General features: G+C 42.2%; 14 protein-coding genes and 1 long non-coding RNA gene across 20 annotated transcripts; 12 read left to right on the top strand and 3 right to left on the bottom strand.

The window, feature by feature from the left end:
- LOC8067627 (protein SCARECROW) lies at positions 1,773-5,528 on the bottom strand. Its single transcript, XM_021461836.1, has 2 exons — positions 3,553-5,528; positions 1,773-2,566 (listed from the first exon to the last, which is right to left on the bottom strand). Exons 1-2 carry the CDS (start codon positions 5,241-5,243, stop codon positions 2,122-2,124), a joined length of 2,136 nt encoding a protein of 711 aa, XP_021317511.1. The 5' UTR covers positions 5,244-5,528; the 3' UTR covers positions 1,773-2,121.
- On the bottom strand, positions 32,054-35,659 carry LOC8083032 (cation/H(+) antiporter 15). Its single transcript, XM_002448867.2, has one exon. The coding sequence runs from the start codon at positions 35,226-35,228 to the stop codon at positions 32,652-32,654; it is 2,577 nt and encodes an 858-aa protein (XP_002448912.1). The 5' UTR covers positions 35,229-35,659; the 3' UTR covers positions 32,054-32,651.
- On the top strand, positions 36,760-40,901 carry LOC8083031 (vacuolar protein sorting-associated protein 32 homolog 2). 4 transcript variants are annotated; one of them, XM_021461780.1, is made up of 8 exons: positions 36,760-36,916; positions 37,036-37,112; positions 38,298-38,432; positions 39,292-39,391; positions 39,853-39,938; positions 40,029-40,120; positions 40,374-40,488; positions 40,579-40,901. In XM_021461780.1, exons 3-8 carry the CDS (start codon positions 38,343-38,345, stop codon positions 40,756-40,758), a joined length of 663 nt encoding a protein of 220 aa, XP_021317455.1. In that variant the 5' UTR covers positions 36,760-36,916; positions 37,036-37,112; positions 38,298-38,342; the 3' UTR covers positions 40,759-40,901. The 4 variants fall into 4 exon arrangements, with proteins under 4 accessions (XP_021317455.1, XP_002450174.1, XP_021317454.1 ...); XM_002450129.2 differs by lacking the exons at positions 36,760-36,916; positions 37,036-37,112 and adding an exon at positions 37,702-37,838; XM_021461779.1 differs by lacking the exons at positions 36,760-36,916; positions 37,036-37,112 and adding an exon at positions 37,873-37,899.
- Positions 42,575-48,548, top strand: LOC8083030 (ethanolamine-phosphate cytidylyltransferase). The gene is made up of 9 exons (XM_002450128.2): positions 42,575-43,167; positions 44,232-44,467; positions 44,926-45,104; positions 45,215-45,286; positions 45,490-45,557; positions 45,718-45,838; positions 47,368-47,433; positions 47,525-47,647; positions 48,012-48,548. Exons 1-9 carry the CDS (start codon positions 42,833-42,835, stop codon positions 48,081-48,083), a joined length of 1,272 nt encoding a protein of 423 aa, XP_002450173.1. The 5' UTR covers positions 42,575-42,832; the 3' UTR covers positions 48,084-48,548.
- LOC8083029 (pentatricopeptide repeat-containing protein At1g28690, mitochondrial) lies at positions 54,399-57,990 on the top strand. The gene is made up of 3 exons (XM_002450127.2): positions 54,399-56,116; positions 56,986-57,307; positions 57,493-57,990. Exon 1 carries the CDS (start codon positions 54,544-54,546, stop codon positions 56,107-56,109), a length of 1,566 nt encoding a protein of 521 aa, XP_002450172.1. The 5' UTR covers positions 54,399-54,543; the 3' UTR covers positions 56,110-56,116; positions 56,986-57,307; positions 57,493-57,990.
- Positions 61,941-67,040, top strand: LOC8083028 (probable serine/threonine-protein kinase PBL8). 2 transcript variants are annotated; one of them, XM_021461118.1, is made up of 7 exons: positions 61,941-62,536; positions 62,624-62,675; positions 63,724-64,058; positions 64,692-64,827; positions 65,548-65,684; positions 65,804-65,927; positions 66,198-67,040. In XM_021461118.1, exons 1-7 carry the CDS (start codon positions 62,510-62,512, stop codon positions 66,641-66,643), a joined length of 1,257 nt encoding a protein of 418 aa, XP_021316793.1. In that variant the 5' UTR covers positions 61,941-62,509; the 3' UTR covers positions 66,644-67,040. The 2 variants fall into 2 exon arrangements, with proteins under 2 accessions (XP_021316793.1, XP_002450171.1); XM_002450126.2 differs by lacking the exon at positions 62,624-62,675.
- Positions 74,912-75,747, top strand: LOC8083027. Of its 2 annotated transcripts, none has more exons than XM_021461119.1 (2): positions 74,912-75,092; positions 75,250-75,747. In XM_021461119.1, exons 1-2 carry the CDS (start codon positions 74,975-74,977, stop codon positions 75,534-75,536), a joined length of 405 nt encoding a protein of 134 aa, XP_021316794.1. In that variant the 5' UTR covers positions 74,912-74,974; the 3' UTR covers positions 75,537-75,747. The 2 variants fall into 2 exon arrangements, with proteins under 2 accessions (XP_021316794.1, XP_021316795.1); XM_021461120.1 differs by having other exon boundaries at positions 74,913-75,093; positions 75,254-75,747.
- LOC8083026 lies at positions 77,148-78,206 on the top strand. The gene is made up of 2 exons (XM_002450124.2): positions 77,148-77,405; positions 77,519-78,206. Exons 1-2 carry the CDS (start codon positions 77,282-77,284, stop codon positions 77,827-77,829), a joined length of 435 nt encoding a protein of 144 aa, XP_002450169.2. The 5' UTR covers positions 77,148-77,281; the 3' UTR covers positions 77,830-78,206.
- Positions 79,148-81,081, bottom strand: LOC110435507. The gene is made up of 3 exons (XR_002453228.1): positions 80,699-81,081; positions 80,018-80,094; positions 79,148-79,413 (listed from the first exon to the last, which is right to left on the bottom strand). It is a non-coding gene; the product is annotated as an uncharacterized LOC110435507 (long non-coding RNA).
- On the top strand, positions 91,076-92,937 carry LOC8083025 (protein LURP-one-related 5). Its single transcript, XM_002450123.2, has 2 exons — positions 91,076-91,497; positions 92,239-92,937. The coding sequence occupies exons 1-2, from the start codon at positions 91,120-91,122 to the stop codon at positions 92,623-92,625; spliced, it is 765 nt and encodes a 254-aa protein (XP_002450168.2). The 5' UTR covers positions 91,076-91,119; the 3' UTR covers positions 92,626-92,937.
- On the top strand, positions 100,733-102,896 carry LOC8083023 (protein LURP-one-related 5). The gene is made up of 2 exons (XM_002450121.2): positions 100,733-101,199; positions 101,994-102,896. The coding sequence occupies exons 1-2, from the start codon at positions 100,810-100,812 to the stop codon at positions 102,462-102,464; spliced, it is 861 nt and encodes a 286-aa protein (XP_002450166.1). The 5' UTR covers positions 100,733-100,809; the 3' UTR covers positions 102,465-102,896.
- On the top strand, positions 115,310-116,537 carry LOC8083022 (protein LURP-one-related 8). The gene has a single exon (XM_002450120.2). The coding sequence runs from the start codon at positions 115,449-115,451 to the stop codon at positions 116,148-116,150; it is 702 nt and encodes a 233-aa protein (XP_002450165.1). The 5' UTR covers positions 115,310-115,448; the 3' UTR covers positions 116,151-116,537.
- Positions 123,020-124,569, top strand: LOC8083021 (protein LURP-one-related 8). The gene has a single exon (XM_002450119.2). The coding sequence runs from the start codon at positions 123,290-123,292 to the stop codon at positions 124,040-124,042; it is 753 nt and encodes a 250-aa protein (XP_002450164.1). The 5' UTR covers positions 123,020-123,289; the 3' UTR covers positions 124,043-124,569.
- On the top strand, positions 126,912-130,702 carry LOC8083020. Its single transcript, XM_002450118.2, has 4 exons — positions 126,912-128,164; positions 129,074-129,289; positions 129,377-129,468; positions 129,738-130,702. The coding sequence occupies exons 1-4, from the start codon at positions 127,013-127,015 to the stop codon at positions 130,450-130,452; spliced, it is 2,175 nt and encodes a 724-aa protein (XP_002450163.2). The 5' UTR covers positions 126,912-127,012; the 3' UTR covers positions 130,453-130,702.
- On the top strand, positions 134,527-136,933 carry LOC8083019 (collagen alpha-1(XXVII) chain). The gene is made up of 5 exons (XM_002450117.2): positions 134,527-134,575; positions 134,807-135,234; positions 135,744-135,800; positions 135,910-136,001; positions 136,219-136,933. The coding sequence occupies exons 1-5, from the start codon at positions 134,527-134,529 to the stop codon at positions 136,649-136,651; spliced, it is 1,059 nt and encodes a 352-aa protein (XP_002450162.2). The 3' UTR covers positions 136,652-136,933.

The raw sequence follows: 142,421 nt of genomic DNA, 5'->3' as shown, positions 1-142,421 counted from the left end.
CAAGCAACAGGGCACGGCTTCTGCTGCGAGAAAAGGACTCCTCATTGCTGGGGACCGGCCCCGGCCCCGGCCCTCCCTCTCCCTCCCCCGGCTGGGACAGGAAAAGATAGGGAGAACAGCACAGGGCACAAAAGCTTTAGGCATTGTTTAGTTCGCAAAAATTTTCAAAATTCCCCGTAAAATCGAATCTTTGGTCGCATGTATGGAGTATTAAATATAGATGAAAATAAAAATTAACTGCACAGTTTATCTGTAATTTGTGAGATGAATCTTTTGAGCCTAGTTACTCCGTGGTTGCACAATGTTTGTTAAATAAAAACGAAATGCTACAGTAGCCAAAAATAAAAAATTTTGCAAACTAAACAAGGCCTTATTTGCAGACTTGCAGCAAGCAGCAGCAACCAGATAAGATCATGGATGGAAACAGTCCGGATATTTTTCGATCCGAATTTGTTTAGAGGAATTCAGATCTGTCCGCATCTGAGTTCGAGTATTCAACATTTGATATTGTATATACTTAAATCGTATATTTATGATATCGACATCCTATCATATCTTATTCGACATGGTTGACATTATCCGTATTCGAATCTAAATCTGACCAGAAATATGAAAACAAATATAATATCGATGATATCCGTCTGTATCCGATCCGTTTTCATCCCTAATCATATCTTATTCGACATGGTTGACATTATCTGTATTCAAATCCAAATCTAATCAGAAATATAAAAACAAATATAATATCGATGGTATCATCCGATCGTTTTCATCCCTGAGATCTTGAGATGTTGCTTCCTTCACCCCTCCATAATGAGGGACAGTCCTGCAAATGGCATGGCCCCACCTCCCAGTGGCTGGCTGGTTGTGGGGGCAAGCAGCAAAAGGCTGTTTGTTCAACCCCTGCCAAGCCATCCATCCATGAATGAATGTGATGGTCTCCAACAACATTGGCTCATAACCCAGTTTGGAAATGTGACTAGGAAGCAAACCAAAGCTAAGGTAGGGCCAGTACCACTATACTAGCAACAGATCTCTTCTCTTTTTTTTTCATCTAAAAAAAGACACTAGCAACAACAATTCCCTCCTGCCCCACTTGTGATCTAAACACAACACCACCACCAACAACACTTATAATTGTAAATTAACTAACCAAACAAAACGCAGTCGACTAGTAGTTTGCATATACTACTAAATAATGCACGCACGGAGAGGCGGTTCTAATCTGAATGCGCTAATTAAACCACAAAGTAGACAAGTGAGATCGCCTGATGGGGACGGTGAACTAACAAAATACGTCCCCATACACTCGTATCATCACTTTATTAGGGAATGTGCATTGACTGACGACGGGGTAAAGAACCAGTGGTCAGAATGTCAAGACGCAAGAATTGACACGCTAATGACCTCACTTCATGGAATCATGGAGATAGAGGGGCGGGAGAAAAGGTGAAAACGATGTTAGAAGTAGACAGCGCATATCCACACTAGTGTAGAAAAGGGTGGAGGAACTCCACCAAAGAACAGTAGTAATATCAAGACACTGGAATTAGTAGTAAAGTACAACTCCACAAGGCTTTAATCAGCAGGAACAGTTATTTTTTTATGGAAAGGTAGTGGGAACAGTTGAACATGGACCAGTACGGTAGTTTCAGTTTTAGACATGGTGGTTACTTCCCTGAGAAACTATGCTATTCTCAGCGAGAATCTTAACTAAACAGCTTAAAGAGCACAATATGATTAAGGAACAGGAATTAAATAAAGCAGCAAAATTAACAACAAGGACTAACTGGTAATACATTTTGCTGAACAAAACGATGGACACAGCTGAACAAGATCGATCTAGCATTAAACTAAATTAAGCTTACATCAGTAACTATCACTGTGAATGGATCTACTCCGGCAATTAGTGATCAGAAGAAATGTTTTCGCTTTCTTATCTCGGGGAACTGATGACCAACCAAATCGAGCAGCTAGCTACAGATGCAAAAGAACTGGCAGAAGAACAGAACCTCTCAAGTAGGAGCAGTAATTAATAAGAAGATCTACCACTGGGTAACTTAACTAACAATGATTTAGCTCTGTAGTAGTTGTAGTAGCAGTAGTAATCAACAGCTCTCATCAACGGCACGGCGGCATCTGGATGGGGCGCCATGCCGACGCGGTGAGGAGGCAGAGGTCCTTCCAGCCGAGCTTGAGCGCGCCGTTCTCCTCCACCAGCGTGTACCCGTCGGAGGGGAACATTCCGAGCAGCAGCGACGCCTGCGCGGCGGCGCTGCCGGCGAGCGAGGCGGCGCGGAACCCGGACTGCGCGAGCTTCTCGCGCCAGCTGCCGAACTTGACGTCGCCGGTGCGGGCGGGGCCGCCGACGGCCAGCACGTTGCGGATCTCCCGCGACAGCAGCTGCTGCTCCACGACGTGCCGCTCGGGGCTGTCCTCGCCGTAGCTCGCGTCCAGCGAGTCGAACAGCGCCGAGTAGTAGTGGATGGCCTCCACGAAGCGCGCCAGGAAGGAGCCCGAGTGGCTCAGGTCCTGCTCCACCATTGTCACCACCTTGGGGGCCAGCCTGCAGGGATCATGGATGGATGGAATCAATGAACAATTGAATCCCCCGGCCGTGGTCCAATCCAACGGGGCCGGGGAGGGGGGGGGACAGGAGTCGTCAGTCAGGATGTGCGTTTTGTGACAACCATTCGATTCTGAATCTCTGATGGTGGCATTGCCAGGACGAGGACGACGACGCTAGGACGGACAGTCACTCACAGCCTCGAAGGACTCTATCCATGCCATGGCTTAGCAGTTTTAATGATGCATCAAATCAAGGACATTGCAGTTTAGAACATGTTTATCTCATGCTTGAGATGAGATGGTTCACAAAAAAGTACAATGGACAGATATGTACTACTGACATGGCAGTCATTTGGAGAAGGGACTAAAGAAAGATAACACTTTTGACAAGCCTTTTTTTAGTTTAGCTTCCTGATGATGATGGTCTAGTGGTTCTGTATTAAGAAATGGTGATTAGTGGTAGAAGATGACAGTTATTCCATTCAGTCAGTAGTAATCATCGTCCAGGACTCCAAGTACTTGGAACTAGAAACCTTTTGGCATGGAAAGTTGGTCATGATGATAAGGAACTTTCAGCTCCCTCCTCTCCTAGTGATCTGAGCACATCCACTAACCAAATGCAAGCCAAATCTATCTTTTGTGATTCTGGGATCACCAAAGACCATGGAATGGAGGAGGATACTCTACTGCAGACTTCTCCAGTACAGTATCATCTCAAAAGCATTGTCAAGATTCAGCCTTTTTAAGCCTAGAAAGTTGCTTGGTCATAATGACAAGCTTTTTGAGCTCCAAAAACGCGATTTTTTTACTAGTAAATCTCTGAAGAATATTTTAGAACAGTTGTACTGGATGTACTACCACGAGTTCATGCTTGACGTACGGCTCAATGTCACATTGGTTTAACTAAAGTGTTAGTAGCTGAAAAGTGGTCATGATTGCATCAAGATTTGACATGGAAGCAAGGCAGCGATCGAAAATGGATACCTTTGGATGAGCCAGAGCGTGTTGGAGTCGGAGCCGGTGACGTCGTAGAGCGAGTGGTGGAGCCAGTGGACGGCGACGGCCTCCCGCCGCGTGACGCCGAGCTTCTCCGGGTCAACATTGCCGGCCTTCTCGGCGACGGCGCAGAACTCGAAGGGCAGGCCGAGCGTGTCGGCGAAGTCGGAGAGGCGCTTCCCCGTGGCCTCGAGCGCCTCCATGGACGCGCCTAGCCCGGTGAGCCTCACCCTGGGCGGGCCGCCGGGGCGGGAGGCGAGGATGTGGAAGAGTCCCGGCCACTGCAGCCCCTGCATGATGTCGAGGTCGATGATGTGCACGCGCTCCTCCCGCTCGAACGCCTCCTGGATGGCCTGGTTGGCGGTGAAGTGTGAGAACTTGACGAAGGGGCTGATGCCGTTGAACACCTGGAACGCGGCGGCGACGCGGCCGTGGAGCCGCGCCGCGGCGGGGGTCCCCGGCGGCAGCGGCGCGTACAGGCCCAGGCACGAGCTGACGAGGCGCGCCGACATGGCCTCCGCGAAGTAGGCGGCCACGCGCTGCGTCGAGGTGCCGAACGGCGTGGCTAGCTCCGCGATCTCCAGCAGCGTCTGGTGCGCGTCGTCGAGGTTGTCCGCGTTCACGGCCTCCGCGCACTGCAGCAGCAGCGTCAGCAGGTGGAGACCTTCCTCGTCGCGCTGCTTCCGCCGCTGCTCCTCCTTCCGCTCCTTCGCGGCCGCGGCAGCTGCGGCGGCGGCGGCGGCTGCTGCAGCGGCGGTCTCCTCCGCGGTCGGGGCCTTGGGCGACTGCGACGCCGGATGCGGCTCCTCCTGCTGTTGCTGCTGCGGAGGAGGAGGAGGAGGCGGCGGCTCGTGGCGGCGCTTGTCTTGAAGCGGTGGAGGGGGAGGGAGCGTCAGCCCCGCGGCGGCGGCCGGAGCGCCGACGCCGTGCAGGAGAGCATGCTGCTGCGAAGGCTGAGGAGGAGGCGGCGGCAGTGGGGCGGGGTCGGCGGCGAGGAGGGAGCGGAGGCGGAGCTCCAGGAGCGACGCGAGGCCGGGGTTGCAGGGGTGGATGATCTCGCGGACGTTGTGGATAAGCTGCGTGATGGAGACGGCTGCACCGCCGCTGCTCCCGATGATGTCGCGGATGATGCCGTCCACCCACGCGGTCGTGGACGCCGCCGCCTCGCCGCCCGCCTGCGCATGGGCGGCCGGGTTCGGGGGCGGGGGCGGAGGCGCGGGCACGGGGACGCCCACCTCCGCGGCGTGGTGCTGGAACGCGGGGGGAAGCTGGTGGAGCTGAGTGGGCAGCGCGGGCAGCTGCGCGCTGGCGGAGGAAGGCGGGGCACCACCACTACCGGCGGCGGCGGCCGTGACGTCGGAGAGGTCACCCGTGACGTGGCGGCGCGGCGGCGGGAGGTCCATGTCTTGCGCGGGGCGCTTGCGAACCATGGCTGCGGCGGCGGCGGCTTCTTGGCGGTCTAGCTGGTGGAGGTAGTGGAGGAGGAAGTGGTCTTGGGACTGGGAGGAAGAGGACGGAGGAGGAAGGGGGAGGTGGTGGGGGGAAGGCAGCGGCGGCAATAAGGAGGTGGAGGTGGAGGTGGAGGCGGTGGCGGTGGCATGAGAGTGGGGAAAGGCGTGGGGGGCGGTGGATGCGGCGGAGGAGGACGAGGGGAAGAGGAGGAGCGAGGAGGAGCCCATCTAGAAACGCCAACAGGAAGCCGCCGCGCGCATGGCGATCGGGCGACCCAGCGCCAGCGCGGGCGGGGGAGCAGTTTGTGTGTTTTGGCGGCTGGCGCCGCTGATGGCTGATGCACCGCACACCCCCAGTCAGTGCAGTGCAGTGCAGTCAGTGGAGTGAGTAGGGGTGAGCGGAGCGGATGGATGGACGGACGGCGACGAGGGAGGGAGGGAGACCGGGAGTAAAGAGGAAGACGCCGCCGGGAGACGAACAAGGGCGTAAGCACAAGTGGTTAGGAGAGGCTGGCTAATTTATGGAGGAGGTGTGCGGCACCGGCAGCGGTAGAATTTTTGCTTGCCCTTGGGCTCCGTGCAGATGCCATCCTCAGTCTTTTTTAGCTCCACGAATCACGTTTACCATTTTTTAATGTAAAACAAATAAAATACTAATATTTTTAATATGCAAAATCTAAAGAACGAGGAGTGTGTCTCGAAAAATTTACACGCTAGAACCGTGGCGGCTGAATATGCAAAACTCAGGGTTCTAAATTTTAAAAACTAGTTGTTGCCTCTGGTTTATAATGGGGTGTTTAGCATTGCTCTCCTTTACGTTTTTCAGCTCCGCTTCATATTTTTTAGCCAAGGTCTTATTTAGTTCCGAAAAGTGAAAAAAGTTTTCGGTATTGTAGCACTTTCGTTTGTTTGTGACAAATATTATCCAATCATGGACTAACTAGGATCAAAAGATTCGTCTCGTGATTTACAGCTAAACTGTATAATTAGTTTTTGTTTTCGTCTATATTTAATGTTTCATGCATGTGCCACAAGATTCGATGTGACGAGAAATCTTGAAAACTTTTTGGTTTTCAGAGTGAACTAAACAAGGCCCAAATAGTTTCAGCTCTATGCACTCAGTTCGAGAAAAAAAAAGTAGAGTTGTGAGAGCACCTAAAGAAGTACTCCATGAACTCTAGTTTTTTGTGGAGCCGCTCATAGTGGAGTTTGTGGAGCAAAGTTCGTAGAGCAGTGTCAAACACCCCCAAAATCTAAATTCTGAGAAAAAATTGTGGGCCGTTTGGAATTCTAATTTTTAAGAATCCAACTTTATTTAGGCCTTGTTTAGTTCGCAAAAATTTTCAAGATTTCCCGTCACATCGAATCTTTGGTCGCATGCATGGAGCATTAAATATAGATGAAAATAAAAACTAATTACACAGTTTACATATAATTTGTGAGATGAATCTTTTGAGCCTAGTTACTCCTTGTTTAGACAATGTTTGTCAAATAAAAACGAAAGTGCTACCGTAGTCAAAAACGGAAATTTTTGCCAACTAAACAAAGCCTTATTGCTCATAGAGCCATAAGAAACTAAAAAAACTACATATCAACAACTTTTTAGTTTTTAAGGCCTTGTTTAATTCATCCCAACACAAAAAAAACTTTTTCAAGATTTCTCGTCATATCAAAAATTTTGCGGCACATGCATAGAGCATTAAATATAAATGGAAATAAAAACTAATTGCACAGTTTGTCTGTAAATTACGAGATAAATTTTAAGCATTCAGAACATATCTCTAACTATATATAACCATTTAAAGGGTGTATTTGGATGGACTAATAACTAGTTGTTAAAGTTAGTCCGAATTAACCCCCTTTTGACCACCTATTAGCCCCCGCCTATTCGGATGAGCCTAGAAGTGGTAATCATAGCAAGTGAATCAATTTGTTTAATGTGGGGCTGGCCAACCATATTCCTTGCTCGTTAGGGTATCCTAAAATTCACATAAATGCTTATATATTTTCTAAACAAATTTTGGCATCCTTGTTCATTTTGGCTTATCAGCCGAATCTGTCATTCATTCAGCAGTGTTTTTCTCTTACAATAAATCATTCAATAATACTTTCCGCCAAGGCTTATCAGTACTTTCTCCTACATTGGCTTTAGCTTTTTTTAAGAAAAGATTAACTTACTGGCACATAGCTAATAATTTCATATCAACGCACTCTAACGTGGTACTCATATAGATGTTTTTATCGTTATCCAATTGTAATAGACTCTAGTCACCAAGTACTTATCCTTTTCCATCCCTATTAATAGATTTCTACCCTTGCATCACATCACCACTTAACTTTTCAAGATTTCCCGTCACATCGAATCTTGGGGCATATGTATAAAGCATTAGATATAGACGAAAACAAAAAATAATTGCATAGTTTATCTGTAAATCACGAGATGAATCTTTTAAGCCTAGTTACTCCATAATTGAATAATATTTGTCAAATAAAAACGAAAATGCTACAGTACCAAAATCCGAAATCTTTTCGGAACTAAACACGGCCTAAGGCCTTGTTTAGTTCGCAAAAGTTTTCAAGATTCTCCGTTACATCGAATCTTTAGACACATGCATGGAGCATTAAATATAGATAAAAAAATTAACTAATTGCACACTTTTATTGTAATTTACGAGACAAATCTTTTGAGCCTACTTAGTCTATAATTGGATAATAGTTACCAAATACAAACGAAAGTGCTACAGTAGCCAAAACTAAAAATTTTCTCCGAAACAATCCACATCACTACAAACTGGGGTTAATATGAAAGAAAGTGAAAAGGAAATAGAATTTTTCTTTGTTTGTGTGGGGCTGAGGAAAGTTACCGTAGCGTTATCACTGATCTAAACAATATATATCATCCATTAGTTGTTTTCATATACATCTCTAAAGTGAAGCTATGGCTTAGCATGGACAATATATAGTTTTCTTCAAATTGTCACACGGCAAGGACTATCTGGTATTGTTTTAAGGAGGCTTTAGGATGGGAGAGTGCCCAAATAGCCTTCATGATGTTTTTATCATCAGTGTGTGTAATATCAGAAACAAAATGAGAATTGAGAAAAAAAATCTCAAGATCCTCTAGGCAGGCTGAAAAAACAGCTACTGTTGATTAATATTGATTTGTTATGAGAGAAAAAACAATATCTCATAGCTGAAATATAGTACTGATAAGTTCAAACGAACAGAAAGGAAGTTTTTCCCAAGATTAGCTTTTGCTCAAGGAGGGAGAGATGTCATCAAGTCCGTTGATGACAAGATCAAGACCACGAAGAATTGGTTGCATTGGTGGACTTTTGGTGGCAAACTGAAGATTGAAGGTGGAGGGCATGTTGTGATAGAATCTTTTGCTTTCTCTCGCCCTTAGCTTGTTTTCTCTCTACAGCGTGATTAACTTTGTTGGCCTTAGGCTTGGAAGTCGTACCAAGTTGGCTTTTCTTGTGGTGTGTTGGATGTAATTTATGTTTGTTTGTTTCGTGTTAATGGTGTGTCCATCTGATTTGTGTGCAACTTTATATGCTTCCTATAGAAGTAGGATTTTATTTATCAAAATTTTTAATAAAATAAAGTAAACTATATTAGTATTTGTTGTGCGTTTTTTTTTGACTCGTACACAGATAAAATGTGTAGTTATTTTAGGACGGAAGAAAGTAGGATCTATATTTTATTTCTCACGTTGGTGAGATGTGAGAAATAACATATAGACGTTTCAAAGGTAGTTACACACAGGAAATTAAGATTGGATAAATCTGAAAACTCACGCCCGATTATTTGGTTGGAGAATTTCCTACCGCATGCTCATATATATATATATATATATATATATATATATATATATATATATATATATATATATATATATCAAGTTCCCGCTGGGTTGGTTGCATTGCATTTGCATCACTGGTGTGAAGTGTGATTGGACTTGTGGACTACTGCACACACAGCAGGCAGCGACACTAGTGGTACCCCGATCGAAGCGTTGCTGTCGCCGTGCCTTTCTAGCAATTCTTGTCTTGCTCTTTGTCCACGCGTTCTTCTCCTTCTTCCGCTTTCGATCTCTTTTGACCACATGACATGGCTGAATCGATCACGCCTCGACCCTCGATCGACGACGGATCACCGTACCTCCGGTGAGACGTGAGAGGTCGGTCGGCGAGGTCAGCCGGCGTGAGCCGCGAACCAGCAAAGCCATGGCGAAGAAGACGATCGAGAGGGGGCTGAGAGGTAGCTAGCTCTAGCTATCTGCCCCATGCGTCGCTGTTGTGGCTATACCGGCCCTGTTCCGATGCGTATTCCAGTGAGATTCTCTCCCGTGCCGTCGCCATCGCTGTCCCGCTTTGTTTGTCACCGTTTCGCTGTCCGGCGCGAGGGCCAAGGCGCTCGCCGTCGTCGTCGCCGTCGGCGTGGGAGTACGAGCAGGCATGCGGCATGCCGTTGCGAGCGGCAAGTTTCCCCCTGTTTCTTTCTGCTTTACATATTTTTGTTGTGGCTTAGTACTACTTTGCAGGCTGTCTTTCTCATTTGATAGATAATATACTCTCTCTTTTCCAAATTATAAGTCATTTTTAAAAATTTTGGAGAGTCAAAGTATTTTTAAGTTTGACCAAAAATATAGAAAGAAATATAAAGATTTATGTCATAAAATAGGTATACTATGAAAATATAACTGATAAAGAATCTAATGATACTTGCTTTGTACCAAAAATATTATTATTTTCCTATATAAATTCGGTCAAACTTGAAAAATTTTAACTTTCTAAGACTTATAATTTGGGACGGATGGAGTATATATCTCGGCTTTTGAAACAGGAATGCAGGATGTTTTGTACTGCTCAATGTCTCTCGTCCATTTTTTTTATTTGTTTTTATAAAAAACGGCAGGATCGAGCTTGTTGCCAATTACCCATGCAAGATCTTCAGTTGCCTTGCTCAGGCAACATATATTTAAGACATCTCTACTAAGAGTTTCTTAAGAAACACTTTTGTCAAAAATCATGAATAATTACACTAAGTGTCTGGATAGAATAGGAAGTTGAATTTTTTGGGTTCCTGTAATAGTTGAAGAATATTTAGTTGCTAGCTAAAAAACAAACTTGCCGCCCCCGTCCACCACCTAGCGAAGCCCTTTAGTTAGCCGCGGCCGCTGGTGAAGTCAGAGCAAATTAAAGGAAATACGTCTATCTTATAAATACTTACTCTCTCTCTCTGTCCTAAAATAGTTGTCGTTTTAGGTTTTCATGTCACAAGTTTGGCTAAATTTATAGAAATACGTGCAGTATTTGTATCTCCAAATAAATTTGTTAAAAAATAGATTAAAAAACTTTTCGATGGTACTAATTATATATCATAAGTATTAATAATTTTTAATATATATTTAGTTAAAATTATTTCTTCGGAAGCAAGAACGACAGTTATTTTGAGATGGAGAGAGTAGACTTAAACTGTAAATATGGTGAAAATTTGATCTATTCGTTGGTATTCTACTTTTGTGTGGTATATCCACACCCACAATGATCTACTTCCTCCATTTCAAATTATAAGTCATTTTAAGAATTTTAGAGAGTCAAAACATTTTTAAGTTTGACCAAAATTACCGAGAGAAATGCTAAAATTTATAACAAAAAGTGAATATACTATGAAAATATAATTAAGAAAGAATCTCATGATACTTAGTTGGTATCATAATAATTATTATTATATAACATATAAATTTGGTCAAATTTAGGATAATTTGACTCTCTAAGATTTTTAAAATGATTTATAATTTGGGATGGAGAGAGTATATATGGATAGCTTGGCCACAAGCTAAGGTGTGGCGACCGGCTAGGTAGGCCACCAACAATGGTGATTAGAAGGCAGCTAAGCTAATAAGGCGGTGGATGAAAGATTTGCCAATTGCTTATTTTTAGAGAGTTTAGATGCATATTGTTAGAGGTTCATCTTTCTCCATTTTCCTCAAAATCCAAATTAGTTAGTAGTTTATAAAACTGTTTTAGATGCTTAGATCTAGACGCCCATGGTAGGGTCAGATGTGCTACTTGGTCCAAGGCCCAAGGTCCAAGGTCCAACCTACACAACGTGAAGATAGAGATGAACGGAAGATCTCTTGTGGCTGGGTTGGATTTTGACTCCTTTTTATAGCCAACTAATCTCTACAAGACACACAGTAAAAAGACAAAAATCTATGAACAAGTCTTTTTCCTAAATAGAACCTTACAATAAATTAAGCCAGTGTTTGACTGATATAAGCCACGGCAGAAAGTACTATTAACTGATTTATTATAAAAAAAATACTATTGAAACAGATTCGACTGATAAACTCAAACAAATAAGCCGGTGCGAAAACATCGAACGGTCACCCTTGCCTCTACTAGTCTACTACTTTTACTTGGAAAATAGAAAGAAGTCCAAGGGTAGCTTTGAAACTGAAGAAGAAGGGTTGACATTTGGCAGTGCTGTGTGGGCCAGGGGGGCCCTTTTCTTTAGCATGATAACATGTAGTATGCCGTGTGCCGTGTGCGTAGGTACGTGGTTTGCGCTGGACCCTGCAACGCATGCGCATCCATGCATGCATGCATCGATCGGCACACATCCGACATGCATGCATGCACGCACGCTGACTTGTACGTGGACCTGGCTGCATGCCCTTCACTACCATGCATGTGCCACTCGCCCAGTACTCGATCGTAGACTGGTGGTGTGAATTGTGATCCATCGAGCATTGTGCATATATGTAGGAGCATATATTGGTAGTGTGTCCTCTCTGGCTTAGTTTGCATTCGTTTAAGCGTGATTGAAATAAAACCGCAGGAATTCTATGCAAAACAAAAACATATAAATAAATTTTATAGAAACAGGTGTTTGGATAAACGGCAAAAAAAAAAAAAAAAAACATACCGTAGGAAACAAGAAACAGTGAGTCTCTGTGACAAATTGGCATGCAGCATTATCAAAACACATGAATAGAAACATAGAATTATATTTGCATACAACTTATAGTCCTACAAGAATTCCAACAGTTTTTCTAAAACGGAGTTTATTACTCTGCTTTTGATAAAAGCAAATAGTTCGGTAATGTTGGGTTATTACCGCCTTAATTACAAAGTGACCAACAACACTTGAACAAAAGAAAACAACACCAAAAGTTCAATAAGGCTGTGTTTGGTTGCACTTGGTAAAGTTTAACTCCCGTCACATCAAATGTTTGGACACATGTATGAAATACTAAATATAGACTTTTATAAAACTAAAAACACAGCTAGAGAGTAATTTGTGAGATTAATCTTTTAAGCATACTTAGTCTATGATTAGACACAAATTACCAAATAAGATGAAAATGCTACAGTACCTATTAGATTTTAACATTTTCAACCAAACACCCCTTAAATCTATGGCACTGACGCTCCTTGAGATAAAATCAGTCAACCAAGACACCATCTTGTTCAGCCAAATCAGCCAGTTCTACAGTTCGCTTGGCTGAAAAGCCATGACAGAAAGTATTATTCGCTGATTTATTATGAGAGAAAAATATTGTTGAATGACAAACAAGTTCAACTAATAAATTCAAACGAACAAGGAAGTTGGGAATTTCTTTTTCAGTCATTAGCTTGTTTCCATAACGTACGCCCGTGCTAGACCCGCAACAAAAATTCAAACAATATTTTGGTTTTGTTCCAAAATTCCTATGATTCTGTACATCCCATAGGAATCCAAAGGAACTTATAAAGTTTTATTGAATCCTTTGTTCCAAAAAAACATTTGTGTAGGATTGAAATTCTTCAGAATTCACGTGCTTTTTCTTTGTTTCAAAATGGGACGAAGTTGGAGTGCATATCTCATTCTTTGTTTGAACATTCATATGCTTTTTCTACAAGTGATATCTGCTCAGTAAAGGATGGCTTAATAATATATAGGAATCGGATTTTGAGCTTTTTGACTCAAGGTCGGGCTTGTTTACATCCAAATCTTTATATCCCAAAACATTTTAGCTATAAACTTTACATTTAGATACTTTCTAAATTTTTTTTATTTGCATCCCATAAGACACGGGCTCCTAAGCAAGTTTACACAGTTTTAGAACTCTAAAGTCCCAAATTCGAAATCTTTACGGCCCAAGTTTTACAGACAACTATTTAGATCATTTTTCAAAAAATACTCATTTCTCTAAAAAATTTTAACTGTTTGGGAAGGACGTCTGCTCATTTTAGCTGGCTTTTGGACACCGTTGCCCTTGGCTCTTGGGTTTCCGAGCCGCAACCAGCAATTACTAAGGCCTTGTTTAGTTCGCAAAATTTTGTGTAATTAGTTTTTATTTTTATCTTTGTTTAATGCTCCATGCATACGACCAAAGATTCGATGTGACGGGGAATCTTGAAAATTTTTGCGAACTAAACAAGGCCTAAATTATGCTCACCGCGGGTCGAACCCAAGACCTCAGGACACTTATTGCACCGCGTTAGCCAGTTGGACTGTCTTTGTTTCATACATACAATGCACCCGCAGCGCTATTTAATAGGGGTAAGCAGGGAAAACTAACCCCTAATTAATAACACTTTGGTAACTACACTTATGTCCTAAACGTCTTTTATTTCTGATATGGAGGGAGTATGAAACAAAGACAGTCCAACTGGCTAACGCGGTGCAATAAGTGTCCTGAGGTCTTGGGTTGTCGCAGTAATTGCTGGTTGCGGCTCGGAAACCCAAGGCCTTGTTTAGTTCCGAAAAGTGAAAATTTTTCGGAACTGTAGCACTTTCGTTTGTTTGTGACAAATATTATCCAATCATGGACTAACTAGGATAAAAAGATTCGTCTCGTGATTTTCAGCTAAACTGTGTAATTAGTTTTTGTTTTCGTCTATATTTAATGTTTCATGCATGTGCCACAAAATTCGATATGACGGAGAATGTTGAAAACTTTTTGGTTTTCAGGGTGAACTAAACAAGGCCCAAGAGCCAAGGGCAACGGTGTCCAAAAGCCAGCTAAAACGAGCAGACGTCCTTCTTTTTAGCAAGTGAGCTCAAACGCAAAACGTCTTCTATTTCTGATATGGAGGGAGTACATACAATGCACCCGCAGCGCTATTTAATAGGGATAAGTAGGAAAAACTAATCTCTAATTAATAACACCTTGGTAACTACACTTATGTCCTAAACGTTTATTTCTGATATGGAGGGAGTACAGTACAGATATTATCGCTTTCTATAGTAGTGTGATGATAGAGTAATTATTATGGAGGAGGAGGAGGAGGAGTAGCCGTACTAGAATACTCTACTGGATCAACGTGACAACGGGATTCGTGGAAAGGCTGTTGCATCGTGGCCTGGACCCCGGCTTTTCCAGTTGTTCTTGTTCTTGCATGCATGTGTGGCCTCGTTTCCGGTTCCCCCTTCTTCCCGACGAAAAGGGTCTCGCCTTTTTTTCTTGGTGCGTTGCTTGTCCCTAGATACCGGGCAATCACATGCTTCCATTTCCACACGCACGGCCGCCAATCCGCCATGGCGTGGCAATATATGCCGTGCAATGCATCATGCATTGCATGGCCAGAGGACGGCTCCATGCATTGACCATATGCGTTGCTACCTTCATCGGTAGATGCATGGACCTGGGACTTGTCTAGTTGTGTGTCCGGGATTGTTGTCAGTTTTGCATTATACTGTACTCTTTAGCATACACATGGTTACATTGATACAGAAACTAATTAAGATGATCATGGAATATACACGTAATTGCAGAAAAGTCAAAAGCATGCACGAAGATCCAATTGTCACGGCCATTTTCACTTGGCTCGGACAAAGAAAAGTCTCACGGAATGTTCATCTCTTTGGTTGCCAAGACAACGAACTGAGCTTGACCTGCACATGCAAAAGGGCTCCCGAGAAATGACAAACAAGTTTTGTTTCTGTTTCCCACTGCCCTGACTTGCTGGATGCATGACGGTGGCTCCTTGTATATATTAAGTGATTGTAATATTTAAGAGCCGTAAAATAAGGAAAATTAAGACTACTTAAAAATACTCTAGTTCAAGTATCAAAAACTTTTGTCTTGGAAAGTATATTAAGACATGCGCATGTGCCCTCTAATGTGCACAGAAAAAACTACGTTCACTTTTGTCTTACATATTTTTAACTCAGACAATATATTCACATTCGGACAACCAAACACCATATTAACTCAGCAAGAACGGCTACTACTCCACTAAACATCTTCAACAGTGTTGTAAATGAACTTGCTATTTTTTATTTACTTGGCAAAACTAGAAAATAACCACTCCAACAGTTTGATAAATTGGTTGCCATCTTTTGTCAACTTGCCATCCAGCAGCACCACACGTCCATATTTGTGAACTTTCTATCCAGCAGATTAGTTAATTTGGTTGTTAGTTGTGGTTTTTTTTAACTTTATAAAGCTCAACTGACAAACTGTTGGAGACAGAAGAAAATCTCATTTGCCATATATTTTAGCAACTTGCCAAATCATAAGATTTGGCAAGTGAATTTTATCAAACTGTTGAAGATTTATTAAAAAAACTACTGAATGGTTCACTGATTCAGCAGATATATTCAAGCTACCTTGTAGGAGTCCAACTAGGCTTAGTTTAGCTAGGCTAGATAATAGTTCTATGAGTAACGCATAGTACTCCACTGCTTCCCGATTTCGATGTTCTCACTCACACTTAGGCCTTGTTTAGTTCCCAAAAATTTTCTAGATTTCACATTATATCGAATCTTTATACGCATGCATTAAACATTAAATATAGACGAAAATAAAAACTAATTACACAGTTTACTTGTAATTTACGAGACGAATCTTTTGAGCCTAATTACTCCGTAATTGGATAATAATTGTCACATACAAACGAAAATGCTACATTAGCCAAAACCAAAATGTTTCACGAACTGAACAAGGCCTTATACTTGTCTCTAAGAAAGCTTCTTTTTTCTATTTCTCCTCACAACACTTGCTATTTGGCCCTACCACTACCTATGTATTCATGTTTAGCTTGATGTTCGTATGAGAGCCAAGTTATTATCTCTCTTTCTTTCTCTCATCCACATCAGCATTATTAGCTTGGCTATAAGCCCATTAGGGCACTCACAATGCAGACTCTATCATAGAGTCTAAAGTTATTTATTACCTCGAGCAATGTGGACTTGGAGTCTAAATAAGACTTGGAGTCTTATTTTTTCTACCTCTTTCTTCAATAAATATGCTGCCACATCAGCAAAATACCATAAATAATATGTAATTAATTATCTTGGACTCTGTAATAGAGTCTTGCATTGTGAGTGCCCTTATTATACCTGCTCTAAGGCTGTCTCCAACAGGAGACCCATTAGAGAACCCAAACCTAAAATGGGTCTACAACACAATACCTATCCAACACAATACCTATATGGACAACCCATTTTGGGTGTCATGAGAGACATAACTCAAATTTAGGTACTCTCTCCTCGAGACCCATTTGCAGAAAGGGGTGTCTTTTGGTCTTGTTGCCGGAGAAGACTAAAATTAGGTATTGAATCTTTTGCCTATAGCAGTACCTAAAGGACAAATATATCTTGTATTTTGGGTCACAGTTGTTTGTTACCTACTCTAAGAGCAACCTCAATGTATATGGACCAAGTAGTTCATATACATGGGACCTATGTCCATAGTTATTATTATTTACTCACAATGTTTAGTCAACAAAGTAGTCTATAAAATAGGTTTCACTAGAGATTAAAAATTATTTTTTACAACCATCTCATCTATGATGACAAGTGAGATAGAGTATGGAGAGAGAAAATAATATTTCTTTATAGATAGTCTATAGAGCTATGAGTAGCTATATGGACTGACTTTATAATGTTTTAGCTAGGTGATAAAGAGTATTGTATTTTCTGTGGACTGTTTTGCTACTAGCGTCTTGTTTAGGCCCTGTTTAGTTTCCCACCTATAAATTTTTCATCCATCCCATCGAATCTTTGGACACATGTATGGAACATTAAATGTAGATAAAAAAATAAACTAATTACACAGTTTAGTTGAGAATCGCGAGACGAATCTTTTAAGCCTAGTTACTCCATGATTAGCCTTAAGTGCTACAGTAACTCACATATACTAATGACAGATTAATTATGCTTAATAAATTTGTCTTGCAGTTTCCTGACGAGCTATATAATTTGTTTTTTTATTAGTTTCTAAAAACCAATCCCGACATCTTTCCGACACATCCGATGTGACATCCAAAAAATTTTCGTTCCCAATCTAAACAGGCCCTTAGTTCACCCTGAAAACCAAAAAGTTTTCAAGATTCCCTGTCACATCGAATCTTGTGGCAAATGCATGAAACATTAAATATAGACGAAAACAAAAACTAATTACACAGTTTAGCTGTAAATTACGAGATAAATCTTTTGATCCTAGTTAGTCCATGATTAGATACTATTTATTATAAACAAACGAACGTGCTACAGTACCGAAAACTTTTCACAAGGCGGTTGGATGCACGGGCGTGCTACTGCTACGCATATCCTTGCGGCGCCACTGCTGCCTGATGCCCTGATGACACGAGTGCAGCTGCTACACAGTGGCCAGTTGGCTGGTTGCGCTGCTGCCGGTGTTGCCGTCCGGTGCTGCTGGGACAAGCCGCCGCGCCGCTGCTGCAATCTCACTGACCACCCGGTGCCATTGGTGGCGGCACCTCTGCCCACTGCCATGGTCTCCATGCATTTCTCGTCCGTTGTCATTGATGATCTGTGATTTGGATTCCGGGGTTAATATAAGGGTCTGTTTAGATTGGGGATGAAAATTTTTTGTTGTCACATCGAATGTGTCGGAAGGATGTCGGGAGGGGTTTTTACAAACTAATAAAAAAACAAATTACATACCTCGTCAGGAAACTGCAAGACAAATTTATTAAGCATAATTAATCTGTCATTAGCATATGTGGGTTACTGTACTATGCATGCATGCAGGCCCGATATATCTGCGCATCACGAGGCAACAGTGGATCAGTGGAGGCGTGTGTCATTCACTCGTACTGCTACTGTATGCCACGATGAATGTGGACTAGTAAAAGCTACTTGCTGTAGTAGTACGTAATCAGAACACTGTAATACAAATACAACACCGGATCTTGCGGTACATGCATGAAGTATTAAATATAAATAGAAAGAATAACTAATTGCACAGTTTACCTGTAAATTACGAGACGAATCTTTTAAGCCTAGTTACTCCATGATTAGACAATGTTTGTCAAATAAAAACGAAAATACTACAGTGTCAAAATCCAAAAACTTTTTGCATCTAAACAAGGCCACAGTTAGGCCTGGTTTAGTTTCCAATTTTTTTAAAAAAAATCTCATCACATCAAATCTTTAAACGTATGTATAGAACATTAAATATATATAAAAATAAAAATTAATTGTATATTTTATTTATAATTTACAAGACGAATTTTTTGATCTTCATAATTATATAATAATTATTAAATATAAATAAAAATATTACAATAGGTAAAGCTAAACATTTTCGCCAACTACGGAGTACACTGCACTGCCACGCTGCATGTACTATTCCGTAGGAGTACGGTACTATTCTGCAGTTTTTGGGGTCGACCTGCGCTCTGCGCCGTCTTCATTTCTGCAGTCTCATATCTCTTTAATTGCCATTTAACATTTTACCTAACCCATGTTTATATTGAAAAGTTATTACTGTAAATACTGTTCGCTCATTATTTTAAATAGAAAACACTGCTAAATGTATAACACATTCGGTAGATAATCTCAAATGAACTAGCTCATGTTATTCTGCTTGAGCTCTGCTCTACGTCTACGCCAACCAGTTCCGAAGGTCTAAACATTATCTATGTCTACCGAAAACTTATCATTGTCCATTTCGCTGAAATTTGGTTTACGTAAATTTGTTGTGAGAAAAAAATGTTATTCGTTTGCTAAAAAGTAAGATTAAAGTAGTGCTGCAGAACAAGACTTATAACTCATTAGAAAAATAATTTTAAATTTGTCTATATTTAACATATTATCCAACAGCGGACTAAACTTTAATCCGGTGATCCATAACATAAGTGACCACTCTTATTTCTTTTGTACTCTTTCTAATAGTACCATGCCAGCTGAACATGGTATTCAATTTTCTTGTGCAAGTGGAATGAAATGTTCCTATGTTAACTTTGAGTAAAATTTCATTCGGTTTGCTCCCGGCGAAGTTCCATTATTCAATTTCCAAGAGCTTCCAGCGAAGTTCCCCCCCACATTGGGTGCCTAGCAGATCGAGCTGACTATAGGTTGTTCATCAGCGGCAAAGCATCGACCTTTCGGAGAGATTCTACAACTACAAGTACCAGTAGCCTTTTAGGTGAGCATTTGACTTTCTACCTCTCTCGCAGTCACAGTCAGAGATCCGTGACCGTGAGAGGCTCGAGGGCCAAGAATCCAGGAATCCGTGTCTATACGACTACTGTACGAAACGAAAGTGCCATGGAAAAAAAGCGACTCGGATTTCCAGGGGCACTCGGACTCAACGCTAGCTTGTGCTTTTCCTCCTGTCACTATTCGTCTGCTTCCAGAAAATAACCGCGCTTTGTTCCAGACATTGATTCTACCAGCTGCGTGTCAGCAAGCTAGTGCGTCTGTGCGCTCGATCCTAAATCTTTTTTTGGCAGAAAAACTTGTGAAATATTTAGTCCCAAAAAAAACCTGGTTGTATCGAATATTTTTATGGAATATCGAAAGGCGGTTCGGATATTAAGGTCTTGACATTAAATCTTACAACATATACATAGAATATTAAATATAGATAAAAAAACAAAAACTGCTTGCACAGTTTGTGTGTAAATCGCAAGATGAATCTTTTGAGCTTCGTTATTCCATGATTGGACAATAATTGCCAAATAAAAACAAAAGTGTTATAGTATTCTAAAACAAAAAATTTTGAGAACTAAACAAGGCCTTGTTAGTTTCCACCAAAATCCAAAAGGTTTTCAAGATTCTCTATCACATCAAATTTTGCGAGCACATGCATGGAGCACTAAATGTAGATGAAAAAATAACTAATTGTACAGTTTACCTATAAATTGTGAGACGAATCTTTTGAGCCTAGTTATACATAATTGAACAATATTTATCAAATACAAACAAAAGTGCTACAATAGCGAAATCCAAAAAGTTTTCGCAACTAAACAAGGCCTAATTAAAAAATTAATTACATAATTCATCTAAAAACCGCGAGGTAAATTTATTAAGTCTAACTAATCCGTTATTAGCACATGTGTGTTACTATAGTAATTATGACTAGCATAGACTCATTAAGCTTAAAAGATTTATTTTACGGTTTCCTTGTGAACTGGGTAGTTAGTTATTTTTTATTTATATTTAATATTTTATATATGTGTCTAAATATTTAATGGAACGAGGTAAAAAGTTTTTGAGTGAGGACTAAACAGGACCATACCCAGGTTTCAATCCAAGCACGCTTGGTAACCATCTAATATAGTATCCATGAATTATAAAATTGTCTATAACGATATTATATCCAAAGACTTTAAATTAAAGTCTCCACTCCAGGCTGAACACGCGTCATGTTCATGCTAATTATATGGCATGCACCCGACTAATATAGTACAATAGGGTTGCTCTCTCTTATTATCACTAAGTTGTCTAAGATCCAAAAAAAAATTTAATATGTACATTTTGCAGCACAATCACAACATATATTATTCATCCTCAAACGAAATGTATCACCGCTATATTTTCCCAAAAATAGTCCATCTTTTTTTATCAGACACAAAAATATGTAAGTGTGTTCTTGCTACTTCTACTTGTCCATTTGGACACATCACAATGCAAGAAACTTGCGTGGTGGGCAATAATTCGTGATCATCCAACCAGGTTCAAAATATGATCCGATAGATCGATAAGCCTCTTCATGGCGACCACTGTGATTGATATTGGAATAGATTTAATTTTTTATTTTCTCTAGCAGTCCTCCAATACCTCTTCTTTTTTGTGACCACCAATATTTCTCTTATCTCCACTCAAAGAAAGGAGGAGATACAACTCTCCCAATACCATGGGGATCATCCCAACCACCACTATGGCCTTGTTTAGTTCCGGAAAAATTTCGGATTTCGCTACTGTAGCACTTTCGTTTTTATTTGACAAATATTGTCTAATCATAAACTAACTAGGATCAAAAGATTCGTCTCATGATTTACAGACAAACTGTGTAATTAGTTTTTGTTTTCGTCTATATTTAATCCTTCATCCATGTGCCGCAAGATTCGATGTGATGGGAAATCTTGAAAACTTTTTGGATTTCGGGGTGAACTAAACAAGGCCTATGATGTTGGAAGAGATGAACTATTTTTTTCTCTAGCAGTCTTTCAATACCTCTTCTTTTTTTGGTGGCCACCAATATTTCTCTTATCTCCACTCAGAGAAAGGGGGAGATACAACTCTCTCAATACCATGTGGACCATCCCAACCACCACTTTTCAGCTCTTACTCTCCTATCAGACCCACCTTTCATGTGGGTATTGGGTAAGATATATATATTAGGATGCTGCTCCAGCATCTTCTCTATTAAATTTAGAAAGTGATATTGGGCTATCCCAATTCTATTTTATTGGGAGAGTTGTACTGAGGAACTACTAAAGATGCTCTGAGGGGGCTCATGCCCCCTACATGTTGGAGAGCACCATAAATTTTCCTAAAAAGAATCCAACTTTTTTTTTCTAAAACAAAAGGAAAATCCATCTTTTTTGCCCCCTACATGGCATCCTCAAACAAAATATATCACCGCTAAGAATCTATTTTTTTAGGCACAAAAAATATGTCAATTAATGTGTGAACAACTTAACTAGTCATATATCTGCTCGACAATTTGTACACAACACACAGTGCAAGAAAACTTGTATGGTGGGCAATAATTCAGTAATTATCCAATCGGTGACCGTGCACCACAACGCCTGTTGTGTTCGCGGATAAGAGACGAACGGCGTCGGAGGATACACATAGATAGATACGCTGATACACAGTAGCACAGTATAGCAGAGTAGCAGTAGCAAAAGGCCGATCGAGCGGGCAAATGCGATGCAGCAATCGGTATGAACAGCAGCTGGAAGCAATGCATGCTATATGTGAGCTAGGAAACAAGATAAAAGCGCCATATATATATATAGCTCGCATGCATGCATGCATATGCATCCAGCAACATCGTCGTCTATACCCGGACCCGGCGGCCGGGCGATCCATCGATCAGAAGATCACAAGCAGGCGGCTAGCTCACGGGCACTTGTTTGCTGGCGCTGCACACTGTAGTGGATCACAAGTGAAAATTCTGAATGTTACATGCTGCTGCCAGGCCCAGCTAGGCCATGCATTCCGAGCAGCACAGTAGCTAGCTAGGGATCAGATCGATAACAACAACATCAGCAGGTTCAGAAGGAGAGCAGCTAGCAGCATCGATCGTCTTCTTCCCCGGCCCTCGCTCATCAGGTTCTTGCGCACACTGTATATTCTTCAGTTTTCGATCAGGCAGCAGCTCAGCTCTGCCCTAGCTCTGCGTGCATAGTATTAGTATGGCAGTGACTGGAGATGAGTGGCAGTGTAGCATATCATATGCATGCGTAGGGACGGTAAGGCTGCTGCGTGGCAACGGGCAAAAATATGAGGCGTCGTGTAGCGCTAGCCATTCACGTGACTCTCGCTAGGCTACTACCGGCTAGCCTCTCACTCATCAGTACAGTATAATTGTAGTGCACAAGTGGTCCGACTCCGAGTATGGCCCATGTCATGCACGAGAAAGCAAGCATTTCTCCAGCTCCAGAAAAATACTGCACTGTTGTATGTGTCACTGTGTGCCTGATCTGTTTTTCAAAACCATTCCATCCGTGCATGCATGCCATTATTTTTTTATCACAAACGGGAATTATATTAATAACAGCAAAACGCTGTAGAGATGAGTACATCTGGAACAGAAAGTTCCTGGAGAGCAGTCAGAACAGGGCACTGCTGATTATGAGCAGTGGATGAGCAACTCCTCCGAGGGAGAACTGCTGAGAGTCTAGTTGTCTGGGTGGCTAGACTATGCGCCGTCAAATTTGAGGATCTGTGAATCTTGCGAATGGAAATGTCTCATGCATCTGCAAAATTCTTTTAGACTTGAGTGAAAGGCTTCATCCTCCAGTCCGGGGGGTGGGCGACAGATTCCTGATTTAGGAATAGGACCAGCTGCTAGCAATCTGAAAGAATGTAAGAATTTTGTGCTTGGAGGAGATGCAAGAGTTGAGCTGCTAGAGCAGCAGTCGCTGCTTCCGCCATGAGGACAGAAGAGACTTGTTCGACACGCGCCTTAACAAGTATTTTGATCGGAGGCTGCACCTGCACATCAATAAAAAAGATTCCAATACCTGCAAGTCGAATGAAGGGGTGATTCTGATCCGGCAACGTGGATGCATCAACATAACATCTGGGCCCTGTTAAAGATGCTGGGATAGACATAGTAAGATTTGAAATGCAGGGATTATGGATTGCCATACCAATGGGTTGTGTGGGGTTTTGCAGCTCCTGTTGTTCTTTCTGTAGAGTTGGGGTAGCAGCCTCTGTGTATGCTTTGACAGCATTGTGCACCTGGTTTGGGGTCCATGTCTTCCTCTGAAAACGATTATCATTTCTTGCTTTCCACAAGAACCACAGGGTAATAAAAATTTTGCTTAAAAGATCATCAGGAGTAGAATCATCAATAAAGGAGGTTAAGATTTCTTGTACTCCATCGTCTTCAATAGGAAGATTATCTGTTATCAGAGCAGGGCTAGAGGAAAACCAAACAGCTTTAGGTAGGTGACAGTGGAAAAACAGATGAGCATCATTTTCTATTTGACCACAAATGTTGCAATTTTGGTTAATGTTAATATTATTTATGTACCTTGCTGCTCTGTCTCCTGTAGCCAAGGCCCTTCTGATCAGTCTCCAGGCAAAGGTTTTGATGAGAGGTGGCATCTTGGGCGCCTTCCAGACCTTCTGGAGGATTGATTTAGCTTGAGGTGAAATGCTCCTAGATCCTGCATGTGGCAGCCGAATGATATTTTGATTATACAGGTACTTGTATATATCTTTGGTAGTGCAAACTCCATTTTTAGCTGGTTTCTATCTTAAAATGTCATCCTCTGGATTATTGTGGTTAGTTGGAACAATTCTTATCTGAGATATTTCATTAGTTAACTGATTATCAAAAACTGATTGAATGTAAGGTTGATGCCAAGTTTTAGATTGGGGATGAAATAAATCAGCAACTGTTGCTGGCATGGGGGTTTGAGTGACAGGCAGATTAACATGACTGTAGATATCATACCAGTTAGGGCACCAGGGTGAAGACCAGATAGAGCTATTACCTCTATGGATCTGCAGAATTGAGTTGCTAGCCAGCTCATCTTTAACCTGCAAAACAGAGGACCAAAAAACAGATCTGGGACCAGAAGATCCTGCATTCGAGAAAGAGGTATTGTGGAAATATTTGGCTTTAAGGATATCTGAAAGGAAATTGTCCTTTGTAACAGCTATGTTCCATGCAGCCTGCATAATAAGACTTTTATTAATAGTGGGGAGGTCTCTAATCCCCAAACCTCCATTCTCTTTTGGCTGACACATGTCCTCCCAAGATCTGAATGCAATAGGGTTAGTAGCATTTTTTTCCTGGACCCCAGCCCACCAGAATCTTCTGATGATAGCAGTGAGCTGTGTAAGAAATGTTTTGAAGAAAAGCACAGTAGACATATAATAAATAGGAATAGAAGATAGAACATATTTAATATAAGTGAGGCGACCTGCATGGTTGAGAGTATTAGCTTTGACAGTGGTCAGCTTGCCTCTAAACTTAGACTTGATGAAATTGTAAGCTTTATTCCTATCATTGTGAGAAAACAGAATAGGATGACCTAGGTGCATGGTATTTGGAACAAGATCAGGAATAGGAAAGATGGCCCTAATGCAGTCTCTAATGTTCTGGGGCACCCTTTTACTAAAAAGAATAGAAGATTTTTGCAGATTTGGAGTTTGCCCAGAGATATTACAAAAATTGTTTAAGACATTTTTAATTATATTGGCCTCATGGGTGACGGTGTAATAGACTGTAAACCATTGGACAGTTGCCGGATGAAGCAAACCAAATTAAAAGGACCGGATCGCACAAACTACTAAACTACAGTGGATTTTGAGTTGCCATACATAAGCCACCAAACTCATCAAGGTTTGGCTAATTAAGTTTTTAGAAATAAAATATAAATCCTGTTTGCTTAAGCTTATCTGCCGAATCTACCAGACATTCAGTAATATTTTTCTCTCATAACAAATTAGCAAACAATATTTTTTTAAATGAAAAAGCAAACATTACTTTTAGCTATGGCTTTTTAACCAAGCGAACAGGCTCCATAGTACTTGCACGCGATATCAACTAAACATCTACCTTACGAAAAATGTATATTCACGGTTTTAGCTATTCGAGGTTGCAAATCTGAATACTTTAAAAAAAGACAAATGATGTGTTTGGCAGGTTCTAGATTCTTGTATAGAAACATTTTGAATACAAATTCTCTGGTGAATCATAATCACTTCATGGAATTCTTTGGCTTGCTCTCTAGATTCTTGAAACTAGAACTATATTGCTACAATCATGAGAAACTATGATTTGGGTGTATCTATAAACAGTACAAACGTGAACTGGTTCTAAGTGTGATTCTCCCTGAAATTTTCTCTTTGTGGTGTTTGTCGGCAATTCTAGTGATTCTATACTGTGAATTTAAAACGTTTCTCACTATCAAAAGCACCCTTAGACAAAACTAAATGTAGTTTGATTTAGAACAGAACATAAATCCATTATATTAGAGAGAGAGAGATAGAGAGAGTAAAGGAGAACAAACAATCTCTCGCATGTAAGGAGATGTTCGGTTGGGGGTGTTATAAAGTTTAATAGGTATTATAGCATTTTTATTTTATTTGGCGATAAGTGTCCAATCATGGATTAAATAAGCTCAAAAGATTCACTCTTGTAAATTATTCTCTAGTTGTGTTTTTAGTTTCATAAATAGTCTATATTTAATATTTTATACATATCTCTAAATATTCGATGTGATATACGGTAAAGTTTACCACTGTGAACCAAACATGGCCTAAATACGCCTACAAGGAAAGGAGAAAGGAGAAAGTTGGTACCGGAGGGGACTTCTCACCTTCTTCTCTCCTAAAATAACTTAGGTTTGTTGGAGAACAAACAACTTAATTAGAATTCATTTTGATGTTTTCGAAATTGTCACATCATATATTCAAAGTCATCTGTTATGATATATAAATGAAACAAGATCATCCCTCGTTTCATTTTGCTGATCAATGCAAGGGCGAGAATAAACGACCTAGCCACACGCTAATTAAAATAAACCTCATGGATTCGTACGTGCCGATAAATGTGCACCTGGTCGGCATAATATATATATGCACGCATGGACCATGCATGCTTGGATGCATCGATGCATGCGCGGGCGCGTACGTACAAGAATCTGACGACGGGGCCGGACGATCGAACGACGATGATGCAGAAATGAGGGCCTTCCTGAAAAATTTTACAAAATTTTTCAGATTTCCCGTCACATCGAATCTTTATACGTATGCATAGAGTATTAAATATAGATAAAAATAAAAACTAATTGCACAGTTTGGTCGGAATTGACGAGACGAATCTTTTGAGCCTAGTTAGTCTATAATTGGACAATATTTGTCAAATACAAATGAAAGTGGTATTATTTCTATTTTGCAAATTTTTTTTTAACTAAACAAAGCCGAGATTGGAACGTGACCCGGGTGTGTCATTTTCCGTTACGCCCTGATCTCGGACAGAATGCCGGTTATTCCGGCGAGACAAGCAGTAAAAGCTGGATCTTGCATTTGCATGCATTGGGGCTACACAATCATGGCGCGCGACAGGCCAGACCAGACCAACGTACTGTACAGTGTACCAGGTTGGTCGTATTCCATGCAACGTACTGTACAGTGTACCAGGTTGGTCGTATTCCAGGTTGGTCGTATTCCATGCATCTGTATTCGTTCCTATATACTGTAGTGTACACATGCATATGTTTCTTGGAGCCACGTCCATGTCTTCAGCATTGCAGACGAATGAATTGCATCTATAGTAGTTTCATGCTATATATTATCAAAGTTCACTGTACATATATATATATATATATATTTATATATCCTAACACATGCCTAATACTACAAACTGAGATGGGGATCGATCAATCGATCGATTACGCACGAATGCGAACTGTCAGCAGCTACTAGCTCACGAAGGATCGGATCGATCGGAAGGTCGGCACAGCCACAGTGGTGGTTAATTTGCTTCTTCATCAAATCATCAAGCGCTGCAACTGCAAGCAGCAGTATACGTACTGCTCGCCACTGTGTGCTGCTGTGCAGCCGTGACACAATAGACACAACAACACTACTACACAAGCATACAGTATGCACATCAGTCGTCTTTCACCCTGCTGCTGGACGTAGCGTCACTTCATACTACAACTTGCCAGTGTACCAGCAGCTAGCTGTGCGGTGTGTGTGTGTGCCCGGAGATGATTGTAAACATCATGACAATATCATTGACCTCTCTTCCTTTTTCATTCCCTGCTGCCTGAGTCGTCGGATCGGAACGGATCCCAACTACTGAATGTCTGAATATATGCATGCATGACTAGCTAGATGTATCATCATCGATCCAGTCTTTACAGTCTTCCCTCTCCCTTTCTTTTCAGTATCAGTTCATGGTCTCTCGTGGATTACTGTAAAAAAACTGACTTATAATATAAAGTTAGACAAAAAAAAAAAAATAGACTACCAAATTGCATATCAAAGTTAAGCTGGATTTCACAATCGGGCTAGTGGAATCATCCACATCCACTGTGCAGACGCATGTGGTTATTTTTGCATCGGTCATGACTCATGAACGACGACGACAGTACAGTAGGCGTACGTCCGGCCACACATATACATACACTGTACGACTTCCGAGGCTCTAGCTAGTCTAGCCAACCAATGCAAAGCTACGTACTGAGCGTGCATCACGGGTGCTGTAAACTGTGCGAGAGGCAGGCAGGCCATTAGGCATATGATATCTACCGATCATCGGTCGTCGGTGAACACGCAAGCATGCAGTGTTTTCTACATGTTTTCATCCATCGTGTTCCCCTTGTCCCTTGCTTGCTTCCACTTTGTATACTAGTCCTAGCAGCTACTATACTTGACATATATGATAAGAACCCCTCCTCTGCACCTTTCCCCTTGTACACATGCAACAGTATCTCACTATCCTTCGTGTACCTGCCCCACGTGACACTGCGTGCACCATGTCTCCCAGTCCCAAGCTTAGTATATATCTCTCTGCACAACACCTCTGTAGTAGCGTCTTTGTCTCGTCTTGTTTAGAGCTACATGCCATATATGCCGTTCCCTGCCATGCCCTGTTGGTTAATTTAGATCGAGTGCTTTAGATTGGACAGTCTTGTTGAGTTAATACACACAGCTTGTGAGCTGAGAGAGCCGTGCCTATAGCTTTTCTTCATTGTCGCTTAGCTAATGCAGCAAACGGCTAGTAGGTTAAATTTCCACAGGTTCTGTCGGCGACGGAGCCAGGAATTATATGAACATAGAGGGGACCGGTTAAAGGCAATCAACATATATATGCAAATTGATGAACGGTTTATTTTTGTAAAGATGCAAATTGATGAATGTAGCTCATCTGTTTTCGTTTTTTAGTTAAATGTGACCATCTAGGTTAGTCGTCGATGCAACTGCTCCTATTTTCTTGAGTATATTCTGGTCTTTGATGAATTACAATACTATTCTTCCTGTAGTATTTTCCTTTGTTTGTCAGTGGCAAAGTGTGTGTGGTGACTCATGCATGAATCTTAAAATCTACTGTCTTAGTACGAGTATTTTTTGAGGTGCTCATGGCGGGGTAGGATGTGTGTTTTCTCATAGGGGTGTGTTGCACAGGCATGTAGGCTCCTCTACGTCTGTACTAAAAAGAGAATCGTCGATATGTGATAATAGTGGTGCTCAATAAGCTTTATGTGATGATAAAAGTATTGATGACCACCGAGTTGTCATTACTAGTTAATTAAGGTCTTATTTAGTTCCAAAATTTTTTAGGAAATCGACACTGTAGCAATTTCGCTTGTATGTGACAAATATTGTTAATCATAGACTAACTAGGCTTAAAAGATTCGTCTCGTCAATTCCGACCAAACCGTGCAATTAGTTTTTATTTTCATCCATATTTAATAGTCCATGCATGTATCTAAAGATTCGATGTGATGAGAAATCTGAAAAATTTTGCAAAATTTTTTGGAAACTAAAAAAGGCCTAAGTTCATTAAAATATAAAATATAACAAAATATAAGTATATTTTTAGTAGAACCTAAAATTTCATTTTCATATGATTTTTTTATCTAAAAGATATCAATAAATATGTATACATGATTAAAATAAATTATTTAACTATATATTAAGTAAAAAAATATATAGTTGTATTTGCTAGGGACGCATCAAATAAGGCCTTGTTCAGTTCCAAAAAATTTTGCAAAATATGAATAGTACCACTTTCGTTTATATTTGACAAATATTATCTAATCATGTACTAACTAGACTCAAAAGATTCGTCTCGTCAATTCCAACCAAACTGTGCAATTAGTTTTTATTTTTGTCTATTATTTAATACTTTATGCATGCGTCTAAAGATTTGATGTGACGGAGAATCTGAAAAATTTTGTAAAATTTTCTGGGAACTAAAGAAGGCCTAAGTATGCTAATAATGCATGCACATAGGCATTTGCATTATTTTTTAGACGGAGCTAGTTTTTTTAGATAATGGATATTGTATACCCGGCTTCTTCTATCAAAAGATAGAATCAGGCCAATTATTACACAGTTCCGCTAGTGAACACAAATACTCATGCAGTCCACTATTGTAAAACCAAAAGGAAATAAGGTTTAAGCTAAACATGGCCAATATATCTTGAGGACAACCACCCATTGGAACTAAAAAAATGCAAAGCTGATGTCTCTAGGAACTGTCCAACTTGGACCAGTTGGTCTCTCTGATCATCATGCCGCTGCAGACTTGCCCACTGTCGGAGCCAATACGTTCCCCTGAAGAGTACCTGCAAGAAAGTTTTTGGTCTACATTTATCAAAAACCACTTCGTTCCTGCTTAACCAGATTGCCCAACAAAGTGCAGCTGCCGCTGTTAATAACAATGAGTTATACTTTTTGTGTCCATTTTTTGACCAAACTAAAAAAAGATCACTCATATCTGTTGGAGGCGCTAAACCAAAAAGTAAATGTATAGATTTTGGTCGCAGACCTCTCCTTCCCCTCCTGAATTCTGAAATGTCATATCTTGGACATGCAGGGATAATCCTAGATGAGCATAGCATATACTATTTGCAACGTATATAAAAGGAAAAAAAATGCAATTCTTACCTTGAAAAAGGCAAAAAGGTTTGATTAAATCTATAAAAAAACTACTGACATTTACAATATACCAAGTATATTATTATATCTTTGTAGACTGATAGATATTAACAGTTTTTGTATATAAATCTAACCAAATTTTAAAAAGTTTATTCAATCAAAAACTACTAGAAGCGAAGTCCTTTTTAGGACGGAAGCGTGCTCATGTGTGCACGCTGGGGGGGGGGGGGGGGGGGGGGCGTCTAATACAACTTGCAGTCTTGCAGAGAGCTGATCCAGACCAGAGCTAGAGCCGGCAGCATCAGAAAAAAGGACCCGGCAAAATGTACAGTACATGGCATGTGCCACTGCCACTGCATGCGATGCTATGCTATGCTAGTGCTAGCAAGACGACGAAGAAGTGTATGCATCGTATCTGCAAATGCAAGGATGGACCGCTGCCTCTCATGAATCTCTGTCTCACATCATATGACGATGGAGGAATGTGCATGGTATCCAAGGTCGTCGTCGCAGCTAGCCTTGAAAAACTATGGTTAAATGTATTATTCGCTAATTTTTTATAAGAAATAAAATACTACCGAATAGCTGAATGATTTCGTAGATAAGCTTAAAAACCCAAGATATATGTTTTTGGTTATATGTAGAGAACTCCGTTTTTCATCTTGAATAATGTATTTGTTACCATTTCCATGCTGAATTTGACCAAAAAAAAACCTAGACTCTGCTCATTACGTTTTTTTTTTTTTTTTTGCGCGCGTGTGTGTGTGTGGATCAATTTGACGCAAGAGAAGTGCATGTCCCTTATTTGTTCAACCAAGTTTAAAAAGGAACTCATTATTGATGCATGCAGGATAGGTATGCCGCCATTGTAGTGAACGACAGCCCACTAGGCCTTTAGTCGGCCCAGCCCAGTAATAAACGTCCTAGCCCATGACAATGCATGCCTACTAGGGCCCAGCGGACCTGGCCCTGCCAACTCTCTCAGCTAACGATGACCACGACTTCATTAGTGCCCAGCTACTTATTATGTTCACAAATACTACAATGCTACCATGTTCATATCTCTATCTATATATATATACAACTAAAAAGTTTAGAGAGCAATCGTCCCCCCACTCCCTTGGCTTCCCACAAAATACGACTATTCGGGTGCCCAAGTGAACCGCACTAGATTTTCTTTCTCAATTCTCTTTTTTCTATATTTTTTTTCTTAATCCCTCGATCAAAACATCCCCTCAATATGTGTCAAATGGAGGGGAACTGCCACCACTTTTTTCTTACTGACAATAAGATGGTGGAGTTACTACCGTCTCCGCCATGAGCGCACAAGCCGTCGAGCCGCTGATGCGTTAGGCAGTCTAGAGCCGGGGTGGTGCTGTCCCCGAGAGGGAGGGAGAGGAAGGAGAGACCAAGCAAGAGAGGATGAAGAAGAAACGAGATGTGTCATTCACAGCTATATAAAATAAATTAAGGGGATGAAGTATTGTCAATCTGCTTTGCCGTCCTTCCCTATAAGCTTTCATTTGGTTTTGTCTCCAACAACTTTGTAAAACAACTTGCTATATCCTAAAAGATTTGGCAAAACCATAAATTTACTAGAAATTTGTAAAACAACTTGCTATATCCTGTCCCGCGCGAGCTGTCCTCTCCCCCGCGCGCGAAACTCTTCCCCCTCCTATCCCTCGCGATAAAGACTACAAATTTGTTGATGGGACAAGGCGCAACTGATCGATGCTATTTCCAAATCTACTAGCATGAACTGATCGATGGGACAAGGTACTGCAAATTTGTTGATGGCCGGCTGGTACAGACCTTGTTTTCGGAGGAGCAGCAGATCACGTTTTGGCCAGCCGGTGACCTCGACGGACTACTCTAATGGTAACAGTGGTATTTAACTACACAAACTGCAATTAGCATTCAAGCTACCTCGACTAAATTTGTCCGGTGATCGCTGGCGACTACGTGCTTCTTGTTACCATGAACCTCATGATGGAGCAAGCAAGAACCCACTGCACGCACCCATGGCGACGCTAGCTAGCTAGCTAGCCACCTCGATGACCTACCGACCTAGCTAGGTAGCTAGCTCCTATTCCCGAGGCTACCCCTACGGATCTGATCTGGCCGTGGCGGCCGTCCCGCCGCGGGCACGCCGTCGCCGCCCACTCCCAGTCCCAGCTCCGCCGACATCCCCCCGGCTGACGGTCTCGCGTACGACTGCAGCACCAGCACCGACGCCATGGTGTGGAAGTCCCTCGACGACAGCAGGTCCCCGATGGGCCCCAGCTCCGGGCACTCGCTCCACTCCGCCATCCCCGCCGTGAGCGCCGGCAGCCCCGGCACCTTTCCCACCACGAAGAGGTCCTTCCCCAGCGCCTCCACCTCCCTGATCTGCGCCACCATCTCGCTGGCGTTGAACACGCCGCGCTCGCGGTACTCCACGCCCGCGCCGCCACCGCCGCCGGCGCTCACGCTGTTGGCCCTGTCCAGGAACTCCCGCAGGATCGCGTCGTCGGCCTTGCGCTCCTTGAGCGCGTCGAACTCGGTGCCCGTGAAGCTGCCGCCCTTCTGCGCGAACCGGAGCAGCGTGAGGTCGACGGCCGGGTTGTACACCATGCGGATCGCCAGCGCCGCCACCTCCCGGTCGTCGCGCCCGCCGAAGAAGAGCGCCGCCACGCGGCACCCGGCGCCCGGCACGCCGCCCAGGCCGCGGTCGACGAGGATGCCCACGGTGCAGGGCGAGAAGAGCTGGATGCTCTGGTTCAGCGGCTGGATCGCCGGGTGCGACACCTCCATCCCGCCGTCCACCGACCGGTACTTGTGGAACGGCAGCAGGATGAGCGCCGAGTGCTGCTCCTCCGCCGCCGCCGTCACGTCGTCGTGCATCGTCGCGTACGGCGACACGGCCGCCATGGTGCGCGTCGACACGCCCGCCACGTTCTCCTCGTACGCCATGAAGGCGTGCGCGATGTGCTTGAACTGCAGCTCCACCTGGCTGCGCCGGTGCGCCGAGTGCTCGAACGACGACGACGGCGCCGACGCGTTGATCAGGAGCATCGCCGACGACCGCCCCGCGAACTCGATCAGGTGCAGCGCCTGCAGCGCCACGGGCGACCGGTCCGACGGCGACGCCACGTCCAGCAGGGTCAGCACCGCCGGCACGTCGCGGGGCATGTGCACGCACGCCAGCACGTGGAACTCCGCGTCCGGCTGCGGCCACGCGATGGTGCGCCGCTTGTAGAACACCAGCCGCCGCGCCGGCTTCACCACCAGCGCCAGCAGCGGCGTCACCAGCGCCGTGATCAGCGCCGACATGAACACCAGCACCGTGAACGACTGGTCGCTCATGATCCGCTTGTTCCTGCCGATGTTGAGGATGATGAGCTCGATGATCCCCTTGGTGTTGAGCAGCAGCCCGATGGAGGTGCCGTCCAGCAGCGGCATGCCGAACACGGCCGCGACGCCCACGGCGGCGGCCACCTTCAGGACGGCCGCGGCAAGAGCGGCAACCATCAGCAGCACCGCCGCCGCCGCGCTGGTGATCTTGGCGGTGTCCGTGCGGAGCCCGCTCATGGCGAAGAAGAGCGGCATCAGCGTGCCCACCACGAAGTCCTCCACCTTCTCGACGACGGCGACGCCGACGGGGCCATTGGGCACGGCGAGGCCGAAGACGAAGGCGCCGAATATGGCGTGCGTGCCCCCGGCGTCGGCGGCGAGCGCGGCCACCAGGACGCCGACGAGGACCCAGCACTCGTGCGCCTCGGTGACGACCTCGCCCTCGGCGACGCGGCGCGCCAGGCGGACGAGCATGGGGCGGACCACGAGGTAGCTGGCGCTGACGATGAGGACCCCCGACACGAGCGTCCAGAGGCAGGGCCCCATGCCGTAGCGAACGTGCGCGAGCGCCGTGGCGACGGTGAGCCCGGCCCACGCGAAGGTGTCGTTGATGAGCGACGCGGAGATGGAGAGCTGGCCCACGTCGGTGCCGGCGAGCTTGAGCTCCGCGATGTTGCGCGCCAGCACGGAGAAGGCGGTGGAGCAGAAGGTGGCGCCGAGGAAGACGGGGAAGGAGAGGCGGTTGAGGAACTGCTGCCCGGCCTTGGCGGCCGCCGTCGTGGATCCTCCCCCGCCGCCGCCGCCGTCGTCGTCGCCGGCGCTTGAGAGCGCGACGTAGCCCGTGACGGCGCCGACGAGGAAGGGCGGGAGCGCGGAGGCGGCGGCGAACCAGAAGCTGCGGAAGCCCGAGCGGAGGACGGTGTGGAGCTCGATCTCGACGCCGATGGTGAAGGTGTAGTAGACGAGGCCGATGAGGGACATGGACTCGAGGATGAAGATGCTGCGTACGGGGAAGGCGATGTCGGAGAAGTGCGGGACGCGGCCCAGCACGGAGGGACCCAGGAGGAAGCCCGCCAGGATCTCGGCGATGTAGCGCGGGGTGCGGAGCGGCGCCAGCAGCAGCGCCACGGCGCGGGTGGTGGCGGTGATGAGGATGATCTGGAAGAGGAGCAGCGGGAGGGAGAAGTCCAGCGGGTTGTCCCCCGTCCAGATGCCGGTCATGGTGATCTTCGTCGGGTCGAAGCAGAAGAGGTCCGACCGGCCCGCCGACGCCGTGTGATTCCACAGCTCCGCCATCGGGTCGGCCACCCCCGTCGCCGCCATCCTCGGTTAGCTCGTCGGGCGCCGGTGGATCGTTTGTCAGCTCGTTCGTCGCCGCGCGCCGGCGATGATGGCTGATGTGATTGACGGTCAGTCACTGGTGGACGTGCACGTACGCGCGCCGGGGATGGAGGAGAAGCGCGTGTGGGGTGCCGAGTGATCCATGGGAGCTAGCGAGGACGGAGCTGCTATTCTTGGCCCGGCCAGAACTCTGCTTTTGGATTGCATTTGTTGCATGCACTCGTGCATGGTTTGTGGTTGCGAGCTCCACCTCCACGTGGCTGGTATGTAGGGCCTGATTTTTTTTCTTTTTTTTTGGAAAATTACACAGCCAAGAATTGGGCAGCTTCATGGATTTGCCAGAGCTGGGTATTTATAGCTCTAGAAAACATTTTGTTTATCAGTTGGATTATATTAGATATAAACAGTTGAATTACTTTCATCTAGGGCCTATTTGGCTAGCTAAGGCCTTGTTTAGTTCACCCTAAAAAAACTTTTTAAGATTTTCCGTTACGTCGAATCTTGCGGCATATGCATGAAGCACTAAATATAAACGAAAACAAAAACTAATTACATATTTTACCTATAAATCGCGAGATAAATCTTTTAAATCTAGTTAGTCCATGATTGGACAATATTTGTCAAATAAAAACGAAAGTGCTACAATACCGAAGACCAAAAAGTTTTCGGAACCTAAGCTAAAAAACATTCCACCTATTAGCTCTCCTCTTTAGATGCAATAAGATAATTTTTTTTGGGTAGTAATTAGCTCTTGTATGCAACAGGACTTTAATCTACAAACTACAGATTTAACCTGCATCTCCAATGTGCAGTCGTGGCAAATAGGATGTGCCATATGGGAAAATCAGCCTCTTATCTTTTCTTTTAGATAGTAGCTAGAATAACAACTAGACTAGCTTTTTATAAAAGCCTACACTAGCATAGAGAATATTTTTGTTGGTGATTTTTTTTTCCATATTTCTACTTGCGTTTTTACAGATCGCCATTGCGAAAGATCACTAAAAATCAACAAACTTTGCAAGTGCCACCTAAGAAGTGCCATTGTAAATATTTACACCGACAATTTTCTTAGGAAGCCGACATTGCAAATCGATTGACACTGGTGGTTCTCTTAAGGAAGCCATCAGCGTAAATGATTTTTTAAAATTATAAATTAGGCCTAATGTTATGTTCCCTTCTTAATACCAGAGATTTCTTATGGGATTTAACTATCGAACGCACACTATTGCATTAATATTTTCCCGATTCCATGACTAGGGAGAGGTAGAAAAAAAAGAAACATGCATGGTTCTCGTGTTATTGGGGGTATAAACCAGCTAGCTTAATTGTAATCGGTCTCTGTGCTCTATATATGAAACTGTGTTTGTGGGCTTCACATGGGCTGCTTTTGCTGATTGTTCCTGTTACTTATTATACTCTCGGCCCATATGGGCCTTCTCCAGTGACGACGAGCCTCTTGGGCTCCTCGCCTTCGTGAAACGCCCCGCCGTGCCTGCAGCGCGCAGCCGATTCAGTATTCACTCACACGGCAGCGCCACCTGCTCCGCGGCCCCATCGGCGATCTGCTGCGCGCTCCGTCCCAGTCCCAGGCACGCGGCGGCGGGCTGCGGCTGCGGCTGCGGCTGCTTCTGCTTCGAGGCGCGGCGGTGAGGCGAGGCTGTTGGTTCTTGGTGCGTTCTCTTCTGGCCCTCTTTTTGCTTTCCCCCCGCTGTATTTGTTTGTTCGGAAATGCTGCTGCAGATAGCGGAAGCCTGCGTGTTAACTGCTCCTCTGTTTCCACTCGATTCAGGCGGCCGTGCTTGACCCCTGCGGGGATCCGACTCCACTGGTGCTACTTCTGGATTTCTCAAGCTTGTTTCGTTCGGGGTAAGCGAGGGGTTGTATTTCACTGCTACGCTCATATACTCATGTGTCTGCTGCATTCGATATGCAATCTCCTCTCCTCTACCACGCAATCTGTTCGTCACCAAGTCCTATCGCGCCATTTACTTTGTTGTGTGCTGCTGTGGAGCATTACACTAGGAACAGAGGGAGGGGATCCAACTATGCAGCTAACAAAGAGGAAAGGGGAGCCGAGAAGTGTTCCCAATCTGCCAACCCCTTTACTGCGAAAGTTGGATGCTTTCAGGATAGAAGGCATGGGTTGGGATCGAATACCCCCTTTATTCCGCTCCTAGCTGTATGGGCGAATTTCATTACGCGTCTATTGTAGTTTCTCAAAAGCCACAGATGATAGGGAATGGCAGCTCAACTACTTGTCCTCAAAGGAAAAGCAGATGGCTACTTAGACTTTACCTCGCTAGTTTCAAGCATGGGGAGTGATATGGTGTATGATTCACAGTTTGTTCCAAGCAAGAAGATGCCAAATTATATAGTAGGTTGACAGACCGACCTAATCCAACATACCTGCTACCAAAAACAACATCATTCCTCTGTCCTCTCCCTAATACGCCGATTCTGTTGTCTCTGTCCTAAATAGATATCATGTGTGGCTGTTAGAATTCTGGCTTTTTAAAGGAACTTCTCTCACTACAAGGAAATGCTATCGCCGTTGTCTTGTAGATCTGCACATAGACTTTGTTGAGTAAAAAGGTGATACATATCTCTATGACCTACAGCCTGTGAAATCAAGGTTCCTCTCATGAGTCTTGATGTGCGCACACCCCTTGCTCAGTTGCTTCATTGTTTTCAAGCCTCAAACAAATGGGCACCATGATATTCTTTTTGGAAGTTGCTAGTATTGTTGTTCACTGTTTGTATCAACAAAAGCTTGACTTTCTCCTCCAAAACCTATTTTACATTAGTACCAGTTCTAATGAAAAGTGGTCACAATCTGGCAAACCATCTAACATGGAGTAAAGTATCTTAAGACAGCGACGTCATTGAAACTGGATTTTCTTCTTTGTCATGAGCAGACAAGTCCTCTGTTTCCCATCACATGCTTTATTATTCTCAAGTGCTCTGTTCTGACCACCCCTTTTCCTCACTTTTCCCCTTCTCCCTCGAGAAGGCCATCTCCAGTTCATCACCCTCTTATTCCTTCATACACAGGCCATCATCAGACGAGAGGGAGAATCAGCAGGGAGTGACAAGAAGATGCTGAAGAAACTGCTGCCAAAGACTAAGAGCAAGAAGAAGAAGGAGGCTGCCTCCTCTGCCATACCCACGTTGGATCGGCTCCATGAGGTCTTTCATCCCCTTTATACCTAATTCATTGTTTATCTTCCTCGTTCCTGATTTTCACTCTTGCTGCACTTGTGATCCTTCAATAGTCATATATCAGCTGCAGTACTATTATTTTGTTCAAAAACGGAAGTACTATTACATATTACTCCTTTTTCTGGCAAGATAGGACTTGATTCGGGGTTGCAGTTCATGGAGGTTTAATATGTTCTCATGAAGAATATTTTTGTTTGAAGTGGAAACTGGTCACCTAAAATATAAAGAGTTCTTATTTCTTAGAATGGGCTCGCTCCCCCCTTCTTAAGTGTATGCCAGAAGAACTCTCTTGTTTTTCCTTCTTTTTTACTCTTTTGCTTTTAACACAACATTGTGGAATATATGTTAAAACCAATGTCATAAAATAGCCTATCCATCTTCAGCTGACTGCTGTAACGTAATCATGTGGATTTCTGAATTGAATGAATTTTCATAAGATAAGAGTGGAATAAAACAAGAGAAGATTAGAAGTCCACATGTTGAAAAAGAGAGAGGAAGAGGTCCTTCTTGGCATAAGCTGCCAGCCTGTCCTGAATGCTTGACCTTTAGGTAGGATAGTCAGTTAAATTCGAGATGGTCAGCCCTGTTTTCAATTCTAGTCAGACTTTGTTCAGCACTCATCTATTTTTTAAGGACACAATAAAGTATACATTCGATGCTGACATTGTGGATTATTTGTTCTGTGATCATGCCCCTCGGTATACATCATCAGCTATTGCCAACAGATCAGCAATTTATATCTGCAGTACCAAGATCTTTTTGTGGAAATTGCTACCGTAGATTTACCTTTCATATTGGTGTGTTTTCGTACCGTCCATGTGTGCAGACCCTAGAAATGCTGGAGAAGAAAGAGCGTTTCCTCCAGAAGAAATGTTCTGCAGAAATCGAAAAGGCTAAGGATTATACAAAATCGAAGAACAAGAATGGTAAGGAATGTTGCTTCAGAGCAAACACATCTGCCATTCTTATGTTTTGTTACAACCTTACGATAACCCGTCATTCTTAATTGTCAAATGTGCAAATTTTGCTTGCTTCCTTGCTTATTTATTAATTTATTATGTTTTGAAATTTTGCCACCAAAAGCTCGTAAAGAACAATGTTTCTTCCCTCATTTTGTTTTGGTCAGAAACTAACTTTGTTTAATGTCTTGCACACAGCATATGAATAAACACGCAAAGCAAAGAAAAACCATAGATTCATGAGATTGCATTTCTAGACGACATTCTAGACTATATATATTGAGTTCTCAATATACTTGGAACATAGAAGGATTCTTCTTAAGCTTGTGATGATTTTCAGCTTCTATTCTATAGCTCTTTAGCTTTTTTTTTCTATCAAACAATAGCTCTTTAGCTTGTACGTGAAATTCCTTCTCTGTTTGTTTCAGCTGCAATTCAGTGTCTAAAGAAAAAGAAACTGTACGAGACACAAATCGAGCAGCTATCGAATTTTCAGTTGCGAGTTCATGACCAGGTAAAGGGAAACATACACACACAATGTCGATCCTAGTTCACATGTCTCGGAGCTTGTAATTAAACTGATAGGAAAATTGTTTGTGCATAGATTATAATGCTTGAAAGCGCCAAGGCAACTACCGACACTGTTGATGCTTTGCGCTCCGGATCATCTGCTGTGAAAGCTATTCAACAATCAGTGTAAGGTTCCATCTGCCCTCTTTGTTGCCACTGCGACGCCTTATGCTAAGCTTTTCAAAAACGTAACGTCTGAAAACTGTTGTTGTTTTCTACATTCTCTCTTATAAATAATGCAACGAAAACCATCCTTGATTAAATATCTCTGCCGTTTTTTGTTGTTGAGCTTGTGCACCTCCTGAAGGCAAGCTAACCCAACTCGTGCGTTGCTTCTGCTGATTTTGACGAACTGATGTGCGTGGCATCTCTTGTGCAGGAGCATCGACGACATCGAGAGCGCCATTGAAGAGGCGAACGAGCAGACGGAGAACATGCGGGAGATACAGCAGGCGCTCGCGACCCCAGTTGGCGCTTCTGCTGACTTCGACGAGGTACTGTTGATTGATTTCCATTTCCCCCCTCCCTTTTAAACTGGACACACCAGTCATTTCTCTAACTAGTTTCGGGGAAAAACAAAACAGGACGAGCTGGAAGCGGAACTGGAAGAGCTGGAGGAGGAGGAGGAGATGGAGGAGGAGCTGCCTGAGCCGCCGGCGAGGCAGTCGGCGCCCACAGAGCAGTTGGTGAAAGCGGCGTCCGCTCCTAAACAGGGCAGTGATCTTAGCGAGCTGACCAGACTTCAGGCAGAGATGGCGCTCTAGCTGTAGGCATAGACTGATGACAACATCTGTAAATTCACCGACGGTACAGATGTTTTTTTGCTGTAAAATCACGTTGTTTGAGCTGGCTGAAGGATTTTTTTCTTGTTGTTTAATACGTATGTTTTATTTTGGCCTTGCCTTGAGTTTGCTTGATTCATCGCTGCTGATGGCTAGTGTGATGAGATCACTGGATCTGAATGGCTGGCTGTCATCCTCGTGGCGGTGGCCCGTGGACGAACGAAGATGTTCCAGCCACTCCCCTCTAGATGCAGGGGAAGCGGCATCTGTCCGGGTCTGGGACAGGGAGAGACGAAAAGCTTTGACTTGGGTCTTGTTTAGTTCACCTCGAAAACCAAAAAGTTTTCAAGATTCTCCGTCACATCGAATCTTGTGGCACATGCATGAAACATTAAATATAGACGAAAACAAAAACTAATTATACAGTTTAGCTGTAAATTATGAGACGAATCTTTTAATCCTAGTTAGTCTATAATTGGATAATATTTGTTACAAACAAACGAAAGTGCTACAGTACCGAAAAGTTTTCACTTTTCGAAACTAAACAAGGCCTTGGACGGTTTGACCCCTGGTATCTTGTTCCATTATTCAAAGAGCTCCGCCGTATCCAGCAGGCGACACTGACACGTGTAATCCTTGGACCGGAACCGATTAGCCGAGACCGGAGGGAACAGACGCCGGGCATTTACGGACGGTAGAGGAAGCTACGGATGCATGCAAAATTCGCTTCCAAGAGAAGAGATGCTACTAGCAGATGCGATCGTGTACGCTCTGTGACGTGCTAGGTAGATGCGATAGCCACGAATCACTCAAGAATCTCGGACCTGAAATCCAAAAAGTTTTCGAGATTCTCCGTCACATCAAATTTTGTGGCACATGCATGAAACATTAAATATAAATAAAAACAAAAACTAATTACACAGTTTAGCTGTAAATCACGAGACGAATCTTTTAATCCTAGTTAGTCCATAATTGGATAATATTTATCACAAAGAAACGAAAGTGCTACCGTACCGAAAATTTTTTACTTTTCGGAACTAAACAAGGCCTCGGCTGGACCACGCATTTCATCTCGTGCATGTGTTAGCGTGTGCTGATTTATCGTGAGAGAAAATATTATTAAATAGTTGACAGATTTAGTATATAAGTTCAAATAAACAGGATGATACGCGTGTTAATTTACTAATTGTACTATGTATGTAAAAAATTGTCAAGATGTTCTAAAAATACTTGAAAATAATTTTATGGGCGTAATTTTGGTCATTTTTTTAATTAATATAATTATTAGAAGAAAAAGGACCGAACCTTCGATGATCTGCGCCTTGTTTACTTCCACTAAAAATTCAAAATATTTCAAGATTCTCCATCACAAATCTTTAGAAGTATGCATAGAGTATTAAATATAAACAAAAACTAATTACACAGTTTGGTCGGAATTGACGAGACGAATCTTTTGAGCCTAGTTAGTTCATAGTTAGATAATAATTACCACAAACAAAACGAAAGTGCTACAATATTAAAAAAAAAATTTTCTTGAGGAACTAAACACGGCCCTAGATCAAAAAATTGACGTGTAATAACAAAGATTAAAAGAAGTCGGTGCGATGGACGGCTTGCATTCAAGACGGGATCCATCACTGACAACCGAGGCACGTTCCTAGCCCACCGCGACTGACATATTGGCCCCACACGGCAGCCACACCTGGAACGGTGTACAATTCCGCTACGCCCACTCGCGAACGCGCAACGGAACGGGGACCCCACCCCACTCTCTTTATTTTGTTTCCTTCTTTGCCCCCGGAGGCTCGGAGGAGGTAGGCACCACCAGAGCATTCGTCGTCCTCCGCCTCGCCGCCACCACGCCCCGGCCGCCCTCTCCCAGCCTTCCCCTCCTCCTTCTCCCAGGGCTCCCACCCTCGCATGGCGACAGCCCCTCGTCCCTAGCCCTAGATCCCGCCGCGCTCACTCACTCACGCACCAGGATAGCCGCGCCCGCGCCCGCCCCCCCGCCTCCCTCCCACCACCCCCGTCCCAGTCCCACCCGTGCCCCCTCCCCATGGACGCGGGGAATGGCTGCAGCGCGCGGGCGCTAGCGGCGTGCGTGATCGGCGGCATCGTGCTGGGCGCCTCGGTGCTGGCGCTGCACCTCGCGGGCGGGCCCGCCGCCATCCCGCCCTTGCCCCTGCCTTCCCTCGGCGCGCTCCGCCGCCGCCGCCGCAACCGCCGCCCCGTGCGCGTCTACATGGACGGCTGCTTCGACATGATGCACTACGGCCACTGCAACGCGCTGCGCCAGGCCAGGGCGCTCGGGGACGAGCTCGTCGTCGGCGTCATCAGCGACGACGAGATCAAGGCTAACAAGGGACCACCCGTCACGCCGCTCCACGAGAGGTCTCCTGTCTCCTGTGTCGATGGTCTTTTGCCGTTTCAATCTCCTCATCTTTTTTTTTATTTTATATTAATAATATATCTCATGTGATGATGTGACGCGAAACGGAATTCTAGACTTGGAGCATGCGGTTGCTTGAACGCAGGTTTTACTGGAGTCCGTAACTACCTGCCCATGACCTCGCTTTTATTTAGCAGTAATTCACCAGTCGAGTGCTGTTTGGGAATTTCATATTCCTCCTGGGGAATCCATTGTTGGTTCGTGCTGGCCTATAAGAGTTACTGTGCAGTTGGCTACTCCAAAAATGCTTTGCTCTCAACTGGGTTAAAAAAAAAATCTCGCATGAATCCAATTCTGTTGTCTGCACATAAAGGAAACAATCCAGAGAGTTTTATTTATGTGTTCCTTTTGGTAGTTAGTATGGGTTCATCCACAAATTGAGTTAATAGCGCTTTAATAAAGGAGGTCGGTTACTTTGTTTGACACCTTCTGCATATGCAAATAATCCTTGAATGATCAAGTTATGTCGCTGGTATCACGGTAACGGTGGTGGAGTGGATAACTCACCTCGACGACTATGTAGGTTGTAGTCTCGGCTGGGGTTGGAGCGAGGTTTTTCCCCTCGGCTCCCTATTGTGTTAAGAGGAAGAAGAGGAGAGGGATTAGGCTAATTCTTTTCTTCCTTCCATTCACATGTGCTGGTTCCTTTACATGGCCATTCGTCCAAGACTTGCCAAACCAGTTCCTATAATCACTTAATCATGATCTCCTAAGATCACTCCCGATCCCCCCAACTTAGCTAATTTGGTGATACTAGCCACTAGCCTGATCCTGAGCAGGCACTGGCTTCCTGTCGTGACGCCGGTATATGGCTGGCCCCACATGACAGATCGTTTTTTCAGTTATATCTGAACAATTATATTGTTCTATTCCTTTAAGTGTCACCTGGTGTATGGAAATTTATGTTCTGCTTCTCTATGTTAGGGAGTATCAAGTCTGTTACTCCCTGACCCCTATATGTTGTCTAGCAAGTTTCTGATGATTTTTTTTTCTTCCGGTAATACAGAATGATAATGGTCCGTGCTGTGAAATGGGTAGATGATATCATTCCAGATGCACCTTATGCCATAACTGAAGAATTCATGAACAAGCTATTCAATGAGTACAACATCGACTACATTATCCATGGGGACGATCCTTGTTTGCTACCGGATGGTACTGATGCATATGCTCTTGCCAAAAAGGCTGGTCGATACAAGCAGATTAAGAGGACTGAGGGAGTGTCGACCACAGACATTGTTGGTACTAATTTCGCTTTAGTTTTTCTTATCAGCTTTCAATGTTAAAGTTTGCTCTGCTAATGGTCTTATTGAATTCTGAAATGGGGATTATTTAGGTACTAGTTCTTAGTTGCTAGTTATTTTTTGTTCAAATATCACATCTGTCCTTTGATGTTGCAATTGATTCTAGATCTACCAAAAACTTATTTTGGCAGCTACTGTACTGTTTAAAAGATTCCTCAGTAGATTTGTTCATTAGGAAACCATTGTGAACCAAGTGTCATCTTAAGAAATGTTTAAGGGATGACCATTCCACTATTGTTCTTGTTCCCATGACTGCATTCACAATGAAGCTTCTGTTATACCCATTTCTAGTTTAGAGCACTTGGGGACAGTGAATTAGTCATTTCTAGTGAATACACTTTATATGGTGATGAAAAGGCTCTTTTCTCATGCTGATCGAGTATTGCTTCATGATAGGACGGATGCTTCTTTGTGTTAGAGAGAGATCATCTGATGCCCATAATCACTCTTCACTACAAAGGCAGTTCAGTAGTGGACATGGTCAGAAAGTTGATGATACTGGATCTGGAACTGGAACAAGAGTATCTCATTTTCTTCCCACATCTAGGCGAATAGTTCAGTTCTCAAACAGCAGGGTATGACTTCAGCTATCTGCAGCTTCATAATATATCACTTCTTGGACTGTTCACAGACGTTTTGAGACCAATTCTTGGATAGTCACTGACTGTAGACATTCCCAATGCAGGGTCCAGGTCCAGATTCTCAGATAGTTTACATAGATGGTGCTTTTGATCTGTTCCATGCTGGACATGTTGAGGTAAATGTGAATTCCTTTCCACATGCCCACCCACCTGAAAACGTGGTAATGAAGAAAGAAGGAAATCCTCACATCTGTGTCAGCTAAGTCTGTTTAGGACACAAATGCCAAGGCTGGCTGTACTTCTGTTTTTGCAAGGAGAAAACTAAAATTAACCCTCCATGATTCATATATTCTTGTGTTTATAGTTTCTTTCCATGTAGATATTACGGCTTGCTCGAGAACTTGGAGATTTCTTGCTTGTGGGGATTCACACAGATCAGACCATAAGGTAATATGATGATTGCATCTCTATTCTCCCCTATGCTTAAGTTAGTTCAGTTCTGCAGTAGTCCTTGTTTATAGTCAGAGTTCATTTCTGTTGAAGCATTACATCTGTAATGTATAACATTCAGCCTACTTTTCTTTTGATGTTTACTATTTTTTGGCAGTTCAACTCGAGGACGGCACCGCCCAATCATGAATCTCCATGAGCGAAGTTTGAGTGTTTTGGCTTGTCGTTATGTTGATGAGGTGATCATTGGTGCTCCATGGGACGTTTCAAAAGACATGGTGAGTTATCTGTTCTCTTTTCACCATGAAAGTAACTAATTTATTTATAGAACGCATGATGAAATGTTTGTAGTTGGCCAGTTGCTCCTTGTACCACTCTTAACACAAGAGACAATACATTGACCATAAGATCTTTAACATGGGATTTACGTTATGCCATTGAAAATCTGAGTACAGATTATCTTAGTATAGATAAAAATAAGGCTGACATGCTCTTATCCATGGATTGATACAGAAGAAATAAGCCTTGCATGGTATGCTTGCATCCATATTTTAGTTTTGATATAAGCTAGGTCTGAGGCTTTGAGCTTGCTTAACTGAGCCTCAGACATATTTAAATAGTTGGTTGACATCTAAATCAGATTTCAAATAGGTGTAGACCCATTAGCGCTACCTGTTCCATTTTGGATGCTATTTACATCGACATAAATGACAAGAGATTAGAGCAGCTCCAGTGTGATGATAAATCGAACTGTAGTGCCAAAGAAATGAACCGTAGACACTGTGAGCGTCGAACGGAATGTGTCAGAAGCAAAATTGCATTCTGCAGAAGAGTCGAACTGAGCTGAATAAACAAATCAGCAAGTGCTTGGATAGGCAAGGAAGCTCACATCTAAATGCATTGCCCGTGGGTAAATATACTGACGCGTGGATAGAGAACTAATATTTTAGTTGGATGATGAGACTTATAAAAACGAAGCTCACACTAGAGATGTCGAGTGCTTCTGACACCCTGCTCCTTTTGCAGACCAAAATCGATGGCACACTGGAGGTGCCCTTAGAAACTAGACCTAATTTCGATAGAAGCAGGAATCAAGTTCTTATAATCGTCTTAATCTCAAATACGTATAGCCTGAATATGTAAAAAGAAAAGGACCAGGGCTTGTACCCATGGCCTAAGAAAATGTTTTTTTGGGGGGCTCTGTCAGCTGCAAGCCCCCTCCGCAGGCACTGTATCATCAGCAGCCGAACAGGCCCATTAAATTTTGAATAGGCCGGGAGATATAGAGATGGCACCTGCACAAAACAATATACCTTGCAGCAGAGTGATTATGGGCAATATTATTGCTACTTCACTACAAAAGAAGAGCCAAAAACAGAGTTAATAAAGATTAAGTCCTATAGGTTTCCCACTATTTTGTTCCTCATCTCTCCAACTGAGGACTTTGGTCTTCATCTGAGAAACTGAGCAAGCTCGTAAATGAAACACCATGGTTAGTAGGTCTCTGCAAAGCTATCAGTGACTGAGTTTCTGTCCCAGCTAAATGCTCTCTTATAACACCAGTATATTGATAAAATGTGGGTATATCAAAACTGAGCATAGCAGGTGCCATCAGTGTCCTCAGTTTATCCACACTGGTTGCATAAAACTCCAATTAGAAGTCGCATTCTATTTAGATATTGTAAGGTTAATAATTGAGCCCTCTTGTGTATTGGTAGAGGCTATGTAAATGACTATGCGATGCAATTATTGTTATAACTAGTACGTTTATTTCCTGAATTCTCCAGCTTCCTTTTTTCGTGTGCAGATTACCACATTCAATATTTCGTTAGTTGTTCATGGAACTATTGCTGAAAACATGGACTTTGCAGAGGTAAGTTTTATTTATAAGGACCATTTCTTTATTTTATTAACACGCAAATGTTGCAACTTTGATACCTAATTGTTCCTAATGCATTTTTTAGGATGATTCAAACCCATATGCTGTTCCAAAGGCTATGGGCATTTACCGCCGGCTGGAGAGTCCCTTGGATATCACAACAAGTACTATCATCAGGAGGATTGTTGCTAACCACGAAGCTTACCAGGTAATTACTGTGACCAGATGGTTATGGGTCCTTTTTATGCAGTATGCAGCATGTTGTACGGTACATATTTACAGTTACATTACACGCGTCAGTCGATTTTGTAGTCTACATATCAATGATGTGCATATGGGAGCTATTGGTTGCTGATATTGTGCTGATGCATTACTGCTTGAGCAAAGGCAGCCTTGCATGTCAGCATGTGTCATTAAATAATGTCTGTTTTCTTGGGACCAATCTTCCCCCCCTTCTATTACGCCTGGCAACGTGTTCTTTGGTGTGGGGCTGTTGTCGTTTCATTTATTCTGGTCCATGGATCTGGCGCTGTCTGTATTCACTTTTGCTGTGTCCATGTGCCATTTTGCAGAAGCGGAATGAGAAGAAGGAAGCCAGTGAGAAGAAGTACTATGAGAGTAAAAGTTTCGTCAATGGGGAGTGAAGTTATGAGTAGCAGGACTTGCATGAAGAATGTTGCCTAGATCATTTTAGATCTCAGCCTTTTAGCAACGGCAACAGTTGGTTGATCTACAGTTGTACCTTTTTCTTCAGTATCTTTGATGTTCTCTGCTGACATAGCTTAGGAAGCATCAGGCGCGACATTGAAGAATGACTAGCAGAGTCGATCGCTAGTTTGGCGAGTCTAGGAGCATTTCCATCATTTCCCCAGTGTCTCCAGCCAATTTTCCCTCGCTGCTGTATTGTATATGCGCCTTCCAGCTGTTGTTTCCAGCTGAGTTGCATTTGAGATCTATAGGCTTTCCGAACCCCTCGAAATTGTGCACTACAGTATTGAAAACCCTGAATGTTAGCGTGATTAACTATTGGCTGCTGATGTTTCTTTCCCATCCGCACTGTAATGCACTGGCAGCAGTCCTTTTTCTTGAAAATCAGGTTGGTTTCCTTCCGCTGTGTTGTTGAACTGAATGAATGAACATATGGACTGTCCGTTGTCGGCGATGGCAACAGCGACAGACAGATGGTACACCTGGCTGGCTGGATGAACCGAACGTGGGTTGGTGACACGTTGGGATCTGATCTGATGATACGATATGGGATCTGGTGAATTAACTGAATTCTGACAAATGGTTGCTGCCGATCAGCTGGGCCTGCTGCTTGCTTGCTACGCCTTGTCGCGGATGGAAAGAGATGTGCTACCTGTGATCTGCATGCATCCAGCAGGGTGCACACACACACACACACATCTGGTGCTGGGGCTGCTGCCTGTTCTTGCTCTCTTGCGAGCAAACCTTTACTGTGCCTGGTCCACTGGCTGATTTGCGTGCCAACAAACGTTGGTTTCGCTTTGATCTTGGATTAGGACACTTGTCGACTTGTCGTCCCCTAGTTTATGGGTGCGGTGCTGTTCATGCGTGGCAACGGCTGAGTAGATCGGTGCTCCATTGTTTCTTCTGTTTGGGTAATCGCTTGTCGTTTCCCTTGTATTACAGGGTACAATTCGCAAGAAAACTTGCAACTTTTCCGTGCTATCTACGTGTACAATATGTCATGAAGCCAAATTCTGAAGTTGTTCTTGTCATCTTCGACAGTTCACATCCGTATGCGTCCTTGATTTGCTCTTAGTTGAACAAAAGGCCACAATTAGTGGTACTGACGGGCAGATGGATGGATGCTGGGACATTACGGTTCAAGGTGTGGGACAAGACGAGAAGACCCCACTGCTAGTTCTGACGCATCACCGATCATCTCACACGTCGGCATGGATATGCCATGTCTGAACGTGCCTTTTTTTTTTTTTTTTTAAGAATCGTCTGAACGTGCTTGTTGTGTGTGATTTTGACATGAGGTTTACCTTTTGTGGTTGCTGGTGGGCCGGGCTCTGCACATGATATGAGATCCGGCCTCAATCATGCATTACAGTATCAGCAATTTTTTCTTCATTTCCTGTGCCTCTTAAAGGTACCAATAATTCAACTATTATTTGCCAATATATATATATATATATATATATATATATTGCATGCCCTTCTATCTGAATTTCGTCTTCGCTGTGGGTGTCCCACCTCAAGGAGAGTATGGGTGGGATGTTCAATTTTCTACATTCAGCCTTTCAAAAATGATGTACATTGAAGGCAAGGAAGCTCACATCATTCGTGCTTTCAGAGTTTCGAAGCAAAAGTGATGTACATTGAAGGCCATGCCAAGTTTATCTACTAGTACTCAGAAGCATATCATTCTTGCTTTTATGACATTGTACAATTTTTTTTTTGTTTGTGATCGCAAGTTACAAGATAGAGTTTATTCGGTAGATGTGATGCAGATGAGGAGTATCTACTAGAACTGTAGAAGTACTATGTGCAACGACACAAACACAAGGGGGGAGAACGAGCGAGGATACCAGTATACCACCCTCAAGTAGGATAACTGATGCTTAGTTAGGGTCTGTTTGGTAGGACTTCTCTTCGGCTCCGATTCCTCCAGAGGAGCTAGCTCTGCCAAACGTTTTTCTAAAGAAACCGTTTTTGAGTAAAAAAACATAGGTGCCTCTTCGTAAGGAGCTGTGCCAAATACCCCCTTAGTGTACGTGCATGAGAGGGGAGAGCTATGTTGACAGAGATTCAATGGACACTCAGGGTTTTATTTACATTATAGTGACACGATCGCTTAGCTTCAGTCAGCAGACGCATACGTTTGGCCTCAAGCAGTGAGGGTTGTCCCACCTTATATATTATGCTCGGCTATCATTAGTTTTTGACGCGGGACTAAACCTAACACATTTCACCGAGTAGAATGATTGTAATGAGCATTGTACTACCCCTTTTACTCATCTTCTCTACTCTTCCCAGCATTCATAGATAAACTGGTTGTTATGGCACGCTAAAAAAAGATGAGGAATGAAAAACACTAGCAATCTGACAAAAAAATACACTAACACATATATCGTTGTTTTAATCACTTTCAATATGTTAGGTGTCTAATTTTTGTGGTTATTCAGACAACGTGTATTTTATCATTGTTTAGCTATAGAAAATATAAATTATTTGAGTTGCCCTATATTGACTGTAATAGTTGGGCCTTGTTTAGTTCCGAAAAATTTTGGGAAATCGACACTGTAGAACTTTCGTTTGTATTTGACAAATATTATCCAATTATGGACTAACTAGACTCAAAAGATTCGTCTCGTCAATTCCGACCAAACTGTGCAATTAGTTTTTATTTTCGTTTATATTTAATACTCCATGCATGTGTCTAAAAATTCGATGTGACGGAGAATGTGAAAAATTTTGCAAAATTTTCATGTAACTAAACAAGGCCTTGGTTGTTTGCTTTTGCTGTTTCGACAAACGAGAAACGACTCGATCTGCAGTCAATCAAAGGCTCTGTTGTGCCTGATGCTTTGCATGTGCTATGCTTTGCCCATGATGCGTGCTCTAGCTATAGGTGCGGGACCGAACTGATGAACAGACGAGGAAAAACACAACACAGAGGAGTTGAGCTTTTGTCCTGTCGTAGGTGATCGAGCGTGCCCCTGGATGCAAAATAACAAGGAATCAATCGATCTTTTTTTTTTTGAAAAAAAAACTCCGATCCGATGAAGAACTTTGGCTCGAACTAAGATAACAAACCTACTATACGTCTATATACTACTGTACTAGTTAACAATGATATCATCAGCAGCGCAGCAGGCTGCTAAACAAATAAAACAACGCATCCCAAGGAGTCTTAAAACTTGTAACCATGTGCCTTTGATGGCAGCAGGTAATTAAGCAGGTAGTACATCATACAGTATATCTCGATCGTGCCTTGGAATTATACGGAGCACTCTACTATAGTACGATGTGATCATGCATGCAGTACGTGCTTCTCGGGATGACCATTAGTTTATTGAAAGGTTAGTTACCACAGTATTTTAATTATTGATGCAATGCAAGGCCTTGTTTAGTTCACCCAAAAACCAAAAACTTTTCAAGATTATCTGTCACATCGAATTTTGCGGCACATGTATGAAGCATTAAATATAGATGAAAACAAAAACTAATAGCACAGTTTGCTTGTGAATCACGAGATGAATCTTTTAAGCCTAATTAGTCTGTAATTAGATAATATTTGTCAAATAAAAACGGAAATGCTACAATACCGAAATCTAAAATATTTTCGGAAACAAGGCCTAAGTAGCAGTGAGAAATAAGTAAACTTCACCGGCTGGTTCAGTTGATGTTCATGTCAAGAACATAAGGCAGGTATGTGACCGTGTTCATCGTCGAACTAGTAGCACGCTAATGACATGACATGTCAAGGTGAGATCTGCAGATCGATGCGTGATGATGCGATGAGCCTGCGTGCACTCGTGGGCTCAACTGATCAGCTGAGACCTCCTTCAATTCCCAACTGTCACTGCATTGCCGGGTGCAGGACATTCCCATTCATGCCGCCTCCCCTTTTCACTTTTTATCACCACAACAGCACAGCTGACAGCTCTAACACCTTTGCTTTGCTCGTCACACCACACAGGCATGCAGCAGATATCATTGCAGTAAGTACACCGTACTGCTGTTGGGGGCCTTGTGTTAGGCCTTGTTTAGTTTCAAAAAATTTTGTAAAATTTTTCAGATTCTCCGTCACATCAAATCTTTAGACGCATGCATGGAGTATTAAATATAGACAAAAAATAAAAACTAATTGCACAGTTTGGTCGGAATTGACGAGACGAATCTTTTGAGCCTAGTTAGTCTATGATCGGACAATATTTATCAAATAAAAACGAAAGTGCTACAATGTCGATTTTCCAAAAAATTTTAGAACTAAACAAGGCCTTATTTCCTGTCACATCAAATCTAAAATATTAAAATATAAATTAAAAAAAATTAATTACACGGTTTTTTTATAATTTGCGAGACGAATCTTTTGAACGTAATTAATTTATAACTAAATAATAATTACTCCCTCCATCCCAAATTGTAAGTCATTTCAAGAATCTTGGAAAGTCAAAGCATTTTCACGTTTGACCAAAATTATAGAGAAAAATACTAAGATTTATAACGTTAAGTGAATATACTATGGAAACATAATTAAGAAAGAATCTAATGATACTTAGTCAGTACCATAATAATTATTATTTTATAATATAAATTTGGTCAAACTTAGAAAAATTTGACTCTCCAAGATTCTTGAAATGACTTACAATTTGGGATGGAGGAAGTATCAAATACAAACGAAAATATTACAGTAGCTAAACTTAAAATTTTTCACCAACAAAGCAAGGCCCCACCAACGAACGTGGCAGGGATTAACGAACACATATAATTAAAAAGAGAGAGAGAGAAAGTTGATCCTCCTCCGACAGTTGCTAACTGTATTCTTCTACAGGCCTGCGTGATGCAACAGGCAGCAACTGCAAGCTACAGTAATTCCAAAGTAGACATGCAGGATACTGTACTGTATGATGCTTTGGCTCCGGCGTGGTAGCTTTTGCTAATTCCAAGGTAGCAGAGCACAAGATCTTGGTCGTCTGTTGCTGGTGTATCAATCTTTCCCGCCTGCCTGTGGCTGTCCACCCCATTTTCCTTTGCCAGCAGCTTTCTTCATGGCCACGGGCCTCCCCTCCATGTGCCGTCACACACACACACACACACGCTTTGCCTCCAGGGCTCCAGGCTGCTGTCCCCGGCCGGCCGGGGACGACGACGACGACGACGACGACGACGAGGGAGCTCAGTGTCCAGCTGCTGCAGAGCTGCTTCTGCACCTTAGCTGCCCGATCGAGGCATGCAGTGCAGTTGCAGGCGAGCGAGAAGCACCCAAGCCACCCGTGCACAGTTTTGCACATGCGTGCATCAGACCTACCACGTCGTTTTCGGCTGCGGCTCCTGTGGTCCCTTTCTCTTATTTCTTCACACGCATGCACCAGATTTTTCTTTTGGTAATCAAGGACGTTGATGCCTGAATAAATATAGACTATTTACAAAACTTAAAATATGGTTAGAAAGTAATTTGCAAGAGGAATCTTTTAAGCCTACTTAGTCCATGATTGGATAATAATTATCAAATAAAACAAAAATACTATCTGTTAAACTTTAACAACCCCAACCAAACACCCTATTAATAGTAATATTTTATTTTTCTTTTTTGCTAAAACATACTATTTAATCATAGTAATTGACACCTGGACACTATGAATATTAAAAATATGATTTTCTAGGAGTAGATGAGACTATGAGAGATAAGTTAAAAATGACATTATACACCTGACTATCCTGCTAGTACCACAAACCTTAATAGTTATCTAAAAATAATTTATAGCTTTTGCATATGAAGTTGGATGAAGATGAGTTATGTTTTATATAAAAAAAGTGTAGAGCTTAATAAGATCTACAACTTCGTAAACCCTCAGTCCTTCAATAAATCAACTTCTAGAGTTGTTTTAAGTTTCCGTTCAAAAAGAGTTGTCATAAGTCAATTTTTTTTTCATGTTTGATTCAATTTACAGAAAAATAGCTATAAATATTTATGACACAAATAAATATCTTATTATAGTATCTAATGATATTAATTTCTTAACACTTTTTTTTATAAATTTGATCAAACTTAAAATATTTGATTCAAGATAAATTTAGGAATTGATTTTTTTTCCATCAAAGACGAATCAAATTTAATTATTCATGAGAAATGAAATTACAAAAGTTAAACTTATAAATCGATTTATAGTTGAAAAGTTTTTAATTTGAAGTTGTTTACAGTAAATACTACGTTCTTAAGCAAAAATTGCAGTAAACACGTAATACGTCGGCCGATACCAATGTGGCCGGTTGGCCCATACGGCCCAACAACCCAATTATCCCCTGCGTGTGCGTCGCCCTGACACTACCGCGCCGCCGCGACGCCCGCCGGCCGGCGACGAGCCTCCGTGCCAGCTGAGAGAAACAGACGAGCAGGGTCCAGAAATGTCAGCTCAGCCTCAGAGAAACAGGGCCCCCGCGACCCACCCGTGCGCTGGCTCGCTGGCACCGCGCGTCCCACGCCACCTCCGCACAGCCGCCGCGCTCGCGGCCGCGGTGCAGGGCCTCATCGACGCGTCCCCGCCGCGGGCCGAGGCGCAGACGCTCCACGCGCAGCTCCTCGCGTCAGGCCTTACGGGAAGCGCTGACCTCTCCGTCAAGCTCCTCGTGCTGCACCTCCGGTGCGGCTCCCTCCACAACGCCCGCGCCGTGTTCGACGGGATGCGGACCCCGACCCGCGCCGCGCACAACTACCTCGTCGCGGGATACTTCCGGCGGGGCCGCCCCGCGGAGGCGCTCGGGGTCGTGCGGCGGCTCGCGGCGTCCACGGGGCGGCTGGACGTCTTCGCCCTGTCTATGGCGCTGAAGCTGTCCGCGGCGCTGGCTCTGCCGGGCGTCGTGGCCAGGGAGGTCCACGCGCGCGTGCTGAGGTCCGTCGCACAGTCCGACGAGATCCTGTTCGCGGCCCTGGTGGACGCCTACGTGAAGAGCGGGTCGCTTGCGTACGCACGCCGGGTGCACGGCGCCATGCCCGTGCGGAGCGTGGTGTGCTCCACGGCCCTGGTCGTCGGGTGCATGAATGAAGGCCTGTTCGAGGACGCCGAGGCGATATTCGAGGAGATGGAGGGGAAGGACGTCGTCGCATACAACGCCATGGTGGAAGGGTACAGCAAGACAGAGGATACGGCAGAGGGCTCGCTTGAGGTGTTCAAGGCGATGCAGCAAGCAGGGTTTCGGCCCACGGTATCGACATTTGTGAGCGTGCTCGGGGCCTGCTCACTCTTGTCTTCGCCAGAGCTTGGCGAGCAGGTGCATTGCCAGGGGATGAAGAGCGGCCTAGTCTTGGACATCAAAGTTGGAAGTGCTCTGGTAGACATGTATGCCAAGTGTGGCCGGGTGGAAGACGGCCGTAGGATCTTCAACCAGATGCCAGAGAGGAATGTGATCACCTGGACTTCGATGATCGACGGGTATGGGAAGAACGGCCTCTCTGAGGAGGCCCTTCAGCTGTTCGCCGAAATGCGAGAGCGGCGAGATGTGAGGCCGAACCACGCCACCTTCTTGAGCATTCTGTCAGCGTGTGCACACGCTGGGCTGCTGTCTCAGGGCCAGGAGGCTTTCCAGAGCATGGAGAGTGAGTACTTGCTGCAGCCACGGATGGAACACTATGCTTGCATGGTGGACTTGCTGGGTAGATTCGGAAGCGTGCGGCAGGCCTATGATTTCGTCAGAGGTATACCAGTGAGGCCAAACTCTGATGTGTGGACCGCGTTGCTTGGGGCGGCTACACTGCACGGGGATATGGACATGGCCAACATTGCATCAAGGGAGGTCTTTGAGCTGAGCCGCAAGGGGAGACCAGGTGCCTACATGGCGTTTTCCAACACACTTGCAGCAGCTGGGAAGTGGGAAGGCGTGCACGATGTTAGGGAGATGATGAAACAACGAGGCGTGCTGAAAGACACTGCCTGCAGCTGGGTCGGCTCTGAGAACCCGCCGCTTGTCGACTGATGTACAGGTAGAGTTTTACCTATGCATACCATGTAAAATTTCTCCTGTAACATTTTAACATCAATCTTTTGGAAAACAATGCATTTTTGCAATCCATATGATATAGAATGCTGCAGGCTTAGAGCTGAGATGTAATGTCTTTGTATTCTGATAATCAGCAATTAGCTTTCCAGAAAAACCAGATAGATCTGTTTGTTAATTTAGTATCCTAATTTCTCTGCCCTAATTGTGTTGGTTATACTCATATCATATTCATACATCATGACCTCAATGAAATTAATGAAGAAAATATTTTTATTCTGGATCATGTTACTGCATTGTGCAGGCTATACCAGTTGATATGTAGGATATATACTCATATAGGCTAACGATTGTCTATAAGTCTTCTTCTCAAAATGATGTGACATTTCCATCAGTTTAGTCCTGGCTTGCTGCAAACTGAATTTTCATGTGTTTCAACTTCATTCTTCACGCTATATTTGTGTTCAATGCAATACGAGGATATAGGTAACCCCTTGTTGCTTCTCTACTAAAACATGTGCTCTTGAATTAATCAGTATGATTTTTGCATGTTTTATTGCCTGGAAAGTATTACTTTAGAGGATCAAATCCGCAAAAAGAATTGGTATATCTCCTTGCTGCTCATCAGTCATCATGTAAATTCCTGAAGATTAAGTTTTAGGTGTAAAATCGCTGTGCTGCGGATTATCAGATTTATTGAATTTGTGTAGATTAGGAAGAATGCAGTTAGGTAAAACTATACTTATACTAATTTGTTGTGCTAATTGGATTAAGGAACCCAGAACTGCAACACTCTAATTTCGTTTTTCTAAATTCATTTTCATAATCAAATTTGTTTGTTTGTACCAATTCCAGGAACGATCATGGTTGATATAGTCAGAGTGAACGCAGACACAAGGCACCAGAGAATCAGAACAGTGCCTTTGAAAGAAAAAGCAAGAACCGGAACAGTCCCTTTGAAAGAAAAAGAGAGAACCAGAACAACATTTATGAAGCATGACAAGTTGTCCAGTTCTAATTATCAGAATATATTCAGTTTTCATTTATCGAACGCTGCATTCGATTGGGACACCGACAATCAAAGTCAGTGAAATGTCTTTTCTGGATTACAAAAGTCGACAAGCAGCACATATATTAGACAACAAAGAAGTGGAGACTGAGCAGCCAGCGATTCAAAGTATGGCTGCTACTCTTTGAGAAACCCCATGTGCTTTATTTCTTTTTCTCTGCACAAGCTTGCACCTGCATTTTATAAAGCATCTATTTATTTTCTATTGCTTGCATTTTATCTGTTTTTGTAGCATCTTGTCATCATGTGTGGGAGAGAAATTTGACACACCCTTTTTACAAACTTTGTGACAGGTGCTTGCTGCTGTCCGCGTTCATTGAGGGTGCTGCTGGCCTGCTGCATGCCCACGTCCAACTGCCTGCCCTCGATTAACCGTGGCCGTTGAGGCCGCTGCGTCACTCCCACCCGTTGCCCTTGAGAAACAGTCTCCACTTCACCAAAGCCTGCAGCGCCCAACATCAATTAACCATCAGTAGGTTCAGGCTCGAATCGTCTTTTACCTTTTCCTTTTTTGGTTCTTGCACAAAATAGTTAGAATGGTGGACCCATGTTGTCCAATTGTTTCCTCATAGAGGTTAATGTAAATATGTTGATCGCAATGGTGGATGGGGTGGCATATTTTGTCTTCTGTTGACCAAGAATAATTCTTCATGTTTTGCATTAGGAATGAACGAATAAGGAGTTGGAAATGCAAAACATTTGAGCAGTAGAAAACAAATTGAGTGCAGTGATATTTTTCTTTGATGGATTAATTTAGTCATGAATACACGGCATTTTGCCTACTTTTGGGACATTCTCACATGGCGTTTGAAAATGTTTATATGATTGTTCACGAGACATGCATGAGTTTTTGGAATAAATATTTGCCTTAAAAAAATAACATAAATCGGATGTCATGGGCTTAACTTTTATGCCCATAAGAGCATCTCCAAGAGCTTGGCTAAAATGAGTAGCTAAATTTTAATGTTTAGCTATTTTATAAAATAGATAATTTCTTAAAAAAAAAGAGGTTTACAACAGCCTTGCTATCAGATAGCTAGTGCCAGTGGTTGGCTATATATGGCCAACGAAAATCAAGGGATAGCAAACTTTCTATTTTACAAAACCAAATAGCACATCTGTTGGAGCCTATTTTTCTACTATAAAAGTTCTAAAAGACCTCCGTAATAAGAATAGCAAAGCTGTTGGAGTTGCTCTAACCTTGTCAACGAAATGGTCATTCACCAAGAGGTATCTTTGGGAAGTGGTGGATCCCTCTGCTCATGTTCCTAGTACCTTGTACTACTACTTTGTAGCATGCACTGAAACAAATCTCCAAAAATCTCAGTAAGCCAACTATTACAAACCTGTATCTACAATCTATTGTGCCGTTAGTGACAGGAGATGCACATACCTATCTTTTCTTTAATTACTCCAAGATCATCCCTTGGCCTCTTTGTCCATGGCAAAAATGGTAAGTAAAAATGATCAACATATTCCGAAAACAACAATTTCAAATGATCAATATATACCGTAGGGGTGGGAGAAGTCAGCATGATCATCATAAAGCATGCATCGTTCCAACATACTGTCAATAATATTGTCCCCTTTTTGGCATACCATGGGTTTTGAAGTGGTCGAATGAGTGGTCATACCACGGATTTCGTTTGGCCCGTTGGCCTCCCCATGGTATATGGCACATGACTAAATGGCTATCATGCCAAAGCTGTCATGGACCATGATGTGATAGCTACATTATGGGCTATACTATACACAAGGGTTAGATCTTGATGATTTAGATAAGATATTAAAATATTAGATTTTAATGGGTCTAAAGTAAAGAAAAGAGACAAAGGCCCTGTTTGGATCCAGGGGCTAGAGCTAGTTTGTGCTAATTTATGCTCAATTAGTCTAAAAGTAGCCAAACAAGAGGGCTAAAGTTAGTTTTTTGCAACTAGCCCACCAAAAAAACTATCCCCTAAAAGGGGTGATTATTTGGGCTAGTTCTAGTGGGGCCCATATCAATTCTTTTTTTTTTCTCCAACTCAAGCCGCACGGAATCGAGATTATCCTCTTCCCGGACCGATCCGCCGCATTTATTGTCATTCTAACCCTTGCATCCAAATATGTCTTCAGCTAGAGCTAGTTCAGAATTAGTCTTGGGCTAGAAACTAACTCTATCCTCTAGCCAAACTAGAGTATCCAAACACGGCCAAAGTCCACGAAGCCGTACAAAAATAAGCATATAACCCAAGAGATATATGTCAATATTGATTCACATTTCTTCCTTCATCTCTTGATATTTTTTTCAAAAGATCGTTATCTACTTCTCCCATTGTCTTTCATATCTAGACATTTCTTCCAACATTTTATAGGTACCAATTTAAAGAGGGAGGAGCCCGTCCGTGGGGAGGGGGAGCCTTTGGTTGGGTTTCATGCTTTGAGTAAGGGAGCTTGATCCCACCCCGTCTTATTGCTAGATCCACCATTGCTCACAACATTGGATTCCTACTTCTTTATGGATGAAGTAACTCTAGTTTGTCGTGACATCTTCAGCCGTTGCTTCATCATATGCCTCTCTCTTAGTCAATGTCGTATCTACGACAACCCGACAACGAGGAGGCAGAGGAGGAGGCGGAGGCAGAGGTGGAGTTGGCTACTTGCTTTTTTGTCCTTCTCTTCCTCTTTTTTACACATGCCTAAAAGCTGCTGGGAAGATTTAAGGATCTTCATTATGATTTCACTATACCCATAATATTCAAGAGTTATGGACAAAGATGATGATAAAATTGGTAGAAACACTCTAACGATTTGATAATTATGGAATACGTAGGAAAGTATATGTGAGCACAAATAATGAGGCGACAATAATAGTGAAGCAAATAGATCGACATCAATAAGAGAATATCAAGCATAATCGAGTAGAAGCAAAACTAGAATGACGAAATTTTATTTTCCAAGAAAATACATGGTGCTCAACTAGGGTTATAGTAAAATGATTTAGTGAATCTTCGGATTATATATATTTTCACATGTGCCAGGCGCTAACTTTTTATTCTTTTCAAATTCTTCTCCTCCTCCGATTGCATCATCTACTGCCATCTTTCATGCTCTACGGCTTCCCATGCCCTATTTGCCGTCTTTCTTCGAATGAGCGGTCATGCCATAGATTCTGCTTGGCACAACTAAAAATGGCTATCATGCCAAAGCTGCCATGGACCACGATGTGAGAGCTTGGTTAGCTACATTATAAGCCATACCGTACAAAAGGTTAGGGCTTTGATAATTTCGATGAAATATAATAATAATTGAACTAATAGATTTTAATGGGTCCACATTTCTTTATCTTTTTCAAAGAATTATCACGAGCTTTATTTACTTATTATAACACTATATTTCATTCCTACTTCTTTATGGATGAGCTAACTCTAGTTTGTCGTGATATCTTGGGCAGTTGCTTCATCATTACTGCCTCTCTCTTGGCGAACGACGGATCCAGGCCTTGTTTAGTTTCGAAATCCTCGGATTTTGGTAGTGTAGCATTTTCGTTTTTATTTGACAAATATTATTTAATTATATATAGACTAACTAGGCTCAAAAGATTTATCTCGTGATTTACAGACAAACTATGTAATTAGTTTTTGTTTTCATCTATATCTAATGCTTCATGCATGTGCCCCAAGATTCAATGTGACGAAAAATCTTGAAAAGTTTTTGGATTTGGAGTGAACTAAACAAGGTCCATTTCAACAAGGAGGAGAAGATGCTAGCTAGTTGCGTTTGTCCTCCTCTTCTTCTTTACACAAGCCTACAAGTCGTTGGGAAGACTAATATTCAAGGGTTATAAGCAAATATGGCGAAAAAAAGTAGAAACGGTTATTTGATTTGAAATTTGTGCAATACATAAGAAATTATAGGTGAGCACAAAGAAAGAGGGACGATAGTAGCGAAGCAAACATATCGACTTCCATCAAACATCTTCAAGTGTGTTGCCAAAAAAAAACATCTTCAAGTGGAAGGCCAAAAAAAAAATCTAAGAAAATACACGATGCTAAACTAGGGTTATAGTAAAACGATGATTCACTGAATCAGTTTTCCTAATCATCAATTGTGTTCCTGGATATCAAAAGATTTTAGTTGATCAATGCCCATATTCTCATTTCGATTATTTTTTTTTCACACGTGGTAGGCGCTAACTTTTTTTTTATTATCATTTTCACATATTCCGCCGTGCTTCCACTGTCCAGCTGGATAGCCATCTAGTATTTCCGATTCAGTAAACAGGAAATATAAAGGTCAAAACCCCGTCTTAATGACCATTCGATGAACTGTGAAATATAAAAATAATTTGGTCAATTTTATATCCAAATTTAATACTTTATTTCAAATTATAAGACATTCTAAGAATATTAGAGTGTCAAAGTATTTTTAGTTTAATCAAATTTACACGATAAGATGATAATATTTATAATATTAACTAAGTATCATTATATTCTTTATTAATTATATTTTCATAGTATATCTGTTTGATGCCATAAATCTTATAATTTTGGTTAAATTTAAGATGCTTTGACTCTCTAAATTTTTTTTTAATATCTTATAATTTAGGACGGAGAGAGTAGATAGAAAGAAAGTAATCTCCACAGAAAAAATATAAAATATTTAATAGATAGAAAAAAAATAGTTTGCTGAATTTTTCATACCCAAAATATCTGACAGTGTCTTCTCCCTGAAGGCAGCTGCCGTGGAGTGAATTGAAATGGGAGCTGCCGTGCCCTGACTGCGCTTTTTAAGGGATCCACCACCCCTCCTCCCCCACCGTTCCTTTTCTCCACCATTGAAGCACACTCTGATCCTCACTCCGCTCACTGTCACACGCACGCACTACACTCACAACTCATCCGCAGTCACAAGCTCGCCTGCTGCTCCCTCCCTCAGTCCGGTTGAGGAGGCGTTGCTGCTGCTCCTGCCTGCTGGCTACCCTGCCCTGTTCGCTCTTCCGTTCCGCGGCGCATCCCACAGGAAGGGAGGATCACACAGCTTTGCTCTTGCTCGGCTGCTCCTGGCTCCCTTGTGGCCTTGTCCCGTCCACCAAAGAAGGAAACGCCCAGCCGGCAACTCTAGCCGTCGTCTATCTCGTCTCGTCTCGTCTCGTATCATCGGAGTCGAAGGACGGAAGAGGTGGATGGGATGAAGCGACCTACCAAGAATGAGAGGCTGGGCTACTCCTGGCACAAGTAGAGGACGAACCCCAGCAGCAGCCGAGCCACAGGGAGGAGGAGGAGGAGGAGGAGGAGGAAGAGATGGGCAACTGCGGCACGCGGGAGGAGAATGCCGTCGTCGCGGCGCACGCGCAAGGTATCCATCCATCCTTTCGAGTTTGTTCGTAGTGGTGGATTTCTCGCGGGTTACCCCCCTCTTGTCGGTGCTTTGTTTGGATCTCAGGTGCGGCGCTTCGAATTCCATCAAAATTTCGTCTTGGTGGATTGTTCGTCAGGTCCTCTGCGCTCTTGGTTCTTGGGCTCGCGGCGGATTGCCATAAATACTTCATCTTTCTATTGTGCCGGCTTTTGGATTAAATCAGTGTTGTGAGAGACGATTTGGTTACGAGGCTGGATTTTTCTGGGGGGCTCTGTCCATGTTGTTGTTACGGACAGATGGGTTTGATTGAAGTCGCATGCCAATTTTCAGTCCAAATGTTTTATTTTAATACTTCGGTGGGTTTTTTTTGGATGAATTCTTTTGTTCATTCCCTCCTTGCTTGAGATGAATCCGGTTCTAGGACTTCTGTTCTATTTATTTATCCTCATTTGCTCATGTTTTATCTTCTTTGGTTCAAAGCTTGTTTGATTCGTCTTGTCCTACTTCCAGGTTGTTGATCTATGATCTCTTCTATGCTGCATCTTCTTGTGAAGTTGCCATGCACCTTGCGCTTCCTTATCTTCTTGATTTTTGTTTTGTGTTCCCAAGCCTACTTGATTGTGTACATTGAAAAAAAATCTAGTGGCACTTTCCCCAGCGTGCTTCAATTTCTGTGCCCTCCTCACTATTGACTTCCAATTTCGCACGGATAAAAAAATCAGGATCCTCCAAGTTGAATAAACATGTCTGTTCTAGCTGCTACTTGTGGTTTTTTAAAAGCAATTTGAGGTTTTTCTAATTTACATGCAACTGTGCAGTAGATCTGGTCCCCTGGCCTCTTTACCCTTGCTGTAATCAATTGTGCATGTGTATCTCTTCTTTATTTAGTTCCTGCTTTCTACTCAGAAGTATTATTTTAGTGGGAAAGGTCATTTAATGGATGCTAGCAGTTGGCAACTCATTCATTTCCACTTGTTCTTATTTTACTTCTATAATAATTTCCAAATAGAACAATGTATCTCAGCATGAGTAAATGCTTATAATGCTACATACACGAATTCTTAGTATATCTTTCTTACTTCAATTCTGTACTTACGTGCTGGGCAATAGTTAAAGTTCATATTTCCTTTGATTTTTTTGGGTGTCGAGGACTTACAATTTACATTTCCTTCTCATGCTCCCAGTTCAGCAGCTCCACTTGTTACAACATCCTCTCAAGAACGCCAATGCAGATAGGAAGCACACCCGCACCTCATCAGATATAAGTGATCCTTCCACACCTAGGAATGTTGAAGATGCCAAGAACATTTCCATATACAACGATGTGATTGCCTTCACATTGTTTGAGCTAGAGACAATCACAAAGAGCTTCCGTGCTGATTATGTTCTTGGCGAAGGAGGATTTGGGACCGTTTACAAGGGTTACATAGATGAAAATGTCAGGGTTGGGCTGAAATCACTGCCTGTTGCAGTCAAGGTGCTCAACAAAGATGGACATCAAGGGCACAGAGAATGGCTTGTGAGTTGTTCAGTAATTTTCATGCTCACTACCTTTTCATTATATGCATGGAAACATGAAAATTGTCTACTAATATGTTGTACTTCACACTATGCATGACATATTGGCATGGATACATGTAGATAATCATTAGGTTCATGTTGCTAACAAGCATGTTGGCAAATGAAATATACTGGAGGATTCCTTGCAATAATCTTCAATCATGTTTTTGTTTCCATAGCTGTCTAGATTAGTTCTCACTACTTTGTTGCAGTGTTTTGTTGATAATGATATGGAAAATTGATAAGCTGATAAGGTTATCCATAGTGATTTCATGCTCGTTTACAGACATGCGCAGTCCTTGAGTCAGGCTGTTGTTGATAAATAACATATTTTATTTGTCATGCTTGAAAATTTTAAAAGATATTAGCTTACTTGCATGACTGGAATAAGAAACATTATTCTTGCCAATGTGAATATATTCAAAAGGCTAAGCAATTGTATTTAACTGCCTGTAAAATGCTATTGAGTTATTTTTGCACACAGTTTGGTAGTTATCATGCTTATTACTATACTACAAAATTATTATTCCAGTATTACGTTCTGCTCAAAAAGATATAAAAATGGTTTACCCATCTTCTGTATTTATGTCAGACCGAAGTTAACTGCCTGGGGCAGTTGAGGCATCCAAATTTGGTGAAGTTGATTGGATATTGCTGTGAAGATGACCATCGGCTGCTTGTCTACGAGTTCATGTTTCGAGGAAGTCTAGAAAACCACTTATTCCGAAGTAATACTTCTACTCCTGTTTGTCAGAGTGTGAATGACATCATAACTGAGTTCAGTGATACCACTTTTTACATACTGTCTTCTGTTTCTTGAATGCAATCCACTGATCACAGACACAACACCTTGAGCTGATAAAAATGTGGATGATAGAGTTACACTTTTCATTTTCATAACTATTGTTGGTGTGAGTTGGGCATATTTTATTTGTGTGTCAACAACTGATTCATTCATCATCTTTGGAAGTTTTTTACATGTTTCCAAAATAACCACAAAGCATCCAACTCTTGAACTTGCTCGTGGCTCAAATCCTGGATGATTGCTTGCTTGGTAAACTGTTGACTTTGCTTGATTACAACTGGTACCTATGTTAGGCCATGGGTAGTCCCTAACAACCTATCTGGCATTTTCTGTATTCTGTATGGACATTTTACGCAACTTCCCAACTGACCTTATGACATGGAGCATATAAGAAATGATCTATTTTGTGTTAATGTCTTTTGTCTTCTACATCTGTTCATTTTTGTCTGCTCCTTTAATATGGACTACTATAGCTGTTACTAACTACATTTGAAGAAAAGGACAAATAATTGAATGCTTTCCACTGCTAGCATGTGTGATATGTAATGCCAGTGCACTATTTTCCTTGATTCAGTCACAATGAACTTTTATTTCAGATGAAGGAAATTTTGTTGACCAGACATCCTGTTTTTCATGTTCTCAGAGACAGCTACACCATTACCCTGGGGTACTAGGATGTCAATCGCACTGGGAGCTGCTAAAGGGCTTGCTTGCCTCCACAATGCTCAAAGGCCTGTAATCTACAGAGATTTCAAGACATCAAATATTCTGCTGGACTCTGTTGAGTGTTGATTGCTTCCTCATGCTTTCTTCTCCTTTTTCAGTTGTATTGATTGACATCATCCAATGGGAATACATATATGTTTGACATATTTATCGTTTTGTTTCCATTTCCATAGGATTATACTGCTAAACTGTCTGACTTTGGCCTGGCAAAAGCTGGCCCTGAAGGTGATCAGACGCATGTATCAACAAGGGTGATGGGAACCTACGGTTATGCTGCCCCTGAATATGTGATGACTGGTACTTTCCTCGTTGTTTGTATATATATGCTTTATATTTGCATTTCTTAGAAGATACCATCTGACTGTTCAGATACGAACTTCATGTCAAATTTCCACACACTAAACTATTGTTTCTATTCCATGAGCTGAGATCACATATTTTACCATTTCCTGCGTCTTTCAGTATTTGAATATAACTTCGTAGCAAAGTTTATAGCCAGAAAAAGAGTGTTATTCTTAATGCATGATCTGATATCACATATATATCACACATATCTCTAATGTGCAGGTCACTTGACTGCTAGAAGTGATGTCTACAGCTTTGGCGTTGTCCTTCTGGAGCTCTTGACAGGGCGCAAGTCAATTGACAAATCACGGCCCAGCAGGGAGCAGAGCCTGGTTGACTGGGCCCTCCCCAAACTCAATGACAAGAGGAGGCTTCTCCAGATCATTGACCCAAAACTGGAGGGGCAGTATTCGGTCAGAGCTGCTCACAAGGCCTGCAGCCTTGCATTCTACTGCTTGAGCCAGAACCCCAAGGCTAGGCCGCTTATGAGTGACGTCGTCGAAACCCTCGAACCATTGCAGGGCAGCAGTGGGAGTGACGGATCCGGTCAGTCTTCTGGCCTTCCTGACTATAGAGGCCGCCGCAGGCTAACCGGGAACAGTGTTCACTTCAGGGCCATCCCAAACCCCAAGTGCTCCCCTGCTGTCCCGGCTTGCAGAGTGCGGTGATGGTGCTGTGTTTCAGTTGAAGCTGCTGGGATAGTAGGTTCAGTTGTATATTTCGACCATGGGTGGTGACTGGTGTGGGTGCATGTGTGCGCTTGGTGGGTTTTCGGTTTCTCAGGGTTTTGGCCAGCGTTTTGATGTGTAAATTTGATCTGCTGCTGCTTTGTAAGGCCCTCTAATTTTCACTGTGGTCTTATGTATCCTTGACTGAGCGAGCCCCTGCCGAAACTGGCGGGTTCAGGATTAACCCTAGAAATGAAAGGCTGAACTAAGAGCGGTTGGATGGTTGGTATGGGCATATGGTGCTGTTGTCCATATGTGAGGAATCAATTAATCTGTATTGAATTTCTTGGCAAGTTTTCTCTTGTTTGGCATCCTGCCATAGTAGGGAAGAATTGTATAAGGCGTGTCACTTCTGCTGTTCCCCTGTGCTGCGATCATAGTCTGAATGGCTGCAGATGAGTTGGGATTTTGGCATGCTTTGCCTTTGAGCTTGTACCATTTTGCAGCGTCTGTGTTCTCATCTAAAAACTTTTCATCTAATATTTGACACATGCATATAGCATTAAATATAGATTAAAATTAACTAATTACACAGTTTCTACGTATTTTGCGAGATAGAATTTTTTCCAGGGGTGATTCTTGAGCATCGGAAAGCAAAGCACATGGATCTCCTTGAATCTGCCGGTGCCAGTGGTAGGAGGCACCGCGTGTCCGCGCGTGCATCCTGTGAGGAGGCTGGCGGCCGCCGCAAGGGGCAACGCCGGGACTAGAGGTGCCGGCAACGGCCAACGGCTGTGTTGCCGACGCCGAGGGGGCCGCAACGAGCACGCCGGCGTCCAGAGGTCCGCCAGGGTCATTAGGGGTGGCTGAGATTGGGCTTCACAAAGCTGATTGCCTGGGCCGACTGATGGCCCAATGACCTTTGCCCATTGGAGAGTTTTATACAATCGAAGGCATTGGCCATTTGACCTGCTAAAAGGTAGTTGCTGCTTCTTCTTCTTCTTCTTCTTCTTCTTCTTCTTTTGATAAAAAAATTGATACGGCCAAATGCTTTGGTTAGGAGAGTTATATATATTTTTTTTTTTGGAAAAAGTTGATACGGCGGCTTTGGTATGTTAAGCACAAATAGTAAAAGCAAAAATAGAGCATGCATATTTGACATATAAGTGAGCGGAGGCTGACACTAATGAGCGCCATGTTAGTTTTCTGCGTATTCATCTGCTTGCACAAGTCATGTTCTTAAGCTCAGTTCCTCTTTTCATTTACATTTCTGCCTCTGCAGGACAAGTTCAACGCTGAAAAGCCTTGCAGGAGGAGATTCTTAAGCAGTTGAAAACAAAAGCACATGGATCTTTATTAGTGCGTCCATGTTTGGTTTCTGAACATCATCTATGCCGATTCAATCTGCCGGTGAGGCTCCGCGAGGACACTCCGTCCACGCGTGCATCCCTGTGAGGCGGCTGACGGTCGCCGCGGAGGGCAATGCCGGGCGATGAGCACGCCGGCGTCCAGGTCTGCTGGGGTCATTTCTTCATCCCAAAGAGTATGGCTGAGATTGGGTTTCACAAAGCTGATTGTTTGGGCCGAGAGACATCCCAAATACCTCTGCCAATTGGAGTATTTTTGTTGTTCAGGCCCGCTGTGGATTCGGCCCACTATGATCTAACGGTGTCGGTCGTGACTCGTGATCAACATTCACTAACAACAATGTACTGAAGATGATGTATCCAAGGGGTTGGTTAAAACGTCATTATCGGTCGTTATCCATCATTAGCAACGGAAAATAAACCCCGGTAACTCCATGATGCAGCACATTAATCTTTTCTTTGGCCCCACATAAACCAGCCAGGTGTGGCAGGATCACGAGAGTTTCTTCGCTTCTGCCAGCCATTCAATAATGTTTTTCTCTTCTAATAAATTAACGAACAGTAATTTTAGCCATGGCTATTCAGCCAAACGAACAGGCTCTAAAATTGCCCAGAGACTTTCACTTCCAATCATATAATACTACCATTTCTTGGATAATGATTGCATTTATTACTTGAAATAAAACCCCATCTAGCAAAACATCGTGGAAAATACAAAAAATATTATTAACTATCAATCCATAGAGTAGAACGTTGTTCATGTGTTTGGGTACAAAAGACCTTGGCGCACTTGTACCGACTAGAGAGATGCCGCCACAACTGAATCTTAGAGAGGGGATTTGTGGAGGATAGTCCGCATATAGAATCAACAATGAATACTACAAATATAATCTGCAAAGGAGAATTGTTTTTTCTTTCAAAGATACTATCATTCTTGCATAGTCAAGACGATTAACAAGTGGTTATTGGTTCTAGGAGTGCTTGTGGCTTCAACTCCTTTCTAAGACCCGAAAGCTACCTATACCACTTTTGAGACATACAAGAGGCTTAGAAATTGCTCAGAATAAACAGAGCAAGCAAAATTGCATTCAAAGAACAAAGCGATGATTATAGCCTGTTTGGTAAGGTTCCTTCCAGCTCTAGTTGTGTGCTAAGCAGCCGAGGTGCCAAAGAAAAAAATATTAGCTTTTCTCGGCTTCCAGTTCATTTAGAAAAGAGTGAAAAAAGGTTTTGATGAACAATGACATAAAGTTAGGGGATCCGGATCGGAGCCACTAAATGTCCTTCCAAACAGGGTCTTATAGTCAAATTCTTATAACAAAAACAATATTTCTGCTACTCTGCCAATTACGCTTAGTTAGGTTGTCATTATATTATAAGCAAAACCACAACCCCACAGATGTACCATAAGAAAATACTAATACTTTCATAATCCCACTCTCGAGCCATGGTCATCGCCTCCATCATCGCTCGCAATAGACTTAGACTGTGTCATGCATGATGAGGTGAAGAAAACCACCTTTTTTTAGAAAGAAAAAGGAGAAAAAGGAAGACATATGTCAAGCCTTCACAAATCTGGTGTCTGCTCGAGTTGATAATATAATGAAGGAGCGTACCACCTGAATATCACATTCAAAAGTGTGTCGTTATAGAAAGTAGATAGAACGTAGGAGCCAAACAAGTGTCACCGTTGGGGCCATTCGTGTATCTTAATCTGACTCATAGGATGGCTGGAAAAGATTCTATGTTGGTACACGGTACACACTCCTATCTTAACCTTATCTTGTCATGACCAAATGACGCTTTTTATTTGTTGGGTTTTAAAGGGAAATGTCAAGGACAAAAAAAAAAGATTTCCTTTTTTCTGTGACAAAAAAATCCTGCTCCAAATGTTGTACCATATATTTGTTGTACTAGCTAGTCTTGTAATAGAATCAATAATTGTTCACATGAGACACCGAAAATGACCTCTCTTTATCACAAGATGCAAGTGTGTGATTTATTAGTGAATACTTCGGTTGTCGAATTTGCTAGTGGACACTATGTCTAATAAAATATCCATTTTTAATTCTAGAGGAGAGAGAGAGGAGTTGTGATTTGTCCATTTTTTCCTTGCTAGTTTCTTCTTCCTCTCTCCTCTCTTTCGAAAATGGTTTGAGTTCTACTTCTACCCCCTCCACGACGTCTCCTGATACCATGACCATGTGACGGACGAGCACCGGATCCAATGCCCAAACTGCCATGACCTCACCACTATGGAGGTCAAGTGCGCCAAGGGCAATGTTAATGCGGAGGGCAAGGGCTCCCCCATCATCTCTTCAACCACATTGGGTCCACCTACTACTATGTTGTCCACAGTGCCCTCAATGTGAAGACCATTCATGCCAGCCTCGGTGTTGCAGAGAGGCAAGCTAGTGAGGTGATGCAGGTAGCAGTGACATCAGTGCTTGAGGTGAGGTAGAGCACCTCATGCGTGTAGCGGTCATCCAAGAGTGCATCGTCGTGAGGAGGTGGCACACACGATGGCCATGTCAAGGTCCAACACTTGTCACACGCACTATGTCGATTGGGATGGGAGAGAAGAAGAGGAAGGAGGAAGAAGAAACTAGCAAGGGTAAAAGGGACAAATCATAATTCTCTCTCTCCTCCGAAGCCAGAAATGAATATTTTATTAGGCACAATGTCCACCACTAAATTTGACCAGAACCAAGTGTCCTATATAAAATCACACTTATTTCCATGATGACCTGTGAAAAAGAAAGGTCATTTTGCCTATTTTAATTATAATGTGTGTGTGGTATTACCATGCATCCATTGTATTCCATGCAAAAAGAATACTGTTATAACATAGCATCGAGTTAAAACCATTTTAATTTGATCAAGTTTATGAAAAAGGTAATATCTCAGTATTTATAACATTGAATAAATGTCCATTTATCATGAGATATAATTTCATAATATACATAATCAGAAGTTAATTCGTAGTGTTCCGCGAGCCGCTTTTAGTGACTATATATTCTCTTATAACATCACAGTCAGAAGATATACATAATTCATAGTGCCCCTCGAGCCATGGTCATCGTCGCCATCATCTCTCGCACTACCCCTGTGCAATGCATGGAGAAGAATTGAAGGCCATGGCCATGAAAATGAGTATACCTACGTCATCCAATGCAAAGGTGTGCCACGCCACGGAAAGCGGAACGTGGCAGCCAAACAGGTGTCACCATTTGGGTCATTCATGTATCTAATCTGACTCATCATAGGATGGCTAGCTGGAAAATGATGCATGCTCTGGTAGGGCAGCTTGTCGATCAGTGTCGTAGCTACCTTATCCTGTCATAATCAAATGGTACTTTTAACTAATTCGGTGGATGGATGGTCATTTTTTAAAAAGCAAAATGTGGAGGACGAAAATGAATGGATTGAAGACACGTAGATACCGAATATGATCATCATGCATGTATGATTGATCTAACTATGTTGGTAAGCTCAGATCGGGTCCTGTTGGGTTGTCAATTTGCCATTGCCGACAGGCTGGTTGTTCCATGTTCAAGCCTTAGATTTTTTAACCGCATTTGATGACTTCATAAATCTTATAATTTGTAGACTCTTCATCTCTTGCAAGTGTTCATAGTACATGTACAGTGCTGTGTTAATAGAAATGAGATATGAGAGTACATGTATAGGAGTGTTATGTGTTTTCCATTTTTTTTAAAAAATAACAATCTTTCTCGTCCACGTTCTTATTTTTTTTTGGTGAAATCATCATACACAGTACGAGTATATGGTTTTCAGATAATTTGGTCAGAGCTAATCCCCTAATTCGACCGTCAGGTGGCAGGCTATCACCAAACTAATACTCCCTTTGTTCCAAACTATAAGATGTTTTGACTTTTCTACACATATTACATTTTTTGCTAAACATTTAGATTTACACTAAGTCTAGATACATAGTAAAAGGATTGTATCTAGAAAAGTCAATATACTCCGTTGATCACAATGCAAGGTTAACTAAACTTTGTTTTGGTGCTCCCTCAAAGATTTTTGGGCGTTCCATTTGACAGGGGTGTCATTGGTAATTTGCCATTGACATGTAAAGTGGAAGTTTAATTTAATAAAACAAGTTTTCAATATAAACAGCTATAATCTCCCGGTTTGTTTTTTTAATGCAAATCTTCATGGGTTTCATTATTGCTATACATGCAAGTTTGTTTCTGTTGGCGCGCCAATAATCTGTGTGTTGATTCCGCAATCCGCAGTATATGGAGAGGTCTGGAGATCACACCTAATTAAAGGTCCATAATTCCATATTCTCTTCGCTGTCAGACATACGTCAATCGCTTTCGTTGGCTGGCAAGCACAACAAATGTGAGCCTCTGCTTGATGGCTACACAACTTTCTACAACACTGAATGTAGGCTTGACATGTCCGTGGATGTGCTCGGGTCAATTTAGCGTCTGATTGTTGAGCTATGTTTCTTGATTCTTATCTTAAGTAAAATTATAGCGAAAAGCATGTGAGAAGTGATTTCGGAATGATTTTGATACGGACTGGATAATAGGGAGTGCTGGGAGCTGATGTTTTAGGCTTCCTACTCAATGCATAAAGAGCAAAATTCACCGTCAGTCCCTAAACTTGACCTGCAGTCTAGGTACTTCAACTTCTAAAGTAATATCTATATATCTTAAACTTGGCAGACAGTGTCATTTAGATTTCTAAATTTTCAAAACGATCACCATAGGTCCCTAAATTTGACTGGCGGTGTTATCCTGGTCCATGAACATTTCAAAATATTCACCTCACGTCTCTAAACTTGGCAAACGATATCATTCATGTTAAAATATAATAATATTAAAAGTTACGTATAGATTAAAAGTTCACTATTAAAAGTTACTTCTAATTTTAGTATTATTTTAAAGTTTTAACAGTATTATTATAGTAGTAGTTTTTCTTTGTAATTAATACTATAAAATTATTATTAAAAACTATAATACTTAATTAAAAGTTCTAACACTATACTACTACTATTAAAAGTAGTATAGTATTATAGTATTAATAATAGATGAAAAATACCTCTATAATACTGCTACTAAAACTTTTAAAGTAATACTAAAATTAGAAGTAACTTTTAATAGAGAAAACTTTTAATACTATAAGAATTTTAATATTATTCTAATACTATATTAATGATACAAAAGTATTAAATTAATTCTAATATTTTTATATTTTAGTTTAAACCTAATATATTTATTGTTATAAATTGTTATAATACTTTAATTTATTTTTTCCTAATGTAAATTATTTTATATAATTATTTTTTCATGATAAATATTAGATAGATAATGATTAATTAACATACGTTGGATCCAAGATAGCTTATAGAGTAGGTTAGATATGATTTATAGCTCTTGTTACATCTGGATATATGTTATGTCTGGATATATGTTATGTCTAGATACGTAGAAAATACTATGAATTTATAAATATCAAAATAGGTTATAATTTTTGGGACACAAGTGCGCTCATCTCCTTAAGACGATTCGTGCACTAAAAGAATGCCAGCCAGCGTGGACACATTGCTCGCTTTTTTCGACCGTCGGATTGGTCGGGCAGATGGCCTTTGCGAGTCCCAGTCCTTTTGCAAAAAAGTCCTTGAATTTAGTGCAGTCTAGGTCTCCTTTTAGGTTTTTTGTTTAAAAAGGTCTTTGAACTTTACCAAAATCAACTCGTAATCCAAGCCCTTTTATAGGTCGGCCTGTCCCTTGCTCGAGCCTGTAAGACCGGTCTCAATGGACAGTGTCATTGCACGGTTTCACATACCAAACGTCATCAAGATTGAAATGAAACCATCTATGAAATAACCCCAGCAATGAAGCATTTCACTTTGTTGTTTTCAAGACTAAGCAAAGTATTTAATTGCTGCAAAGTGATTGGATTACATGCAAGATGGTGAAACGATTTGGCCCTCAGTGGGAATTTCATCCCGTTTCACCGCGTGGAAAACAACTCTCGCGGTACCTCCTTCTCTCTTCTCTTCGTTTCATGCAAAAAGTACAGTTTTGCTGACATGACACACTGATAAATGTGCATGACATCCTGATGAAATCCCCACTGAGACTGGCCTAATTTCATCAGACCTAGGTCTTAGTGGCCCCCCTGACATCGTTTATCTATTTTCCTATGAATTTAATTTTGTAAAGATCATAATAAATAAATATTAATAAAAATGTCAAACCAAGTTTGTTGAACCGTACATAATTAGCATTGAACACATAACAACACATATTTTAGTGTAATTTTATTGCTATAAATATGGATGTAGATTTCTCCAGAGTTTTATGTAAATAATTAATAGGGTTAGTTTCTTTATTACAATTGCTATAAAATATTAAAACGATTGAGTGATTTTACCAGCTTTACGATCCTAAAAACATATGCATTCATCTACACATAATATTACCCCAAGTATGAAATAACAGTCTATCAAATATAATAATATAGTGCAAAAAAGACATAATTAACTAGGTGCGCGTAGCTCAGTTTGTAAATTTAAATAATTGAAATAATACTTGCTCTGTTACATTGTTACATGCTTCTATTCGAGAATAATTTGGTCACTCAGAGTTTAATACTAGGAACTATTACGTACCTTACGTAATCAGTTGCAATCTATTGGAATGGCCCCTTCCCCTGACATGGGACTTTTTTTTTCGAAAAAAACAGCAAGCGAACCAATACGTATACCTAAGTTGTATTCAAATAAATTATCAATTAGTTAAATTTATTATACTAAATGGTCTCCCATAAACCGTGCGTTAATAATCTGATGAAACGAGGCATAATAAATAAACGCAATAAATCGTATAAGCTTCGCGTCGTCGTCCCCTCTCCCTTGCACTAGGTGTGCTATATATCACCTACCACCAAAGCAAATTCGTCAGGAGGGGACGAGGAGGAGGACATGGCTCGACGCCCTTCAGCTCCCATAACGATGATGAACTCTCTCACCGGCTTCACCGCCCTATCTGCCGGCCTCCTGCTCATCTTCTCCTCGTCCTCCTTGCTGCTGCAAGCTCAAGGTACGCACGATCGAATCGATAATCCGCCGATCCCATTTCCATTCCATGCAAGCATGAATGAATGTTCTTCCAATCATGCATGTTTCTGTTCCAGTTTTATATATCAGTTCTAAATCCCCTGATCGAGGCCTGACCAAATTGATTAATAAACAAGCAGGCGGCGGCGGCGGCGTGGAGTCGTACGTGCCGGTGCGAAGAGTGGTGTACCGGTCCATATCACCGGCGGCGATGTCGACAGAAGCAGCGGCGCCGTACGAACCGTTCGAGGTGTGCCGGAGGTGCCGGTGCTGCGTGTCGCCGTCCATTCCGAGCAGCTGCGTGGACACGAACTGCTGCTACGACATCAACTGCAACCTCCCCGGCAAGCCCTTCGGCACCTGCGCCTTCCTTCCGAAAACCTGCGGCTGCGGCGCCGCAAACAACTGCAGCCAGCCGGCGTCCTGATGATCCTTCCTGACCCATCCTTCACTGGGATCTAGTAGCATGCAGATTAGATGACTCACTCGATCAGGGATAGAGTGATTATATCAAGTTAATAATTCCCTGCTGCCAAACCTTAGTTGTAATATTCTAGAAAGAGTGAAAGCTTCCATATTGTTTACATGCTGCCAAAGTTTGTTGCCAAAAGAGTGGAAGTTTGTTAACATCTTTCGTACTCCCTCCCTTTCAAATTATAAAACATTTCAAAAATCTTAAGAGTCAAAGTATTTTAAGTTTGACCAAATTATAAGAAAAACTATAAAAACTTGTGACATTAAATAGATATACTATGAATATATAATTAATAAAGAACTTAATGATACATAGTTAATATTATAAATATTATTTTTCTTATTATATAAATTTGATTAAACTTAAAATGCTTTAACTCTCCAAGATTCTTGGAGTGTCTTATAATTTGGGATGAAGGGAGTATTATATTATAATACTATACTACTTTTAAAAGTAGTATTATAGTATTACAACTATTAATAATAATATTATAGTAATAAAAGTTATAATAATAATAATAATGTTATAGTATTAATAACATAAAAAAGTTACTTCTATAACAATATTATTAAAACTTTTAAAATAATATTAAATTTAGAATGAACTTTTAATAGAAAAAACTTTTAATACTATAGCTAACTTTTAATATGATTATATTCCTACAGAGATGGTATCGCTTGGGGAGTTTAGGGACCTACTTTGAATACTTTAAAAGTTTAGGGACAAGGATAACACCATCAGCCAAGTTAAGTTTAGGGACCCTCCTTTATCACTTTAGAAGTTCAGGGACTTAGATGACACTACTGGCCAAGGTTAGAGAATTTTGCTCCTTTCATCCAAGAAAAAATATAATTATAGGATCTGTGCTCGTTAAAGTAACACAAGTTTGATCAAATTTATATTAAATAATATTAGTATTAGAAAATATATTCAATAACTAATCTAGTGATATTTATTTTATATCATGAATTATATATAGTAGTTTTTTTATATAAATTTAGATAAATTTTAAATTGTTTAACTCCTCGAAAAGCTAGGATTACATTCTTTCCTGAATAGAGCAAGTACAATAAATAAATTTGAGGTACCTGAATTTTAGTTCAGTCTCAAACTCTCAATAGACTGCACGGTTTCACATACTAACACGTCATCAAGATTGAAATGAAACCATCTATGAAATAACCCCAGCAATGAAGCATTTCACTTTGTTGTTTCAAAGGCTAAGCAAAGCATTTAATTACTGCAAAATGATTGGATTACATGGAAGATGGTGAAACGATTTAGCCCTCAGTGGGGATTTCATTCCGTTTCACCGCGTGGAAACAACGCCCGCGGGTTTCACCATGGTGAAACTACTTTCTTCTCTCACCTTTTCGTGTCATGCAAAAGGTACAATTTTGCTGACATGACGCTCTAATAAATATGCATATCCTAGTGAAACACTCAATGACACTGGTCTTAGAAACCGTGCGTTAGTAACTTGATTATCTGAAACGACGCACGGGCGCTAAAGAAAGATTGTGTCACATCACACGCACTTACATACAGTGGTGCCGTGGTGGTGTTAGTTAACCCAAGAAGAAGGGTATCAGCTTTTGTTCTTCTTCGCTTTTTAGTCGTCGTCGTGCTCGCTCTGCTCTACCTTCCACTAGTATATATCACCCACCACCAAAGCAAATTCGTTAGGAGGGGAGGCCATGGCTCGACGCCGCCCTTCAGCTCCCATAACGATGATGATCTCCCTCACCGGCTTCACCGCCCTTTCTGCCGGCCTCCTGCTCATCTTCTCCTCCTCCTCCTCCTTCCTGCTGCAAGCTCAAGGTATGCATGCTTGTTTTTATTTGATCCAGTCATATATATATATATATATATATCAGTTCTAAATCCAAGATGTCCCTGATGATGAGCAAATTATTTGATTAACAAACAAGCAGGAGGAGCCAGCAGCAGCGAGGAGGAGTCGTCGTACGTGCCGGTGCGGAGAGTGGTGTACCGGTCCATGACACCGGCGGCGATGACGGCAGAGGCAGCGGCGGCACCGTACGAGCCGTTCGAGGTGTGCGAGGGTTGCCGGTGCTGCGCGTCGTCGTCGTCCAACAACGGCAACGGCAGCAGCTGCGTGGACACGAGCTGCTGCTACGCCATCGACTGCAACCTCCCCGGCAAGCCCTTCGGCACCTGCGCCTTCACTCCGCAAACCTGCGGCTGCGGCGCCGCCAACAACTGCACCCAGCCGTCGTCCTGATCTTGATCGACAGTCCTTCTCCTTCCTGACCCATCACCACCGTCTTGCTTCCATCCATACAATCCCATGTGCTTGTTTCGTTCCCTCTTCCTGCAGCTTTTGGCTCTTTTAATTTCGATCAATCGTCTTACTCTGACAGAAGGGATGGGTGGATGCAAATGCAGTGGTTTGTTTGTCCGGGACTCAGGGATCGACTAACATGATGGACTGAGATCTATTAGCATGGAGATTAGATGACTCACGTACTGAGGGAGATAGATTCAATGAAGATAATATGTAGTACAATAAACATGTTCATGGCCGGTGTAAAGTTTTTGGTTTTCAGAGATTGTGATTATTGTTATTTAGTCTGACTCTGACGACGACTGCTGATTTCAGAGGCCGCCTTGCATTGCAATTGGTTTAAAGTTTTCAGAGTCGGCGGCTAGCATCGTCGCAGGTCGCAGCAGTTGGGTTGGGTGCTTTGGCTTGACTCTTGCAACACAACAAGAGTACTGTCAAGGTCGGCGGCCTAACTTGTTGTCGTATACGTACGTAATAACAGTACAAGCATCTCTTTGCATTTAGAAAAAACTGTCAACTGACCACGGCAATAATAGATGCTAATATGTAGTCGTAGTATATATGGTCGCCTATAATTGTGCGTGAATTATGATGGTTATTACTCACTGTTACTCACGCATACGTTAATTTGATTTCAGCTTCACTACTGGAATACGTAGCTTTGCCGAGTGCCACAAGCACTCGGCAAAGCTCAAAAAACACTCGGCGAAGTCTTTGCCAAGTGTAACACTCGGCAAAGTGTGCACGGCAAAAAAATTAACGGCAAAGGATACTTTGCCGAGTGTCCTTTATCGGGCACTCGGCGAAGAGTTTACCGAGTACCGCGTCGACACTCGGCGAAGCAATGTTGCCGTGACGGAATGGGCTGCCGTTAGCGTTCAGTTTGCCGAGTGTCAAGTAAAAAACACTCGGCAAAGTGGCCAGGTTTGCCGAGTGTCAGGCGTTCGGCACTCGGCAAAGTGACCAGGTTTGCCGAGTGTCAGGCGTTCGACACTCGGCAAAGTGACCAGGTTTGCCGAGTGTCAGGTGGGAGACACTAGGCAAAGTGACCATGTTTGCCGAGTGACATAGGCCTGACACTCAGCAAACCTTTTTCTGTTTACCGAGTGTCCTGGTCATTACACTCGGCAAACTCTTCATAAGCAATCTTTTTTTTTTGTTTTTCCTTTCCATCCAAGCAAACATTATATATATATATATATATATATATATATATATATATATATATATATCAGATTCACAAACAGCCAACATATATCACAAACACCACAATATATGTCACATATCTCACGAGTGCATCATATTTGTCCAAAATCAACCACAAGTCCACAAGTCCAACCACAATAGCATCGTATTTGTCCAAATTACAGCACAAGTGTTTTCACAAGTCCAGCTAACTACAATAGCATCATAGTTGTCACAAACCCATCATGGTGAAGGTCCTAGTTGATGAGGCCCAAGATGCGATCCCGGTGAATCTCCAAGTTGACGAGGCATGTTATTCGATGCTGCTGATTGATTCTGCACATAGGAGAAGAGATTGCCATATGTGAGAGACAAGATAAACATATACCATGAATGTTGCATGAGTACTAGTTGCATGTGTTAGACTAGATAAATATATAGCATCAATGTTGCACTAGCTAGGTTTGAAGTTACAAATCAGTGAGCTACATAGGTGTTCATTTATCTTTTTTTAACTGATGTTCAGTTATCTTGAAACTGTAGGAGATCAGGAATGATATATTTTGCCACACCCTCTCCTAGGCCTGCAAAAGGTAAAGTTTGCTAGTAAAGAGACTGTTCACCAGCTTCTGCAAAGACAGAATTGAACCTTACTTGTAACAGAAGTAAAGGATAATTCGCTTGCACAGTATACACTAACAATGACCACCACAAAGGATTTGAGTGCAGAGATATCAGCCAAATCTTATTTCAATATTAACATGTACCTACACTGACATGGCATACGAATACTACAAATCCCTTTGTTCAGAATACTAATTTCAGGGTGTGCATTCACAAATGCATTGCTATGCTTCGTAGCACCATAGCAATGGACTATACTTGAGACCCGGTCTACTTTTGTGAAATGCTTGGGACGAAGTAAAGAACCTGAACTAACCTTTGCCAGGCACAATGATAATTGGTGCTGCTTTACGGTTGTGGAAGCAATACTCACTGACACTTCCCTGCAACACACTACAGTTCAGAGGCAAAGTTAGAAATGTACTTCTAAATGCAATCTACAGCTCACGTTCTGCAAATTATAAAGTTCTAAAAAGGTATTCTAGTCACTGTTCTTTCCATGCATTTGTACAAGCATCTCACCATAATTCAGCCAGAGTCACTTTTTATACTGAGCAATCAGACCTACTTTCTCGAATCATTAGATTTGAGCATGGCCTCAGCAAATTTCAGCAAGCTTCCAAAGTAAGAAGTCCAGGAACAAATTATGACAATATTGTTTTAGGACCATCTATCTCCTACTAGGGGATTTATTCATAAGGTTCTTTCATTTGACCATGGGATTTGAATTGAAGTTCAATATATAATAAAGCTGATGGATAATCTCTACTTTGTGCTAGATGTATGTTTCATAAATATTCTGCATGCTTATGTCGGCTGCTACACACGAATCCTTTGACCATGCTTTAGTGTTAGTACATAGTAACACCTATAAGATAACCGCACTGCACTTTATTTACTCTCCAGAAAGGAAAGGCAAGCACATTTGCAGATCTGCTATTGCTCCACCAAAACTACACGCCTGCTGCAAAAAGACCACCAGGAAATTCCAACGAACCTGCTACACCTCCTTCAGAAAATTGCTCCTGCCGGCCGTGGACGTCGCACTCATGCTTGTGCTTGTGCTCTGCAGCGGGTTCGACTTCACGGAGCTCGCGCACGCGCTCGCCGGAGCTAGGGATGCGTCCGGCCGGGATGAGGCACAGGGGATGCAGCGGCGCGCCGGGCTTGGACGGCCAGCTGGGCGTCGCCGGCGCGACGGCGGCGAGGTGGGGTCCTGGCCGGGGTCGGGGCGAGCAATGCCGGGTGGATGCGGCCGGTCGGAGTGACTAGCTCGGAAGGAGGCGGCGCGCGGGCTTGGTCGGCCGGCCCGGCGTGGCTGGTGCGGCGGCGGCGGGGTGAGTGTGGCGGCGGCGGGGTGAGTCTGGTGTGTGTGATCGTGTGTGTGTGTGGATAAGGTGTGTGAGTGTGCGTTTGACTCTGTGGGTGCTTTGCCCAGTGTGCACTCGGCAAAGTTAATTTTTTAAAAAAATATACTTTAGCCGACTGTTATATATTGACATTTGGTAAATTATTATATTTTTTTTTAGTTTTGATCTCCAAAATTTTTCTGTGGTCCTCCTACAGTAATTTAAACTATATTTTAAAATTTGGCATGCTTTTCGAAGTGTTTGCTATATTTAGTCAATTTATTTCATTTAATTGATTTTTTTGAATATTTCAAATTTGAACTAGAAGTCACTCGAATAATGGAAAAAAATAAATGAAAAATTATATTCTTGTTGTTGAGACTAATTTAAGGCCGTATCTAGGAACAGGCCACCAAATTCGAATATCTTGTTCACGGAATATGACCACAAACTTACGGGCAAGTTGGTTTTAAATTCTATAAAAAGAAAAAGAAGTTCAAAAATCAAAAAACTGGTCGACATTTCATGATATCGTATGTGGAGGCTATGATAAAATTTTGATAAGGTTTCACGAGAAAGTTGTGACGTACGATGCTTACAAACCTTAGCATATACACACATATGACATGATATCGTATGTGGAGATGTCTTGGTTTGTAAGCATCCTACATCACAACATTTGTGAAACCTTATCAAAATTTTATCACAGCCTCCACATATCATATCATGACACGTCGACCAGTTTTATGATTTTTGGACTTTATCTACTTTTTATAGAATTTAAAATCAACTCGCCTGTAAGTTTATGGTCATATTCCGTGAATAAGATGTTCGAATTTGGTGGTCTGTTCCTGGATACGGCCTTAAATTAGTCTTAATAACAAGAATATCATTTTTTCATTTACTTTTTTCCATTATTCGAGTGACTTCCAGTTCAAATTTGAATTATCCAAAAAAATACGTTAAAAGAAATAATTTGACTAAATATAGCAAACAGTTCAAAAACCATGTCAAATTTTAACATGTAGTTTAAGTTACTGTCGGAGGACAAAAGAAAAATTTTGGAGGTCAAAACTTCAAAAAAAAAATAGTTTGCCGAGTGTCACAGGGCTGACACTCGGCAAAGCATGTCTTTGCCGAGTGTCAACCCTATAACACTCGGCAAACCTGAAGCGCTGGTTGACGGTCGTCAGCTGTTGTTATGGGGCCAACGGTAAAAATTTTGCTTTGCCGAGTGTAAAATTTTGCCGAGTGTCGTTAACTAGGCAAAGGTCTATTTTACCTAGTGTTATTATTTACCGAGTGTCGAACACTCGGCAAAAGGTTAGTTTGCCGAGTGTCGCATTTTGCCGAGTGCAACACTCGGCAAAATAAGCCTTTGCCGAGTGTCCGAGTTTTTACACTCGGCAAAGATGTTTACACTCGGCAAATTTTGTGTTTCCGGTAGTGCTTGCTTGCATCAGTGTATTTCTATGTTTATATAAGTAACAGATTGCCAATACAAGCAACAGATAAAAATGGATATATGTACACAGATGCTACTAATTTTCTTAGTTTTTTTTAATGATGAAATAAATCCAGCTTCAGCTTTTCCTAACAAGAGAATGAGACTAGTCATTACAAACTGTGAAGTAAGACACAAATTGCACTCAAAATCTAGTTCCAATATTATATTTCTAAAAAAAGAATAATTAATAAGATGGAGAATACGCTTCTCGTCGGCTACACTTCGCTGATTTTACTACTACTAATAATGCAAAGCCTATCGATTTCTGACGCGATCAAGTGGCATCTGTCAAGTTCTTATGAGTTGTGACTAAACAACGAGGTAGATGCATGAGTTTGGTTTCGTAATACTCCTATAATGTAAGATTATTGTAAGTGCTGCACTGCTAGTTAAACAATGCAAAGCCTACTCTACTCTATTCAGTATCTGAAACGCACGTGAGGAGGTTACTCATTCAGGTTCCAGGATTAAGGTTAAACAAACACAGATCAAGGTACTGACCTACTACTCTGTTGACTGTCAGTCTGTAGATATATATGCAGCTCACCCTAGGAAAGCATCTTTGTCAGGCCCGACCTGCCCACTGTACCTCTTCTACTTGTTTAGCTTAGCTAGTTTCAACTTTCAAGTTGCCTTATATTATATATTTACCAAAAAAAAAAGACTTTCAAGTTTCATCGGATTTCATGCTCTGTAACACAGTTTTGGAGACCAATAAGTGAAAGCTTTGTAGCCCAGTTTTGGAGCCCAATAATTGAAAGCTGAAGCCCAGCCCGTGGCGGAATGCTTTGCAAGGAATACGGCCCAACAGCCCATGGTGACCCACTTTTGACATGCGGCCCATAACAAGAAATTCTCCCTCACAAGCCCACAGGCTACGGATGCCGTATGCAGCTCGGCCCACCTCAAGTCTCGTGCTGGCTGTTCCTCCCAAAATCTGCGATTTTTGTATGAATCAAACTGGGAGGAGTTTCGATATCGACTCTTGTGACAGACCACGTTTTAAATTATTTCAAGATCGACTTGAGATGTTTGAATGAGTTTGCACCGTTTTTTTTAAAAAAAACGATCCATTTGGTTTGCATGCACTAGATGTATATATATATATATGCTGACTTTATTTGTTGATGTAATCGTCACGCATGACTCTCGCTGATAGACATCTATGCAAAAACTGCGGCTGAGAGAAACCGCAGATAAAGGAATGAGGAATGCTTGGTTTCGACGTGCATGGATAAGTGCATGCATCTACAAGCTAAGTTTGCATACGATCGACCTCTTATAAAAAAAAATCGGAAATCGACCTCTTCAATTTGGATATATATGCATACCAAGGACAAGAAGTGCGTCAGACAGCACAAGAGAGAAAGTGAGCCTGCTTGTTGTCCATCACGCCGCAAAAGCCACAGCTAGCGATGCACAGGATCAATATAAAATCATCTCAAACACGTACATTTTCTCTTTTTTGTGCTCATGGTGTACGGACTAGCTTCTGTCGGCAAAGTTCACGTTCATAATCACTTTATTCTCGAGTCGAATATATATACCATGGATATAAAATGTACACGTGGAAGAAAGATAAAAGTTGCTTGCATTGGTATGTACACTTAGTTAGGCCCTGTTTGAATCCCATATTCCATAGTTTAGCCACTAAACTTTAGACCACTTTAGTTCTTGAGGCTCCAAACAAAAGATCCAAAGTGTTGTCTAAAGTTTAGATTATATTATAAAAAATTTAAACCATATGAGTGAGCTAAAGTGGTCTAAAGGTTTAGTCCTTCATTTTAGCCACTAAAATAAAATTTAGACTAGAGACTCCAAACATTCTAACATATCTGTGTACATACTAGCGCACCTTCAATGACATCCATCAATATACAAATACATATACTTGTATTTTATTCCTTTTTTCATGATGTCTCCTACTACCATAAAATTTTATTTGCAGAGGCAGATGAGCAACTCCCTTGTGTAAATAGGGCAACCAGACGTTTGTACAAATAGTATTTACATAGGCACAAGCTTAGGTTTGGCTGAGACCGAGGCTGCATCCCTCCCTCTCACTTCCTACTCCCAAAGATCAAGGCCGACCTAGTGAGAGGATGAGGCAAGCAACATCAATGGTGATTGGGAGGCAGTGCTTAAGGGCAAGGTCTAGTGCTTATGCTCATGCTCCTTCTCCTTGTCCACCTATAGAGAGAGAGAGAGAGAGGAGAGGCAATGATAATGAAGATCCACACAACTTAGAGATGTATAGAAGAGGTGGCAATGAAGAGGTGTGGTGGAGATCTCACCGGCCTAGAACGAAGAAGGATCACATGGGTCACCATGGCCTCATCGTTCCCAGCGAAGAAGGCACGGTTCAAATCCATGCGACCTTGTTGGATCCTGGCATGCTATCGCCAAATCTCCATGCGCACCGCTGAAGAGTCGAGAAAAGAGATCCACCCTTGCTAGATCTCCATGTGTATGTGCCGTCATTAGATCTCCACGCTCCATCCACTACTGGTGCCAAGGAGAGATGGTGCAGGGGAAGAGAAGGGCCTGGGCAGCGAGGTGTGTGGTGGTGGCGGAGGGGCATGTATGTTGGAGGGGTGTGCAATGAAAGAGGGGTGAGGAGCATGGGCAAAGGTAGGGGTAGTGGGATTGCAAAGAAGGGGCGTGTGAATATTGGAGGATCTGTGGGTGGCTATGCTGCTGAGTCGACAAGAGAGATAAGAGAGTTGGGGTTAGGTGTTTATAGCATCGTGCTTTTTTCTAGAGTGGATTTCTCAAGAGAATAACATGTAAAAATGTCTATTCAGATATTTGTAGAGGCAAGTGGCTCTCTTAAGAGACCTCTTTGAAAATGGGACCACATAGGCGAGCTTTGCTCATTTGATTTCTGGATTATTTCTAATGTCGGTGGTCAATATACCAGTTCAAATCCTAAGCCTCATAAAATTGTTTTGTGGTACTGCCCTATACCATCAACATCTAACGAGGTGCTGATCTCATTTGCTACCAACCCAATAACGAAGCTAGCTAGTTAGCTTAGCTACAATAAATGTCACTGCATAAGGCCCAAAGTTTGATGTTGTGTGACAGATGATCAACCAACTAATCAAATTTGCAACTTGCAGATTATCACGTTCCTTCATGTCCTCTGTCGACCTTCATAGCACCAAACCCACCATTACCCCATTAGGCTAGGACTAAACAATGGACATCTTGTATGATCTTGAAAATGATGGGGTTAGACGTGACAACGTAAAAGCGCATTCACAAGTCGCTGGTGTTATTAGCTACTACCTCGATTTTGCAATGTTTGTTCGGTCTATATATCTACACCGCAAGACACGGAATAATAAGCTAAATATATTTTTCTAAAAAAAGATAGGATCATTTTTGCCATTGTTATTACTTATTAGAAATGCATATTCTATATATTACGGTGATGACGCATTTGATGGATATGCAAATTAAACTTTTTCTTACGATCATGATTATCGATATCGATATACAGACACTCATATATACATGCACATTCCTCATCCCCCATGAGCACTTCCATAATTAGGCAAAATGTTAAATTTCATTTCGAGCATATTCGCTTGTCTTATAAGTCGTACTTTTTTTGCCAGTCAATAGTATTTATCTCTTATAATAAATCAGCCAACAGTATTTTCATCCATATACGTGGACTGGAGACTGGACAAGCAATATTGTGAAGCAAAATGTTAAATTTCTGCTTGTCACCAATGGAAGCAACGTGGGCTGGATTTTGTGCCGTCCTGATCGGACTCCAGCAGAGCGATCAGTCTTATTTGAGCAAAAAAAACTAGTGATTAGTCTTGTAGTTTGAGACGCAACAAACTTTGTTGGTTTCTGATTGGGCATTGGCTAGCTAAAGATCACTAGAGTATGTAGCTAGTGCTAAACACAGTGCTTAGTATAGTACATGCATGCATTTGGGCAAAAGATTCTCGAGTTGATTCTTTTCTTACTTGATAATGCTATTCACGAGTTCATGTCTCTTCCGGCACGCCAGAAGGCATCTTCACTCGTTTCGGCTATTTGCTCCATCAATTGGGATAGTTGCGGTAATACCTTGTTACCAGTGGCGGATCTAGGATTTTAATCATGGGGGTACGAACGAAAACGATATAGTTCATCGATATGAACATAACATAATTAGATCACTAAACGGTGATAAAATAGTTGTGAATATAGAGTATTAAAGTTGTTATATAAGCTGAGTAGACTAGCAATTATGTATAATAATGTATTATATACATATATATATTATTAAAGAGTATACATATTAAATGTTTTTCAAAAAAATTTTGGGGGACAGCTGTCCCCCCATGCTACTACTCTAGAACCGCCGCTGCTTGTTACATACGCCATATATATAGGTGGAATAAACCTAGCTAAAGACATGCATCACAACACAAGTGTGTAGTCTCTTTTGTACATGTGACATTATTAAGATAGATAATCTAAATATCCCCTTAAAGTTGCATCTAATTAGCACTCTTGCCATTATTAAAAAATAAACTAAAATATATATCCTATAAAATCTATATATAAAGTGCTAACATAAGTTATTATGAAAAAAGTTTGAATAACGATAAATTGTGTCTATAAATGCTTCTGAATTATCTACTTCTATCACTACTAATATGTAAAAGATAGCTTAAAATAAACATACATGTTATGCATTCTTGCAAATGAAGTATATATCAATACAAGCATGCATGCATGAGACAAAAATACTGTTTTTCTAGGATGCAAAAAAATGTTCCTTAATGGTTCATATAATTATGACAATAGCAAATCATTTAAAATTTTGTAGCAATACCATAAAGATAATAATAACTATTGTTATTTTAAAGTTTTAATAATTATTAGGTAATTTTGCACTTTAGACAATTTTATAGATTTGGTTACAATATTATATCATATCTGTATTGATAGTACTCCCTCGATCTATTCTCAAGTTTCAGTTCCTAGAATCTATGCCAGTCAAACTTTTTTAAGCTTCAAACTTTATAGAAAAAACATCAATATCTATAATATAAATGAGTATCTTATGAAAATATATTATATGATAAATCTAAAGGTACTAATTTAGTACTATAAATCTTAGTGTTTTTTCCTAAAAATTCGGTTACAGCTCAAAAAAAAATTGACTTAAGACAACTTTAGAAATTGAAGCTTTCAGAGATAGAGAGGGGATAACTGTAAGCACTCCATTACTATATATAAAAATCACTACTACATGCATAATTCTTTGGTAGAGAAAATTCAATATCTTAAACACCAAAGGCCAATGCAAACCAAAGGTTGCCATGTCGTTCCTGGTTTTTTAATTTTGTTTGGACTAGACAACAATTTTTAGGCTTAAATATTAATATCATCCGGAGGTTAGCACTATTGGTTTCTCCTAGATCTCACTTAAAAGCTCTGCCCATCTTGAGCGATGTGATTCAGGTGTAAACGAACATGTATATCATCATTATAATTAAAGTGTAGCCTAGACATGAAAATCATTACTTTTTAATAAAATTAAGAGTTTTCATAAAAGCTACAATAAGGGCAAGAGTTTCAACTATAACATGCTGATAAAAATTTGTAGCGACTAATAAGATCAAAACATGAGAATCGAGATATATATCCATGACGTCAGGAGAAATAGGTTGCACCAAGAGCCACCATAACTTAAGATGAGATTCAACTAGATGCACATTAAAGACCATGAAGTCCCATGTACAGAGAAAAAAAAATCTACGGACCGGGTTTGAAGAAAGATATATAGAATATTTGGTAAGTTCATCAGAAGTGCTGTGTATACAAAGTACAAAATCTGTTTAATATCGGTATTGCGTTAGATAATGAAGAAAACGAGATAGCGCTAAGATAACTAATTTTGATTAGTTGTACACACTAACATGAAACTTCTAATACATTTATGCGTCATAAGATTCTAGCCTGTGCAGAGGCACGAGTTGACAGGCTAGTGTTCCTCAAATTTGATTTGGCACCCCAGCAAGTTGCTGATGGCAATATCTCATATCTGAATGGTTATTAGACTAGACATAGTAAATAATTAAGCAGTAGCATAGACCGGTTGAAATGTAATTGTCAGAAAAGGAGTTGTGTTCTCTTGACTAAACCACCATGCATAGTGTGTGTGAATTGTGGTGGGTATTTAGTCGACCGATCAAATCAGCCATTGAAAAGGAGAATCAGAAAAATGCTTGTATATATCCAAATTGTTCTCTGTCAGGACGTGCTTTTTCAAGAGCAAACAAGCAAGCAATGCAAGATCGGTTGGTTGTCGACGAGTTAACGGGGTGTCAAGTCTTGGTGGCCACAATGACTAACCATTATTCATGTTATTACTTCATTAAACTAAAGCCTCCTGTTTCTGACTGATGTTTCGATGGCAAGTTGGCAACTACGTAGCTAGCTACTAGAAGGCCGGCTACGAGAAGCTGGAATAATGCATCACGCGGGCACTCATGAAGGCGACATGACATCCCAGGATGGAGCTGCATGCACTCCAGACTTCACCCACCCAACTAAAGGGAACCACCGCCAGCAAAAATTCTATCAAGCACACTACGTAGGATTATATATTTATGTATATCACGCGCGTTATCTTGGGCTTTAACGCTTGCACGGGTAATTATAAATCCAGGTGATTAATTGGCTGATGCTGTAGCCATGCATCTAGCTATCTCTAATGGGCAGAGTGCAGAGCGTGCTTGAGGAGCATAATGACATGTTAACACGCCCAGTTATTAACGACTTAGCTTGTTGGCCATGCAACAATTAATGGAGGCATATATATAATCTTCTAAATTAATATAGTAATTATCGTAACTCAAAGTGGCTACAAAATAAATTATTTTATAGCCAGCTACAGAGCAATAGTTATATATATATATGGGACGTTAAACGATGCTTCGTGTTCGATCCTCTATGTTGGCACTCTTTCTGGTTACAAATAAGTCATGTTTTATGGTTGTGTGAAGTCAGCCGCCACACACTTTTTCCGTGACCTTCTGCTCCCCTAGCTAGGTTGTTGGTGTATATATAACAAATGGTTTTGAGGTTCCAATTTGAAATAGTCCTAATGATCGAATTCAACAATGACAATTAAAACTTGGACCGACTTTTTGAGATTGTTAAAAATGATAATGATTGAGTTTGTAGTAAGTAATTAATCATATATTATTACTAATTGGAGGTCCTAATGGAGCCTCTGCATACCATAAGACATGTTAGGAAACATATAAATTATCAAGACAAAACCAAAGATATTGCCATTAATTTGGTAGCCTAGTCAACAATGATAATAAGAACTAGTTTTCTAAAAGTCTACCAAAATATGCCATTATGAAGAACAACATAAATAACCCCCAAATATGTATTTAATTTAAATAATCCACCATATGTCATTATAAAACATAAACTAATATAGCCGATAAATTTTCATCTAAATTGTCCACCCTACAATTGGGATAGATAATCCAAATAACTCATAAATTAGCAACATGTATTATTATAAAAATGTGTGAAAATATAAATTACATATTTATATGTTTCTTAACTACCCACTTTGATTACTATAAATGCATAAAACCAAACTTAAAGTAAATACATATATTGAGCAGTCATATAGATCAAGTATATATGCATGCTAACAAATTTATGTAAGTTGTCACTTTAGATAATATTGATGCTATAATTGTAAATGCCTATTTATTTTGCAGATCTTTTTGCTACACATAAATTTGTTTGATAATAAGAGAAAATTCAACATGTTATACAACAGAGGAGTTTAGTGTAGACAAACGATGGTTATCACCTCCTTTGTTTTCGAGATTCATTTGGAGTTAACAATGTTCAAGATTAAATATTGTAGCAACTAAAAATAAGATAACAATATATAAGACAAATTCTAGATTCATAACATCATGAGAAGCAAAAGAGCGAACATAACTTAAGGTAAGGTGTTAACAAAATGAATTGAAGACAACACACAGGGTGTCATACATAGGAAGAAAGTAGGAAAACTAAGATAGAAAAAAAATTGCCATATAGACTAACTGATAAGTTTATCACAACTTAATAGAGATCACAAAGTATCTATACATCTATTGTACATGTCAAATAGAGGTACCATTCCCCTGAATATAAAAATGCTATCTTTCAAACTTTAGAAGCTTCCTTGATTATGAGGATATATAGCTAGGATAGTAGATATAGTGGGTATAGGGCGGCATGGGAATCTTTGATCCTGCAGCTTGCAGGCGCATGCACCCAAGAGTCAACACAACAACACTACGCTGCACACACTCACACCGTCACAACCCACCAAACAATCAACCAAAATTCCATTGCAACTAGCACGTCGTACGTATACGTACAACTGTACACTGCACAGCACTACAATATATCGGTGAGACGTGACGCAGACATGACCGGTCACGACTCACGAGTATAAATAAAAACGAGGGGATCGATGCGCCGCGCCAGCCATTGACGCTTTCGAGCGAGATCGATCGGTAAATGACGGCGGCGGCCTTCCCCGACCGATCCAGCGGCAGCATGATGGCGATATCGGCGAGCCGGATCCACCCGTCGTCGGCCGCGGAGACGACGCCGAAGCCGACGCCGACGCGGCCACTTGTTCCTCTTCCTCCCGGCGGCGCCTGCGGAGGAGACGACGGCGCCGACGCCAGCGTTGGCTGCGCGGCGGCGCTGCACCACACCGTGTGGAAGCGGTCCAGCATGGGGTTCCACGGCACCGACGGCTTCTCCGTCTACGACGCCGCCGGCGCTCTCGCCTTCCGCGTCGACAACTACTCGCGCCGTCAGAAGCTCTTCGCCGGCGAGCTCCTCCTCATGGACGGCCACGGCGCGCCACTCCTCGCCCTCAGGCCGCAGGTTCGTGTCTGCAGTGTCCAAAAAATTTCATTTTGAATAAGCCTACACGATCGATCCAGCCGCAAGTCGCATCGATCGATCGATCGGTCATGCTGTCCTCGCAGCAAAATGGGGTCTTTTTCAGATCGGGAAATGGTGTTTCGTCACTCTGCAGGATTCCTGCTTATATATTCTGCTAGAGTTGATTCATTGAATTTCATCACTCCCACTCCAAATCACAACATTTTTTATTTCCTTGTTTCATATATAAATCTCTCGCCACATCGGCTCTACGTACTGGTTGTTGTAGCCTATTTGTCATATAGTACCAGGTCTGCAAACATCTATAGGCTATAGCTCACCAGGAGATTATCCAGACCAAATGAATACGACAATTAGTTACAGGAAATCAGTCAGTTCACTCCACTAAGAAAAATGCACCTAGGATTAGGAAGATACATACCAAACAAATGTCCTTTTTTCAGAAAAAAAATAATTACACAACAGATAAAATGCTAGCTTTATTTGTATCCTTTCCCTGTATGTATCCTGTCAAGTTAAACTCGATTGGTTACTTTGTTCAAAGTTCTTCGCAATATAATAGTCTGAGCGAAATTAAAGCCAAATCCAATGTGTAAATCTACATCCAGAGTTAAACAGATGAACAAGCGTTGGTCTTTGAAAACCGGCCTGCAAATTCACTACAACTAGCTAATAGGAGGAGGAAAGGCTAACAAATCTACCTTTTCTTTTTGGCAACAGATTTTCAGCATGCACGACCAATGGAACTGCTACAATGCATCAGAAGAAGGCCAGGCCAAGACGACAAGTTCACACAGACTCTTCTCGATGAGGAAATGCTCGGTTCTACAGAAAGGCCATGAAGCAGAAGTGTCCATGTCAGGATCATCATGCAGCACCAGCTTCTGGGTCGAGGGCTGCTTCAGGAGGAGAAGCTGCAAGATCCGCAATGGCGACGGTGAGGAGGTGGCGAGGATAACGAGGAAGAAGTCGAATTCGCTGACGCTTGGCGACGACGTGTTCAGCCTCGTCGTCCAGCCGGGCGTGGATTGCGCCATGATCATGGCGTTCGTCGTTGTTCTGGACCGGATCTGTTGGAAGCCGTACACGCCATTGATCTGCTCTTAGCTCTAGCTTAGCTTGGCCATGAGAAGCTAGCCATTTTCTGAGTTCTGACAATTATTGAGGGATGATCAGGATCACTGAAGCAAAGAGAACACAGTGATTTAGCAAAGAAAAGTGGTTAGGAAAAAAATACAGCCGTAAATTGGCTACGACTGATTGGGACCTAACTTGTCAAATTTCTCTGGATATAACTTGTAGGCAGAAATGATTCTAGTTTTCTGAAAAACAAACGCAAATGTATGAGGTGCAATTACTTAGAACCAATTGTATTCTCATACGATGGATTCATAGCAGTATTATAAATGCTACTGGCTATACTGGTTTGTCCTAAAAAAAATGCTACTGGTTTTCACTTGGCTAGAAGAAGCATTGGAGATGCCAAAGTGAAAAGTGACAGATGCTTGTCGAATCCTGAAAGGAAATTCGCTCAAGGAGCGAACTTGACTCATCAGCTGGCTAACCAGTGACTTGACATAAGCTAGCTTTGGTACTACTACTGCATACTCCTGCTTAAAAAGTTAGTGTTCACACTGAAGACCAAACACTACTAGCTAGTAGAGTACTCCCCGCCTTATTAATAACACTATGGCTGCTATTTCATCTGTTAAGATCTCTTGCAATCCTCACAAAAATAAAAGATTCACAAGACATTTGGCATATATTGCCGAAATAGCATATAATATTCAGCGCATGAGAGGACTTCTTCTGTACCAAAAACAATAGAAGCATTCAGAAGGAGGGACAAAGTGTAGGGCATATTGCTACAACTCATCGTTTGTCTCTTGTACTCACCAATAGTCTTTAAATATTTTAGTTTAGTCTTTTCCATGTCGGCTGTTTTTATAACTGCAAAAACTAAGCATCATGTCGCTAAAGAATCTTTGTCCGACAAATCCTGTGACATGGCAAGAATATAAGCACAAACTTAGTCTCTTAAAAGGAATCAAACTCACAAAAGAATGCAATTATCACTTTTTGAGGAGTCAAATAGTATGAACTTTGACTGAAATTATATATAAAAAAATTACTAACATTCTTTTGATACAAATTAAGTACCATTAGAGTAGCTATAAATTATATTTTCATAAAAAAATTTAGAGACATATATGCTAATATTATTTACTGTAAACTTAGTTAAAATTCAGCTAATTTGTCTGGCATGAATTCTATAATGTATTATTTTGTGCACAGAGGAAGTATGATAAAAAACTTAAGTCTAGTAGGAGACCAGTAGTTGAGTGTCTTTCTCAGCACCAGAAAATCCATGAAAAATCTTTCGCCAAAAAGAAAGAAATGACACAAAGGTTTTATGAACGTAGGCTTCACGCTGAACCTCGTTACCAAATCTTTCTACGCAATATCACCACATATGCCCAGCAATATTAGGTTACAAGGTTGGTCCCATTGAGACATTGAGCCCGAGGAAACCACAAATGCAGCTTTGTGGTCGTGACTCGTGAGATGACCTGAACTTAGGAGTTGCACTCGTCAAATGCGTCATCAAGTACGGGTTCTAGTCAGCAAGCATATGTCCGGAACCACTTTTTGCCCAATGCCAAGTTTTGCATACGTGTAGACGCACTCAAATTGCTAGCTAGTTGCGTTCAAGCCAGTCCTGCATTCTCTTAGTTTTTTCATCCTCGGCAATGAGCATGACTTGCTGATGTATGCATATATCTGCTTTCAATTGGCTGATCTGTTCTTTTTTGTGGGATAGGTACGGTCTCCCCTATTTTATTTCGAAGAAACAAAGTGGGATAATCTCATATAATTACGAAAAAATTAAGAGCCCAACCTAGAGGAGTAACGACTAGAACAGTTTTCTCCGTTAAGCAGAAAATACACAACCAAATTTGAATTGAATATGTCTTAAATAAATCTTAGTAGTTGAGGTGCATGACTACACTTGCTTTCACCCCAACCAGTTGAGTTAGACTCACTTCGCTCCATATAATTCAGGACACAACTCTTATGTGAAATTTTTGTAATTTGGCCCTTTTCCGAAACTTTTTCTGCAATTAGACCCCTGGAGAAACAATTTTCAAAAATGGACCGTCTTTCGACGTCATGTTACAAAACGCCGAGGTTCCGCGTCTCGGCGTGCAGGGCCTCTACGCCGTGCTACTGCCACGTCATCGACGACCATTGTCGTCGGAAACACGTGGCCGGTACCTCGGCGTCAAGTAAGCTAACGCCGAGGTCAGGGGCGCGGTGCTGGACGGCCCATTTTGGCCTAGCGGCCCAACACCTCGGCGTGCCGCCCTTTAGCGCTGAGCCTCAGACCTCGGCGTTAAGTCGTGTGACGCCGAGGTCTGGGCTATCCAGACCCGCGCGCGGCCTTCTTCCTCCTCCCTCCATTCAGTTTTATCTCTTCCCACCTCTCTCTCTCCTTACCCCGCCGCCCCCTCAAACCCTAGCCATTAGGGAGTGGCTAGGGGCCCAAATCAACCCCTTCAAGTTGGTCCCGAGGTAATACTCCTTCCCCTCTTCCATTCTATCCGTTTAGATTTTGCTGCATTGATTGTTTTCGTTGGAAACCCTAGGATGAAGGTGGTGCTTGTTCATTTGGTCATGCCTCGGCCTTGCATGAGTTTGATTCAAATGTTCATGCTTCGGTGTTGTGGAGAACGTTAATTAGTATGTTCTTATGTTGAAACATTAATTGTTATGGCTTATAGCGTAGTTTTAGGGTTTCTTAGTTTTTGATATTTGTTTTTAATAAAGTAGATATTTATATGATATATATATATATATATATATATATATATATATATATATATATATATATATATATATATATATATATATATATATATATATATATATATATATGACAATATTTCGATGTGTGATGGTTGTAGATGGATAAATTAGTGAGGTTGCATCATGGAGGCCGTGTTGTTAGGACAAGAGATGATAGTGTCAAATTTGAGAAAATGAGTGAGCATTTGTTGATTTTTGGTGAATCGCCCACATTGGCCCAATTGTTAGAGGAAGTGAAATTAAAGTTAGGTTGGAATGATGTGGATTATGTTCAGATTCAAGGCGTGATAGATGTTGGGTCGGCAAATGGTCCACGTATCAAGCGTTTGTTGCCAATATCAAGTGACTTAGAATGGACTCATTACAAGGCGGTTGTTTTGGCCTCTGAAGTCCGTTCTTTGGATTTAGTTGTTAGCAAGGAGTCATCTGTAAGAGTAGAATGCCGACCGTCCCCCGCTCTCGTAGATGTCGGTCCTTCTTTGGAAGAAGAAATAGTTGTCACACAACCATGGTATGGTGATAGCCAAGTGGTAGTATCACAGGAGCATGATGAATATGGTGGTGCAGAAGGGCTAGGTTTTCCCGACCATGGTGTTGGATGGGCTGAGGACGATAGATATGCTGAAGACAATACAATGGAGCATAGAGATGTTCAGGGCAACAGTCACAATGAGGACAATGATGACTCATATGTAATCGGTGACTCAGAAAAGGGTTTAGATGACGCTAGTGGTGATGATTCCATTGATGATGACCTTAGTGATGAGGATGATCTTAGTGGTGAAGAAGAATTTGGCGATGCTCGGGCCACCAATCGATTAGATATCGAAGTAGATGGAGATGATGAGATATTTGAGGATGTGGCGGATGTTGACTCCGATGACGATCGCCCCGTTCGTCGTCTCACTGAAAGGGAAATAGAGATTTTGAGGAGGGTGTTGCCTGATAGAGAGCCTTCAATTGGTGATTTCGAGGACCTTAGCCATGGTCATAGGGCTTTTGCTGATGGTGGGCTAAACGAGAGCAGCATCCCTGATGTTAGTGTTTGTCCCATCATACGCAAGGGTTTATTGTTTGCCACAATGGATGAGTTGAAATCATGGTTGCAAGAGAATTCAATTCTCCACCACCGTCCATTTCGGGTGATCAATTCATATAAGGAGAAGAGGTACACCGTGGCCGTACTTACTAAAAAGTTAACAAAGTGGCCCAATGCACTAAAGAGTAGCAAAACCCTAAAGAGTAGCAAACCCTAACCATAATCCACAACATAAAACACTAAATGAGGACATGAATTGTACATACTATACCATAGTAAACACGCATTTGAGTCAATTACTCATTGGATAAATGGCATTTCCCAAATGACATGAAGCAAACCATTAATGACATATTCCATAAAAAAACCACCACTAAAACAAGATCCTAATGGATGAAAGGGAAGAGAGGAAGGAGTAGTACCTTAGGAAACCGTTATAAGCCTCGATCCGACACCTCTATGCCTGGTTTTAGGATTTAGGGTTCGTGGGAAGAGAGAGGAAGAGAAAAAAGGGGATGAGCACAAAGAAAGAATGAAGAGAGGAAGAAGAAGGGGCCTTGGCTCGGGCTGGTTAGTCAGAGCTCGGCGTCGAGTCGTGTGACGCCGAGCTATGAGGCTTGGCGATAAATGGCAAAACGCCGAGGTATGTGGGCCACCGTGCGAATTGGGCCTTGCTGTGTACAACCGCAGACCTCGGCGCTAGGTCATTTAACGTCGAGGTATGTGGCTCGGCGCTAGGCCATTTAACGCCGTAGTCCGGCCACGTGTTTTCAACGACCGTGGTCGTCGATGACGTGGCACAACGTCGGCGTTGTGTCACACAACGCCGAGCCTCATACCACGGCGTACTGTTCCAGAACGCCGAAATACGGTCTATTTTTAAAAAATGTTTCGCATAGGGTCTAATTGTAAAAATTGTTTCAAAAAAGGGCCAAATTGCAAAAAAACTACCAACTCTTATGCCCAAATTCAGTCTGATCAAACTAAAATACTCGACCATTCAACACAGCTACTGCCGTATCAATTCGCTGATCTGTTGATCGATGCTCCCAAGCTTAATTCAGTAATTAATTGGGCATAGGGTTTTTCTAAGACCTAATTGGCCATAGATTAATCCGCCCATTATTGTCATGCATGGCGTGGATCACTTCCTGGCCTCTTCTTCTTGCTGTTGCTTCGAGTAGCAACTTATGTTATGGGCGCATTGAAATGGACAGGCTGCAAACTAAATTTCTGGTCGATGATCTTGTAGTCATCAAAACAGATCCTCATTGTTGTCACTGTCATGCACTCTTAGTCACAAGCTACTCAAATATGAGGATCTCAGCATATATGGAAATGCGTCTAACTAACCTTATTAGTGTGGTGGTCAAGACGGTCAGAACTTAGAACTGACAATGGTGTAGCCCGTTGGAAAATATTAAATCCAACGTTTTCATCTTGAAAATATTAAAACAAAATTCGATACGAGCAGGCCTCATGGCTTTCGTGTAAGTTACTAATCGAGTGCCACCTAACACTTATTGCCTATAACAATGTTTTTTTATCATTGTTGTATGAAACCTTGCTCATTTATTTAGGCATCTAAATGATAAAAGGGTAGATCCTATTGAAAGCTGCAATTTTCTTATAAGTTTACACATGCATATCAGCTTTTAGCGAGATATATATTCATGCACTTGTGACACTTCATTCTAAATTGTAAGTTGTTCTTTCTATTTAAGGTACATGGCTTTTGCTATATACTTAGATATACATCATGTCTAGATACATAGTAAAAATTATATATGTATAGTAGAGAAGTCAAAATGACTTACAATTTGGAACAGAGAGATCAGAGAAAATATATCAACAATGGCATATCATATTTGGAACTCTGAAACTGTGTACTCCTTTTTTCTTTTAATGTGTTTACTAGGAGCCTCTGGTTCCTCCTGATTCCTAAAAAAAATGGAATTATGTTTTTTTTTAGGAATAACATATCATGCTACATTACACAAACATTGAATTAATAACTTCGCTGCTCTTGCATAAGCATGTAAGTTTAAATGAAACCAACAAATTGTATACACTGTTCATAGCCCTGATTTAATTTCCTAGCCACTAATAATAATATAAGGTACACAGCGATGAATCGACAAATCTCGATACACCATAAGCAAACAAAACACATTATTGAGTGATGTAAGCAGCAGTAAGATATATATAGTACACATTCAACTTGCAAGATCCATTATATTATTAGAAAAACAAATAGCAACTTGCATATTGGCATGCTAATTATTCGTCCTTAGCGCACACAGTTCCTTCATTTGAGTCATAATAATCATACAAATATATACCAAACCCACCACTAACACACCAGCAATAGATTAAGGAGGTGATTATGAGGATATGCATATAAGTGTGTGAAAGGGTGGATAGTTAGAAATATGGTTAAGTGGTATACCTAATCTTGTCATTAACTGTTGTTACTTATTGGTGTCGGTGTTGTTTCTAGGCTAGCTCCAAAGTGAATGTGTGAATGTGTGATGTGCTTGATTCGAGACTATTCATGTGTGAATGTGTGATGTGCTTGATTCGAGACTAATCATGCCTGTATTTTTTCTTATTGGTATGATAGAATATAATAACACTGGGCATTGCTACAGGGAATGTCTCGTGTTAAGTTTTCAAGGAAGATTCATGAGGTTGTTATGATTCTCTATGCGAGTTGCATTTTGTTTCTCACGGGTTGATGTCTTGTACCTGCTACATGTTGGGTGCTGTGGTGCTGCCAATACACTTATAATTCATTTGATTGACACCAAAGTTTCGAATAAACTTTATGTTGTAATTCTAGGTACTAAAAAGTTGCTTCCTCCAATCATAAATTTGAGCCATTTTGAGATTTCTTGTTAGTCTTTTCTTTTCATTTTTCATCAATGCATAACATAAATGTAGTTTTATAGCAGAAAATTACTTTGTTTAAATGTCATATTTTATATAAACTACTAACCAAAGTTCAACTCACAGATTGTTTCAATATCCTAAATGATCTATATTTGGACAAAGTAATTGCTTTCTCGAAGAGTAATAGTAATATTATACAATTTGTTGTTTTGTGCTAGAATTGAATGGAAAGCCAATTGCTCTGAAAGAAGAAAGCATCTAAAATGTGTTGGTTATATATGATGCTTATCGAAGTTTGCTCGCTATTACAATCTCAGAATTTCGCACGTCACAATCAAGATAGACTTTTTAGGATGGTTTTCGAAACCTCTAGTATGCTATTATAAAAATTAATAATTTATAAGGACTGTTTCAAAACCATCCCTAAAAACAAACTCTTTCCATGGCTACCCAAAAATATTATTGTTTTCATAAAAATCACAAAAGATATTAAACTATTTCTAAAAGAAATTTCTTTTGTCAAAGCGGCCACTATATATGGTCAGGTGTCACAAAGTCTCGTATTTTTTGCATGAATAGTCCACATACGACATTGTTAAGGATCCAAACCTCTCGCATCGCGCGCAAGCCTTCTATCACTACACCACACAATCAATTATGTCACAACTAGAAGGCTATATGTGGTTGAAAGCAAAAAATAAACCATATTGTTTGCTAAAGAAGTCGTCATTATATATGGCTTCTCTAGTCTCTCCTATATAGTCCTATGTCTGTCGACTGCCACGCACCTTTTAGTTGATTCTCCAGTCACGAGTGGCAACATATCTTCTCTGCATGCTTTCTGCTGCCAACAGCCCAGCAGCACTGAGCTGAGAGATCGAGCTAGCTAGTAGCCTTCACCAATCACCACGTAGTGCGATCGACCGGCCTTTTGCGTGGACGTGACTGTGTGGACTGTGGTGCGCGTGTGTGTCTCTACATTTGCAAAGCAAATTAAGGTTTTGTTTGGATATAGTTGGATTCACATCAATCTATATGTGTTGGGGTGGGGTTCAAGTGGAACTTGAACTAAATTTCTCCCAAATCTACTCCAACACATATGAATTAAGGTAAATTCGAGAACATCCGAGGCCTAAAGTGGATTGCATCGCCACGCATTTGCGAACTCACCGGCCACAAACAAACTCATCCATGCATGCATGGCGAGCCAACGCACGAAACAACCGTCCGGCGGCCGTCCATCGTACAGTTATTTACAGCACAACGAAACCAACGGCCGTTAATTGGATATATATGACTGACTGATGACTGCCTCTGCAGCCCTGCCGCTACTTTATGTTTTTAATTAAGACGAGAGAGCAGAGCAGCTGCTGTTTTTGAGTCTCGTAGTATATATATAACGAGGAGGAACACACGTACAGTACAGGCACCGATAGCTAGAAACTTCTGTTGTCTTTGTCCATTCATCACGCGAAGCAAAGCAAGGGCAAGCCATGCACCCGGTGCCACCGCGATCGTCGACGTCGAGCCCCAGCAGCATCGCCGCCAGCGCCACGCGGGTACACCCATCCGACGCCGCCGACGCCGACGCCGTCGCCGTCGCTCATCATCGTCACGACGGCAGCAGCGGCGGCCGCCGTGGCCGTGCCACCAACGCCACCACCAGCCGCCGCGGCGCCGTGGGGCAGGGTCAGCCGGCGGTGTACACGGTGTGGAAGCGGTCGAGCATGGGCTTCCAGGGCACGGACGGCTTCTCCGTCTACGACGCCGCCGGCAGTCTGGCGTTCCGCGTCGACAACTACTCCCGCCGCCGGAAGCTCTTCGCCGGCGAGCTCCTCCTCATGGACGGCCGCGGCGCGCCGCTCCTGGCTCTCCGCCCGCAGGTACCTACGCTCTGGTTGATTGCGTTGTTAATTAGGGATGATAGCTAGATGATTAATTGGTCGCATCCTATTATTCCCATATCCCCATAGCATAGTAGAGGATTATTCGTAGTATGGTGCGTATGGATCGGATGATCTTCCATTTTGTCAATCCGTAGAAGAAATGTGCAATCTTTCTTGTTAGGTGGGCAAAGATATATGCCTTGTTGTCTGGGTTTAGTTTCTTTAATTTCTTCTAGTTCTAGACTAGATCATGCAACGCTATCCAAATCTTTCTTTTTAGATGGGCAAAGATTTACTTGTAGTATCTCACAAAGTGATTCCCCAAATGCAATTCTCAAGTCTGACAGTGTTAGTGCTAACACAAGTTGAAAGATTTCCTAGCTAGTCCTCTGCAAAATGCGACTACCTGATGAAGAAGATTGCACACAAAGATGACAGATGCTGCAAACATGTCTTCTACTTCTACTTGAAAAACACACAAGAACTTTCGTCCAAAAGCCTGCAAACAACCAAAATGCCTTGGTTTCTCTGATATGCCTCGCTCTTGCTCATATATACTTGTTTGTTTTCATTTTCACGCGCTTTGAAATACTCTACAATGTACTAATTAACATATTACTATACTCTTCTTACAGCTGTAATAAACTAACAACAGAAAGCGACCAGAGCTGCAAAATAAAATAAACAGATTGGAGCATTAGTAGTATCCATGGAGTATAATCTCCCTCTTTATGATTTTATTACCCGCCAGTTTTGAATACCAATGTGCGGTCCTCTGCATTCCGTGACAGATTCTCAGCATGCACGACCAGTGGAACTGCTACAGAGCAGCTTCATCATCAGAAGAATCCGCCGGCGACAAGACGAGCTTCCCCAGACGGCAACATCTCTTCTCAATGAGAAAATGCTCACTTGTCAAAGGCACTGACGAAGCGGAAGTGTACATGGCATCAGGATCAGCAGCAGCAGCTCACGGCGTCCAGCAGGTCCCGAGCTTTACGGTGCAGGGCAGCTTCTGGAGGAGAAGCTGCAAGATCCGGAAAGGCGGCGACGGCGAGGAGGTGGCGAGGATCACCAGAAAGAAGGTCGGCGCAGCGGCGTCGCAGCCGGTCACGCTCGGCGAAGACGTGTTCAGCCTCACCGTCATGCCGGACGCTGATTGCGCCATGGTCATGGCTTTCGTTGTTGTCATGGACCGCATCTGCCAGAGGCCGTACAAGCCCTTGATGTGTTCTTCTTCGTCAGGGTCCTGTGCTTCGTAGGCCATACATGGTATCGGTGCTCATATGAAGGGGTTTTGTTTGGATCTGGTGCATGGTTGTTTGTGAGGGAATTGTGGTGCTGATCGAGGCAGTAGATTAATTCACAAGGGTAGGGATTTGTAGTTGCTAATTACAGAGATGTCGCTAGTTGATTGACTGGACAGAGACAGCCAACATGGTATAATGTTGTAAGCTGTAACTCCATCTTTTAGAGCAATAGATGATGATGAATGACTATTCAGATTTATTTAGCTGCAACTAATCTAACATTGCAATTGCTATAGAGACTGCAGTTAGTAGTGCATAGCTAGTGTGATCCCTAACTTTCAGGGAAAGTTCCTAACTCCTAAGGGCTGTCTCTTCTTTATACTGAAACTCAAAAGGAAGATGCTACTGTTACAAGTTGGCTCGGCTAGGAACAAACAGATCGAGAAAAGGGATGGTGCCAGTAGGCAGTTGTATCTGTTGTCCTAGTTGCAACTTGCTACATATGCTTATTGGCAACCAACTGTGTGGCAATGAGCTGCCGGCCATTGTTCTTGTAATAGGACAGTATCAATGTATCGTCCTCGAGTGTTAATGGTTTACACCTAGACATGCAACTTGTGAAATAACTAGCTAGTGTGTTTGGCAAGGATGAGTAGGACAATGCAAAAGACGAAAGTGACCAAAGTGAGGTGCATCCTAGAAGAGCGAGGATCCTGAAAAATAATAGGTTCAGCATCTGATCAGTGACCTCAGCTATATTCGGCACTCGGCAGTTTAGACTTGAGCTGAGCGTTTGGTGTACTGAAGGGGAAGCAGCAGCCGCAGCACGAATTATTTATTGTCATTCTTGTTTGTTTTCTCTGCTTGTTGCATGCAGTGCATCTCTGAATATTAACATCTGATGTCCATCAGTACAGGCAAGCTAAGGAAATATTGTTGACACAAAAAAATTTATATGCTGAAAAGAGTATATATATATATATATATATATATATATATATATATATATATATATATACACCATGTCAGCAGGGCCTTGAGCGAACTCCAGTATCATTTTGCAGAGGTGAAAAATGGTACATACTGCAGTGCGGAACTCACCTGAACGTTGGTTTTCGTTTATGAGAAACAACTCACATGAATGCTTTTATTTTTTAAACTTAAATTTCCTTACGGTCAGAAATAAAGAAACCCGCAGCAGAGGGAGATTGATACGGTTTGCAGATTTGGCCCCTGGGCCTCTTGATACCTTAGCTTGTGTTAAGGCCCACCTCCAAACTGCCCAACAATATATTTTTGGCAGTGCGGAACAATCGTTGCGATGCATGCAGCAATGCGATGACCATGCTCCATGCATGCAAGCTCAAAAAGTGACGAGCACAAGCACAACAAAGGTGGAAAGAAGCAGGTTGACCTGGTGTCGTGTGTGGTAGGAGAGTAGCTAGGGTTGGGTAGGGCATTATGGCCTTGTTTAGTTTCAAAAAAATTTATAATTAAACAGATACTGTAGCACTTTCATTGTATTTGATAAATATTATCATGAACTAATTAGGCCTAAAAGATTCGTCTCGCAAATTATAGGTAAACTATGCAATTAGTTATTATTTTTATCTCGCATGCTGAAAAAGTTCGAAGCTTCATTTACTATAGGCATAGTGACATTACTGAGTTGATATTTTTATCAAAAAAAAGTCGCATACATACACTTCTTCTGAGCCCAATGCAAGAACAACATAGCATGCAATTCATCATATAAACATCATAAAAACACAATGATTCAACTTTACTCTCCACAGCCAACGACTCGATCGATCGATCTCCACAACACAATGGAGAGGGATATGATCGGATGAGAGAGACATCTACCAGATTTGACCCCAATCTACGATCTAGACCTCCTTGTTGGGCATCCCGCTACGTGATCCTACGTCGCTCATCTTCAACACGGTGTTCCTGCCAGCCACAACGGTGCCAAACACAACGTGCTCTGGTTCATCAAGAAATGGCGGCGGTACGGTCCGAGGCAGATGAAGAACTCTGACCCCTAGGTGTAGGGGGTAAGCGCCGGTGTGCTTCTTCGGGATCTTGGGGACCGGTGGATCATGGCGAGGTCGAACACCCTGAGGCCGCGTCTCGAGACCTCCACGTTGGGGAACTTGTCGCCGTAGATAGACGTGGACCCGCCGCCGGTGCTAGTGCCGACACTGCCATGGCTCTTGCGGAAATCGCCGCCCATGCACATGAATCCCGGAATGATGAAGTGGAAGATGGAGCCCTTGAAGGAGAGCGAGCTAGGGTGGTTGTTGTTGTTGTTGTTGTTGTTGTTGTTGTTGTTGTTGTTGTTGTTGTTGTTGTTTCCCGTGTTGGCGGCGGCGGCGGCGTAGAGGACGCGGAAGTTCTCCGTCGCCAAGGGCACCTCGTCCTTCTAGAGGTCTATCTCGATCCGGTCCTGCTGGATGCCATCGATGGTGATATCGAAGAACACACGAGAATATGTCATCCATGCATATGCCGCAAGATTCGATATGACGGGGAATCCGAAATATTTTACAAAATATTTAGGGAAGTAAACAAGACCTTGGCAAAATTTAGGAATTTTGGGTGCTGTAGCACGTTCGTTTGTATTTGACAAATATTGTCCAATCATGGACTAACTAAGCTCAAAAGATTCGTCTCACAAATTACAGGTAACTGTGTAATTAGTTTTTATTTTCGTCTATATTTAATATTTTATGCATGTGCCACAAGATTCGATGTAACGGAGAATCTAAAATTTTTGCCAAACTTTTTGGGGACTAAACAAGGCCTTACTCACTACATAGCTGAAGCATACGCCGATGACCGCTCGCGTTGGGGCTGCCCTAATACAACAAGCTAATAAAAGTACTAATTCCGTTACTAAACTCCTAAGCACTGTTGGATCCACAGGTAGATTGGCGCGCGCATGCACATATTGCAAGCAAAACTATTGGCAAAATAAAAAGCATGGCATCATTCAGGCCACTACTGAAGAATATCAGCAGCAGGTGAGAGTGCAGTAGCGCTCACTTGCTATTTTTTTTTAATTGCTGCTACTTTTTGGTGCAACCTACACTACACTGTTCTAACTAACTGGAAATTAATATGCTGGGTCCATATATAATATACAAGCATGATGGTGTTGGTAATCTATCAGTAAAATTAGAGAACTATACATCTAGCATTATTATTAAAATTAGATATAAAAATAAAATAGCCTCAGGAACTTGAAAAGGAAAAAGGTAGCACCCCTGATAGTGTAGCCTACACTACACTATCATCTTGCTATTTTTTCCGCCACCAAGAGCACCTTGTCCGCCTTGTACAGGTCCATCTCGATCCGGTCCTGCTGGATGCCGTGTTGACAGTGACGTCGAAGCAGGGGCGGATCCAGAATTGGAACAAAGGGGCTAAATAGTAAAAGTTTAGGACTAAAGCTAGAGATTAATAGTAATTTGAAGCTAAGTACTATTGACTTAAAGGCATAAATCTGGCTCAAGGGGAGACCTGCAATCTAGGCAGCCCACACCGTGGATCTACCTACTCCTGCGTCGAAGAACACAAGAGGGTTCTTTGCCATTGCCGCCGCCATCTGCGGTGATCGAAAACAAGAGTTTTCAAATAATTTTTTTTGGTCTAGCTCTATGGTCTCTTCAAGTTCGCAGACCTCTGTTATTCTCTTTTGTAAAGAACACAAGGGCATGTGGTAGAGTTATTGCACAATATGCTTCGAAGAAAGAAAGAAATCAGACACAAAATCGCAAACGCCGTGCTCCCATTAGAAGCGCGGGAAGATTTTTGAGGCTGCCTAATGGGCCTGGGCCTACACAAGTAATACAGTGGCCCAAACAAGCTTTGGTGCATCCGTTGACCATGCATGCAAACTCAAAAGGTGACGAGCACAACAGGGTGGAAAGATGCGAATTTTTTTTATTTTTAGCCAAAATTTGAAACATATTTCAAATTTGATCCGGTTTAAAAAATATTTTTAAAACTAGCCCGTTTAGCCCCGCCACCATGCATGGCGGGGCAAATGAACTGTATCCCGCCATGCATGGCGGCGGGGTACAGCTGCCACGTGGCATGCAGCACCAAAGGCTGCTGACGTGTACCCGCCATGGATTATGGCGGGTTAGGCGTACCCGCCACCCATCATGGCGGGGTATGGCAGGGGCACTCGCTGTCTCTTTATGATGGCCTTGTTTAGTTCTAAAAATTTTTAGAAAATCGACACGGTAGCAATTTCATTTGTATTTGATAAATATTGTCCAATTATAGACTAACTAGGCTCAAAAGATTCGTCTCGTCAATTCTGACCAAACTGTGTAATTAGTTTTTATTTTTATCTATATTTAATATTCTATTTATGCGTCTAAAGATTCAATTTGACGAGCAATCTGAAAAATCTTACAAAATTTTTTAAACTAAACAAGGCCTAGTGTGGCGTGCCAAGGAAACGCTTGTGATGCTCCCGATGCACATGCAGTCTGTACTGAACGTCCTATGCGCGTCCCATCTCATACGTTTGCAACTTGGACCTTGTTTAATTCTAAAAAATTTTAGAAAATGACAGTAGTATTTTCGTTTATATTTAATAAATATTGTTTAATCATAAATGAATTAGCATCAAAAGATTCGTTTCGTCAATTTCGACCAAACTACGTATATGTCTAAAGATTCGATGTGACGGAGAATCTAAAAAATTTTGCAAAACATTTTTGGAACTAAACAACGCCTTGCAAAAACTCTGATTTCATGTGTCCAATACAGCCAGCTGCGCACCCATGTGACATTCTTCGGTTCAGTTTACAAAAAATTTTGGATTTCGATACTGTAACATTTTCGTTTTTATTTGACAAATATTGTCCAATCATAAAGTAACTAAGCTTAATAAATTCGTCTCATGATTCATAGATAAACTTTGTAATTAATTTTTATTTTAATATATATATATATATATATATTTAATATAATATACATGTGCCGCAAGATTCGATGTAATAAAGAATCTTGAAAATTTTTAGAACTAAACAAGGCCTCAAAAGCCAAGAAACACACAGAAGAGAGAGGTGGAAGAAACAAGACGCCGACAGGACATCTTGTTGCGACATTTGCCCGGCTCGTCCAGTACAAGTAGTAACGTTCACTTTGTGTAGTCAGGCTCAGAGGCAAAGAGGGGTCAGGCTCAGAGGCAAAGTTACCACATGAATAGTCTAGGGTGTTGGGTCTTATTTAGTTCCTAAAAAATTTGCAAAATTTTTCAGATTCTCCGTCACATAAAATCTTTAGACGTATATTTCTAACTTTAAATAATTTTATTCAAAAATTAGATTTAAATAGATATTTAATGATACTAATTTTATATTATAAATATTAATATTTTTAATAAATATTTAATCAAAAAGTTTTTATAAGAAACGAAAACGACAAATATTTAGAAATAAAGAGGTAGCAGCTACAGCGCTACAGCGTCTGCCACATTGGTACCCTGCGACACTGCTCCTACAGTGCATGTCCTGTTCCTACAGTGCTACACTGCTACAGCGTCTGCTCAAGTGTGTTCTATGCTACCTCTTTATTCCTAAATATTTGTCGTTTTCGCTTCTTATAAAAACTTTTAATTAAATATTTATTAAAAATATTAATATTTATAATATAAAATTAGTATCATTAAATAGATATTTAAATCTAATTTTTGAATAAATTTATTTTAAATTAGAAATATACGTCTAAAGATTAAATGAACGAAAATGACACTAGGAAACGCAGAGAAAGTAGGGTGGGCTGTTTTGTCAGGGAGCACCCCGCCATGATGGGCGGAGGGGTTGCAACCCGCCATGATGAGTGGCGGGGTACTCTTTGCCACATACCCCGCCACGTATTAGCTACGTCAGCAAGTTGTCTTCTGAACCATGCCACGTCAGTGGTAGTACCCCGCCGCTATGCATGGCGGGGTTTTGTGCATTTGCCCCGCCATGCATGGTGGCGGGTCCAAACGGTCTAGTTTTGAAAATATTTTTGTAATCGGATCAAATTTGAAATATGTTTTAAATTTGGGCTAGAAATAAAAAAAAAATTCAAAGATGCCCAGGTTGGTTGACTTGGTGGTCGTGGTCGTGGCTGTCGTCGTCCCTTGTCGAGTAGCTAGTGTACGGTAGGGTATGAGTGACCGTTGGTGACGTGACGCTGTATAGCAATTAGCAACTAGCAAATGGAGCAATAAACGCCACACACACACACTCGCATGCTGCAAAAGCGAAGCTTCGTACGTTCATAGGCCTAGTGTTAGTGACATTGTTCGGTGAGTTGACATTATCCAAAAGTTGCATATCTTATCGAGTATATGTATACTTCTTACAGTATATAGTTAATAACTAACATGCATAATAAGTCAAAGATGGCATGACTATATATATATACTACTACTAGTTGTGACAACGTTATTCTTTAGTGCATATCTTGGTCACGGTATGTAGTGCATGCTGCATGCGTAGGCTTTATTTCCATTCAATGTGGTGCCTGATGGTATATGACACGTACCATATATATATATATATATATCGCCCACCATGCATGTCGGCGCACTAAGCTAGCTGTATTTGGCCTTGTTTAGTTCTAAAAAATTTTGCAAAATAGGAATAGTACCACTTTCGTTTGTATTTGACAAATATTATCCAATCATGTACTAACTAGACTCAAAAGATTCGTCTTGTCAATTCCGACCAAACTGTGCAATTAGTTTTTATTTTCGTCTATATTTAATACTTAATGTATGCGGTTAAAGCTTTGATGTGACGGAGAATCTGAAAAATTTTGCAAAATTTTTTGGGAACTAAACAAGGCCTTTATCAAACTAGCTAGTTGCAAAGTAATTAAGTAGTTCATACGACAAGTCAACGGCAACATTCTAGGAGTATTATCAGCGATCGAGACCACGAATGGCCGGCCTAATCTACCACCGATATGATAACAAGTAGTAATATATAAAGATTATCATGTCAACAACTGTGACGTCGCTGGCTAGCTAGATTTGTCACTAGCTTGGATATGATGATCGATGCTTCCTAACTCCCAACGTTTCTGTATTCATGCATCATGGACCAACCAAGTGCACATGTGTGTTTGCTGCTTGATTTGGCACTGCAGCTACATGCAGCATATATATAGGAGTACGCAGCAGTGACCTGACACTAGTTCGTCGGTTGTGCCAACCGTAGTGCCTGCCGTATATATATATATATATATATATATAGTCTAGAGTATTATACACGGCTAGCATGCCTTTGCCTTTACCTGCCTGATGTCTCCTTCTTCATGCTGGAGTACGTGGCCAGCACACACATGACGTGACGACGATGATGCATGGGTCCGGCCGGCCGGGCAATGTGTTGCTCTGCATATGCATGCATGCGTGTGTGTGTGATTGGGCATCGATCGATCGGCTCGCTGTCCCCCGCCAAGTCTACATGCACGTTGCGTCGTCGCGTGCATGCATGCAGATGCATGTATAGCTCCTTGTCCTTGGCTGCTTGTCTCGTCAATCTGCTCGTCGCCGTCCCGTAGACTGTAGTACCTGTATCACTACGCGATGTTGATACAAAATATGAGTGTACTGTCAAGGTGTACGTGTCCCGTGCGCGCCGCACTGCGCGGGACAGACAACTGCCGTCAAATGTTTAGTACTGTATGACAAGTAGTATTAATACCTTTTTTATATAAATTCAGTTAAACTTTTAAATAGATCTGCTATGGAAATAAATCTAAAATTGCAAATGTAACTAATCATACTTTAGTATGACAAGCATTAATACATTTTTCGTATAAATTATTGTCAAACTTAATTAAGATAGTTTGATCAAGAATTATTCTAAAACTAATTCAGGGACTACACGGAGTACTTACTATGTGCAACCCAATGCACATGCACATAGTTTTATGAAAGTAGAGAGAGTTTCATGGAGATGAAACTTTTGTAAACTGTTTTCAAAATATGAATATATTGAAAACTGCATTATGAAACCCTCACTAAGGATGACCTCACAATACATCGATTCGATTGGATAAGAAATTATTCATTTGGTGCATGTATGCTTTAATTTCCTTGTTCTAGCTGTCATTATATATCGGAATAGCATGGATCTTTTCTTTACAAGTTTAGATAATGGAACAAGGTTCCAGCCTAGAATAGCATACATCTAGAATGGATTATTCCGTTTCGTTTTCTTCCTTTGTAAACCATGTGTACTGTGTGTAAGAATTATGCAAAGGATATACTGTCACTAAAGAGTTCTATGCTTATATATCTGAACCAAATCAGCTTGCATATTCTTCACCCAAAAAAAAAAAATAGTTCGCATATGCCGGCAGAGAGGATGCATGATGGATCGATAACACAACATTTGTTCTGCAGCAGTATCTCTCAACCTTGCACCTTCTTGCTCCGAACTTAATTTAGTGCGCGTCGCATCTTAGCCAAAATAATTGAGGACCAATTGCCAACTAGATCATGCAAGTCGTCGGATCCCTAGGTCAGTAAGAATCTTTTTACAAGCTCAGGTGGTTTAGTGGACTAATTTTCCAAAGAATATCGTTTCAATACTGTCTTAAGTCAAACATTTTAAATTTTGACTACAAATAAATTCTTTTGAGTTGAGTTTTAAAATATGAAAGTGATGTAAGTAGATTCATCTTGAAATGTAATTTCATAAAAATATATTTTGACTACTATATTTTGTAGCAAAAAGTACACCTTCCATATCTATAAAAAAAGGCATTTAAGACAACGTCTACAAAGACTAAGTTTGACTCCTTATCTTTATAAAATACTTATCTATATGTATATTTTTATGAAAGTACAAGACAAATCTATTCATATGGTTTTTATATTTTAAAACTCAACAACTTAAAAGTTATTTATGATTTATATTCTCAATGTTTGACCCAAACCTTTTTTCAAAACGACTTTCTTTATAGGTATGGAGGGAGTAATGGTTAAAGTTATTTTTTAGAGACCATGTCGCTATCCACAATAACATTCTTTAGCAAACCGGATGAAGTAAGTAATAGACTAGACCTAATCTTTATTACACACAAGCTAGCTATACAATAATTGTATTAAGTCAAATGTCGAGAATCCCGGGCAAAGACCCAAGCGAGTGATCTCTTGAAACAATAAAAAAAACGATGGTTGAGTGTTGTGTTGAGCAGTGCGCGGCTAGGAAGTTTGAAGCGCAGGTGGCCTTTGATTGGGCGTTGGCCGGTTTTGCAGTTGAGGTCGTCTATGTGTTTGCTGTAATCTACATTCTACAACTTCTTTCAGTTCGCCTTTCCTTTTCCTTTTCATCGTGTATTTGGTCCTCCCCTCTTCTCTAGTAAGGTCGACGCTTACTAATGAGTGGGTAGCTTGTAATGTTTCTCTACCACTTTCTCATATCATATAATAAGTAATAAAAAACATCATGTACCGTAAAACAAGCTAGCTCGCGCTAGATTATATATACTAAGGGTATGTTTGGTTGTTCTTTTTTTTTAATATTTATCATATAGAATATTTGGATACATGTATGGAGTACTGAATATAGACTATTTGAAAAACTAAAAATATATAACTAGAGAGCAATTTGCGAGATAAATCTTTTAAGTCTAATTAGTTCATAATTTAATACTAATTATTAAATAGAACAGAAAAGTTATATAGTATATATTAAACTTTAACACCTTCGACTAAACACCCCTAATAATAGTAGCAGCGGTATTGCTTAGATCAAATATTCTAGTACTGGATAATAATCAGCTAAGATCCACATGCATGTGGATCGACATCCAGAAGAATTTTGGTTTGAGCTCCAACAATTAGTCAATGGGCAGTGACGACTGACGAGGGGATTAGATTGCTACTTTTCTTTATTTCTCCCTGTTTTTTTCTCCATTATAATTTTTCCCTCCTCATCTTTATCCTTGCATAAAAATATTTGACAAAACTTGCATCATATATACTTTTTCTTCCTATAATCCTATCCTTCTTCTCTTCTCTTTCTCCTAGCCCACACACATGCGTGTGGGTCTGCACCTAGGCGTGCGGAAAGATCAACCAACGATTATCATTGCAGGAGAAATTAAAGTACCCTTTTTCATATAAGTATTTTGTGTAATATAGTGTTTTTCTTTTGACAACATGTAATATAGTGGTTGATGGTAAGCAATTAACGACGACTTGTGTCACTGACAAGCAAAGCATGCTTACCTTCGGCACGCACTTCCATACATATGCCTCGTCCATACACGCGTCACCATTTACAAAAAAAAAAAAGAAAAAAAGGGGGGGGGGGGGGGGGGGGAGCTCTCTAGAGAATGCTGAAAGCAGCATCTATTTTTCCTCGACCGAAATCAAGAGAAGGGCTACCAAACAAAACGGATCAGAGTTGCCGCCATGCATGAACACATTTTCTTTATTATCATCAGGACTCCGTAGGCTGCATGCTTGACCTTTAATACGGTCTTGTTTAGTTCACTCTGAAAATCAAAAAGTTTTCAAAATTCCCCGTCACATTGAATCTTGTGACACATGCATGAAACATTAAATATAGACGAAAACAAAAAACTAATTACACAGTTTAGCTGTAAATCACGAGACGAATCTTTTGATCCTAGTTAGTCTATAATTGGATAATATTTGTCACAAACAAACAAAAGTGCTACAGTACCGAAAACTTTTCACTTTTCGGAACTAAACAAGACCTACTACTGTTTATAGAAAAGGAAGACAAGTTTGTCATGTATAATGTGGCTGTTATTAATTGTAGTGGAGTGGGTAGACACACTACTCTGTTTCATTATAAATTATAAAGTGTTTAGCTTTAATATATAAGCACATTGCTTTTGCTATTTATTTAGAAAGTTAGTAGCACGTATATTTGGGCGCAAAGCTGCGTGTAGAAAAGTAAAAAACGAACTTATAATTTAGAAGCGATGAGATATACTGTAGAACGAAAAGGAAACAAAACAAGAATAGGGTGTGATGGCTAGCTAGTAAATTGTACAAGGACACAAGAAAATACATTTAGGGTGCTCATTTTATAGTGCCACAAATAAATGAACTAATAATGTTTCCTTGCTACCAACGTCCATGTATATATAATATAATAATTAAGTTACATATAAAACTACTATACTAGTAAATAGTAATATCAGCGAAATGTTCAGCATATGTGGCTTTAAGTACAATGTGGATATATAGATGTGTATTCCGCGCACATGGAGTTTTGAGATGACAGAAAAATTGAAGTAGTAATAATAACTAGCAATAACCAGGTCATACTGGTTTACGCGGCTAGAAAAGCAAAGGCTTGGGTTTAGGGATTTTTGTTCAACAGCTTGGTTTACATCAACATTACGGGCAGCCGAGAATCTGCTCGTCCATGACGAGGTCCTTATGTACAGTAACTAGGCTCAAAAGATTCGTCTCATCAATTCCGACCAAACTATGCAATTAGTTTTTATTTTCGTCTATATTTAATACTTCATGCATGCGTCTAAAGATTCGATGTGACGGGGAATCTGAAAAATTTTGCAAAATTTTTTGGGAACTAAACAAGGCCTTAGTTCCGAAAAAATTTTGGATTTCGCTATTGTAGCACTTTCGTTTTTATTTTATAAATATTGTCCAATCATAAACTAATTAAGATCAAAAGATTCGTCTCGTGATTTACAGACAAACTGTGTAATTAGTTTTTATTTTTATCTATATTTAATGCTCCATGCATTTGCCGCAAGATTCGATGTGACGGGGAATCTTGAAAACTTTTTGGATTTCGGGGTGAACTAAGGCCTTGTTTAGTTCGCAAAAATTTTCAAGATTCTCTGTCACATCGAATCTTTGATTGTATGCATGGAGCATTAAATATAGACGAAAATAAAAACTAATTGCACAGTTTACCTGTAATTTATGAGATGAATCTTTTGAGCTTAGTTACTCTGTGACTGGACAATGTTTGTCAAATAAAAACGAAAGTGCTACGGTAGCCAAAAACCAAAGTTTTTTAAACTAAACAAGGCCTAAACAAGGCCTTTGGCTGGTCAAGTTTTTTTTTTTTTTTTTTTGTTAATCAATCTATCTATCAACTGGCCGGCATCGGCAAAGCCAGCAGTAGGCATTCCGTTATCACAATCCTTTGATTCCTTTCGTCGCCGACCACTACTTCTTCCGCGTCACCCAGAATATAAACTTTGGCGCAAGAAAATCGAACTGAGCAGAGCAGAGTCGATCGACGTGGGCGGCGAGAAGAATCAGAATCAGAATCAGAATCAGGTTCCTCCTCCTCTTCTCTCCCACTCCCACAATTTCAAATGCAATGCTGCGTCTGCATATACCCTGATTCGCGCCAGAAAAAACTGGTGTTTCAGTTGAAAAAAAAACCGCCGGAAGAAATAATTCGCCGCCAACTTTACTTTCCCGGTGCTCGGCCTCCACAGGGATGGTGATGAGGGCCTTGTTTAGTTCACCCTAAAAACCAAAAAGTTTTCAAGATTCCCCGTCACATCGAATCTTGTAGCACTTGCATGAAACATTAAATGTAGACGAAAACAAAAACTAATTACACAGTTTAGCTGTAAATCACAAGACGAATCTTTTGATCCTAGTTAGTCCATGATTGGATAATATTTGTCACAAACAAACGAAAGTGCTACAGTATCGAAAGGTTTTCACTTTTCAGAACTAAACAAGGCCGAGGTCACCGAGATGGTCACTTGTCACCCTCTCTGCCTCTGGGAGGTCCGCCGCCGGCTCACCCAGAGCAGAGCAGAGCAGAGCAGCAGGGGCCCACGTGCGATCGCCGTCTTCTCCGCCTGGCCTCAGCCGCGCCGGGTATAAATTGCCGGCGCCTCTCCCCCAACTTCTCCTCACCTCCATCCATCCAGAGGGCACCTAAAAAAAAACATCGAGAGAAACTAACAGGAGGTCATCAGAAGGAGGGAGTAATGGCCAAGGTCCACCCCAACGCCGTGGCTCCACCACCACCAGAGCCCCGGGCGGCGGCGGAGCAAGAGCCGCCCACGGTGCTCACGGTGTGGCGCAAGTCGCTGCTCTTCAACTGCGACGGCTTCACCGTCTACGACGCCCGCGGCGACCTCGCCTTCCGCGTCGACTGCTACGCCTCCCGCTCCCGCACGCGCCGCGACGTCGTGCTCATGGACGCCGGCGGGAAGCCGCTCCTCACGGTCCGACGCAAGACGCGCCTCGCCGGCCTGGCCGACCGCTGCTGGGTCATCTACGACGGCGACGCCGACGCCGACAAGAGTGCCGCCGCCACGCCCACGCCGCTGCTCTCCGTCCGCCGCCACGCCACCAGCGGCGGCTGCAAGACGCTCGCCCGCGTCGACGCCGCGCGCCTCGCCCTACCGCTACCGGCCGCCGCGGCACCGTCGTACGTGGTGGAGGGCTCCTACGGGCAGCGCGCCTGCGCGGTGCGCGACGCCGCGCGCGGGGGCGCCGTCGTGGCCGAGGTGCAGAGGAAGGAGGCCGTGGGCGACGACGTCTTCCGCCTCGTCGTGCCGGGGCCACGCCTCGCCGCGCCGCTGGCCATGGCGCTCGTCATCGCCCTCGACGACATGTTCCGCGGCGGATCCGGCGCCGGCGGCTGGTCGGCGCGGTCGCTGCTGGGCAGGACCTTGTCGGCGTAGTACTTTCACTAGTACTGCTAGTATTTCGTTACAAGTATTGTATGGGTACTGTTACAGCGACCCCGGGCCCAGTTGTCAGCGTCAGCAGAGTTTAGAATTGCAGGGCTGACCCAAGTATATAATATGCGTACCGTAGGTATCAGATTTTTCAATAAAAAAATGTGCAAAAGAGTTACTAGTTCTCTCCCAAATTAATAGTCATATTAAAAAAATTTATATATTTGCGAGATCGACGCAATTGATGGAATAACCAGGGAAAGATGAAGAGGTTAATGAATGTAAATTTTGATGCTCCCAAACTGTAAAGTTATGAGCACAGTGGTGCATACAGATGGAGACGACATAATTAAGAGGGTGGAAGAATGAATAACCGATTCGGTGACACAACTAACTTAGAGCAAGTCTAATAATATATAGCTCGCTGCTGTCAGTAAGGTTTCTTTGTAGTTTTTTCAGTCCACTTATATAGTGGTTAGCTTTTCACTATTAATACATGAACATGACTTATTTATCCCTTTCATAAATTTTATTGGCTGTTATGTCTAAGCCGACTGTAAAGTTTCTACTCTCTCATTTCTCTCTTTTCCACCTCAATATTTAGCCGGCTATATAGCCTGCTATTATACTTGCTCTTACTCATACTATAATCTGATGCAGGCTCATTTAAGCTATGCCGTGCATGGTTACGAGGCTACTTTATTTGGTTGCTCCTATTTATCCAGCCTGATTGATGAGAAAGTGTTTAGTTGTCCTATGAGAACTTGTAGTATTATGCCTTAATTAACTTTCAAAATACCAATATAACACTTAATATATACTAGTAAGTATTTGCTAATTATATATATTACAAAGACACATCACTCATCTAGTGATCTAGACCCGTCGGAAACGAAAATAAAAACTCATTTCTCGATAGACAAGCTGAGTGAGCTCTTTTACATTTCACGAGACAAGGGCACAAGGCAAACAAACACAGGGAGGGCCGCTGCATATAGGTCAAAACTAGACTCTACTATTTGGAGGAAAAATGTATCGCTAGCTCATAGGTCAGACAAATCTTGGTTTAATTTGTCTATCTTCTTGAACGTGTATGCTGTGTCAGTTTTCCACTGACAATACCTTAGATATACGGCATGATGCGCCATGCATATGTTGGCGCACTAGCTAGAGTTTTTTGCATGCAACGGATAGATTATTATATATATTATATTTGACCAAACAAACTACTAGTAGGGCCGTGTTTAGTCCGTGGACTGCAAAATTTCGCATTGTAGCACTTTTGTTTGTTTGTGCTAATTATTGTCCAACTATGAAGTAACTAGGTTTAAAAGATTCGTCTTGTCAATTCCGACCAAACTGTATAATTAGTTTTTAATTTTATTTATATTTAATACTTCATGCATATGTCTAAAGATTCGATGTGACAGAGAATCTTGAAAAATTTTAGATTTTTAGATGGAAGCCTAAACAAGGCCTAGGTTGGAAAGGAAGAAAATACGTCAAAAAATCAACGGGTAGGTAGGGCACAACCGGGTTAAGGTCACGAAAAGTTGTGATAAAAAGGTTATCAGGCCAGTGCGTAGATTTTAATTGACAGTTGGGTGTATACCCCACTACTTACTCAAACAATTAGTGAACGTTCACTGATTAATTAGAATCTAGCGAATGATCAGATAATCTTCTGACTTTCTTTTTTTTTTTTGGAAAGTTACAAGTCATACTCACAGCTTCTATACGTACATGATGTTTTAAGGGACATGACTATTGCCACAACTTCGAATTAATGATAACGTTTTCAATATATTGTTTGACATTAGTTTATAGATAATTTATCATAACAAGTTTTGCATGTAACCTTTAAAACTCAACTTTTATTCAGATATAATAACAATCCACGGACAAACTAATTCGTAACAGATTCTCAACATAACTTTTATAGCACAACTATACACAATAAATTGTACGAAAAACTCATGCACATATGGTTTTGTTGTTCAACTCTTTCAAGAAATTATACACAACTTATATTATTCTAGCACGATTTTTGGTACTTCTAAAATTGTATATTCAGCTCTCTAAACTTATCTTCATTTCTCATCCTAGTCTTGTTACATACATGAATTATTACACGTTAGTCGGCTCCTTAAAATTATCGTGAGTTCTCATCTCGGTTCCATTCCATGAAGATATTAAAGCCCGAACATTTCTTCCACTATTATACAATAATTGATCATTAATAACGTATATATAATGCATGCGTTGGAAAAAAAAAAGTCTAAATGACTTCTCAGCCAAAGAATGTCTCCACAAAGGATGCCTAGCTAGGTGTACTGATGGTCAGAATCAGTATATGCACAGCGGAAGCCAAATCGATGTAGCTAGCATATATTTGTTCCATCCTCAACTCTCAAGTCCAACTTGTTGTAGTGCCGCACCTTGAGCTAGCCCAAATTAAAACAACTACGTAGGATCTAATTTGCATCTAGATCATACAAGTTGGGAGAGAAAACTTTTGGTCGTCAACAGAGATGAACTTTTCTTTTGAAAATTCAGGGGAGGGGGGAGGGGCATAGTCTCCATCTGAATAATTTCCCATCGATTTCGGCTAGGCCGATGATAGAAGACGCCAAGTGCAACACAAGGTTAGGGTCATGCACCCATATACAAATGAGAGGGCAAGAGAAGAACACAAAACAACACCAACTATAACAATGGACAACTCACAGACAACACAAGAGGAGGAATGACCACAACGCTACGTAGATCTGTTCGCTTATCTTATAAACCTTTTTTGTCATTCAACAGCGTTTTTCTCTCACAATAAATCAAAATAGTATCTTCAGTCATGACTTTTTGGATCAGCGAATAATCTCGACTCCTACTACATAGGCATATGTCGTCGGATGCTAAAAAATGGGCCACCGAGTGGCAGGTTGACAGACAACAACCGTGGTGAACATATCTTTAGAGCACATCCAAGATCCAATCACTGTCCGCCAACGAACAAAGATGACTTATTATTGATACCCATCCTACATCCAATCAATAATGCAGCAATTATCATAAAATACATAACAAAGATCATCATCATGTAAATAAAACAGTAAACAAAAAACAACACACAGAAGCAGTAGTAGCAGCTAGGTTTGTGCATAGTACCCTGAGCTAGCTAGCAAGGGTATTATTTCTATGCCAAATTGCATCCTTATTGCTCAAATATTTCTAGTGCTGGATAAGATCGACATGAACATAATCCATATCCAGAGAAGTAGCTAGAATTCTGAGGGGCCCACCAGTTAATCATGGAACATGCATAAAAAACACAAGCAATGACCAGAGCATGATAGAGGAAGTGTACAACATCCTTTCTCTTTGTTACGTGCAATTCGTACACTGATCTATGCATGCCCATGTCTTCCGTTGTTAGATGATATCCGCCAGGATCGAGCGCCATCATCATGAGAACTCGCAAATTTGAAAGCACAAACATTTGATAATGTGCCTAATGAGACAAGCCTTAGTATTTTTATAATGTTCATGTGTCACAATTTGGGGATTTGTATGCTTATGGTTTCACATTTATGAATCATATAGTACACACGCATGTATTCATACCATCGATGGGTATATCGCTTATCAATGAGAGGAGCATCTCCAACAACTCCTCAAATCCACTTGGTATTCTTATTATTTTGACAGAAAACACAAAAACATCTCTCCAACAACTCCTTAAATTCACTTGGTATATTTCCCAACTTGCTAAACACCGAGTCCGCACGCACGCGAGTGAAGTTCCAAGCGCGCCAAACTCTTCCCGCCCAGCCCGATGGATCGATCTTCCCGTCGTCGCTGCTGCTGTCATGCGTTCAGTGGCCGGCAATCTTCGGTGCCAGACTGAGATGGGACAGACCGACAACAATTTTCGGAAGAAACCTGACGCTGCACCTGGCCATGCACGTCCACACACAATTCGTCCGTGAAGCTTCCGTTCTCAACGACGTCGATCGATGAGGAGGCCAGAGTGCCTTGCCGACGTAGGTGATGCCTAGCGTCGCGCTCGACCGGCGGCGGCGGCCAAACGCACGTGATATCGGACGCCGCGCAGCCAATTTTACGTGAGTCAAGGACCAGTACCGGCCGGTTTGGAGGAGAAAGGTGGGCCTAGATTAACAAGTGAAAATACCAATTTGTTGGAGACACATCTTTTTTCTCCTTGCCAAACAAAATACCAAGTTGCTATAACTCAAGATATACCAAGTGAATTTTAAGGAGTTGTTGGAGATGCTTAAGTCCTACTAGGCCGTTAAGTCTAATTAAGAATAATAAATACATACAAATGATTCAAAAATGTGAAACCATAAGCATACAAATCCCCAAATTGTGACACATGAACATTATCAAATACTAAGGCTTGTCTGCTGTTAAGTCTAAGAATAATAATAAATACATACAAATGAGGACATCCAGTCAACTCGGGGTCTCACACTCTCACTTGAGATGCATATAGCACACCCCCACAATACACCGTACCTTTTAGCAGCAAACCAAACATAAACTAGGGTCTTGTTTAGTTCCCAAAAAAATTTGTAAAAATTTCAGATTTCACGTCACATCGAATCTATGGAACATTAAATATAAATAAAAATAATAATTATTGCACAGTTTGCCTGTGATTTATGAGACAAATTTTTTAGCCTAATTAGTCCATGATTGGACAATATTTGTCAAATACAAACAAAAATGCTATAATACCCATTTTGCAAATTTTTTGGAACGACTAAACAAGGCCAGGACACCTAGGCTTTGTTTAGTTACACCCAAAATCCAAAAACTTTTCAAAATTCTCCGTCACATCGAACTTATGGCACATACATGGAGCATTAAATGTAGATAAAAAATAACTAATTCTATATAATTTACGAGACGAATCTTTTAGACCTACTTAGTCTATGGTTGGATAATAATTGTCATGAAAGTGTTACAATATCTAAATTCAAAAAAATTTTGAATCTAAACAAGACCCTATTAAAAAAAACAACAATTGTACGGACTACGGGCCAATAATGGAGTGGAAAGTGGAAACGGTTCAAACATGAATGGATGATGACATTTTTTTTTGTTTTGATAGACTATATATATATAATAGTGCAGCAGATATATCCAGATAGGCCTTTCCCCATGCATGGTTGTTTGTTGATCAACAGGTAGCAATGAGAAAAAAACAAGACAAATAAAAGGTAGAGTGGATTTGAACGGAACTCCAACAGTAGCTAAGCTAGCTCATATGATGGTGAGCATTGGAAAAGAAGAACGGACGGCGGCTAGCTACACTCATCAGTCAGAGAATGAATCCAAGTGCGTTCCGGCAATTCCATGGCTCCATACACGCGTCAGCAGAGATCCCGAGAGAAAGCTGAAAGCAGCCATCATCCATCCATTTGTTTTCTTGACCGAATTAAAAGCAACAGGGGAATGTATGGCGGCAAACAAAAAGGAGTTGGCTGCGTGGCACCTTGAACATTTTGAAGCGTGACGGTAGCAAAAGGCTTTACATGGGACTGTAGAAGCAGCCAAGCAGGACGCGTGCGATGCCCTTTGTTGACCTCACACTGACAATTTCTAGATCAGACTTTAACACAGTGACTGGGTGAGAACTGTAAGTGGATAGTCCATCTCTCAAACTAGAGAGAATCCCACTCAAACCTGTAATAACTTTTCCATTACCATGAAAAATTCTAGACTTTAGTTTCGTCAAAAAAAAATTCTAGACTTTTCTCACTGTCATCCATTTAGAATTTTTTGGTCTTCTTGTTGTCGTTGTATTGGTTGCCATCTATATAGATAATTTATTCCCTTAAATATCAGTGGTGGATTTAGGATTTTAATCATAGGATACGGACACAAATAATATAGTTTATCAATATGGACTTAACATAATTAGATTACTAAACGATGATAAAATAGTTGTGAATGTAGAGTGTTGAGGCTGTTGTATGGGCTAAGCAGACTAGCAATTATATATAATAATATATTATACATGTACATATTATTAAAGGATATTATATATATATATATATATATATATATATATATATATATATATATATATATATATATATATATATATATATATTAGATGTTTTTTCAAAAAAATGTGGGGGCAGCTAGGTTGATAGACATAGTATATATGCTTAGGAAATTTATTTCGTCGGAATCTAAGTTTCATTCTGTACTATCACTACGTACTTCCTCTGTATAGAATTTAGAAGTTATTTTGAACAAGATTTAAGTCAAACATTAAAAACATAAATTATCAATAACTTTTAAATTGTTGAGTTTGCAAATATAAAAATTATATGAATAGATTTATCTTAAAAAATACTTTTATAAAAAAAATAAGAGATCAGAGTTGTGCTTCGGAGACCGTGTCACTGTCCAACTTCTAAATCCTATACATAGAGAGTAATATTGTATCTCAAAGATCTATTAAAAAATTGACATCCTTTGCCGTTTCAAAGTAAAAAAAAATATCAAGCGTGATTCATCTGCAGGTACTTTCTATCAAAAAAATGGCATCCTCTGCCTTGTTTAGTTCCCAAAATTTTTAGATTTCCCGTCACATCCAATCTTGCGGCACATGCATGAAGCACTAAATATAGACGAAAACAAAAACTAATTACACAGTTTGCCTGTAAATTGCGAGACAAATCTTTTGACCTTAGTTAGTTTATGATTGGACAATATTTACCACAAATAAACGAAACGAAATCTAAAAAATTTCACAAACTGAACCAGGCCTAAAAGAAAAATCTCCCTCCCTCCTCCTTTGTCACGGTCAGGCTCACAAGCTGTGGTAATTACTGCAGCATGCATGACTACGCGGGTCAGTCACTCACCACCCGCCTTTGTCGCCGTCTCTCTCGATCGTCTTCGCCTTCCCCTCCAACTCCCCATGGCCGGCCATTCGTCCATTTGGCCAAGCCCTATCCACCACCACTGTCTACAAATCCCTCCCCCTCTCCTCCAATCCAATCCAACCCTTCCATGCTCGACCTGATCTGCTCCATCTTCCTCCCCAAACTCCAGGGACAACGAACAGCGAGAACAAACAAATAGAACAGAGCAGCAGTAGCAACACAATGGCGAGGGCGCGCCCCAACGCCATCGTGCCGGAGCCCGCCGCCGCCGCGACCACTACCAGCAGCCGCGGGGCCGAGCACCACCACCAGGACGACCAGGAGCGGCCGGCGGTGCTGACGGTGTGGCGCAAGTCGCTGCTCCTCAGCTGCTCCGGCTTCACCGTCTTCGACGCGTCGGGCGCCCTCGCCTTCCGCGTCGACTGCTACGACTCCGCCCGCCGCGGGCTGCGGCGGCGGCCTTGGCGCACCACCGATGTGGTGCTCATGGACGTGTCCGGCACGCCGCTGCTCACCGTGCGCCGCCGCAGCAGGCTCACGAGCCTGGGCCTGGCGCCGGACCACTGGCTCATCTTCGACGGCGACGCCGCGGCGGGATGCCGGGCCGAGCACAAGCCCAAGCCCAAGCCTTTCCTGTCCGTGCGCCGCGCCCGCCCCGCCCTCCTCGGCGCCTTCAACGGCAAGGCGCCGCTGGCGTACGTGACGCCGCTGCAGGCGTCCGGCGGCGAGGCGTACGTGGTGGAGGGCTCGTACGGCGCGCGGGCGTGCGCGGTGCGGGACGCGCGCGGGGACGCCGTGGCCGAGGTGCGCCGGAAGGAGCGCGTCGGGGACGACGTGTTCCGCCTCGTGGCCGGGCCACGCATCGGCGCGCCGCTCGCCATGGCGCTCGTCATCGCCCTCGACGAGATGTTCGCCGCCGCCGGCTCGGTGTCGGCGCGGCGGCCGTCCCTGCTGCGCCGGACGTGGTCGGCGTAGTTTTAGTAACTAATAAGCTGCCGCCGGCGACGCCATGCCATGCTGTGTCGAGCACTCGAGCAGACCAGAGCATGCACCACCTCTGTCCCTGTGAGGCTGTGACCCTGTCCGCGCAGGCACCGCCGCACCTGACCTTCCCGGCTGCCCCGGCCAGGCTGTGAGCATGAGCAGAGTCGAGCAAGCAGGTGCATCTCCGGCGCCCGGCGCCTAGCTAGTGCGCCTGTATCATCAGATTCAGTCAGCCATCCCTGTTCTGGACTCTTGAATTCCAGGAAAACAAGGCGACGATCAGCAAGGATACAGAAACAGTGGTGATCATGCAAGTATAACTAGGTAGAGAGTAGCTAGTTTCAAGTACTGGATGCCGATTGTATATACGGCCGTTGTATCTGTGATACCATGATGCCAGCTGAATTATATATTTAGACGAGGATTAGTGGATTGACACAAGGATGTAGCTTTGATCAGAGCTTCAGTTAATGCATCCTTCCATTCCATCACTATTTGATGCCTGCTCTGTTCAACAATCTCTGGCTTTCCAATTCAGTGATGCATGGATTTACTGTATGCACATTTTGCAGTGCTTCTGCTGATCCGGCTCAATTCTGAACACTGCCCATTTCTATTTGCTGACATACATCGAAGCCTGCACTGTACTATCAGTAGTATTCTCTTCTCCATTCATGCATGTTTGCAGCCTGCTGGAGAGCCTAACATCTGTGGACACACCACCGGGAGGCCCTAATCCTGCGTGCAACTTAAGGCCTTGTTTACTTCCTAAATTTTTTCCAAAATTGCTACAGTATCTCTTTCGTTTGTATGTGACAAATATTGTCCAATCATAGACTAACTAGGCTCAAAAGATTCGTCTCGTCAATTTCGACCAAACTGTATAATTAGTTTTTATTTTCATCTATATTTAATACTTCATGCATACGTCTAAAGATTCGATGTGACGAGGAATCTGAAAAATTTTGCAAAAATTTTGAGGAACTAAACAAGGCCTAAGTTTCAGAGGTGAATTAATATACTCCATCAGAGTATATATTCCATGCTAACATTCATATGCTGATATTGAAATATTGTCACGTCTAATCTAACGCCAATTTGGCTTATGTTGATACTGAAATATTATAAGAGAAAAACATTGTTCCGCTAAAGAGTGACTTGACGGCTTTTACTTCTTCATTCAAAAAGGTAACTTTTCAAAAAAAAAAAAGTTCTTACAATTTGTAAGAGCTTCTAAAATTTAAGCCGTTTCAAACGACTGGTCTCCTCTTGTAGTAGCCAGGCCTTGTTTAGTTCCCAAAAACTACCAAAAATTTTCAAGATTCTCCATCGAATCTTACAACACATGAAACATTAAATATAGATAAAAATAAAAACTAATTACACAGTTTATCTGTAAATCGCGAGAAGAATCTTTTGACTCTTAGTTAGTCTATGATTGGATAACATTTGCCACAAACAAACGAAAGTGCTACAGTACCCGAAGCTAAAATTTTTTACAAAATGAACAAGGCCTCAGTCGTCTGATGACGGTCTGAGCGTCCATCTCAGTATTGTCATTTTCAGAAGGCACTAGTGATGTCTGTTCCTGCGAGACCTGTGCACACCTTTTTTTTCTAGTAGCCGATTGAGATTGGAGAGATTTTCTTGACAAAAACATGTCGATTCTCGGCTGCCTTTTCAATGCGTTTCAAACGTACGTGGACGGCTGAAAACAAACGTGTCCAAGGACCACCGTATGAACGAATGAATTTGCTCTAGATTCACGTTTCCGAATTGATAGAGATAGTGGCATGCGGCGCCGGCCTAATACATGGTTGGACACAGCTTTGTCGTGCATGCACCATACGCGTGTCTGTGCATAGTAACTCGACGGAATCTGTTCTGACACGAGTGTCCCAGAATAATAAGTGTGTACTGTAATCATGAAAAGTCAAACTAAATAGATTTTGATATTAGGGCCTGTTTAGATTAGATTGTAGATGAAAATTTTTTAGGTGTCATATCGGATGTGTCGGAAGGATGTCGGGAGGGGTTTTTAGAAACTAATAAAAAAAATTACATAGCTCGTCTGGAACTGCAAGACAAATCTATTAAGCATAATTAATCTAACATTAGCACATGTGGGTTACTGTAGCACTTAAGGCTAATTATGGACTAACTAGGCTAAAAAAATTTGTTTCGAGATTTTCAACCAAACTGTGTAATTAGTTTATTTTTTTATCTACGTTTGATGTTCCATGCATGTGTCCAAAGATTCGATGAGATGGATGAAGGGCCTTAGACCACTGGAAATGAGGCTTGCAGTCTTAAGAAAAAGTATTGATATGAGACCACTGGAAATGAGACCCCACTAAAACGCTCCACACTCAGGACCGCCTCGCCCTGCTCCGTGCCAACGGCGTTGACCCCGAGGATGGAGACAGAGAAGAAGAGCACGGGGCGTCAAAAAGAATAGGGCAAATCTTTTCAAACCGTTGGATTGTGTTTGGACGGTGGACCGGCACTAAAGCCACCGGTAAGTTTACAACCAACTCATGCACAAGAACCAATAAACTGAAGTATTGCCCTTACCTTGATCCGATTTGGCGGAGCCCATCGATTCCTTCGTGGGCCTTCAAATACTTAGCAGTAAACGCAGCAAGGGTCCTCTTTAGGCCCATTAGATATCATGGCCCAGCGAGAATGTGACCCACTGGACCCCACCTGTCTGCCTCTCCGTCCCGCCGCTCAGCCCACAGGCGGGGCGTTTGAAATTTGAAACCAACCAACGGACCCTCCTCCTCCTCCTCCTCCTCCTCCTCCTCTCCCTTCAGGCCTTCACTACACTCCAACGTCTCTCTCCATCACTCACGCCACGCCACTCACGCGCCCCCCAAATCTCTCCACCTCCTCCCCTCCCTCCCCAAACAAAATCCCCCCCCCCAAACCCAAATCCCTCCTCCTCACCTCCCACCAGCCATGGCGACGGTGACGCAGGGGGTGCTACTACGGCTACTACATGCGATGCACACGGAGGAGCGCGTGGCGGGGGAGCACCGCTCGCCCGTGCTGCAGGTGACGGCGGTGGTGCCCGCGCTCACGGCGTCCACCTCCGACTCCCCGCTCCTCGCCGCGCCGCCCTCCAACGGCGTCCTCCTCAACCTCTCCGACGGCCTCCACTGCACCTACGTCCAGGTCCCACCAGCCGACGCCGACGCGCTGCTGGCCGCCGCCCGCCCGCAGCTCGTCGGCCACCTCGTCCACCTCGACCGCCTCCGCTTCGCGCGCCCCGTCCCGCGCGCCGTGGGGCTCCGCACCGTCCCGTCCTCGCGCCCACTCCCCTGCGTCGGCAAGCCTGAGCCTCTCGTCGCCCGACCCGCCCCCTGCGCACGCGGCTACGTCGTCCAGCCCGCCGCGTCCCCCGCCGACGCCGCGCCGCCTCTCATGCCGTCCTCCTCCAACTGCAGCTCCTCCGCCTCCTTCACTCCGGACGCCAACGACACCGCCGCCGTCAAGAGGACCGTCCTGGGTCCCAAGAACGCCGTCGCCGACCCCGCGCCGCAGCATCCCGTCAAGCGCCGGTTCTCGTCCCCGGCGCCGCCGTCGTCCAAGCAGCGAGATCCGTCGCCCGCCGCCAAGCACTCCGCGGCCTCTCGGGCGTCGTCTCCCTCGGTTGGCAAAAGCGCGTCGCGGGCGTCCTCGCCCGCGGTCAGGGGCACGCCGCGGGCCACGTCGCCGGCGCCGTCCAAGTGCGTGGTGCCGAGCCTCGTCGCCGCCAGGGAGGAGAACCGGAGGGTCGTGAGGGAGCCGGCGATCATCGTGCCGTCCAGGTACCGCCAGCCGTCGCCGGCCGGAGGGAGGAGGGGCGCCGCGTCTCCGGCCGTTGGTTGCGGGAGGCGGGCGTCCCTGTCGCCTAGCTCGCGCCGGCTGTCTGGGGAAGGCACGGGAAAGAAGAAGGTTGGGGTGCTGGTGGCCGGGATCTCCAAGATGACGGATTTGGGGAGCGGGTCGGCTGCCAAGCCCGGGAGGAAGAGCTGGGACGATCCCACGGTTTCGCTTGGGACGGCGGGGGCAGGGTCTGTGATGAAGTCGAAGGCCAAGGTGGACAAGGATTCCATCCTCAGGACTCAGGTATGGATCCTCTGTTACAGTGTTACTACATTATTGTGTTATACATTTGGGACATCGTACTTGCTAGACTGTCAAGATAACCATCTGATAATTCGAGGAACATAATTTTGTCACTGCCTGCATTGTGACTGGAATAGTAGTTGTAAATAACTGTTTCCTGAAGTTAAAACCGTGTTAATTGAATATGAGCTTGAACTTGAAGGTATACTGTAGACATTTAGTTGTGTTGTATTGTTGTTCAAACGGAAGATCTTGCAAGGTACACTCAGATGGGATTATAAATGGATGACTGCCAAATTCATGCTTTTGAAAACCCAAAGTATGACTTAACCATGAACATTGAACATCATACTTGATTCATAGGATCATAGTCTTGGTCAGATTCGGTTATGCAAATTAAGATCTGACATAGCTAGATGGTGTTGGATATGGATAGGATACTAGACAAAGAAACAATGTTGAGGAAAAGAAAAAAACTGAAGTATGAAGTGACTGCAACCTTAATTGTTGGCTCAGAAATCATAACCGTGGTTAACTATGATCCTTTCAGTAATAACCATTTTCAAATGGATATGTACTGCGAACAGTTCTGTTGCATTGGTTTCTTAATTTGCAAATCTGGTGCTACAATTACAAATTACTTGAAAGAAAAATTCCAAGCACATGGTGCCACGATCATAACTAATACAGTTAGTTTGGAATTTCAATCATATAGCTACATATATTTAGAATGGTGTATTAGTCATTTTTCAGGTTCAGAGTACTGATTTTTTTATTCTTGCATATCATTTGGTAGCATGGTTGGATAACCATTTTGCCTGTGTACAACAGAAAGTCGTGTCCTCGTAGTGTACAGCAGAATGTTTTGTGCCTGTGGAGTAAACATTTCTTCTTTGTCTCTATCATCAGGAAGCAATGTCGAGGCGACTAAGTGATGCTACAATGGAACACTCCAGTAATGACGATTCATCTGTTGATGAGAGGCCAAAGCATCGTAAGAAGATAGAATCTACCTTAGTAAAGGCAAAAACCACAGCCCCAAAAATTATACTTCATGATCCTAAATGGACTGACGGCAGCATTCAGTTGGATGCACTTCCTGATAAGCTCTCAAAAATAGGAAAGGTAAGCAAGTTTAGTTCACTGCCTCAGACTCCATTTAGTGTTCCTGACTTGACTTGAGTTTATAATATAGTTTCTACCAAATTTCAGGAAGCTTTTGAACGGAGAGATTTAGCAGCAACTGCTGCAGCTAGCGCCCTGCAAGAGGCATTGGTCTCTGAATCTGTAATCAGGAATATAAGGTATTTGGAGACATGTAATTTCCCAGTCTAAAAACAAAACCAATGCATTTGTTCAGCAGAAAAGTGGTGTGATGATAGTATCTTGTTTTGGTCTCTGAATCTGTAATCAGGAATATAAGGTATTTGGAGACATGTAATTTCCCAGTCTAAAAACAAAACCAATGCATTTGTTCAGCAGAAAAGTGGTGTGATGATAGTATCTTGTTTATTTCTGCCTATTGTTCAGCCGAAAAGTGGTGTGATAATATCTTGTTTATTTCTGCCTACAGCAAGTTCTCTGAAATCTGCGCTTCGTCAAAGGTCTCCAATCCATTTCCAACAGTTGATCTTTTCCTGGTTGTCTATGAGGATACTCTCAAATGGAAGACCATCGCTGAGTCTGTGGTGACCAATGGGGCGGAAGAGGAATCCTTCGAGAAATCAACTAAGCATTGGGTTGGCGCTGCATTAGCCACTGATCTTGAAGTCCTCAAACTGCTGAACGGTGCCACTGGATCCTTCTCTCGGACGGGGAGCACCAACAAGCCAAATGCATCTTCAGTGGAACCACCAAGGACAAGCCTGTCAAAGAAGCCAACACATGGAGTTTCAGCAAAGGTGCAGTCTAAGGTCTCACCAAGCTCTCCACTGAGGTGCACATGGAGTAACACCGAGAGCATGAGTGAGACAGCTGAGCTTGCCAAGGTCTTGTGGCGCGAGATGCATACGTGGTTCCTGACTTTTGTAGATGAGGCACTGGATGTGGGCTTCCACCTGTTCGAAGATCAGAACGTCGCTAGCAAGGGAAAGCACAGCAGCCACATAACGATGGTCCTCTCACAGTTCAAGAAGATAAGCGACTGGTTGGACCAAGTAGGCAAGATTGCAGAGGAGGAGAGGACCAAGGAGAAGATCGAGTGCTTGAAGCGCAAGATCTATGGGTTTGTCATTAGCCACATGGGGTCTGCGTTCGAGAGCTCTGTCTCGGTTTCTTCCAGGAGTTGAGGGAATGCTTCATGCTCTGAAGCTCGCTGCTTGCAGTTTCTGTTCAATTGGTTCTTCAAATTGTTAAGATTTAAAGGTTACACAATCATGTAGCCTGTTGGTGCAGTTCTTTCTTTTCTTTTGGGGTGCCTAATTTATGACTTGTTTCGTTATGTGAATAAATTGTCGTATTACCATTATAGATTGCCTTATGTGTGGTCTGTCGGGTATGATTATGAAGAGAGCCAGGCTATCACCATTTCTTGGTTCAGTTTGCATTTGTTGTGAGTTTGTGACCATATGTCGATGTCAGCGGTCTTACTGAGAGCTGTGCAGGCACAGATTGAGATGATGATGCCCTTTCAAAGCAAAAGGCATATGCAACGGTAAAGACAATCATGCTGCTGCCTGTAACTTTTTCTTTTTATGCAACGGTAAAGCAAAAGTCATCTTGTCAAATGTTCTGGAGATCTCCCAAGTCATGCTTTTAAGTTTTCACAAGGCAGTGGTATCCTTTGGTACTCAGCCCATTTGATGGGTGTGCAGTACAACAAAAAAACAGTGATGTCTTTCTGTAAACTAGTGACACTACAGCGCCATTGTTTAGTTCGCAAAAATTTTCAAGATTTCCCGTCACATCAAATCTTTGGTCGTATGCATGAAGCATTAAATATAGATAAAAATAAAAACTAATTGCATAGTTTACCTGTAATTTGTAAGATGAATCTTTTGAGCCTAGTTACTCCTTGTTTGGACAATGTTTGTCAAATAAAAACGAAAGTGCTACAGTAGCCTAACAGTTGCATCCTAATTGGACTGTAAAATGAAAACGTTGAGCATATAAATGGAGGAAAAATGTAAATCAGAGCTCTAAACTACAATGAAATTAAACGTGGATGTTTGTGAGGACCCTGATCGGTCCCTACTACTATGTCCTCATAGTTGGCATTCAATACTTGCGTTTTAAGAAAAGTTCTATTGAACATATTTTGACTAGTGAAGCATTTAATGGTAGTAGTTTATATTTGTAATATGCAGTTGTTTCATGTTCATTATTAGGCCTTCCACAATGTGAGTGGTGCCGGTTACTATTTATGAGTGGTGCCCAGTTAAGTTTTGGGCTGTAGTGTGAGAATCACTATGGGATCCACCATAAAGTACTGTGTCAGTGTGTAAAAGCTGATGTTGAGAAAGAAGCAAAGAAGGAAGAAATATTCACCTGGCACCGGTTGGAACCGACGCAACTACTTGCTTCGCTCCTCATTTTTCTAGAGCTGGCAGCACTAGCTGCAATGTTTGGAGTCACTTTTCTTTCATCTCTCTCCTATTCTAGCGCTACTCAAGCATCTGTGGTAGTCACTCTTCACTGGTCGCCGATTACTGAAGGTTGCTGATCCTGACCTGGGTGGAGCTCTCACCGTGCCAGTGAAAAGCTACACCCATGAGGTGCCGGTTAATTACCATCTGGCAGTTGGATGGTCCAATGCAGTTTTTAACATTGAACAGAGGTTTTGGCCGGGAATATAGTAGATTAAGGGGGTGTTTTGCAATTAGTGTCTAATCATGAACTAATTAGGTTTAGAAGATTCGTCTCGCAAATTACTTTCTAGCCATATTTTTAGTTTCGTAAATAGTCTATACGTTCGTTACTTCATGTATATGTCCAAACATTTGATGTGATGGGCGCTTTTACATTCTTCTTTATTTGTTTTTGTTTTCTTCAAACACGCACGAGAGTTACGTACGTATACTACATACAGATTGTAGTAAAATGTCTACAATTTCACCTGGAGCCGTTTGAGTTTCCATAACTACTTCATGTTAAATTCTTCTTGACGTTACATATATATATACAGTAGTCCATCGGAGGGAGAGGAAGCGAGGAACCTGTCCACAACCATAACGGCAGGCATGCATGCATGCATTTCCCAGATCCGATCCCATGCATTGGGCCGGCCTTGGCAGTTGGAACGCGGCCGGCCGGGAATGAAGGGCCGCTCGCCTCGCGTAAGCATAACAGCAAAGACCACCGGAATGCAAGCAAGCGCCCGCCGCGGCGGCGCTGATCTCATCCCACGACACCCCTCCCTGGCCCTCCTCCTGCTTCATCGTAAAGCAGCCCAGCAGCCGTCGCCCGCACCGACGTCCGCATCCACTGCCTCCGCGCACACCGCAGCACCTCCCCCGCCGACGACGAGGCGCGCCGCCCCCACAGCCCACATGGCTTCTTCCACCTCCGCTCGCAGTTGCAGTCCCAACGCCAACGAGGAGACCGCCGTCAAGAGGACCAAGAACGTTAACGCCATCGTCGTCGCCGACGCCGACCCCGACCCCGCGCCGTCGCCCGTCTCTGCAAGCCTGATGAAGAAACAAGCCAACAACAAGCAGCGTGACATCCTGTCGCGTAGCAAACTACTGCCAGTGGGAGTGTCTGATCTCCGCAAGCTTGTGTCGGCAGCAGGTCTAGGCTGCCGCTCGCCGGCCTCCATTGGCGTGGTGACAGATGTTGCTGAATGATGCATGGGAAAAAGGCTTTGTTTCGTTCCGGCAGGCCGCCGAAGACGGTGTTCTCTCTGTTCTGCCAGTCATTTGTCTGTATCCGGGCTTTTGTTAATTCCATGCATCGATCTTGATCTTGTACCATCTGTAGTAGTAGTGACTAGTGAGTATGTCACTCTTCCATGGGCCCCTGGCTCTGGCTGGGAAGAGTTCAGTGTTGGTCCTTGATGGTTTAGTTGGCGTCAGTCAGTTTGTGGTAGTTGTGTTTAAGTTTCAGCTCGTACCTGTCTGGGGGCTTGCTCGGTGTTGCAGCCTCACGGAGTCTGTTTCGGTTAAATGTTTAGCAACTCAAGAACTTTTTCTGTTTAGGAATTAATGTTCCAGGCTTAGCAATCGTTTGTGACGCTGTTACCTCTGCTGCTCCTTCGATAGGATCTAAGCTTCAGGACATCTCTTCTTTCAAAGCTAAAACTTATTTGCCGCCTAATCTTTTGCTTCAAATTTTGATTACGTGCCTGCGTCTAGATCCCGTGGTGGTATTGTTATGCCCAGGGATCAATCGTCTTATTTAAATACAGCGAGTTAAGATGTTTAGCGGTATATTTCTAAAACAGCTAATAACGAAACTATATCGAGGCATCGGGCTATAAAGTGATATAGGTGTAGTAATCGTTGTTTAGCTTAACCAATACCCTCAAACATCGCTACACTAACGGTGTCCTGCAGTCGCGAATTGGTTTTCAAAATGTTGCGCTACTTTGAGTCTTTATCTGTGTGGTGTTTCCCTCTTCGGCATCACCTAATGCGGCATCTTGCTTGTATGATATTCCTTGCTACCGACTTAATGAAATACATGCATACAGAAATGCAGGTGTGCTACTAGGACTGCAGAGTGCAGAGACCGATTTTATTGTTGACAATTCGGGAAGGAGATGCCAACAATGCTTTTATTTCCATCATGCTCATGCATGCATTGATGCGCCTAAGACATGCTGCAATCCGTCAGGTGGAGGTCAATGGAATGATGATCATGAGCCATGCATGAGGGTAAGCCTTGTGTAGATGCGAAAGAATTTTGGATTTCGCTACTGTAGCACTTTCGTTTGTTTGTAGTAAATATTGTCTAATTATGGATTAATTAGGATCAAAAGATTTATCTCCTGATTTACGGTTAAACTGTGTAATTAGTTTTTATTTTTGTCTATATTTAATGTTTCATACATGTGGCGAAAGATTCGATATGACGAAAAATCTTGAAAATTTTTTGGTTTTCGGGATGAACTAAACAAGGGCTAAGGTGATAGCTCTAACAGATTTCTTCAAAACAATTATTGGGCAGCCGGTCGGGATCCTGAATTTTGATGTGAACGAACGAATGGACAGGACAGGACAGTCCGTCCATACGTGTGCCCTGTAATCACAACTCCTTTCCTTGATCAAGCATGTTTGAATGAAAATCTTAACGTTCCCATAACCATAACGGCACAGTGTGCATGGGAATGGAATGGATGGATCGCGATCCTCTTGCCCTTCTGCATGGCACGCATGCAGGCCCGCTCCCCTCGGTAACAACCACCACCTCAAAATAGTGAGTGCATGCGGCGCGGCGGCGCTCTGCTCTCCCTCGTCTCAGGCAGGCAGGCAGGCAGGCCTCTCGACTCACTCGGCCAGCGACACCCTGACCTGACCTTCCTGCTTCATTATATAATATAAAGCAGATCCACTAGCAGCCGTCGCCCGCACCTCAGTCCGGCCGCTCGCCGTCCACCTCCAACACCACCGGCACCGCTTCGATCCGCCGCCGCCGACGAAGCGCGCCACCGCACAGGCCGCGACAGCCCAGATGGCTTCCAACAACGCCGCTAACGTGAACAAGGAGACCACCACCACCGGCACCGTCAAGAGGACCGCCGCCACCCTCGGCGGTGCCGTCGACCCCGCGCCGCCAGTCAAACGCCGGCGTCCCCGCTGCTGCCGTCGTCCGTGAAAGCCGCTGCCTCCTCGCGGTTGGCGACATCGTCTCCGTCTCCCTCCGCTTCCGCTGGGAAAACAACAGCAGCCCCGAGGGCGACGGCGCGGCCGCTCTGGGGCACGTCGTCGTCGTCGTCCGTGAAAGCCCCCTGGCTAGCGCGGTCTCCCACCCGCTTCGCTGGAAAAAGCGCCCCGCGGCTGGCCAGCGCCATCCGCACGCCGGGGGCGACGTCGTCGTCATCGTCCGTGAAAGCTGCCTCGTCGGCGTGTCGCTCCGCCGGGAAAACTGCCACGCCGCCGGTCAGGGGTAGTCGTCGTCCCTCCAAGATCCAGGTATAAAAATTTGACCTTTCCCCTTTCTTAATTAAATTGCAAATTTGGTGCTACACTGCTATCTGAGTCTATGACGACTACAAATACAAATTACATACATGGAGAAAAGCTCCGGTCAAAACGTGGTGCCGAAATTGTTTAAGTCTGAATTTGTTTATATAAATTTGTTCTGAAATTGTATACCTGTATAAAACTAAAACACCCTGGTTACGATTTTAACTTATTGCACAATTACACAATTGGTTTGAAGTTTCAAACATATACTTTAGCGCTACATAATGGTGTATTATATTAGTCAATTTCTGGTTCATAGTTGTGGTTATTTTCTCTCCATTTTACTCGGTATAACCTGGCTGCTGGATAACCATTTTGCACGTGCACAGTATAAAGTTTTTTTTTTTTTGAAGAAGCACAATCACAATAGAAAGTATATTAGTCCTTGTTCAGGGTACATTATTCTGCGCCTTTTCATCAAACACTTATTCTTCGTCGACTCTATGATCGATCAGGAAGCAAAGTCGAGGAGACTAAGGGACGGCAGGAATTCATCAGAAATCAGAAAGAAGGTAGGCAGCTGTAGTTTAATTTGTTGCTGGCCTCACAATCTCCGTGCGGTACAGAGTTCCTCACTTGAGTTTTTTCTGTCTAATATAATTTCCTTACTACATTCAAAAGGAACTTACTGAAGGAAGAGACGCAGCAGCAACTGTTGCAGCTAGGGTACTGCAAGAGGCATCAATCTTCGATTCACTTCTCAGGAATGAAAGGTATATATATATATATATATATATATATATATATATATATAGAGAGAGAGAGAGAGAGAGAGAGAGACATCTATTTTTACCCAGATCCGAGTCAAACACAATGAACAATTCCATTCAGATTAAAGGAATGCCCAGTGTATTGTATTATATTGTATTTGTGCAGCAGAAATTAGTGGTGTGATGATTAATTTCTTGTTCGTTTCTGCTGCCCACACAGCGAATTCTCTGAAATCTGCAATTCGGCAAAGGTCTCCGATCCACTCCCAATAGTTGATGCTTTCCTCAGTGTCTACGAAGATACTATCCAGTGGAATAACATCACCGAGTCTGTGGCATCTGTGGAGATATCATCAGCTAAGTACTGGGTCGGTGGTGTTCCTCATCTTGTCCACGAGCTGAGCTTGCCAAATGCACCAAAGACAAAGAGCACGGCGAAGGAGAGGACAGCTGAGCTTGCCAAGAACTTGTGTGGGCAGATGCAAACATGGTTCCTGGATTTTGTGGAGGAGGCACTGGATGTAGAGAACAAGTGGAAGCACAGCAGCGACACATCGACGCTTCTCTCACAGTTCGAGAAGATCAGCGACTGGTTGGAGCAGATACATATCAGATCATGGAGGAGAAGGAGGAGGAGTGGACCAAGGAGATGATCAAGCGCTTGAAGCACAGGATCAGTCACAACTTAAGACGATTAAAAGAGTGGGGTCCTGTGCCTCCGAGAACTCAGTCTCGTCGGTCTCATCAGTGAGATCACCATAGACTGTTTTGCAGTTGCAGTAGATTGCATAGATGATCGATGTGCTAGTTTGTTTTTTGTTCGTCTCTAGAATTCAAGAAACCTTGCATGTTCGTCAATAGGCAAGTAGGCAGTGCATGGAACTCCTGCTGTAGCAGTGTACTCCACCATGGAAACTGTGCTCATATATTGCTGTCTTCAGATTATGAGAAATTTGCTCCACTTGTTCAATATTTGTTACTTATAGCGTACTTTGAGTATGCAACTGTTTTTTTTTTAAAAAAAAAGAAACTGGCAGGACATGAGAGGAGAGCCGCTCAATCATATCCACAATCTCCGAACTAAAACAATGTTCTGCCAGCAAAGGAACTTCTGAATTCCAGTGCAATCCATCTTTTTTTTAGAACAACAAGTGTAATCCATCTGTATAGTAACTTAGTAAGTCGTGCTAATTCTGCACTGAACATAAGTCTGTCACCTCTTTCTCACTTCAATTCAGCAATTAACAGTTGACGACGAGCACTGAAACAATGGTCATGGTAGAGACGTGAGCCTTTATTTCTTGATGTGAATGACGGACATATGGAAACATAGCACCACAACACGAATAAGCAATTAGGCTGACGCTGTGATCAACATAAGCACAAGCTCGAATTGTGATTATTTAATTTGGTCATGTCATCATAAGGTAATGATGTTGCAACTCTTACGCCAAAGGGTATGGATATTACATTTCATTCCAGAAAGAAAACCAGCAATATGATGTAACAACTTCTACATACACTTTGATTCATACACGCATGCACGCATTGGCTAAAATTAGTTGAAGCACCAACCATCGCCTTTGCTTCGTGCATGGTGATTAGTTGAAGCAATGAATATAATATGCAGGAGTGATTCTTGCATGACTAATGTTTTCAGCCCTTTAATATGTCCTTTCATATCGCTAGCCCTATCATAACCTTGACCTCATACTCAATCCATGACTAACAAGTAAACCTTTGATTGCTTCCTTAAGTGACAAAGAGATAGTATCATATACGTGAACAACTCCAATGAAGTGCTCACAAGGCCTTCCAAGTTTATCAACATAAAGCAAGCAAAGAGATAGTTATTCTTTATGTGATATATCAGTAGTCTCATCGGCTAAAAGCATAGGGCTCATCACCAAGTTCTTTAATTTTTTTTCTAGTTTCTATGGCACAACAATGAATAATTTGCTTTTGTATCTTTGGGCTACTAGTCAAAGTGCAATTACTTGGAGCATTGTTCAAGAATACTTGTTCACTTCATCACTATTTCTAGCAAGAAACTTCAAAAGTTCAATGAAGTTGCTTCTGTTGCTAGACTCTTCACTTTCATCATGTCCATAGAATGCCAATCATTGATGTAAAAGAAACTTGATACATCTAAGTAAATATGTAAATCTTTTCTTGTAGAGACAAAGATCCTCATCGGTCCACTTCTCAATGTGATAATCACTTGCTACCTTGGGATTACTAAAACCAATGTATCTCTCCTGAGCTGCATTGTGTGCCATAGAATCACTGTGTTTGAGAAGTGCATTGTTTCCTATAATCCAATTATTCCATCCATCAACAATAAATGTATTTGACCCAATACCCTTCTAGAACAAGTAGCATATGAAGAAAAATACAGAATCCTTCTTGATACTATATTCAAGTATCAAAGCCACCGGTTTATGACATCAATCACCTTCCACAAGGATGTCCATTAAAGATTCTCATGTTAATGATCAAGATGTATGCAATATGTAGAGCATATACTACTAGAGGTCCTTGGAAATGTTATACACATGATTTCCCATCAACATACATTGGAGGTAAACCTTGTCGATTCAATTTAGCATGAAGATAGTGGCGGCACATGATCTTCAACCGCCACTATGTTGCTCTTTGATCTGCTCTTCAACCGGAGGTGGAGTAATATTTCAAGCCGCAGTTGCTGCCTTCTTTGGTTCGTGTTTCCGAAAAAGAGACACAATGTCTCCACTTCTCTTCGTAATTGAACAATTCTGAAAAAAAAAATATGTAACGTAAGTACGACAACAAGCTAGGCACTATAGCAAAACTCACATGCGGTGACGGAATAATGTTACTGTTAAAAAACTCACATGCTGCCTGCCTGCCGTCTTTAATGGATTGATGCTAATTAGCGGTTGTTAGCTCTGCTAAACGAAATCACAAACACGAAGTCACAAACTGAAATACAAACAAATCACTGATCAAATAGCAGTCTCCTAGACAATAGACGACTAGACTTCTCCTTCTATTTGACCACGTACGGATGCAGTTACTCCCTCTATGATTTGAGATGCACTACTACAGAATTGGTTTGTAAGAGCCAAGGGGTTTTCACTGTAAGGGCGGCTGGTGATGCAACCGCCCTTATAGTGCATTTTCCATCAGCACTAGGCTAGTTAATCACGAGCCGCCCTTACAAATAGCACAGTAAGAGCGGCTGGTAACACGAGTCGCCCTTACAAATGATTGCATTTGTAAGGGCTGTTGTTGATCCAGCCGCCCTTACTGTGGGATTTGTAAGGGCGGTTCGTGATCCAGCCGCCCTTACAAACTTATTTCTAAGGGCGGTTGGTGATTCAGCCGCCCTTACAAATCACGACTATATATATGGCTGCAGCCTTCTTCCTCCTCGGGTCACTCACTCCAACCCGAGGAGATAAGGTTGGGAGGCCTTGGGCACCTCCTAAAAATTGCTCTAGTGAGGGGAGCAGGTTTTGGTCTCAAAAACTATCATGGGGAGCTTAGAAAAGGTAAGAAAATGTTATTCCAACACTTTAATTAAAGTTTTAGTGGTTGGTTAGTGAGTAATTTGAGTTTTGCTTTTCTCTCTCTTCCATGGTGCTTGAGCTTTGTATGGAGCAAATTAGACCCTTGTTCTTAAGCTATTAGTTGGAATTAGTTAGAGATATGAGCTTGCCCTCTTTATTGGTCGTTCTTGCTTGATTTTAGTGGTGATATATTTCACTCTATCATGTATGTTCATCTAGTTCTAGATCTAGGATTTGCTTTTTAATTTTTTTTATTTATGGTTCATGAAATTAGAATGGTTTGGATATGAAAAATTGTTGGTAAAATAATAATTGTTTCTAATTGTTGACAATGGAACTATATATAAGTTTATTTATATAATTATAATTTAATAATTGTTGCTAATTATTGTTGATTGGTAAAATAATACTTGTTTCTAATTTCTTTTCTAAATATAGTTTCATTAATTCCCAACTAATTAATATATAAGTTAATATTTTCTAAAATAATACTTGTTTTATGTATTTTGTATTTCCGTTTTGTTGCTAATTGTGGCTAATTGGTAAAATAAAACTTGTTTCTAATTTCTTTTCCAAATATTTAGTTTCATTAATAGCCAACTAATTAATATATAAGTTAATATTTTATAAAATAATGCTTGTTTTATGTATTTTGTATTTTCATTTTGTTGCTAATTGTTGCTAATTGGTAAAATAATATTTGTTGCTTATTTCTTTTCTAAATATTTAGTTTTATTAATAACCAACTAAATAATTATCCTCTACCATGAGTATATACACAATTAATGTCTAGTTTGTATTTTTTCTTCATTAATTTATTTTTTTATGTATTTTATATTTTTGTTTTGTTTTAAAAGACGGAGTACAGGAACTCTTGGATGTATGGTTGGTCAAGGATTGATGAAGGTTTTCGCGATGAGGTGGATAAATTTATTGAAGCCGCAGAGAAGCATGCATTAACGTTGACACATTATAAGGATACAATTATTTGTCCCTGCAAAGATTGCAAGAACCTTATGGCATTTGCAGATCTGAATACCATTAGATCACATCTGATTATGCGAGGATTTGTTCCGAACTACACAGTGTGGACTCATCATGGCGAAACAACGGTTATTGATGATGGCAACTTTGATCTAGGAGATGCCGCCGAAGCCGAGAGGTATATGCACCAATACACAACTGAGCTTGAAGAAGAAATGGGCTATGACTATGGCAATGGACAAGGTGGTCAGTACTTTGGCAATCAAGATGGTGCTAATGATGCTGGTGATGTCAGCACTGATGGAGGAGCACGCGAGGGGGATGAAGATGACTTTGACAATTTAGAGGACATGATTCGGGCGATTGGACCAGAAATATTACTGCGGAATAAAGGTGTAGAAAATGTAGAGAGGGTGAAAAAAGCATCGACTCCACCGGCAGGCTGCCCGACTCCGCCGCCGGCCACCCCGTGCGCTCCTCTCCCTCCAGCCCGGCGGCCCTCCTCCCTCCTCCGTCCTCACTGGCGGCCCTCCACCCTCCTCCCCGCTGCTGGCGCCCGTGCTCGCGCGTGCCGGCGCCCCACGGCGTCTAGGGTTTCGAGATCCGCCACGCCTGCACCTCCCAAACCCTCCCGCCGAAGGAATCGAAGCAGCGCCTCGTCTGTTTGCGGCGGCGGTTGCACTTCCTCGGCCGCGCAGCGCAGTCGCGCCACCACCCCCTCCTCGCCGTCCCGCCCCGCCCAGACCAGGCATCACGCCGGCCGCTCACTCCGCCCACCTGTGGACCGGAGCCGAGGGTCGCGTCCTCGGAGGCCGACGTCCGCTGGAAGTCCGCCGCAGCTGGGGCCCCTGCTCCTCCTTCTTCACTGTGCGCGTCTTTCTTCGGATTATTCACCTTCTTGGTATGTTGCTGCTGTAGATATTTCCCCTGCCTCCGTGAGGGATTCTTTTGTTCTGGTTTGCTGTGATTTGATATTGGTGCCTTCGTGCCCAGGTTTGTTCCAGATTTGGTCGTCTGGAGGTCTGAGACGCTGTCTATTTGTGCTGCTTGGGCTTCATTGTCGTCCACGCTGTCTACGTGATTCTGGGTATGTCTCTGCTGCATATATTCTTTCCTGACTCCTAGAGGTCACGCAATGATTCATCACAATCATAATCATCACACAATATATTATGCAATGTATACCTATTTACATATGGTTCAATTTCAAGTGATGTGTTCTTGCGGCTTTTTTATATTTTTAATACCATACTGAGATATTGCCCAGGTTTACTGTTGGTGTAGGAAGAGTCTCAATAACGTACCGAGATATGAAAAAAAGAGAATCTTCTGTGGGAATTGTTAACCCTCCTTCAATTTGTATTGCTTATTTAACTGCTGGGAATTGCAGTGCTATTTTCAGTCTTCAGTAACTGAATTAATTTCTGTGAAACTGATCAGTGCATTAGTTTTTGCATCCACTAATTTTTGTGAAACTGATCAATGCATTAGTTTTTGCATCCACTAATTCTTAGCTGTCATAGAATCTTGTTGCTGCAAAAATGCAAAAAGGAAAAGAAAAGTTTTGTTCAATAAAAAAATAACTAGCACGTTGCAACTTGCTGCAATCCAAAATAAGTTCAGATACAGTACTGGATAGTGGTCCATTGTAGTTAATTGCTCAATTGCATCTTGGTTTTTATGAATATGAGATAGGCCGGAGCCCGGAGGTCTAATTAAGAAGCAAATATCCACATCCTAACTCTGGTTGAAAAGGATTATTATTGGTGTTGAAACTTAAGCTTTCTTCAGACATGTTTCTTAACTGGCTGCGATTTGGTTTATGATTTTTGTTTGTGGTTGCCGGTAGGTTATCCTATTCTATCTTCTCTTTGGCAGCATGGATGAA

This window comes from Sorghum bicolor, chromosome 5 (genome assembly GCF_000003195.3).
Source record: "Sorghum bicolor cultivar BTx623 chromosome 5, Sorghum_bicolor_NCBIv3, whole genome shotgun sequence".
Classification (NCBI taxonomy): Eukaryota; Viridiplantae; Streptophyta; class Magnoliopsida; order Poales; family Poaceae; genus Sorghum; species Sorghum bicolor.
Note: the sequence above shows the minus strand (reverse complement) of the source record. Positions and strands in the feature narration are given on the sequence as shown.

Bases quoted from the DNA above. Each gene is read 5' to 3' on its own strand.
- LOC8067627 (XM_021461836.1), bottom strand. From the start codon at position 5,243: ATGGGCTCCTCCTCGCTCCTCCTCTTCCCCTCGTCCTCCTCCGCCGCA. The intron at 2,567-3,552 runs GTATCCATTTTC...TGATCCCTGCAG, and splicing joins ACGCTCTGGCTCATCCAAAG to GCTGGCCCCCAAGGTGGTGA.
- LOC8083032 (XM_002448867.2), bottom strand. From the start codon at position 35,228: ATGGCGGCGACGGGGGTGGCCGACCCGATGGCGGAGCTGTGGAATCAC.
- LOC8083031 (XM_021461778.1), top strand. The intron at 39,939-40,028 runs GTAAAGGGAAAC...GTTTGTGCATAG, and splicing joins AGTTGCGAGTTCATGACCAG to ATTATAATGCTTGAAAGCGC. The intron at 40,489-40,578 runs GTACTGTTGATT...AAAACAAAACAG, and splicing joins CTTCTGCTGACTTCGACGAG to GACGAGCTGGAAGCGGAACT.
- LOC8083030 (XM_002450128.2), top strand. From the start codon at position 42,833: ATGGACGCGGGGAATGGCTGCAGCGCGCGGGCGCTAGCGGCGTGCGTG. The intron at 45,287-45,489 runs GTAAATGTGAAT...CTTTCCATGTAG, and splicing joins TCCATGCTGGACATGTTGAG to ATATTACGGCTTGCTCGAGA. The intron at 47,648-48,011 runs GTAATTACTGTG...GCCATTTTGCAG, and splicing joins CTAACCACGAAGCTTACCAG to AAGCGGAATGAGAAGAAGGA.
- LOC8083029 (XM_002450127.2), top strand. From the start codon at position 54,544: ATGTCAGCTCAGCCTCAGAGAAACAGGGCCCCCGCGACCCACCCGTGC.
- LOC8083028 (XM_021461118.1), top strand. From the start codon at position 62,510: ATGCCGTCGTCGCGGCGCACGCGCAAG. The intron at 65,685-65,803 runs GTTGAGTGTTGA...CCATTTCCATAG, and splicing joins CAAATATTCTGCTGGACTCT to GATTATACTGCTAAACTGTC. The intron at 65,928-66,197 runs GTACTTTCCTCG...TCTAATGTGCAG, and splicing joins CCCTGAATATGTGATGACTG to GTCACTTGACTGCTAGAAGT.
- LOC8083027 (XM_021461119.1), top strand. From the start codon at position 74,975: ATGGCTCGACGCCCTTCAGCTCCCATAACGATGATGAACTCTCTCACC. The intron at 75,093-75,249 runs GTACGCACGATC...ATAAACAAGCAG, and splicing joins CTTGCTGCTGCAAGCTCAAG to GCGGCGGCGGCGGCGTGGAG.
- LOC8083026 (XM_002450124.2), top strand. From the start codon at position 77,282: ATGGCTCGACGCCGCCCTTCAGCTCCCATAACGATGATGATCTCCCTC. The intron at 77,406-77,518 runs GTATGCATGCTT...ACAAACAAGCAG, and splicing joins CTTCCTGCTGCAAGCTCAAG to GAGGAGCCAGCAGCAGCGAG.
- LOC8083025 (XM_002450123.2), top strand. From the start codon at position 91,120: ATGACGGCGGCGGCCTTCCCCGACCGATCCAGCGGCAGCATGATGGCG. The intron at 91,498-92,238 runs GTTCGTGTCTGC...TTTTGGCAACAG, and splicing joins TCCTCGCCCTCAGGCCGCAG to ATTTTCAGCATGCACGACCA.
- LOC8083023 (XM_002450121.2), top strand. From the start codon at position 100,810: ATGCACCCGGTGCCACCGCGATCGTCGACGTCGAGCCCCAGCAGCATC. The intron at 101,200-101,993 runs GTACCTACGCTC...ATTCCGTGACAG, and splicing joins TCCTGGCTCTCCGCCCGCAG to ATTCTCAGCATGCACGACCA.
- LOC8083022 (XM_002450120.2), top strand. From the start codon at position 115,449: ATGGCCAAGGTCCACCCCAACGCCGTGGCTCCACCACCACCAGAGCCC.
- LOC8083021 (XM_002450119.2), top strand. From the start codon at position 123,290: ATGGCGAGGGCGCGCCCCAACGCCATCGTGCCGGAGCCCGCCGCCGCC.
- LOC8083020 (XM_002450118.2), top strand. From the start codon at position 127,013: ATGGCGACGGTGACGCAGGGGGTGCTACTACGGCTACTACATGCGATG. The intron at 128,165-129,073 runs GTATGGATCCTC...CTCTATCATCAG, and splicing joins ATTCCATCCTCAGGACTCAG to GAAGCAATGTCGAGGCGACT. The intron at 129,469-129,737 runs GTATTTGGAGAC...TTCTGCCTACAG, and splicing joins TCTGTAATCAGGAATATAAG to CAAGTTCTCTGAAATCTGCG.
- LOC8083019 (XM_002450117.2), top strand. From the start codon at position 134,527: ATGCGGCGCGGCGGCGCTCTGCTCTCCCTCGTCTCAGGCAGGCAGGCA. The intron at 135,235-135,743 runs GTATAAAAATTT...ATGATCGATCAG, and splicing joins GTCGTCCCTCCAAGATCCAG to GAAGCAAAGTCGAGGAGACT. The intron at 135,801-135,909 runs GTAGGCAGCTGT...TACATTCAAAAG, and splicing joins CATCAGAAATCAGAAAGAAG to GAACTTACTGAAGGAAGAGA.